The following is a 107,372-nucleotide window of genomic DNA, read 5'->3' as shown; positions in this document are numbered from 1 at the left end:
AGCATAATCATCTGGGTTTCACTTCACAAGCAAAAACTGGGCGTGCGCGTAAAGCAGCGTACGATGCTACGTATACATCAAATAGTGTGGCGATCAGCTGTATGTATCCCTTGTAAAAGTTGTTTCTTGTTTTTCAAGCAAAAGAAAGGTTTGCTAACCTTCAACTGAGAGTTACAAAAGCACTGAAACAGAAATAACGTCCGAAAAATTTTAAGGGAATCAAAATAGTTTTCTCGTATCACACAAATGTGGACGACGTTCACACTTCACACACAAAACACAAGTACACTGAGATAAAACTAATAAAAGTTAACTCTACAGACTAGATGCGTTATTGATGTACGCTACATACCACGATGGTCCCCGAAATCCTTACAATTAGCAGTGGGCACACCAGACTGACCGCACAATAATTTAATTAATTAACAAGTATTTTGACATGCTGCGAAGAACAATCAATATATGCACAGGAATGCACAAAACTAATTGCATTATATCTACTTTCAGCGTTCGCATTTGTAATACATACAATTACAAGTAACAAGCAGCAATTCTATCGATCCACACAAAAAAACGTTAATCCATGCCCACGGGGATTGGATAAGCAAAATTATGCATATCGTAATTAATACTGCCTCACAAGGGAAAATTTTCCGATGCAGATATTAAAACCGAACTAAACCAGCATTATAACTCCGTAAAAACAAATTAAAAAACACCCTATACAATTCTGCATGCTAATTAGCAAACAAATATAGAACTCTCAACCGGAAACAAACTTGAGTTAACTAACAGATCCCCACAACTCACCCAAACCGGAAATCTTGCGAGGTAAAACTGTTAACAAATTGATACATGAAATTGTTTCTCAGTTCTGTTCCAAAATTAAGAGTTCAAAAATAAAAAATGCAGTATTCCATGCATCTTTGACGGCCAGCCGTTACGCTACCACTTCTCCTTGTGCCGGTCTCAAAAAATCTTGGCTGGAACCACTCCCTGTGCTTACGCTGAGATCAGAATCTGTCGAAATAATACGAAATTTGGGATATTTGCCATGAGACCGATGGTGTAGCGGTGGCAAAAAGCATATCACAGCCATTGCCATTGCAATATGCCAGACGCTATGTACGAATTTGTAGTTTGTCTTGGTTTCCACGAAGGCAAACAAAATCAATCCCAATGCAGCAAATGCGAATCCGGGCAGAAAGTGCCTTAGCCAGTACATTTTCTGAGGGGCGATTTTTTTCATGCGGTAAGACCTGCAAAAGGAAATAAGGTTAAAAATTTAGTCATCGAAGAAGACAGATACAAAAAAATGTACCTAAGTAGTTACGAAACGGACAATCATACGTGCAAAAATTTCTCCATTTAAACGTTTAAAAATTATTTTACGCGAAATTCGACTCGATTCTAATACAACTCGAATCCTACCGCAAGTTCTATAATCCCAGGGCTGCAGTTAATTAAGCAAGTTCTGTTGAATGTAACTCTAGGTTTATTCAGTATACGGCGTCAACCTATTTAACAGCTCTATCAATGAATTAAACTTACCGAAATCCCCAAGATACAGCCAGAATAATCACAGCGGTCAATGCGGGAACAGCAAATACCCATAAACCAGTTTTTTCGTACTCGACGCCCAGTGCGATCCCAATGCATCCGACCATATGGCACACCGATTTCAACTGTGGTGGTAAATCAGCCATTGCGACAATTGTCATCCAGAAGGACAGAATGGACACGTAGAAATCACAAAATTGCAACACATTAAAATCCATAATGCAAAGCTTCAAGTATTTGGACGGTTGATCACAAGCATGGTAAAACGAGCTGAAGAAACATGTTGCTCCATAAACAACTGACTCGGTAACGTAGCGCCGTCGAACAGCCACAACCGTTGCAGGGATGAAAAACACGTTGCTGATAGTCAGGAAAAACAGGGAGAGCAAGAGATCAGTTGTGGTGTCGGCCGTCGAAGAGTCAGTACAATCCCATCCCTGCCATCCTGCAGTACACACGCAGGCACTGGTGATTAATACACCACTACTAAGCGATACTCTGCAGTTGCCGTGAAGGCCACAAGAGCCCTGATTGCACTGATCCGTCTTCACAGTTAATTCAACTGGTAAATACTCGACGATATTTGATTCAATGGTGACCAGCGGCCGGCCTTGAATGTTCAAGTGCCATGTTCCCACTTCCGGATAAGGGATTAGGACTTCCGAGTAAAGATGCGTTGCATTAACGATCAACAAAGGTCCTTGGCAAGTTTTAACAATCTGAAAAAATTAAATACATTAAAACAAAATATTCTCAACTGCCTAAGCTTGGAGCTGTCGATAATATATGCACTGATCATCTACCGCACAAAACATGTTCCACGGCTTACATCGAATCGAGAATTTGTACCCAGATGTAGACATGCCACAATGGTAAGATTCTCCAAATCTTCCATTTCGTTGTCAGTTAAATTCAGTGCAACATGCAGTGTTCCTCCTGTATCTCTGTATGGCTCAATTTCAAAACGCAAAACGGTATCCGAAAATACAGAGCGTGGCACAAATATGTACTCGGAATTTGGCATAGCAAAATTTGTAACTCCAAAGCTACTAGAAAATGCCGGCATGTACTCCAATCGCGGCATATCTCGTACATAAGGGCAGTGTGGCTGTTCCAAAGGCACCTGCAGCTGTTCGGCCGATACTTGATAAAATGTGTCGTTGACCATTTGTCCAGAAGAAAAATTGCCCGAACCCAATACCCTGCTAGTATTAACAGATGCACTGGGCAGCAGTGACTGCTGTAGCCATTCCTTAATAGACACCAAAGGTCCGCTGCAGGAAACCGGGGTGACAGTGATAAGAAACTCCGCAGCTTCGTTTTTGCCGAATTCCGTAAGGATATACTGGCACTTCTTCTGGATAGGCGGATACTTCAGCTTACAAACAGTTGTTCCACACTCCTTCCGGTGCATAAAAGATGTGACATTCCCCGATGGGATACCATCGGAACGCGCGCTGATTTGAAGAGGGCATCGCGATTGTTTATCGCACTTTATCACTACTTCGACTGAATCGTAGTAGTCTCCCTAAAACACCACTCAAGTGATAAAAAGGAAGAATTTGTGACTGAAGCGTATGCGTTTTAATTTACATAACGGCACTGCAAAAAATCGATATCTTATACTGCACAAAAATAGTCAAAAATCAAAATAAAACCAAAATAACACTGACTATTGATCGATATAATTTTATTAAATATAATTTTATTAAATTGGTTTACGCAGTGCACAATACAGACACGGTGTACAGCACAGAACAGAGCATGTAGTGGGAGCATTCGTTTAAAGAAAAATAACGCCAACAAATTAAATAATCACAAAAATATCTGCCTATTTCGCCTGTTTCCGTTGCAGTACTCGTACCAGAGTTACTGCTATATATACACTGTATGTACAGCAAAAGAAACAAGAAAATATACTTGGAACACAAAAGTCTGTAATCACGATTCACGCATTCACGCACCATGCACAACAGGTATAAAAAGAGCAACACTTCTGCTTGAAAGCAGCAGTCATGGAATCAATACGGTACTCTGGATACTGCAATGAACCAGAAGCAGACACAAATACAAAAGCGGAAAAGCACGACCATGCACTGAACTGAATAAGAAACGTTTGAGTAACTCTATACAGTGTTTACTTATCAATCAATTCAACAAAAATAGCTCACAAATCCAAAAAAGTTACCTGCCAGTATAATGTTATTATTCCAACCTTACTAATTAAAAAATTAAAAATTGAAAACAAAGCGGAGAATATGATAGGTAGTCCGGAAAAACAACGAAGTGAAAAAAAAACTCTAGTCAGCTGTACTCATTAGATAGCCAAAAAACCAACACTTACTTGTAAACATAAACGAAACAGCTGTCGCTGTGAGCGATTGTTATTCTGCTGAAACGCAAGCGTTCGCGCGGCCTCCAATTCCACGATGGGATCGGGAAATTTGGAGACCAAAAACGACGCAAAATACGTGATGTCACATTTCGCAAACAGACCCGTCTGCTTCATGTGCTCCTGGACTTCCTTGACAAATACGGCCGAAAACCAATAACCCTCCCTGGGAGCTGGCACCGTAATCTTCCAGGTGGTATCCGTCGCTGGAAAATCAAAATAGGCGAAATCCGAGCGGTTCCCAAACACATTATCGGCCCATGTTTCGTTTTTTAGGAGGAACAAAGGAAAACCTCCATGCTGAATAAATGCCGCGATGGTTTTGTCGTCCGAGCATCCCTTCGGAGTACTCTGGGAGGAGAACCCGAAGATGGCGCTCTGCGTGAAGGGAGGCACGACGAACTCGGTCAGCACGACGTCCTTGTACGACGCATAACTGTTAACGCGGCGGCCTGCATTGACCTGCACAACTTTATAAACCAGTCCATCTTCTAGAAACGCTGACGATGTCACGTTTTCCTCCGCTCCAGTTGGCGTGAAGTGCATCCATATGGAAAGCAGGATCACAGCTGTTAAGACGCAGTGTCCCTGTGGGGCCAACATAGCTGCTCATTGCTGGGACATTTCTCATGAATCGATTTATTATGCCAGTCTATCCACGCGGTAGGCAAATGAACTTGCAGTTTTCCCGGATTCGCAAATCGCAGTGCAGTCAACAAAATTACAAGATGGTAACAATTGCTTCAACTTGCTGACAAACATCAAAATCCGATAACAGAACCAGGTGGTGCGGTGCTGTTATTAAATCGCAATTTTGATAACGACAGCCAGATAACAAACGAACAGCTGTCAAAGTGTTGTTCACGCATCCATCGTCCCAAAGTCCAGAAAGAAACTTATTTCCCAGGCGTCAGGAACTCACATTTCACAGACCTACTAAGATGCATCGATAAAAGGTCTGGCAAAACTGAAGATGCAATTTTATCGATTGCCCGACCACAAAGTAACAAAATAATTTTTATCCTGTTATAATACAGTTACTAGTACTGTATGTTGTTCATGCTTGGAACAAATCATTACGTGCGGTCGTGTGAAGTCTTTCTGACAAACGATTCTGCGCCTGTACCGAGATTGCCTTACGACTACGTCACTGCACTCGTATTATTATTGTGACTCGATCGGCGTGAGCGTGTAAAAAGTTGTTTCCACTTTTCGGTCAAACTCCGGTTTAATCATCAAACCGAACGACAACCGCGAAAACGATATTAATAACATTTAAATTATTTTATTTGTTTAAGGTACATACTTCTTTCTTGGGCTCTGTACCTATATACTGGCTAGAAGCATTTAACAGCTACAAACTACAAACTAAAACGAGACGTACAACAGAAGTACAGATGTTCCATGTATATATACGCTTATCATATAGATGTAGTATATTTTCATGAATTATTGAATGCTTAATTCATAAAAATTTATTTTTCTCTCGAATAAGAGGAAATTTTCTTCTTTTTCGAGAGAAATATAAGTACTGTATCATTTTTGGAAGAGGAGTGAACGTTCCTTAGCAATCCCACATGCACCACCTGAAAACACAGTACCATACACATGCACACACATGCACAAGCAAACCAGATCCACCGTCCTGATTCGCAAATCATACTTTAAAAAAGAAAAATCTGGATGAAGTTTTACCTATCAGGCTATCACCTATGTCAACTTTGACCGGTCAACGCGCACTGCGCAAGATCACTGTTAGATATGTTAGTACAGTACATGCTAACGTGGCTCGCAAGTTGCCGGCCAACTTGATTTCCGGTGAAACCTGCGAAAGAGCCGGCCAGCTCAGGCCATGAAAAACAACTACGACTCGCCACCAGAAGTGTAAAATACGGTCGATGACTCTTTGAAACACGAGGTTTTTAACAGGAAAACAACACCTCACCTATACTCGGCTATTGTGAACAACCACCGGGTGTGCACTGTGCAACCTCGTGAGTTGGAAAACCAGTTCCGAAACAGTCTATCGGCAAATACTACAATGATGCGTTTCATGCATTAATTCATGGTTCCTTTTAACTATAATGATGCGAATTCTAACATCCTTTAATACGAAAAACCCCAACCAAATACGCAACCAGTCTTCGGACATGGTTAATTATAGCTGTTCGTATGACTCAGATTAGTAACAGCCGATATTGCGCATGTATGCGGTAGGACTTTCCAGTAAGTAATTAACTGCGCACCACAAGCTACAGCCAAATTCTTTTTACTAGTAAACTGAATTCAGATTTTCGCACAATTTTGATTATATCCGAGGCATCATTCGATACTATTAACACTCACTCAAAAAAGGAACTGAAATCCACATAAAATACACAATTAATTTTCTCAAAACAGATTATCAGATCCTGAAATGGCCTATACCAGTGGAAAACAAATATCAGTAGAAAACAAATCAGCGCCATCGCAGTGCGTAACCATTCAACAATTTCCTTTATTACGGAAGGACGTATCCCTGAGATTTCATTGACGGTGAGTAATGCAGTAAGCACAAAAACCAACGTCAAAATGGCGTGCTATTTAAGGGGTAGGGAAAAAGTAAAAGTTTAACGAAACTGCATAACAGGGAATACACAGTCAAGGTAAAAATAACGGCAATTAAGCGTAGCAGAAAAAACTAACAAGTAAAAATATCAAAAATTAACAATCCTAATATAAAACCAACGAGGCCGACGCATAACTCACAGAAGAATCACGAGTCGATTTGCATGGATTCGACTGAGCATATTTGGTAAACTTGAGCGCCATTTTGGGAATATTTGGACGGTCACGCAACGACTCTGACATTGCCAACAGAATCGAAATGGGATTACGACCACAAACCGTATTTCCGTATTCCTGCAAGTAAGCACGGAATTTCTTTGCGTTTAGTTCTTCGATGATATCCATTCCCTAAAGCAAAACCACGCCGCATTACTTAGTGCGCTATTTCATCGTCATGCAAACTTCAGTGAGTAGCTCACCATCACACACTGCACGCTGCAGTATTATATAAATATAGATACTTTGTTACTTACCTTAATTATACCGAATACGAGTACAGATGTTGCATTTAATTATACCTTCTTAGTCACATTAGTTATACCGATGTTTCATTTATTCAAATGTATTAGCTGCTTCGTAATTTGATAGTCTGCACCCTTACACAGAAACGTATTGAACTCAGTTATATAATCAATATATATTATATAAAATGTTTTTTTATTATGTGAAATCTTTAAGAAGCTCTTAACTATGCAGAAACTCGTATTCGTTGCAGCAACCAGGCTCGAATCCATCAGCCTGGGTGAAATTATTTAACAGTCACAAAATACATTTTCTGCTTTTCATGCATACCTATAAGTACAAGTTGGATGGGATTTCAAATGGGTTGCGTAAAGGTACGGCAGTGCGCAATGAAACGCGGTGTTGACCTTGACGTGATAGCCACTACACTACAATTGTTGCCGAAATGCCAGATTTAAAAATTTTGTACGTACTACAAATAAACTATAAAATTTTGGCTTAATGCAGAAGAGTAATTAGGCGAATATGACTACACCAATAATATTTGGCGCGCACGAGCAATGCCAAATGCCTGAAACGCCGAAATAGAATGGCGTTGCGAGTCGTGGTATCGCACTCAGCGTCACCCATGATTTGTATTTTCGGCTGTACGCAACCCATGTGAACTCCGGCTTGTACCTAAGTATTTTGATATAAATAGACCAGCATGCTTACGTAAAAATTATAAATTGAATTACATACCAGCCTGTCCAGTTTTTCAATGCTTTCGTGAATTTCCCCCCAAGCAGCATTATAATAAATGTAATTAAATCGTTTTCCTGCAACAAACAACATTTTAACAAATTCCAAGCGAAAATATGTAGACTTATGTACCGTAAAACATACATTAAACATGACGAATTAAATACGATAAACAATAATAAACAAAAAACAGATATAAAATAAATGCAAATGCATTAAAATATTTAATAGTGTACAATAAACATAAAATACTTTAATATATAAAATAAACTATATAGATATAACATGTTAAAAACCTTATTACCACTGAATCCATTAGTTTTCTACATATCACATTCCTTAGTTAGATCGAAAATGTAAAACCTGAGGTGAGATCGATAAAGATTCGGTATCCTTACCCCAGTGACAAAAATCAGACGATACGACAAATAAATTTGTGGGATCATCCAGGTATTTACTGAGTAAACTTCCGTATTCCGCTTCTTTTGCCGCTGACAAATTTCCTACCAGAACAGGAACGATGCTGAAAGAGCCTTTTCGAGATTCCATGATTTTGGCTATGTAAGGCAGATGCATTTCCAGACTGTGCTCCTCCTCATCCGTTTGCTGGGACATGTCTTGGAACATTTTCGTTGCACGTAGATCCGATACGGTAGCCTGATCGATGGGAAGGTTGTACAGCGGTGTTTCATACTGTTTCATCGTAGTTAAGGCACATCCATCCAAATATACGTGATGCGATGGTCCCAAAACAAATATTCGTTTTCTGCAGTTTGGTAAAATTAATATTAACGACACAAACCAAGATCCATGTGATACAAAACGGCCAAAAAAAAACCCAGAAATACATTCACTACTCGTACACTTAAAAAATACGTTAAACATATTTTCATACTTAAACTTACTATAAAGATATGTTTGTTGGACTTAAAAAATGAAATACGTCGACGGCAAGGAAAAACTTGGCATCCACAAGAAACGCATTAATGCATGGGTGATTTTGGTAAGTACGATGTCTGAATTGACTGTGTTCAAAATAAATCTTCAAAATCAGCAAAAGGGAAATTTAATCACGAAGCGATTATCAGCTATAACACTTACACCGTGGACGGATCAATCTGGTTATACGCAAAGGCCGCGCAAGGACCCGAATAAGCATAACCCGCGTGGCTACAAAAAGAAGGATGCGCGCTCTAATGTCGGAATCACATCATTAAGGCAGGATAATTATTCACTTACGGTGCTATAATAGCACGAGCCGAAGCCCGTCTGGGCTCGGATTCATCTGCCGCTTTCAACCAGCCACTAAGTTGGCGATCCAGTTTCGCTCCTACAACGAAACAGCCAATATATGCTGAATCACGCTGGGTACGCGCACATTCCTCGCTGGTCGCTGCACATTCGGTGATGCAGCGAAGGAAACGCTCGGATCCGCAATTACAAAAAAGGCTTAAGGAATATCAGTTATATTACTTACCATCGGAGAGATACCAGCTTCCAGCATGGGTGGCCTTACGAACTGCCATTGTGAATCAGAGATATTTACACTGGATCTGCTGAAAAAAGCACTGGATTAGAACAGTAACACCTTCAACGAGGGTGATACTCGTTGTTACTCAAAAAACTCTAAAGTCTAACACTCTTGAAGTTAAGTAGTCATCGCGTAATATCGACATAAGGGTCTAAACCCCCAAATAAGAGATACCACAAACAAACATTCAGCGTTAAGCGAGAATGTTTGAACGAAGTACCTCCAAATTCCAATAACTAACTGGAAGTCTACTTACGCAGTTGCATACGACTAACCTGGGCTCTTCTCACATTCACAGCGACCAGATAGCTGTTCGAGTCGATTCCAGGGCAATTCGCAAGTTCTACCTATAATGCTGAGGAAGTCGACTGTGCTTTTGTTCACTCAGAGCAAAACAAACAAAGACGGAAGGTGTTATAACTTAGCATAACTGCAAAAGTAAACAAGCGGAAGCCAGCAGTTTTTTGAATGCTGAAAAGTGAAAACTCATGCAGCATTAAACAGCGTATCGTGTCGAGGGGCAACCCAAGGGGTTTCCCCCTTGTTTGTTCCTAGTAGTTGTTGTCGAGTTTTCACTGCTGTCTGCTGATGACTGCTTCCAGAAGAAATGCAATGTAACGTAAGTAGTAGTAAGTACTGTCCAGAAGAAACGTAAGTTATGTGGAAATGTAAGAATCCAGCGATGTAGCTACGTAGCATTGTTGTGAACAAAAGGAGCATACGTATACTGCATCCAAAGTTCCAAACGTTCCTAACATGAATCAGCGGATCAGCACCGAGATTCAACGACGCGATGCCGCATCGCGAGCGCCGTTATTAGCAAGTTTACACTTTACAGTTAATAAGTAGGTTGCGTTTTGCACGGCCATACGATTAACGGCAAAATTAACGACGGCTTTAACGTTGGTAATTTAATGTTCCGTTGATTCGAATAAGAGGTTGCGTTATACACTAAACGATTTACTGCCCCTGAAATTAACGGGAGGAACTGCTATCAACCAGTCTCCATTCATCATTTCGTTTACCAGCGTGAAGATAACAAAATGCAGATTTTTCATGTGATGTAAATACGTTAGAGAGAACTGCGGTTTAAGTTTCCGCACAGACGTTATAAAGATTAGTGTTTTCATTCTGGAATTCATGAAGTTCTTGAAAACTGGTTAGTGTGCACTGTGCAGTAATGCACAGTACAGGCTACAAAGTTGCTAAGTTAGAACATTTGGTTAGAACAGAAGTTAGAACATTTGGTTGATGAATCAGCAAAGTACTCGTATAACTGTTTTAGTTTTACAATAATTTTTATATTTATGACAAAGTAAGTAAATTAATTTGCTTTCTAAATGGCAAAACATCACTGACAGAAGTTCAACAACTGCCGAGACTGGCACAATTTTCGAAAATTCGAGTCGAGGGCAACTCAGGATTGAATGCCCAGGCAGAAATTCACTGGGTAGACTGACTAGCCTATGCAGTCTTCGTGCTCAATGGTCCATGTGGGCCCAGTCGTTCATTACTAAATTCCAACGTCGTTATTAACGAAACGATACCCCCTTCGTTTCGTTAATAACGACGGGTACTGCCGTTTAAACGTTCGTTAACTGTACCCCGTCGTTAATTCTATCGTCAATCGTACCCCTTCGTTGATACCGCAACCTGCTTAATGTAATGAAATGTAATGAAATGAAATGAAGTTAATGAAGTGTAATGTAATGAAATGAAGTTTATTGTCCTTGCAACGAAGCGACTGCCCCCTCTAAGCTTCAGACAGCGGAGAACAAACCAGAATGTTAAAATAACATCGAAATGCGATACCACGGAAACATGAAAGCCAGCGGAAAAAAGTATAAAGCAGAAAAAAAGTCAACACATGCAAAAACAAACATCAGCACATGAAAAGCACTTAAAACTGCATGTTGTCGGTACGGTTGCGATAAGTTGCGTTTATTGTGGAAAAAGGGCGGGGAGGCGATCGCGCTGGGGTCGATGCATAAAACCAAACCCACACATATCAGTAAAATTACCATTTTCAAAAAAATTTCCAAAACAAAACTGTGGGAAAAAGGAGAACAAATTTTCTCTGTAATTAGGCCGCTTCTATAGGTTGATGCTTAAAAAGTGATTGTTTCCGAATGAAATAATCGTCGAGCAATATTCGAGTGAGTAAAGATAACGCTGTACTCCTACTCGTAGAGTATGCACGAAAGATTGCTTATTGCCAGTGTTTACGGGAAATTCATACAAATTACTATAGAAGTACGGATCTTTATGACCTCATCATTTACGTCTCCTGTCATGGGCTACGTACAGCTAATGTACTCATAGAGTCAAAGCTAAAAAAAACATAGCAAAACCGTCATAACTTTATAATAATTACCACATCTTAAGGAACAAGGCGCCAAATATCGCCGGAGCGATGCATTTTGCAAGAGTTTTTCAAAGCGGGTAACGTTTCTGTTTTGTCTACGGTCTACGGAGTAGGTTAGTATCCGATCGGCATATCTTGCCCAAGTACTTTACTTCCTGTACGAAAAGGTGCCAGGTTGACTCGACAATATATCTGTATACAGTAAGTAATTTAAGTCAAAAAGCGCTCTTTTGTGCGAATAGCATGCTATCGACAGTAATCAGTTAACGCGTTCCTTTTTACACGGTACACTTAACTTTTTTTATTCAGCAACAGCCACACTAATTAAAATGATGAAATTTTAAATATTGAAAAAACATCCAAAATCGTAAGCTCATTCTCTTAATTGTAAGATATTTTTATGCATAGTACCGTCTTTAATTTGCATGTCGCATATGATCTTAGGCTATGGTACGAGTACATAAATTATTATAATTACGCACTGAGCGATAATTTTACTGTTATTGTAACGCCACTAGAAGCTGAGTATACGGACCCGTGTACTGTATAGGTTGATCTGGTTTTTGAATATCAGATTTCTCGGAACTGTGTTAGAATGTGAGAAATTATCAATTATGCAAATGCCCACTCCATATCAGAAAAATGTTAACGACTGCTTATGTTCGATAACCGTCGACATTTCCCGGGCCGATCACAGGAAACAAGAACCACAAAGCGGTCAAATATCAATCAAGTTTCTCATATCTGGCACCATAATGTTATTAAGCGATAAATATGTATATATGTTGCAAAAACTGAATTTATTGCCATGATATACATATGTATAGCCGTAGAGATAATATTATAGCGGAATGTTTGATATCTGCATGTTATGAAAAGACATTAATTTTGCCGGTTATGACAAATTCTTAATGGCGAATGGACGCATCCTTTACTCTAATTCAGTTAAGCAGCAAACCATAGACTGATTTCGATGAAGAAGTGATCGATGATCGTGGACATGAAAATTAAAAACTTTACCGAATTGAAAAGCTAACTGGTAGTACTATATTCTCTAGTACAACATGCCAAAGCTGAATTGGAGATGGATTGTCTATCCCATTCATCTCATCTCGGTGCTACCAAAACTAAATTTCTCGTGAACATAAAGCCGAAAGCAAAAAGTAAGGCCCACATCAAAATAATTTTATCAGCCAAATGCTTCGTTGCAACATTGCATCCATCAAAATCACAGGTTAAAACATGACCTTTATAGCTGATTCGTTCCCAAACAAAAATTCCGTTCTGATCACCTAGCGAATCCACAGTGCAGCGGCGAATGTACCTGGAACAACAATAACATCGTGCCAACAAACGAATTAGCCAAATTTTAAAAAGTTAAATGTGTAATTTGCGTAAATAATTTTAAATCAAGAAAAGGTGTTTCACGCATCTATCTTGGGTACTTACAAAAATGTCTGATCCTCAACTGCAACAAGATCGGATTAGCTCAGCACAGGTCAATATATAATATTATTTGCACTGGGTGATATTCATAGAAATACTACCCAGTAGGAAGTAGAAGTATCAAATGCTGCTACAAAAAATTTGTTAGCTAGGACGAATCCTTTAACCTTTTCTTGTGTGTATCTGCAGTGATCAACTGACAATGAAAAATATCCTTACATCTGCGCATTTCCATTTTAGATGTGACTGATAATAACTGTGTTAAATCGAATGCGCAGATTTCTAGAATGCCCATATAACGGCATAACTTACTGTAGCTGCAATTAGCCAATTTGAAACTTTTTTGGATTTTACAGTAGTATTCTAAAGCACGAGACTTGTGCTAACATGAATAATCAATACTCACGGTGGCAATCGAAAGTTTCTGCATTATGCATGCAAACTATTAGACCACTGGGCTTTTGGTTGACAGTGCCAGGCGTTAAAGCTTGCAAGCGCTGTCAAAAACAACAGAAAAACTGGGTACATACAATTAATTGCACACACAACGTATGTAGGCGTGTGCATACATAAATTGCATGTTTCCTTTTGCCCAACCCTATCCTTGCGAAATCCTTTGAAAGAACGATCGAGTACTATTCTACTGCCCCAAACGTGAGTACAAGCTACCGTGCATAACATCAGTCTGTGGTTCAGCCAAAACTTTTCCTGATATATCTATATATATTCGTAAGCAAACGCAATAACATCAAATTTTAAGTATCTTTGTTTATAATTATTACAGTCATCAGTATGCCGGTTAAAGCATTTACTGGTGAGGTGAGTACTAAATCAGTATCTAATGTTTCTGATTTTAAAGTACGCAACCGGCTGCCTGATGAGTTGCCCATTAAGCAAAACTTGAACAATTTATATTTTAATTCTTGTGCAAATAGAAATATATAATAAATTGTTCTCGTTGGCTATTTATGCAGGACTTTCTAAAATAAGGCACCTAACGAATCCTGATAAATCAAACTACAACAAGCAAAATAACTTTTAGACGTACAGGTATGCATAAGGATATTAATACTTCTACTGATCTTACATCCAGTCATAAAAGATCCTCAGCATCAACTACCAAACTGAAAATACGAGTGGGAGAAAAAACGGTGCGTATTTCTCTCTAAATTGCATGTCTACTACAAGTCAAGCCTGTTATTAACTTGTTCCGGCAATCAAGATTAATTAAAAACGCATGATGCAGATATATGATTGCATGATTAAGTAAATGCAGATGTATATAGGGCCAAGTGCTGGGACCTTGGCGTGGCAGATCTAGATATTGTTTACCGGCCTAGCTTATAATTACTGATTATGCTCATTACTCGATGCCTCTGATGGTGAGGTTATAAAAGATGTTCGAGTATCATATCATTAATGAAATTACTCCAAAGAGCTTAGTCATAAGGTGCAACCTGCTTACGTGATTCTCCTTTCATTTTTATGCAGTATCTGGCGGGAAAGGTGCCGACAATCCCAGCTCTTCCGTCCATGCAGACGTCAACGTATGTGCTGTTGAAGGGATGAAAAGGATCTTCGCAAAATGGATCCGTTTTGTTGATAGAATCACAAACAAAGCAACCAATTGAGGAAGCTATAGGAACAGCAGTGGGAAATTAAGCGCTAACGATAACTTCCGGTCACTTTTATGCTAGACGAATAAGAACCGTCACATCTTCATCCCAGGGATGAGCTAGTACATACCTTTATCAACGACAGTCACGAGGTACGCCCACGCGATTACACCAATGACCGGTAGGTGCAACGAAACAACGCCCATGGCTTAAGTGAACACAACCATAATGATATCGGCATATGTCTGCATGCACTTAGGAGCGGATAATTGTAATAAGCGGTGAGTAATGTAATTGTGCCGACACAATACACATGACCCATATAAAAATTTAGCCTCTGTTCTTTCTGACGTAGTGGGAAGAACGGTAGAGCGGAACATGGACTAATGGGTCATTACTTCGACATGGTGTGGTTTCATCATGCCAATGGATCTGGTGGAGCGGCAGCAGCAAGGCGGAAGCGACTGGGAGGACTACACTTCCCAACCAGTCATCCACAACATGGGTTGATACCATAGGACACTGTTACAGTAGGCGGACACTGTATGGTATATGTGTATATAAGGAAAGGCGGGCATAAATTAATGATATTGATCTTGGCCCCTTCGCTAGTGGCCAAGTTCGCTAATCTGCCCATATACCATCCGGATTTGTAAGTGTATTTTTCACTCTCCGTCTACCGACAAACGAGTGACGAGATGGCAAATGTGGTGTGCATTTTTTATATGCATGAATCAAAATTCTTTCCAACAAATTCCCAAGAGGCCAGATCGGATAGCTTGGTGCGAGGAAAGCGTCGTCGGGTAATAAACCGGTTCATCTGTCGGAAATACAAGCTTACTTACAATTTAGCTGTCGTAACTGCACAATTGTTTCATCAATTTTGCCAACCGGGAGATACTAGTACTGATTTTGCAAATAAATAGACGACGCAATTCCAACAAGATTTATATCAGATTGTTATCAAACTTTTGTAACAGTGTACTAGAAAGCCGACAATAAAACATCCCATATATTTTAACTGTCCATGTAAAATATTGCTGAACGCAGCTTTCCTCTCAGGATCACTAATTACCGATCGTGTAAGTGCAAGTTAAATAATTGTTTACAAAGTGGTTCATAAAAATATAAGTTATCAGGCGAAATTTGAAGCGAACCTTACCGTTACAGCGATGGATTAATCAATTACCTTCGCTGCTAGTATAGTATATAATATGTATCGTTGTAATTTTATTGTTTTTGTCTAGATCCTACAGTAGCATCTAGGAAAGTATAGTGCTTTTTCTCTGTCATAATTACAGCAAGATATGAATTACATCAATATGTTTTTCTATGTCGCGCTCTAGTAAAATTAACGAATTCAAAACTTATATAAATAAATTTACTACAACAGCGAGGAATTGTTATTTGCATTGTATGTTGACACCTCCTGTTATAATTATGTCAGTCAGTACAATACAGCAAATAATAGTAATTACTGCAGATAAACGTGTTTCCATCAATACAACGTTAACAACTCTATGAAGATACTTCCGTTTGTGCAATATTTTGCTTCAATCACGCCTTAACAGTGTTGCGTAGGTACAATATTTAAAATAAAAAGTATCACTTCTTACCTGTATGCAGTTTTTCCAGTGCTTTGTGTTCTTCTTGTAGGCAAATGAATGAATGATCTTTAATGATGATTTTTTAATTCTAATAGCGCACATCAAGTGCTTCAATTGTTTAGATTAAGTGGCACCTAATGAACCGAAATAGCGGTCAACGCACACTCTTTCCCAACATGAGCTGCATCTTTATAAATTTTACTTTTGATGAGACACACTATGCCTTTATTAGCTAATGCACAACGCGACTAACAGCATCCCATATAATGTGGTACTAAAAGCTATTTACAAGCTCTAATGTTCAGCTGTTCTTCTTATTAGTTATTATTGCTCTGGTGACACAGCGGGACTTCCGCCGGTCAAAACATCCGATTTCAGTTAGAAATTGATGACTATTGTCTGCAATAAATGCAACGGTTAACGGAAGTTATATTGTTATTTACTAGTCTTCTGAGCGTGCTTAAAACTAAAAAACAGGTATTTCGCTTACACAAAAAAACAACTACCTTTTAATATAAACCATGCGCTTTACTACGAGTTAAAGTTAAAGCTTGTGGCATAAAGGGTTGTCAATATTCGCTTTAAGTTAGTTTCTGTGCCGAGTTCTTTCTAGAATGCGGCCTCCAATATGCTGTAGTTCTCACAAATCAGTGTATACTGTATGTTATTCAATGTATAAGTAATGAGTGTAGTCATTACGAGAGGACAATATTAGTTCGTTTTTTCCTGTATGATTGAGCAGCTGTATTGATGGACATTGCTAAGCTTTGTTGATGAGGTGGTGATTTGATGCCGCATTGTCGGCTTTAGAATTGCGGGATCCAGCAACGAAACTTCCAATTTGTTCACTGCATGTGTGAAATTCGATTGCTCGAGCACAGCCGCTGGTGCCGTAATACTGCCGCTATTTGCAGCTGCGTTCTGAAATAACATTATACTATTCATGCAGTTTCTTATAAAGTCTAGCTTTATGGATGTTTATGCTAAAAGCCATTGTAGTGCGAGTTCAAGCAAAGGACACACTCAGTCAACCAGCTGTCTTTTCTGCAGGGAGTGAAAAATCGAGCCGTGGAAGCAAACTGCATTACTTTAGCGCCAAGTGTATGGCAGACTTCCGGCGAGCAGCCTTTGAGGCATTCATAATGCCGTACGGTGGATCTTGTTGCGGCGCTTTGAGGAACTGCAGGAAATAGTGACCGGCACCATACAGAAGCTGATCTGTGCATCAAAACCGGAAATTGCTAATGCTCGCTTCTTATGTATCCACTTTATAAACCCCATTTGCTGCTAACTACTAAACTAGGATAAATATACAACCGCTTTTGAATTCTTGGTCGGCATATCATAATCTAGGAATCTTAAGATATTTTCGGATGACTTTCGCGGGAGATATTTTCGATATTCCATAAGAAGCATGCGTATCCTATTTTTACAGTTTTTCGGGCCATGTGATATGTTTCATTGATCTGCTTTCGTAGTGCTATGGTAAACGAACCATGATATTTAAACAACATTAATTTTGGAATTCAGCTTTTGCAGGCTATTCCTGTAAGATACATGTGTGGTTTGAAAATTCTGAAAACCTGAAATGCGCGGGTCGAACTATCGACATTGCATCGTCTTATTGTGGTGGTTAGAAGTATGACATGAAATACAGTTGTACGCGCATTTGACCGTATACCGGAGGCAGAACAAGCGAATTTTAGAAACACAAGTCGTTTGCGAGAAAAAACGTTTTCTATGTATGCGGCATGCCGTTTTAGCACAGTCGGTTTTAGTAAATTCAAGCGATTAATCAAACTATACAAAATTGCTATTGGATGTGACTAGGCACGTGTATAATACGCGACAGATGTTGCTGCTCACAAAAAAAAGCAGAAATAGATTGTGTGCTGCGCACACAAAATAAAAGCAAAAATCAGAAAGATATACGAAAGATCTCGTATTACACACCGGTCACCGGTATCACGGTCCAAATCGCACTAATTTGTGGAAACAGTAAAAAGCAATAATTATATGTACATTGTACACGATCCCAAAGAGCGGTCACAATCATAGCATTGTTTGAGCTTTCTTTGGCAAATAACTGGCATAGCGGCTATTAGCTTTTTCGATGCGGTCGGAGAGATGTTTGAGCTGTTCCTGTAAAGTGCAAAAAAGCACATGTTTTATACGATATGTCAGTTGTTTTATCGCATCCATGATAGCCACTCGAAGCTTCTAGCATTCAGTTGTCGCTTGTAAGCTTACAAGTTGCATCACGCTGCGTTGACGAATACTCGCGTAATCCACTCTGGGAAGCTCAAGTTTAATGTAGTGGAGAGGAATCTTAGGCATCCACTTATCCATATTTTGTTCCTTGGAGTCAGATGGTTCGAATTTCTTCTCCGGTTCGATATTTTCAAATTTCGACATGAAATTTCTTTTATATAATTCCACCTATGAATGAATTTTATTCACTGATCTATCGTCGAGCGTGCAATTTGCGACCCTGTCAGATTTCTTAGCAGAATTAAAAGTAAAATTAAGTGCTGCTGTTTCGTGATAACACAATGTTTCATGACACAGAAATACATTAAATTTAAAATTTCGCGAATAACGAAGACTACTGCCATTAAACAATCAATGGCTAGAAGCACGTAATTCATTTTTGCTTGACTCATCTCCGTACTACGAGTATTACCTGATTTGCATCTGGCTGATTGGTTGTCCGCGTGTTCAAATTTTTTTTGGAATAATGTATGTAACTCACATCCAGCTCTGGAGATCCATGCGGAAAAAATGGCCGTTCTAGGGTTTCTGCAAAACAAAATAGAAAAAATCAGCTGAGTGTTTCCATCGTGCATTTTATTAACAAACAAAATTTTATAGTTGCTTTTTTACACTTTGCCAACCCACCAAACACTACTGAGTCGTTTATTACGTACCTGAAAACGCCGATAAAAGCGTCCCCGAAACGTTATTTTGTTGCATGTGCTGAAAGACATCACACAATTATTGTGTTGCGCATCATGTATTGCCACTTTTTCCGCCACTTACAATGTGCCGATCTGAGCTGGTTTTGTTGTTCTCCTTTGTAACAGCTGAACCGCTTAAGTCAGCCGCCTGCATTAATACGGCATGACCTTCCGGCAAATCAGTTTCCCAGTCATTATACGAGTGGTATCTTGCTGTAGTGCTTTTCTTGGTACTCTGAAAATCGTGACCTTTTGGCCTTGTGGTTACTGGATCTCCAATTTCTGGGCGCTTTCCAGTTTCACAGCTTGCTTCAGAATTTTGCTTGTACTGCATCAAGGAATCGTTCATATTTTGGATTTCCATATCTTTCTCGGTGACGATCTTTTGTAATGATATTATATGATCGTGGTAATCGGAAATAATTCTGGCGTCATCAGATTTGCTTTTCACTATGTACTGTTGCAATAAGGTCAAAAGTTTATCCTGTCCACTTTGTATCTGGTTAACGTTTGAATCGAATTTGTTCTGTAGGTGACGGACATCATGTTGAACTTCGGCAAGGTTATCGGTTGACCTTTGCTGTGATAATACCGACTGGAGTAATTGAAGTCGTTCCGCTGAAATTTCTTTAATGATAGCGCTAAATTCTCCGAAAATGCTATCTTTGAGTGGAAGACCCTGGAAAAAGTCGCGTTCGTTCAAAGGAAGGATGAAGAAATTGTCAACAATTATTTTAATTACAGTATTAGAAGATTTAAGCCATGATTTTGAGCTTGAACGAAGCTCAAATTGTCAATATTACCACCTGTGTCGTGTAGTACTTAACTGTACCTACGCTCCATTCTTGCTCGATCGATGACCTTTGGCGCGCTAAGTCTTGCCGAATGTGCATTTGGTTGGACGACTGTAGGGCGGCACGAGCTGTGCTAAGCTCCACAAGAAGCTGATCAATATGTTGTTTTTTATCGGAAATCTCTTGACGATGTTGTGAGTCTGTGCGTTCCAACTCTCCAATGCGAGCAAAGAGACTCGAATTCTCGGCCTTGAGATGGTTGATAGCAGTGTTTGCTGACGATACCACTTGTGCCAATGCAGCGTTTACGATCCGCTAGCGTACCCGAACAAATTTCAAATCAATTAACATTTAAGTTTGACGACTTGTTGTAGGTATAAATGAACCTACAAGTTCCCGCCGAGCACTCCGTGTACCATTCCGATGCTCGAGCTGTTGCTTGTCTGAAACAAGGTCAGGACGGTGGCTATGTAGCCTTCCTGACGCTGGCTGAACAGAGGTCTGTAAATAAATAATTGCCAAAGCTTCCTTCTGCTTCCACGTTTGTTGCAAGAAATCACAAAATGCAGTTTGACAGGACGTACCGAAGGTTCGTATGGAAAATCCGCATCCGTTCTTTTGAAAAAATTTGAATCAATGGACAAGTGGACAAGGGTCAGCGACTACACTCTTAGTTATTAGCGTTTCCCTACGAACTGGTATTATTTGAACTTACCGACCGGAATCTTTTAGCTGCTGCGAAACAGCGGTCAATTTTGCCTAGATAAACCAAAAACCGTGTGAAATGCCACCATTATGATTGCGAGAAACGGTTAAAATCTACTTCCTAAGTACCGAACTGTTCATAATCACCTTGAGGTCCGTGTTTTCGATCAGCAGGGCCGTGTAATTTGCATTCTGTTCTAGCACACTGTCGAAGGAATTATGATGGAGTTCATTCCCATTCTAATAAAAATAAAACTGAGGTCAATCGAGACCCTTGATATTGCATAGTATGAGAATTAAAACTGCATAAATGATGTGTCATTGCCCAACTGTCACAAGCATGCTTCCGTATCGCACTGGACCTCACTCGCATAAAGATAAAACACAGAATTAATGCATACTAACATTATTTAATAACATTATTTAATCACTTACCAAATTTTCATAATTATGGTGACCCATTTCCATTATTACAGCATCTTTGCGCTCAATCACAGCATGAGCGTGCTTGAGTTCGTCAGATAATGTTCGGGCTTCTGCCGCAACCAAATGGTTCAGTTCCCTAAATACAATATTAGCACCAAATATGCAGTACGAACCAAAGGTGAAAATTTGGAAAACATATAAGCACGATACTTTAGGTACTGTAGTAAAGGTCCTGCGACAAAGTACTTAGTACTTACTCTTGCTGTTTGGTTTTGGTTTGCAAGTCTACCAACTCGCTTTCCATTTTTTTTCTCTGTTCTTCCAGTTGAATCCTACGTTTTTCGTTTTGCGCCGATTGTTCCTTTATAACAGAGATGCGTATTGCATCAAAATTTGAATTCCATTTGTAACCAGTTTTCTTATGTTACACAGAACTATGATTAGTACTAACATCTTTTATGGACAAAGCTCTTCGAAGGCTGCTGGCTTCGTGTTGAAAAATGTCCCAGTCTTCCATGTTGTCCGCTTTATTCAGCTGCTTTGCCGAAGTTTTTCTTTCGGTTTCTACGAGGTTGTTAATCCGCGCCTTCATATGGATTAACAGCTCCTAGTAGAGACAAAAGTGCCAGGTAAAAGGTCATATCTTTTCGCGCGCGGCAACTGGCTGGTGCAATATACACAAAGGTAGATAATTTTATAATAATAATTTTCACCAAACCGACTCTGAATAAGTAGTGTGGTCGTAAGCTCGCCAAACATTGAATTACCTGATCATCGGCGGGAACAGTATCCATTCCCAGAATTTTTTCAATATCATGCAAAATTTCTCTGAAGGCAGCGTTCTCCTGCTGGTGTTTTTGTTTATCCGTTTTCAACTGTTCATTTTCGTCTTCTAGTTCTTTTAAACGTCCCATGGTTCGTTCTACGCGCTGTCCCCTTTCGAAAGACTCCCGTCGGTCTACTCCTCCTGCCAACCTGTACGCACGTACAAATTACTCGTAGAAATTAGAACCTCCAGGCTCCAGGATTTAACACAGTGTATTGTATAATCTGAAAAGCGATGTACGGAATTAATTTTACCTTTTGATAGTTTCCTGCGCTTCGATAACGTTCTGGTCTTTATGATGCACGGCTTTAACGAGATCCTCGATTTCGGCATTGGCGGCTGCCAAGGCGGTCTGCAAGTGCACAATTTCCACTTCCAACTGTGAAGTCTCGTACTGAGACAAAGGCTGCCCGGTATGATTAACTGCCGCGGACGGTGATTGCTCCACTTGGGATTTCGTAATCGTCGAACTGAACCTTCAAATGATAGGAAACGATTGATTATGTTTATCAGAAATAAAGACAGAACGTTCTTTATTAAAAAGACCAGGCAACACTGGTGGAAAACACTTTGGTCTAATCAGCTGCACCTTCTCTCCTGCCAGCTTTCGATCGAAAACGGCATGTCTGGACGCTCAGCCGGCGGTCGGATATTCGCACGATCGTCTGGTCCCAGTGCAACATTTACTGAAATCTTGTCCGGGGTTTCATTCACACCTTCAGTCTACGATTTTAATTGGTTTGATTAAACTGAGAAATTTTAGTCATGAGAGAGAATCTGATCAGGGGTGCAAAAGGACATTGCGTGTATATGACATAGCACTGATAAATCACCTCTGCGTTTTCTCGCAAAGGACTTCTTCGTGGTGACAGCGAATCGGGTGGCAGTTCTTCCGCACTATCGCTATCCAGTCCGCCAACTTCCGCTATACTGTCCGGGTCACTTTCCTGGTTGCATAAAGAGAGAAACACCTTATGTGCTGATCGGTAACGGCGGTACAACTTTGTGTAAGGTCACGAGACAACTTCATATCGACACATCGAGAATGAGATGTAAGCAAAATTTAAGGGGCTGCTGATTTGACGCTAACCTGGTCATGTGCAGGAAAGTCGACTATGCGCGTCATACGCTTTGGAACACCAAAATTCGATGGCCTAAAAATCAATTGATGAGTTCGTGATGATGAATCAGATGCATCACGTTATCGAAAAAATATATATAACACCGGCGGCGGTAACAACAAAATTAATAATCGTACTTTAAGGGAAAATTTAACGCTGGGTTAGGCTTTGTCGAGAAAGGATTCGGTGTGTTGTCCAAGTCGCCCAGTAAATCAGCGGTCGGTATAGACACCGTGTTCTTCTGGGAGAAGGTCATGGAGGGGGCATCACGCTCAGCGGGGTTTGTATCTGCATCCGCGTTCTCATTGGGTTTATTGGTGTAGTGAATGAAGTTATTGAAGGATGATTTGGGGAAAGTGATCTTATTGGGCTTCGCAGACTGAAATGCCGGTAATCCAATACTGTCATCGTCTTCCGAGAAACTGTTATCCCTCGAACGAGACTTTTTGGATTTTGTTTGGTCACTTCTGTGCTCGTCTGGATCCTCGAATATTGGTCCTAATGGGCGCTCTTGAGCCATAACTTTTTCTGGAGCTGTCAGTTGTGCGTACACATCAAGTGAATAATTTGATAAGTAGCTTCTTAATGACTATATCAGTAATAGATAGCAGAATCCTGGATAAGCTATCATCGCGGTATCGCACATTTACAGACTCACCGTGATCGCGTTATCATTGAAAAAATCAAGTTTTCGTCAACACTATGTAAGCCGTCTTCTTTATGACGATGTTGTACTAGTACTGATGAGGCTTCTGGTTCTTGACTAGTCCTTTAAACACCCATTGCAGCACGGCCAGGATAGCGATCCCCAGGACTACTATTACCCCAACGTAATACTGCTCAACTTTGCCCTCATCCAAAGCCATAACCAGCTAGTCGAAAAAATACCAATTCCGATATTTACCAATGCCAACGTACTGCCGCTTCAAAATGCTGTGCTTAAATTTTAGTCTTGAACAATGTGGAATGAAATGCAATACATGCATGTCGATTGTCGATGTACAAGTACATTTAAACCAGCATACAGTACATATACAGTATTATATTATAATATCTATATATGTACGTAGATAGGCTCTCTGTTTTACAACCATGATTTAGGACTTCCATCGAATCAGCTCGACATGTCGAATCAATCAATACGGGTGTACGCTGCAACCTGGAATCCAGATCATCCAGTACGGCCATGAGTAATAAATAATAAGCAAGTACTTCTATAGATCTGTGCAATAACTGCAATTGTAGGTAGATTCAATATAATAGCATGTGCGGATATATCCCATTCCTGTAACCGGCGGCAGCCTCATACGATGGTTTATTGATGACCTGTGGTTACAAAGTAGAAAGCTATATCAAACTTCAAACCCAGGCTATCGAATCCATATATATTCCATATTGCTTTTCCGAAAAAGCTTTTCGTCATGGAGTTCTACCGTAACTATCGCGTTCCGAAATACGCATAAAAGAAAATATAGTAATATTTATCTGGAAATATTAGAAGCCGATATTCATTCGTTCTAGGCTTGTAAATCAATAAATTATTATTTAAATCATATTGATAAATTCGAAAATGTATCCGTATTTATAGTATAATAATATCTATATTATACATAAATTAATAATGTGTCCGAAAAGCAAGAACAGCACAACTTATTAAAAAAAACCTTAATTGCAAGTTATGCAGTTTGCAATGTATTCTCTACGGCCGAGCGTTTAAGGCGATATTTAATCTTGTATTCAAAATATCGCTAAATTTTGTTTAGTAATAATAAATTATTATTCCTGTTTTCAATAGTTTAACGGGCCTATATAAAAGCTCGCATTTTTCTGGCACTAAAATAATAGTGTTAACAATCAGTTCTAAAATCCTAGCTTTATAGAAAAAAATTATTAATGATGATAATAATAAAACGTTATTCTGTAAGAAATTACTGTATTATATACTATTTTTTCATTCTTAAAATATCGTACATCATCATGCAACACCGTAGCATGCATGGCATGCTCCAAGTACTGTACCACTGCACAATACAACAGCGTGCGTCGTACCGTACCGTGATGGCAATTGAATGATTAGTTTTTTCATCGTCAGCAGTATCAGTCCTCACGGCTCACGATTTAATATGATTTCTATGAGCTACGGTCGTTTGATTTTAAAGGATTAAATAATTAATATTAAATCTGGAGCTTCGCAAATGTTTCTGTGTTTGATTGCGGTTCTCGATTACTGCGTATTTTCGATGTAGGACGAAATTTTGTTCACAGGTTATAGACTATTAAAAGATCCATGCCGTTCCGATCCATGATGTGACAATTTGGTCGCCCATCGCTGTCGAAATCTTGGAAATTATATATATACGCTAGCTGAGGAGTACGTACTTGTTAACTTGTGACTTGCGTTGTTACATCAAATTTACAACTCTCTTGGGCTTCCGAAACATTTTTGACATGGATAACCTACATGAACGGTAAGAATGTATCTTGGTTCCGCGATATAACTACGAGGATGTTTCATCAACTCGGTGTACTGCTGTTTCAGATTGATTTCTGCGCACATGCCTGTGCTAGTTTCTTATGCTCCGCGTACGTTTTCAGACGAGTCCCGAGCCAGGTAAATGGAAGAAATTCATCTTTTAAGGTTATCCATAGAATTTTTAATGAACTGATGTGGAATCCAAGGTACTGGATTCGTCAATAGTATGATATCCAGGCTAAGGTTCGAAGCAGCACTTGCGCTTGCTCTCGTTCTGCTATACAGTTTACTCTATCCGAAATTAGCTGATCGAGAGTCTTTGACTCTTTTGTCTTCGCAAGCGAAGACAACAGCTCAGTAAAACTCAATAAAGCAAGGCGCATTGTTTTATTGAGTTTACCAGGCATTTGCAATTGCGACTTCGCTTTTGAGTGTTTTGCTTCTGCACCATCCTTACGTAAGGCTGATCACTAACGTGAAGTACTATAATTATTCATTTTGGTATGGCGATTGTGCTCCTCTACGGTATGTAGTACTATGTACTCAGTGCACTGCATTCATATGACGTTATGTTTGGTTATTATTGTTGAAAAAGGAACACCTTCTTGACTTTGTCATTGTGCAGATGACTTCTTGTTAAAAGAATTGTTACCCTTATAACTGTCACATTTTAAGCATTTTAAACTAAAAAATCTTGATAGACGATTTGCTGCAGTTCGAATATGCTGTGCGTTTTAAGTTAGTTTTTATTTTTTCAGGACTCTGGCAAATGTCAGTGATCAGGAGTGTATGGAGTCAGCTGAACTGCATGCGATTCTGCGATGTACTGAATCCCTGGCGAAAGATGAGCCGTTCTGTTTATCGGAAAACCAGTCCGTACATTCTGACCATTCTACCGAAAAGCCTCTGAACATGTCCATGCCGAAGGTGTCACCCGCTCGTGCCAAGCCAACAAAGCGTGCTTCCAAGCCGCGGAATGCGCCTAGTGGTCCCCGAGAAAGAAAGTCCATGAAAAACCCTGACACTCCGCGAAAACGTCAGCCCCGTGCCAAGAAAGTGCCTGATGAGCCCATTTTTGAGGAAACCATCCAGGTGGATAATCAGTCTGTTATCCCACTGAAGGATGTCGTAGGCGATTTGGAATTTGAAGACCTTGAAGCAGAAGATCTGGAGCTGTTGCGCTATCTGCCATCGCCCGGCAATATCGAGATTGTCGACTCTTGCGCGAAATCTCTCGCTGAACTCTGCGACTTCCAACGAAAACTCCGGCAGCTGCATGAACCGGATAAAGATATGTTTCAACATGAGATGGATCATGACTCCGATGCTACGATCAGTATTGTCAGTGAAAACGGACCACAGGATGCTCATTCTGCCATGACCAATCCGACGCATGACATGGCGATGCTGATGACGTACAAACATATATTTGATCCGCCGGTGCCGGCTGTGGTTACAATTCCCACTTACATGGTAACTGTTCAATCAACTGCAGACTGGGAGACGGAAACGAAGGCGTTACAGCATTTAGTCAATAAAGCTGAAAGATCCCATCTGGCTGATCCCCCACAGCCGTCGCGTTCTCGCAAACGGAAGCAGATGGATGATCCAAATCACGAGGAACAGATAAATCAGTACGTAAAGCGACTGATTACCGCTATCGAGATCAAAAGCAATCAGGTGGTCAACATGAAACGGAGCATATTTTCCCTTCAAAAGTCAGTGAACGAACCGAAGAAACGTGAACAACAAAGTAAAGTCGTTACTGAGAAACCGGAGACTGTTCGTGTCGAACAGAAACCGTCAGATCTGGATGCCGTTAGTAAAGCCAGGACGCTCATCAGCAAATTTGATCTGGACCCGTTTTGTGCCGACATCTTAATGGCATGTCTTACTTCCGTAGATCACAATCACGCCAAGGAGCTGGTCAAGTTCCATAAGCAGCATGCTGCACTGGAGAACGAGTTGGTTCGCAAGGATGCTTACGGTGATCAGGCATGTCAGAAAGATCTCCACATCGCCGTTATGGATACGCAGAAAAAGCTGTGTCAGTTACGTTATGCCAAGGAGCGCTCCGTGGCGGTGGTGAATGAGAAATACGTTCTGGATGTGGATGAAATTGAGAAACGCACTAATTCCAGCACGGAAAGGGCCAAGAGCCATGTAACGAATATGTTCGAAGAAAATCGCCGACAGTTTGATCTGCAGAGAACGCTGGATTTTGCTACATGCAAATGCGATGTGTTTGCCATTAATACTCGCAATATGCGCCGTAGAGGAGAAATGCAACCGCAGCATTATGCCCGATTGTTTGAAGATATACCAACCGCCAATAACACATCGGGAAATCCGGGATCGCCGCCGCATACGTCCCAGTCAAATCTGCCAACTCAAAGTTCCCATAGTGTTAAACGACGTAGAAACAATTTTGCTTCCTCGGTTAAGGAAGTATTGGAAGAGCGTGAAATATACGACGACCTATCGAATATTAACCGCATGTTAAAAGAAGATCCTACCCGAAGTTTATCGGTAATAAAATCAGCCGATGTTATTCCGGATAACAATCGCCTCATGATTGATGGCAAGCCTTTTCATCGGAATCAGGAGGTCTTAGTCGAGCATCATGTTGAAGGCAAGTTCACGGGATCGTTGTTACAGTTCTCGCAAACCGAAATTATGATCAAAAGGTGCGGTGATGGGCAGCGCTTGCGGTTTCCTTTAGGCCTGGTAATGGACAAAAAGATTGTGCTGAAAAAGAAAATGTCACCCACAAGGGGTATTCAGAATGGACCAGCGAAATGATACTAATACCCACAACCGTGCTTCCGTTAGAAAAAATTTACGTGTGTTGTAGTTTTGGCTGTTGCATTGTTTTAGTACGTTTGGTTCTGTTTGCTTCGAATAAATTTTGTGACTTAAAGAAAGTATCTCATTCGGAATTTCGTTTTTCGTTCACAGGATTTAATTTTCGTTTTTCAACCACGACAGCGAACAATACACAGTGGTTTTTTGTCAGAACTGCAAAATTGTTCGCGAACACATAAATACACACAACAATAAAACAATAAGTGCCAGATCACGATGAAATTCACATAAGATACAAATTTAGCCATGCGGTATATATTGCTTTCTGAATCGCGCGTATTACCGAAATAGCCTTTCTCAACAAAATAATTATAGAAACAAATTAAAAATGACAAAACCCATCCCTCCCTTAAAAACAAAAAGTATCGGATAAAAACAAACAACTCAGTACCTACTTGTCTAAGGTAAATAAAATTCTTCTGCTGCAACAAACACAAATACTGGCAGCAGCAACCGGATAAGCCAAGTAAAACGTGAGTTTGCGACGGTCATTCAGGTATCCATAGTAGATTCACATCGATTCCAAGCGTCTGATCCAAACAGACATCGGGAAGACTGAGAACACTGTACGGACAAAACGGAAAACTCGGATATGAAAAAAGCAGTCCACACGTATAAGGCATCACCAACTGGGAACAGATCAGTTCATCCACAAATTACAATTAGAAGCCCCGCAGTTACAAGGAATTTTATGCTGGTCGTCCTCGAAATCAAACTTGTAGTCGTAACACAACTAAAATTGGAAGCATTCTCATCAAAACACTTCAAACGTCGTGCAAAAACAGACCACAAACAGAAAATACTTCTACAGCACTAACTTCTTCGTCTTTAAAAATCCGACGCAACGAAGAAATAACGATTTTCTTTTCGTTTTTGTCAGTCTGCACCACTTCCGTGATGCAGTTGGGATCGCAGGAATGGTTGATGAAGCGAGCCGGACCCCCGGCTCGAGAGGCATCGCACACTTCTTCGTTGTCAACGCGAAACATGTAAATCCCTGCGTGGTTCTGCAATAAAAGACAGTTAAAATATAAGTAAATCGAATATTCCTCAAAACTGCGAGTGAAGCGTACCAGCATTTCATACATCCGCTCGCGGTGATTGGCCACCTCGTTGCGTATCAATTCCCCGACATATTCGATTATCATACTATTTTTGTCCAAATCACGTGCAGCAAACAACCCTAAACCTTCGATTTTCGACCGAGCCAGGTAAACGTTACTTCTCCATTCTGCCTTCATTTTGCGGTACTGGTTGATTTTGGTATGGCTGAGTGTCTGTTTCTGGTAAAAACTGAGACCGTTGCAATTTTCTTGAGCATTAGCGGCGACATCACTGGACAACGGATAAGAGGAAAGGTCGCCGGATGAGGACACCCGCGTCAGACCGACGTCGGCGGAACTGTGAGCGCGGATGGCGGCATGATGGCCAAACTGGGCTCTGAAATGGACTGGCTCGTCTTGGTTCTTTCGACATCACTGTGACTTCTACAGGATCGATCGAGCAGGTTAACAGAGACTCCTCGCTCGGGCTCTATTAAACGCTTCTTACCGCTTCGTGACCAGTCTCAACTTCGGTTCGGTTCGCGCCGATCCGCTCTCGTGTTGATGCGGAATTACCGGCGCGGCCACAGCTGGCGATTCTGGAACGCGAGCCTTCTCGTACTTGAACTGATATCGAATGGCCTCGTTTATGCCCGGTAAACATTCGATCGCTCTGGCGATGTTGCTTTCCGTCAGACCAAACAAGTCGTCACCCGTGAAAAAGTCCGGGAAGACTTTAATCATCGTCGATGAACGGTGTTCAAGAACAGCAACCAAAACTTTCATCCACACCTCTGCAAAACGTGATTCGTTAATAACTTACCGATGACTTTTTAATCGGAACATAAAAAAGTCCATAATTTTGACTCTTATTTTCCAGGCCTGCAAGTAGATACCGTAAAATCCGATATTAACGCCCCCCCGAAATTAACGCCCCCCGCGGTTTTAAACGCCCCCTCCCGTAGGTCACGAAATAATAAAAGCCCCCCCCGAAATTATCGCCCCGGGGCGTCTAATAATTGCGGCGCCGCGCTTTTTTTGACTGTTGTCGGTACGGTCTTAGTGGTACATCTTGCTAATTCAGATAAACTCCACTAATGCACACTCGTTAAACCATGATTTTCTAACTGATGTCTGGGTTATTGAATTATTTCTTCAATGTTCATACATATTAACCTTGTTAAAACTGACACATCATGAGCGCGTTACCCATTTGAAAAATTAGACGCCCCCCCGTAATAAACGCCCCCTTCCGAGGCTCTTGAAAAAATAAACGCCCAGGGCGTTAATATCGGATTTTACGGTATTTATTAATATTATCGGCAATTACCGCACCTTTAGTGGTTGATCCATTTAATAAGACGGTTTCGTAGCCGTTTTCCTCCACGGAAATGCGAAAATCTGGAGCACCATGGACATCGTGGATTGTGCAGTGGTAAAAGCAACGTTTATGCAGAGCACGCATCGACCAAAAGATACGAGTGATGGAATACCCGACCTATTTACGCACATACAAGAACATTTATAATCTCGAATCGAACTTCAAAAGTCGCAAAAAACTATCATACCGGATAAACACAGTCCGGATTGTGAAAAGCATCCATGTTGGAGTGGTAAAGCTGTCCAAGAGAATGAAAAATAAGCGTGCCAATGCGAAAGCTGTAAAGTCCATCATGCGCAGTAATAACCCTAATAATCAACAAAGCGCATGTTAGACATCAGCCACCTCAGAACCTTCGAAACAACACAACAAGCGAACCTTGTTGCCATCCGTGGTTCGTCCCGATGCACGTACACTCGTCTGTGAACGATCATGGACTTCAACTCGTCTTCGGGGGGTTCGCCTGATTTATGTGTTTCACAAAGAACGCTTTTATCATTGAAGAACATGCATCCGCTGCTTTTTGCACAGGGGAAGTGAAACATCTGGTTGCAGCGGATCTTCGGGTAATGATAGCAAAGCAGCGTGGCTCCCAGTTTGCGACACTTGACACATTCCGTCTTCGCACCCCGCTTGCACGCCTGTTGCACGTTCATTAAGTGCCCATTGTTCGTTTCGTAGACATCCACCGACCACAGAGCACAATTCAAATGCACCCAGTGCTCTCCATCGATATTCAGCAGGCGGCCTTGTCCATCCGGGAGAAGGTCACCGACAAGGTGACACAGTACACATACTCTGTTGTCCCGAACATTCGACGTCACTTTCAGCCCGACATCCAGCAGATTCATTACTTGCTGCGTCGCTCGAGAGTCCGTGACGCTGTTCTGCCGTTTCAGCTGCAACAAATTAGGTGACCACAATTCATGTCGACCTTTCTTTCCCTTTTTCAGCAGAGGCGCTATGGATTTCAACAACAGTTGGACGGGTGTCATACGTTTCACTGGTGAATGTTCGCGTTTATCCTTTCGTGCTTCCTCCTTCGGTCCGTTGTCAAAACCATGGTCAACCGAAACGGTGGCCGGTGGAGAGACTTTCGCGACATTCTGGTTAGTAATGGCAAATTGCATCATGCATGTACTACTGCAGAAGGAAACGTATGCCACGCCATCTTCGTACTCCACTGGGAAACCGTTGTCGACCAGAGAAACAACAGGCAAATCAGACAATCGTTTCCGAAATCCCGTTTCTTGATCAAGGGCAATCTCACAGGTGCGACAGTATTTACAAGGCTTCGTTTCCATCGGCAGTTCTGGGTATTCGTCACAGCCAGTCATTTCAATGTCGGTCACAGGGATTCGCAATAGGTTAGCCAAATTCTGCAAGAAAACTCCCATGCTGCAAGCCGCTTCTTCGGTGATTGTCATGCTGACGTTCACGCGATCGGACTCTTTGAATACTCTTCCAAACTTTTCTACGGTGATAGATTCGTATTTCACCATGTCCATTGTGAAATTCTCCTTCAGACTGCCAGGTGTTGCTGGGTCGAAATGCACAGCCAGAGTTGGTTCGTTAATGATAATGTCCGAAGACGGAGGCCCGTCCGGTGGAAAGCCGATTTCAAGCCAGTTATATAAATGGTCATAACACGGTTCCAACAAGTGGTTCTCACCATATGACGACGTTGAGATGTAAGACATTGCAGGACTGTTTGGACTTTTGTCACTATCAGCTTCCAAAGATTTGTTGGCTTCCGGTTCTGCCTGCTCCGCAACAGTATCTAAAACGTCAATATTCTGACAGTGAAGCAAGTCCTCAAATAGCATTTTACCGATATTCGTCGTATTCAAAGAAGCCGTTTCATCGGTTATCCGAGTGACACCAACACAGAACCGACTTCGCGTTCCTTGTTTCGTCAGTTCATATTGACCGAAACTGCCTTGAAGAATTCGTTTCTGGGGTTTTTTCAAATCTTCCAACTTTTTACCGACAGGAACTGGCGCCGCGTCGGTTTCGGGTTTTAGAAAAACGCTTTTAACTGGCAAGGAGGATTTGTCTGGTTCACAAAGACTCACTGCAGCCTGCCGGAGCTGCTCCAGTAAGCTATCAACCACTGCTTCATTCAGTCCATCCATTGACGTACTGTCGGCAGAACCATCCGAAACCGCCTTTTTCTTTCGTTTCTTTTGGCCTTTTTCTTTTTTGACACCGTTAATTCCAGAATTCAACTGCGAAAGAGAAGTGCTCAAGGTATCGCCGGATAATTCCGAGAGCTGCATTGGGCTAGACGAAAAACTATCCTTGCGAGTCGTCAATGGCATGCTCTCAATCAAAGCCAACTGCTGTTGCTGTGCTGGTGTCAGTGCCCCAAAAGAAGACTCGTCCCCCTCGTCTGCTGACGCCCTGGACAACACTGAATCCTTTCTTTCGAGTGTCATAACTGGTGGCACGACACTACCGTTTTCCAATAGTTGTTTCAGCAGTATGTTTTTCCTCTCAACGGATTTGTCATCTTCCCGGTTTCCCGCCACGGTGTTCGCATCAGTAAAAGAACGTACTGCTAAAGAAAGCGTCCTTCCGTCTTGATCGCTTCTGGACACGATTTCTGCTATTGAACCAGCTGTTTTACCTAATGCATTGGGATGAAGAGGGTCCATCTTTACGGCACCCATAGTGCTTGGCAGCTGAGGACGTGAGATAACTGCTGCTGGTATCTTCTCCCCTGGGTGCTGAGCAACCTGCGCTGGAGTAACCGGAACGAGTAGCTGGACTCCAGTTTTGGCAGCAAAATCTTGCATTTTGCTTTGATGCTGTTTGTAATCTTTCTTCACAGTTTCCAAACGTTTCTGTATGGCACCCACATTACTGGTTAACCGTTCCAGCTCCATTGTCTCTTCAGGACTCAGCTCACTATTGTTCTTCCGCAGTTGTCTCTGGCGTGCTGCGAGGGCCTTTCGCTGCTTACGAACTCTGGTAATATTTTCCTGTAAACTAGCCGTTTCCGCTGCCAATCGCTGATGGTGCTCCAGAAGAAAACTTTCATGCGTCATATTATTATGCCGCTCCGACTCGCTAATCTCCGCATCCGTGTTCTCGCTAGCTGACCGTGCTGTAGGTGTGTTATTCAATGGAGCGGTCGGGGTGGCAACCGGCATGCTTTGCATTAGTGTGGGCATCACAGAAGGGGGTCGACCCGGCATCGAAGGATACTGTTGATTTCGTTGTTGAGGTTGAGACCACTGCATCGGTGCATGAGATTGACTCGCACTGACCATAGTCACAGTGGGATTGCGAACCGGCGCATATAAAGTCGGCTGCACTGCTGGCGTGGTCCGTCCGTCTGCTACAAACTGTCTGTCAACGTAATTCATTCGCAGATCGGGTTGAGATGGGCAATCCATTCTTCCGTACATGCCTATAAAGAACGCAGAAAGAAAGCGATGATTAATTTTAAAAAAAAACCAATCATTATTTATTTATAATGACTATAAAGCGTAGGGATTATTAATTCGCACAACCTTACGAACGATACTTACCAGCTTCAGAACCTGAGCTGCTTAATCCGATCTGTCCGGACTGCTGCCACTGAGGATGTGGATGGCGTTGCGGTTGTTCATACATTAAATTCTGATTATCTCCATACATATTGGGCTGTGTGCCGCGTTGCATTGCCATCTGAGTAGTAGGAGCGCGCGCTGGCATCGGATATCGATGCTCCGGAACCTGGGTCACACTTCGGACAGCTTGCTGTATCATGCGGGTTTGTGGGGGCGGCGGGTGACGAAACTCTTGCCGTTGCACAGGAAACGTCTGCGTATGTGGCGGCCGTATATTGTGCTCCTGAACTTGCTGCGGTGAAGGAAAAGCTGTCTGTTGCAAAAAACCTTCCTGCTGCTGGGGATACTGCCACTGCGCTGGTGGCCCAGGTTGCCTTTGACGTACTTGATTCTGGCGATTCAGTAGATCCCGCAGTTGCTGCCTAGGAAAAAACTGACCGTTCTGAGGAGACTGAGGCTCACTACTGGCTTGCATAAATGGCTGCTGAAATCTTTGTGGCATCGGAGTTCCAGGAGGCTGCGAGTATGGATCATGTTCATCTAACACTGCATGGTCGTGAGATTGCTGGCGAACCATCACTGGTTGGACCGAGGCGGGTGGATGCGCATACGGATCAAACGGAGAGCTGGGAGGGAAAGGAGTCCGTGGGGACTGCACCTGTTGGTACGAGTGCGGACTTTGCACGCCGTATGCTGGATCGTTGACGTGATGCTGCATAGGCAACACAGATCTGGGCCTCTCAAGAGGCGGCGAAAAGGGCGGGGCAGGGGAGCCAACCACATGGTAAGGCTGCGGTTGGTGATGTGCGTGACTGGCAGACGAACCTGGCGTCGAAGGCTGGCTTGATGGAGTTGCCGGATTCGTATACAGCATCTCTTCATGCGGGGTGTGAAAGGGAGATTCTATAGGCTCAGCTGCTTGAAACCGAGAAGGAGATACGAATCCAAGGTTTGGTACACCAAAGGTTGTTGGTCGTTCGGGAACTTTCACCGGGACAGGCACGGTCATCACTTTCTCCGAAGCCTATACAAATGATTTACATCGTTGAAATGATTGTTAACAAGCAACCTACACAACTAACCTTTGCGCGCTGAGTTTTAGTGGCTTTATTTGCTGCGCGGTTATCCCTGGCTTTGTGGAGAAACGGTTGCCGTTCGTTGGTGCTGACCTTTCTCCATAATTTGAGTATCTGCTTATAGCGCTCGGAAAAGTCTGGAAACTTTTGTTTCAAATCGGGATGTTGTAAATTAGCGTATAGTACAGAAGAAACCGTTGCCAATGGCCCGAGAGCTTCATCCTGCTCCCATTTCTGCTGAGTTTTGAGCCCACCGTTCCCGGCTTCCGTACTATCGCCCCCATCAGTACCGGTCGTGATAGCAGACCAGGTCGACAATCCGTGTTCACCGTTAGCTAACGGTGCCCGTGAGTTAGTCAATCCGCTGCCTGCAGTGCTACTGGCGTGCAATGCGGAAGGCAAAAAAACGTTATTGAAGACATCCTCGGCATCCTCGCTACTCATCTGAGGAAGATCGCTTTCTAAGGAATCCAGAATAGAGTCCAAGTTATCCGCCACAGAGCCGGGTTCTTGTTGGTCTTTTGTGGATTTTAGGGTAGACTGCATCGAATCGTCTTCTTGTGAACTCGAATATTCCTCATGTTCCGTGCCTGCCATGAGCATCTCCAAATCCAGCAACCCTAGATCTTCATCGAGGGGCTCCTGATTTAGCAACGCGTCAAAGCCTTCCGTAAGGTCAGGAAAATCCACTTCTTCCTCACTTGACTGATTCTCAGTCGACCCTTTCACCATTTTTTTAAAGGTTTCAACAAATTCCGTCTTGATCAGTTTCTTTTCTTCCACTTCATCGCGCACAGCAGGTTCGGACTTCACACTAACTGGTTTGGAATCTTCGATGCTGATGCTTAAAGATAACTTCTCACACAAACTTGACTGCTCGCTAGAATCTTGGCTATCAAACAATGCCTTCCCAAAAAACGCGTCTTGCAGATAATCCGGAAACATATCTTTAACCAGAAACCGCTTTTTTGATTGCACCTTTTTCTTTTTAACTTTCTGGGGATTGGGATGTTTCGTAGGATCCAAACCAGCAAGTTCCGTTAAGTGATTATCGAGGCTTTCTGCTGGGCTAATTGTTCCCTGTAGAAGAATTGTGAAACTGCCCGAACAGACAACAAATCAAAACCATAACAATAAACACAAAAACATAATGCTTCTGAAAAGTGTAACACAATAAAAAAACGACAATAAAATAAATTAATGCAATAAAATAAGTAACTTCACCACGATAGCGATTAGCAAGGAACTCAATATAGGAAACAAAAAGAGCCGACGAGCCGAATTAACGCAAAAAAAATTGTCTAAGCAATTAGGGCTTAATGCACAGATGAAATTCTATAAAAAAACAGCCACACATGCAGCAGACTACATTAGCGAAACCTAAAGAGCAGCGTTACGTATACTTACCGAGAGCAAATGGGACTCTGTGGATCCCTCATCCATTATCCCCAATTCTTTCTCTTTTTCTGCTTTTGGCTTAGACCCACGCAGCACGAATCCTCCGACGCCGAATCGCTGTGGACGACGAATGCGCTTCCTCTTGTCATCTCCCGATATCTCCTCCATTTTGTCATTTTCCTGAGAGAGCGAAGGAAGACCATCCAACAGGGAATCCACACTATTCTGCGCTGAGAGCTTCCCGTGTTTCTTCTTTGGAGATTTCAACTTTGTGTGCTCGACACTTAAGCGTTTCAGATGCTTCAAGCCAGCATCCGACAGCAGCATTCCCTCATATTTGTGCGTAACCACTGCTTTCGGTTCGACAACTTCCGGATTGCAATCGTTCGAATCTTCGTCCTCAAAGACGTGCTGCAGATGCAGCGGCGGATAATTATCTGGTCGACAAAATGGGCAAATGTAACCCATGCTAAAGGCACTCTCCACGTCGTCCTCGTCCATAATCGCATCGCAGGCAGCGTGCAGGAACCGATCGCACTGCAGACACTGAATCACCAACTCCTTGTCGACATAATCACTCTCGCACACGGGGCATTTCTGCAGGGAAGCACAGGGCGTGCAGGTGGAGTAGTTGTTGTGCCACTGCGCAGAGGGACCGTAACCGGGACTGGCACTGTCGCAATACTGACACCGTACACAGCGCCGACATTTCCAGGTTCCGCTGGGCACCTGGTTGAGCGGCGGACTAAGGCAGTAGATGTGGAAGGAAATGTCGCACTCGTCGCACAGAATCAGTCGTCCTTCGTCGTGAGGCTTCCCGCACACTTCGCACAGCGTGCAGTCCAAACAGCGCCAACCGGAAGTCAACACGGCCGAGTTCAACTTCACGCCAGCGCAGAAGGAATGGTAGCACTGGCCGCACTGCGCACAACCGATCAACTTCCCTTCGTCTTCCAGTCCGATGGCGCCGCAGCTCACACAGATGTCCTGCAGCTGCATAAAGTCGTCGCCCGTTTTGAAGATGACAACCGTCGATGTGTGCACAGAATCCTCTTCCGCATCGCCTCCCTGCCCATTCTCCACTATTTCACCATTAGGAACTGCGCTGGCCGGAGATGCCAGAGACTTCGGGATAATCAGGGGCAAGGACTTTCCTTTGCCCCTTTTCCGACCAACTGGAGGGGCGAGGGAGGTCGACAGAGTGCGCGAACGTTTCTTCCCATTCTTCGCTCCCGACTGCACTGTCTGTCGTCGTTTTAAGCGGACTGACGGTTTTCCCCCTCCACTACCCGACACTTCAGAACCTTGTTCTGTCAAAGAACTTTCGTCCAGAGAACTGGAAAATACTGATGATGAGCTGGGGCTCCCTGCTTGTTGATTCGTTGCTAGTGAAGCCAAGCGAGACTGTTCTGCTGTTGATGGAACCAGCCCTAGGGATAAGAAACTTCAAATAGCATTTTATTTCCCCAATTGGATTCAAATCGAGCCATACTTTTGTTCTACGGTTTCTGAGTAATTTATGCTTGCAAGCCGAAAATGTGGTAGCAGTAGCTAAATCATTATGGAAGAAACATTTCCAGTCATGTAATAAGATACCTGCTACATTTAAACCAAATCGTACAGGCAAAATATAACTACAGGATCTAAGAACACATGAATTAAGAAACACTCATAGAAGACAAGTTAAAAGAAATTCACATACCTGCGTATCCATTCAGGCTGCCTTTCCTACACCGAACGCACTCGTATGTCTCAAGAGGATCACGTTTTTCTTCATCGCATGTCCGATGAGTGCAACCTCCACAACTAAATTTTAAAGACACAGAAATACAATCAAACTGTACCTTGACACCGAATGAAAAATGACCACAGAAGGTTGTACCTGGAACACCGAAGCATGTCGCGTTGTTCCGCAAAGCGATAGGCTTTCTGGCAGACGGGACAAACTGAGCCTTTTATTTTCTGCTGATAACAACTGTCACATAATGTATAACCATGATGCCATTTGCATGATGGACCGGCGCCAGGAGTTCGTTTTCCACAGCGACATATGCGACAGCTTGGACCTGAAACGCATCCATACTGTGTGAACGCAAGGAGATTCCAAAAGCAAATGATACAATCACTTACACTTCCAAGCCGACTTGGGCAGATTGCCCAGAGGAGGCACGAGACAGGTCAAATGGTAATCATGACCACAATCGGAACAGACTACAACCTTTTCGGTCTTCCCACCACCTCTGCATACACAGCACGTTCGGCAATCGGAGCACTGCCAGCCGGCCTTTCTAGCCTGGGAAACCTCGGCAGAGAAGCCAAGGCAACTGGGATGAGCGTGTTTGCCACATGAATGACAAAATAACAGATCTTTGATGCTGCCGCATCCCATGTCCGCGGGCCCGTCCAGCTCGCCACACAAAAAACATAAACCCAGTGGATCAAGGGCAATCTGATCTGGAAGCGTGGAGAAGTGTAATGAGCAAACAAGTTTTTTGTCGGGTAATTGCTGATAGCAATCGCTGGCACTGCTGCAAGGCAAGTGGTATGTCGCTGTACACTCAGGAAAGGAACACCTGACCGACGCTCCGTAGTGGCCGCAGTGCGCACATAACTGTAAAAACGTCGTAAAATGTAAATACAACCGTAGTATTTCGTATAATACACTTCATTTTACACAGCACAGAACAATCATAAAATCGCTGTGAAGAAAGCTGATTTATACAGCATTCCAATATACGTACGAACATTTAGAAACAAATATTTAGAAAGGACCGAATAAAATTGTTTAAAAAGTGTTTAAAACAAACGTGGCAAATTACGCCAGTTACCTGAAGAAGGGCATTTGACACCACCTCCTCTGGATTAGTACAAACGCCTTGGGCATTGAAGTGTGCGTCCGGTGACCACTGAAGGCACTTTTCATGGATCATTAACTCACCGTCCTCAGATAAGGTGTGCTAAACGAATAAAAAATTGAGCACGATTACAAATACAAGTAACGCGGAAGGAAGTGCGTTAAAATGGAAAAAAAAAGAAGGAAGGGACAAGGAAAAAAAGGAGAAGCGTGCAGACGCGCATCCAACACCAGGCTAAGTATTTCCCAGAATTATCAGTACTGTCACCGGCAAGAAAAAAATTTCTGAAGCGCTTTCAAAATGATACTTAATAAACTGACAGCTACAAACCTGAATGGATTTGATTTGTTCGTGGCCAACACCGGCGAGATCATCAAGCTGCTGCTTTTCCTTCAGTGAATTCGGAAGCTGGAAAACTTGTTCAGACGAGATAGATACAGGGAAGGATCGAAGAGATCCCTGACCAAAACGAGATGCGCTGGACAACTGGCATAGGGCGCATGCCTAAAGAAATCAAAAACAGTCATTCAACTGCGGCGCACTAAACACAGCAATGTACGTTAAAAACGGCAAGCTTTACCAGTTTCACAATTTCAGCTTTCTTAACAACCAGCTCCTTGCGGACACTGGGTTGTTCCGCAGCGGATGTTGACTTTGGTATACTTTCAGAGATTGGCACAGCCTCCTGTCGAATACTGTTAACGTGTGGCACACGCTTTGTCCGGACTAGCAGCTTTGTCGAAGTGGAAAAATTAAAGGTGGTAATTTGCGAGGACGGTGGTGCTGCGACTAAAGAGTCCGACGGATGCGAAAACAGACTATTTTTCGGGATTTTCAGAATTTTCTCATCTGTAATCGTCGCGGACACCACATCTATCGGAGGATGGTGATTCAGAATGATATCGCCATTCATAACAGGGTCCATCGTTATGCAGCCGCGCGATCTTGTCTCTGCTCGCGCCAGTGCATAGTTCACGGCTCCATCATGGAGGAGAATATCCTAATCATTCTGGACCACTGCAACATAAGCTCATGCAAATGCTTAAACAATAAGAGACGAATACCTGAACGGATTTTCACTGAATTCAGTACTCGTAGTCAATAGACTTCGCAATACGAAACAGTACACATTGTAGAATTTTGGCAACAGTCGAAAAGGACAAAATCGTTGACATACTTACTACACGCCTGAATATTGACTACTAATTATAATACTTAATGTATTAAAGGTTTGTATATAGAATTTAGGGCTTAATTAGCTTAATTCTTTAAATGAAACGGAATACTTAATCGTCCACATACTGTACAAATCAGTCTAATCAGAACATCGCCATCATCGCGGAACTACGTACTGTACTTATTGTACCAAACCTACAGTTTTTTTTCTTTGCCTCCAAACTGTAGACCTTATTAAGTACAACCTGAAAACTTTTACAGAATGTGAATGTAAATAAAAAGTTAGGAAGTATAATAAAAGCGGGCGCATTTTCCTAACATTTGTATATCTCTGGTTAGCTGATAATGCTACACGGTACTTATCAGGTCAAGGCAAAAAACGGTTGGAAACCAAGGGATTAAAGGGTTCGCAATTCTTACCTAGTCATGTTCGCATGTTTTGTAATCCTTCCAGTCCAATTTCCAAATCACAACCACTTCAAGTAAACTAAATTATGGATACATTTCATAGATATTAAAGGTAAAATGTTCGCTTGTATTGGTTTCTTACTCAGATCTAAACAGTTAGAGATGTAGAAAATAGATAAGGAAATTTCAAAATGGGCAGAATCAGCCAACACAGATTTTGTACCTTGGCGTGCTGCCAGAACTTTGAGTAGTCCTTTGGGCTGGGCTGGCCATAGCTGGGCCTAGCAGTATCGCTGGGTTGGATACACAAAATTGAAAATGGGGTGGGCGATCATAAACGTGTAGTCGTAACCACTGGGACATATAAATATTGTGTCGATATAGTGACCACCTCCAAACGGCACTCGCCATGTACAACAGCAACAATAAAAAATTAATAACAAAAATTACAAAATTTATGTAAACTGTAAAGGCAGTAAAGCTAAAAATATTAAAAAATTCAGTAAGTGCTGTATCTGTACATCAGCACATGACAACATCAATATGCGATCTGCAACGCATTTATCATGACAATATTATTTCTGGTGAAAAATCAAGAAATGATAATCACGTAAACTTAAAAGTGTTAAGCTTATCTGTTAAATCGTTTCCGAAGTTATTGTGAAATTTTTCTGCGAAATAATTATGTAATAAAATATTGCACTTTGTTAAATACATACCCGTAGATATGAGTTTATTGAATTACGAAAATATGAGAAATTCCGTGCTTTTCGAGCTTATGTTTTTAAATATATAAGTACATACTTCAGTAAAATAGTGTTTTATTATGAATGTTTTGCTTCGTATGATTTTCTTAAATCATAATAATTATAGTCAATTTATACTAGGACAGTGTGGGCTGATTGTGAGTTTTAAGACAATGTGGAGTTTTACTTTGTTTACGTCATTTCGTGCTTTGACTTATTACTAAGTTATTAGTTATTTTTTAATTATTGATTGTTGAAAGAGGAAATTCCAATTCTAGATCGGAGTGGCATTGCTTTTGCTTTTTGGTTTTGAGGTAGCAAGTTTGTTTGTTACATACAGGTTACGGTCATTTTACTCATTTATAGCAGATGTCGGTTTTATATGCCGTAATGTCTGTCAGGCGTGCTCCTCCTCTTACCACTACCAGGCAATCGGAATAGTGTGTACTGTGGACTTGTTAGTTGAGTAGAACAAGTTACAAGATGGTGCAAAACATTCGACAACGTTCTATTCATCCAAACTCAAAAGACAATGGGACACCTGTTTTGGAGGAGAAGCCGTCCCTAAACGACGACCTGCCTTCGAAAGTCGACATCCATGAAGAAAAGCGGACACTGGGAAAGCCAGCCAACGTGTGTTCCCGCATGCTGTACTGGGGAACGTTATTGGCGCAGTTTATTATAACATCTGTGTCCCTTACATTTTTATACTCCAATACTTACTTTTTTCCCGTTATGGGCCCTCGAGGGGATATAAGCTTGAAAGGACTATTACACCTCATCGTATTTTGCGCATCTTCCGTCCTTACACAGTACAATTTCCTTATGGCCATCTTCATTGGACCAGGTTTGACTGCAGCATTTTTATCGTTTTTAATTTTGAATAATCAGAAAACCACGGTCTTTCTCGATTTTCTGCTTTTAGTTTTGTGTTTGAACTTTGTACAGTGCGCCATCCTGTTCTTTGTTTTTTTCATTAGCTCTGCATTTTTGCTTCCATACGTCAACATTTAAGCAGTATATTGTATATATTGTCTACGTGTTATAATTTTGCTGTGAGATTGCGCAAACACATTTTCATTATTTTATCATTAATTTTTAATAATTAATAGGTTATGTTCCTGAAAGATGGCAACCGGAAAAGGAGAAACACAATGCGCTCCTTCAGTACTGCAAAGTTTGTCTAGGTATTCCGCATTTTTGATAGTGTATGTATTCTGTAATCATTTTAATCGTGTTTGTACCTTGTTGTTTTATGCTTTGGTGTCATAATTGAACTGGCGCGACAATGAAATTTTTTTTATCTGTAGAAATATTGAAACCGTCTGTTTTTTTGTTTCAGGTTTCAAAGCACCGCGCGCTCATCACTGCAGGACATGCGGCCGTTGCGTACTGAAAATGGAACATCACTGCCCTTGGATTAACAATTGTGTTGGGCACAAGAATCATGCATATTTTCTTCGATTTCTTTTTTTCGCCGTGGTTGGATGTGCACACGCCGCATTCGTATTTCTCCTGATTTTCCTTCGATTATTTACAATTAGTTATTCGGAAATGCACTTTGGCGGCCGTGCTCGGCAAAGTAGCAATTTACTGGTTCATTCCTACCATAAACTCATGTATTTCCAACCACCGCCAGCGTTTTTTAACATCTGGGGTCTGCTATGGTTGGTGTTGATGATTGGATTTGCCGTCGGCGTGACCATTGCCGTTGGTCTGCTGTGTATCGTCCAGTTGAAGATCATCTTTCGCAACGAAACATCCATTGAACGATGGATTATAACAAAAGCCAATCATTACCTACGGGAGGAAGCGCAGGGCGCGGGTAAGCCGGTGGCCTTGTTCCGGAATCCATATGACCTAGGCTGGAAAGAAAACTTCCGGCAGGTCATCGGGAACGGTTCCCGTAACCCGCAGGGCGACGGAATCTGGTGGGCGGTGCATGATAGCTGTGACCAATTTACGCTTACATCCGAACAACTTCGTCAAAAGCAGTTTAAACGTGATGCTAGCGTGGTATATGAGGTCCGTGAAAGTTACAATGGAGCGCGATTTCCTTTGTTTAGTCAAGGATTTGGAGTATGCATCGCCTTCCCATGGGCACTGGATGAACCCCGGATTGCTGTGCAATCCGGTGATAGAATCCGAGTTACCTTTGGGAAGAATAAATGGCTTTATGGTGAGTTACTGGGTCAAATTCAGGCTGACCGGAAGTTGGACCCGTCTGGAGATTCCCATAAAGAGCGAAAGGGCTGGTTTCCTCGCAGAGTAGCTGTGCCTTTGCAGTCAGAGTCATCGAGCTTTCTATAATCTTGGACCCTTTGTGAATTTATAAGGCTTCCGAATAAGAGTGTTGTGTGATCATAAGATTTATTTTAAGCATCCGGTTACGTGACAGCATTGTTCTGTGGTTTGAAATTGTTTGAAACTTTGGATACAGTTCTCATGGCTTCAACTTTTAGATCGTCCATGCTTAATGACTTTTAAACTCGGCTCTAGTTTGTAATAAAAAAATCAATGGCGGTTCGAAAATCTACTAGAAGACGTACGTACCGGTAGAATTAGAATAAAGTTTAATTCTCAGTAATTAGCATCTGTGTACAGATTACAGGGATACAAGACGTAAAAAAATGCAAGTTTTGTAAAAATTATCGTGTATTGCAAAAAGTTCTTTTCGGCGATTCCTTCCCCATGAGCGTTCTTTTACTTCTTTAGACGAATTCTAACGATGGACTTATAATGACTCCACAGTCTACTATAGATATGCGTCATACTGTACTAATTCCAGTTTCCACCGCGTACTGAACGTGTAAAATGTGGGTATTAGGAAACTTTTCAACGCCAAACATTCATATTCACAATTTTACACCACATGGCTTATTATGTTTTAAACTCATTAAACTATAAATAATTTTTTTTTGTGGTTTACAATGGCGTACTAATGAAAATAAAATACATACTGTAAAAAAGCACGAACGCGATTTACCAGAATACTACATGCATTGGACTCACATTCACAACAAGCTTCGCCCATTTGAACTTCCTGTTTATAAGGCATACGAACTTACGATCATAAGTTCGCATACGAGTCGTTTACGTAATAATAGTCTGCTATAGATAAAAGCAAACAAGCTGTTGAATGATTGGTTCTGATTCACATATGGATTACATAAAGTTGGCAAGGTTAGCTGGATGTCTAACAATAGGGATCAATTTTTAAACTTCTTGTTACGTAATGTCGTGTTTGGATTTAGGGGTGATCATCAGAATGCCAGAGTATCCTCGAGTACCCTCCGTCAACATGAGCCAGCAGCCAGCGTTAAGTCCCAATTCCTCCCTGTTCTCCTCCAGCCTTTTGGATGAGAATTCTTTGACAGAACAAGGTTCTGAAGTGTCGGGTAGTGGAGGGGGAAAACCGTCAGTCCGCTTAAAACGACGACAGACAGTGCAGTCGGGAGCGAAGAATGGGAAGAAACGTTCGCGCACTCAATCGACCTCCCTCGCCCCTCCAGTTGGTCGGAAAAGGGCAAAGGAAAGTCCTTGCCCTGATTATCCGAAGTCTCTGGCATCTCCGGCCAGCGCAGTTCCTAATGGTGAAATAGTGGAGAATGGGCAGGAGGCGATGCGGAAGAGGATTCTGTGCACACATCGACGGTTGTCATCTTCAAAACGGGCGACGACTTTATGCAGCTGCAGGACATCTGTGTGAGCTGCGGCGCCATCGGACTGGAAGACGAAGGAAGTTGATCGGTTGTGCGCAGTGCGGCCAGTGCTACCATTCCTTCTGCGCTGGCGTGAAGTTGAACTCGGCCGTGTTGACTTCCGGTTGGCGCTGTTTGGACTGCACGCTGTGCGAAGTGTGCGGAAGCCTCACGACGAAGGACGACTGATTCTGTGCGACGAGTGCGACATTTCCTTCCACATCTACTGCCTTAGTCCGCCGCTCAACCAGGTGCCCAGCGGAACCTGGAAATGTCGGCGCTGTGTACGGTGTCAGTATTGCGACAGTGCCAGTCCCGGTTACGGTCCCTCTGCGCAGTGGCACAACAACTACTCCACCTGCACGCCCTGTGCTTCCTGCAGAAATGCCCGTGTGCGAGAGTGATTATGTCGACAAGGAGTTGGTGATTCAGTGTCTGCAGTGCGATCGGTTCCTGCACGCTGCCTGCGATGCGATTATGGACGAGGACGACGTGGAGAGTGCCTTTAGCATGGGTTACATTTGCCCATTTTGTCGACCAGATAATTATCCGCCGCTGCATCTGCAGCACGTCTTTGAGGACGAAGATTCGAACGATTGCAATCCGGAAGTTGTCGAACCGAAAGCAGTGGTTACGCACAAATATGAGGGAATGCTGCTGTCGGATGCTGGCTTGAAGCATCTGAAACGCTTAAGTGTCGAGCACACAAAGTTGAAATCTCCAAAGAAGAAACACGGGAAGCTCTCAGCGCAGAATAGTGTGGATTCCCTGTTGGATGGTCTTCCTTCGCTCTCTCAGGAAAATGACAAAATGGAGGAGATTTCGGGGGATGACAAGAGGAAGCGCATTCGTCGTCCACAGCGATTCGGCGTCGGAGGATTCGTGCTGCGTGGGTCTAAGCCAAAAGCAGAAAAAGAGAAAGAATTGGGGATAATGGATGAGGGATCCACAGAATCACAGTTATTGTCGGTAAGAGCGCCTGGCGATATTTTTTCGTTATCGTTTTGTGACTGTGGCGAATTATCACAGCTTGTTTCATGCCTGCTTACTATGGAATGGACGTATATTTAGTGAATAGAAGTATATTTACTGCATTGTGATAGTTATCCGATAGTTAAATTTTCCGCTTTGGTTTACCTGTTAATAGTTCTAAATCGAAAGGAAGAGTAGCAAATTTATGTTTGCGCCGATTTGTTGGTACAAAATAAATAGATTCACTAATAATTTGGTGCTACGTTTCTGTTAAGCTTGTTATTCTTGTATAGAGCGTTTTTATTTTTATGTTTAATAGATGTTTGAATTTCTGAAATTTTATCAATTTTTGCACAGGGAACAATCAGCCCAGCAGAAAGTCTCGATAATCATTTGACGGAACTTGCTGGACTAGACCCAACGAAACACCCGAATCCCCAGAAAATGAAAAAGAAGAAAGTGCAATCCAAGAAGCGGTTGCTGGTTAAAGATGTGTTTCCGGACTACCTGCAAGACGCGTTTTTCGGCAGAGTATTGTTTGATACCAAAGATTCTAGCGAGCAATCGAGCTTGTGTGAGAAATTATCACTTAATATAACCATTGAAGATTCCAAACCAGTTAGTGTGAAGTCCGAACCTGCTTTGCGCGAAGAGGTGGAAGAAAAGAAGCTGATCAAGACGGAATTTGCTGAAACCTTTAAAAAAATGGTGAAAGGGTCGACTGAGAATCAGTCAAATGAGGAAGAAGTGGATTTTCCTGACCTTACGGAGGGCTTTGACGCGCTATTGAATCAAGAGCCTCTCGACGAAGATCTGGGCAACCTTGACCTCGGTATATTAATGACAGGAACAGAGCATGAAGAAGACCCAGGTGTGCAGGAAGACGAACCTATGCAAACCGCGCTTCAACTTAGAAAAGACCACCAGGAACCAGATTCTGTAACCGATAACTTGGACTCGATTTTGGATTCTCTTGAAAATGATTTGCCGCAGATGAGCTGTGAGGATGCCGAGGATGTTTTTAACAATGTATTTTCACCAGCGGCGGCTGGCAATGTGGGCATAGGAGGAGGTAGTTCGATGTCCGTTTCAGCGATTTCTCGAGCTGTTGGCCCCAACGGTGGGCATGGTCTCGCTGCTTGGCCTGCAGTTCCGTTGGGCATTGACTCGGGTGAAAATGCAGATGCCGGGAATAAGGGACCGCAAAAGGCTGAAGAAGACGAAGCTCTAGGATCATTGGCTACGATGTCTTCGGTATTGTATGCCAATTTGCAGCATCCAGACTTGAAGCAGAAGTTTCCGGAATTTTCTGAGCGTTATAAGCAGATACTCAAGCTGTGGAGGAAAGTTAGCACGAATGAACGGCAACCATTTCTGCACAAAGCTCGTGAAAACCGAGCAGCCAACAAAGCCTCGAAAATTCAACGCGCGAAAGAAGAAAAGGTGAGATACTGTAAAATATTGTTGCACTGAAAGCAGGCATTTTAATTGGCTTCATATGAGTAGTTGATTGAAGGATCTTCTAGGCCGTGTAACACGTGTAGTTGATAACATCTAAACTTTGATCAGACCGTGGAGAAACCAAACAGTGTGCCATTGCCTATGAAATATCCCGAACGCCCTGCCACTTTCCCTACACCAAACCACGGTTTCCTATCACCTACGCGGTTTCCGTCATCTGAGCCCATAGAATCTCCTTTCCACACCACGCAGGACGAAGCGCTGTATACTAATCCAGCGACTCCATCAAGCCAGCCTTCGACGCCAGGTTCGTCTGCCAGTCACGCACATCACCAACCGCAGCCTTACCATGTGGTTGGCTCCCCTGCCCCGCCCTTTTCGCCGCCTCTTGAGAGGCCCAGATCTGTGTTGCCTATGCAGCATCACGTCAACGATCCAGCATACGGCGTGCAAAGTCCGCACTCGTACCAACAGGTGCAGTCTCCGCGGACTCCGTTTCCTCCCAACTCTCCGTTTGATCCCTATGCACATCCACCCGGCTCGGTCCAACCAGTGATGGTTCGCCAGCAATCTCAAGATGCAGTGTTAGACGAGCATGATCCATACTCACAGCCTCCTGGAACTCCGATGCCGCAGAGATTCCAACAACCATTTATGCAGGCCAATGAACCTCAGTCTCCCCAAAACGGTCAGTTTTTCCCTAGACAGCAACTGCGGGACCTGCTGAATCGCCAGAATCAAGTACGTCAAAGACAACCAGTGCCACCGACGCAGTGGCAATATCAACATCATCCGGAAGCGGGGGGTTTTTCTTCGCCTCAGCAGATGCAAGAGTCCAATGTACAGTTCAGTTCTCACACTTTTGCCGTGCAACGGCAAGAGTTTCGTCAGCCACCACCCCCGCAACCTCGCATGATGCAGCAACCTCCCAGAAATTTGGTGGATGTCCAACAGCAACGCTACCAGGTAGCTGCGCGTGCTCCGAACCAGGTGGCCGTGCAACGCCAATCACAGATAGGTATTCGATATGCTGAAGGCCAACATCCAATGTACGAGCAGCCTCCAGTACGTCATCCGCATCCTCAGTGGCAAGCCGGACAGGGAGGATTTTCTGGACAGGGTGTCGATGCTAGTAAGTGTTACGAGCTTCCTTTCTGCTATAAATCAATTACTGTAAATATTTTTGTAATTGTGATCGATTACTGATGGTTGAGTTATCGAGTATACGGTTTATAGACATGTACGGAAGGGCGGATTCTCAGGTTCCGTCAGCGTTGCGAGCTAATTACGGGGACAGACAGTTTGCTGGAGATGTGAGGACAGCGGTTCAGCCAGCGGTGTATGCTTCTGGACGCAGTCCCACTGCGACAGTGCAAAATCCAAGTCAACCGCTGTCGCCTATGCAGTGGTCTCAACCACAGCGGGCTGTACAATATCCCCCAGTGCCGAGTCGCCCGCCGTCCGTTATGCCCACACAATCGCACAACGTGCCAGCTGTAAATTCTGTCGCTTCGCTTCCAATTACCAACTTGCCTCTAGCACGCTCTGCAAGTGAAGATGTGGAAATGAGTGAATCGGAGCGACACAACAGCATGACTCACGAAACATTTCTTCTGGAACACCATCATCGGTTAACTGCAGAGCTAGCTGCTTTGCAGCAAGATATTGCTAAGTTCCGTAAGCAGCGGAAGGCTCTCGCAGCCCGCCAGCGGCAAATGAAAAAGACGAATCATGACCTCAGTCCAGAAGAAAACATGGAATTAGAACGGTTAACAAATACTGTGGGTGCCATTCAAAAAAGGCTGGATACTGTGAAGAAGGAGCATAAGCAGCATTTGAACGAAATGCATGATTTTACTGCGAAAACTGGAATCCAACTGGTTGTTGATGAGCCTCAAGTAGCCTTTTCTGGAGCGGTTGGCAACATGTCGATGACGCAACCAATTCAAACTGGAACGTCTTTTCATACTATGCGACCGGAATTGTCACACCATCCGACATCCGTTCAGCCTGGTATGTACCACCCAGCTACGATGGCATCCAAACAAGGCCATTTAGGCGTAACGCAGAACAGTGCCTTTTATGGAGATCAGTTTCATCAGAATTCCTATACCACGGCGCCAGTTCGTCTAACTCAGACCCCTCCACGATTTGTGCCGCCTGTACCTCAAGTGCAAGGTATTTTTTGGAATATTTGGTAGAAATGGTACATTCACATGGTGCTATTCGTCTTTTTTTCTTGTAGGTGTTCTGCAGCATCAGTTTCCACATCCTAATACGCAGCAGCAGAGTGCCCACCAGATGAATCTGCAATTTGTCCCGAATGCACCAGTCGCTTCAGTCCAGTATCCCGAGCCACAGGGCGAACAGCAACAACACTCGACGGCCATGAGATCTCATTTGCCCGGTTCTGTGGGGTTGACTAAGATTGATCCTTTTCGTCCTGACCTGCCAGCTCGAGCAGCTGGTCTTAGACCACAAGCTCCGGTCAGAGGTTCTGTTGACATGGGGAATTTCCAAGCCACAACATTGAAATCTCATCCTGATTCCACTTCAGGAGGCATGCAAGGTGATGAGCGATCCATTGAAAGGAAAAATATTTTGTTGAAACAACTGTTGGAAAACGGTAACTCTTCTTTGTCGCCGACAATGTCGCTGGAGAGAAAAGGCTCGGTTGTATCGAACTCTCTTCCTGACGAGGATGATGATTCTTCACTATCTGCTCTAACACCAGCTCAGCAGTATCAGCTAGCATTAATAGAGAGTATGCCATTGACAACTCGCAAGGAAAGTTTTTCTTCCAGCCCAACACAGCCGTCGGAATTTGCCGTTGATGCATTGAACGTTTCCACCTCAGATGCGAGTACTGACAGTACGAAAAAGAAAAAGGGACAGAAAAAGCGTAAGAAAAAGCCTTCGGGTGACGAACTTGGCAGTGGCGCACTTATGGATGCGTCGCATGAAGTGGTGATTGATGGTCTCTTGGAGCAACTTCGGCAAGCGACAGTAAATCTTTGTGAACCGGACAAATTGTCTTTGCCAGCAAAAAGTATTTTCTTTAAGCCTGAAACCGATGCGGCTCCAGTTCCTGTCGGTAAAAAGCTCGAAGATTTGAAGAAGCCACAGAAAAGAAGTCTTCAAGGTAGTTTTGGTCAGTACGAGCTGATAAAACAAGGAATACGAAGTCGCTTCTGTGTCGGTGTTAGTCGAGTGAACGATGAAATGGTTCAGTCGAACGTAGAACATTTCGGTAGCATTCTCCTCGAAGATTGTCTTCGATGTCGAAATGCCGGTGTTCCGGATGTGCAAGCGTCGCAACAGGAGGCCGACAAATCTTTACAGTTAGATGACGTTAAACGCCCAGATAGCCCTGCAATGTCTTACGTTTCAACGTCATCGTATGGTGAAGGCCGCTTGTTGGAACCGTGCTACGACCGTTTGTATGACTGGCTTGAAATTAGCTTTCCACCGGACGGACCAACTTGTTCGGACATAGTAATTAGCGAACCAACTTTGGCAGTGCATTTCGACCCAGGAACACCCGGCAGTCTGAAGGAGAATTTCGCAATGGACGTAGTGAAATACGAATCTGTCACCGCAGAAAAATTTGGAAGAGTATTCAAAGAGTCTGATCGCGTGAATGTCAGCATGACGATCACCGAAGAAGCTGCTTGCAGTATGGGAGTCTTTTTGCAGAATTTGGCTAACCTGTTGCGAATCCCTGTGACCGACATAGAGATGACTGGCTGTGAAGATTACCCAGAACTGCCGAAGGAAACGAAGCCTTATAAATACTGTCGCACCTGTGAGATTGCCCTTGATCAAGAAACGGGGTTTCGGAAACGATTGTCTGATCTGCCGGTTGTTTCTTTGGTCGACAACGGTTTCCCAGTGGAGTACGAAGATGGCGTGGCCTACGTTTCCTTCTGCAGTAGTACATGCATGATGCAATTTGCTATTACTAACCAGAATGTCGCGAAAGTCTCTCCACCGGCCACCGTTTCGGTTGACCATGGTTTTGACAACGGACCGAAGGAGGAAGCACGAAAGGATAAACGCGAACATTCACCAGTGAAACGTATGACACCCGTCCAACTGTTGTTGAAATCCATAGCGCCTCTGCTGAAAAAGGGAAAGAAAGGTCGACATGAATTGTGGACGCCTAATTTGTTGCAGCTGAAGCGGCAGAACAGCGTCACGGACTCTCGAGCGACGCAGCAAGTAATGAATCTGCTGGATGTCGGGCTGAAAGTGACGTCGAATGTTCGGGACAACAGAGTATGTGTACTGTGTCACCTTGTCGGTGACCTTCTCCCGGATGGACAGGGTCGCCTGTTGAATATCGATGGAGAGCACTGGGTGCATTTGAATTGTGCTCTGTGGTCGGTGGATGTCTACGAAACGATTAATGGGCACTTAATGAACGTGCAGCAGGCGTGCAAGCGGGGTGCGAAGACGGAATGTGTCAAATGTCGCAAACTGGGAGCCACGCTGCTTTGCTATCGTTACCCGAAGATCCGCTGCAACCAGATGTTTCACTTCCCCTGCGCAAAAAGCAGCGGATGCATGTTCTTTAACGATAAAAGCGTTCTTTGTGAAATACATAAATCAGGCGAACCCCCCGAAGACGAGTTGAAGTCTATGACCGTTCACAGGCGAGTGTATGTCCATCGGGACGAGCCACGGATGGCATCAAGGTTGGTTTGCTCACTATGTTGTGTTGTGTTGTGTGTTGCTCACTATGTTATGTTGTATTTCGTTGTTGTGTTACTTCGTCATCAAGGTTCGTTTGTTGTGTTATGGGATTTACCGTTATTTCGAATTGAACCTTAAGTTGGCTGATGTGTGGTTTGTGGATTTCTAGGGTGATCACTGCACGCGATGGACTGTATAGCTTTCGGATCGGGACGCTGATCTTCCATTCTCTTGGACAACTTTACCACTCTAACATGGATGCCTTCCACAATCCGGACTGTGTTTATCCGGTATGACCACATTTCGTCACAGTTTTTGCTAATTTTGAAATTCATTTCGCCGATTTTGAGCATTTTTGTGTGTGCATAAATAGGTGGGATATTCCATCACTCGTATCTTCTGGTCTATGCGAGCCCTGCATAAGCGTTGTTTTTATCACTGCACAATCCAGGAGGTGCATGGTGCTCCAGATTTTCGCATTTCCGTGGAGGAAAATGGCTATGAGACCGTTTTAATTAAAGGATCAACCACTAAAGGTGCGGTAATTGCCGATAATATTAATGAATATCTATTTGCAGGCCTGGAAAATAAGAGTCAAAATTATGGACTTTTTTATGTTCAGATTAAAATGTCATCGGTAAATTATTAACGAATCACGTTTTGCAGAGGTGTGGATGAAAGTTTTGGTTGCTGTTCTTGAACACCGTTCATCGACGATGATTAAAGTCTTCCCGGATTTTTTCACGGGTGATGACTTGTTTGGTCTGACGGAAAGCAACATCGCCCGAGCGATCGAATGTTTACCGGGCATAAACGAGGCCATTCGGTATCAGTTCAAGTACGAGAAGGCTCGCGTTCCAGAATCACCAGCTGTGGCCGCGCCGGTAATTCCGCATCAACACGAGAGCGGATCGGCGCGAACCGAACCGAAGTTGAGACTGGTCACGAAGCGGTAAGAAGCGTTTGTTAATAGAGCCCGAACGAGGAGTCTCTGTTAACCTGCTCGATCGATCCTGTAGAAGTCACAGTGATGTCGAAAGAACCAAGACGAGCCAGTCCATTTCAGAGCCCAGTTTGGCCATCATGCCGCCATCCGCGCTCACAGTTCCGCCGACGTCGGTCTGACGCGGGTGTCCTCATCCGGCGACCTTTCCTCCTATCCGTTGTCTAGTGATGTCGCCGCTAATGCTCAAGAGAATTGCAACGGTCTCAGTTTTTACCAGAAACAGACACTCAGCCATACCAAAATCAACCAGTACCGCAAAATGAAGGCAGAATGGAGAAGTAACGTTTACCTGGCTCGGTCGAAAATCGAAGGTTTAGGGTTGTTTGCTGCACGGGATTTGGACAAAAATAGTATGATAATCGAATATGTCGGGGAATTGATACGCAACGAGGTGGCCAATCACCGCGAGCGGATGTATGAAATGCTGGTACGCTTGTTAGTCGCAGCTTTGAGGAATATTCGATTTACTTATAATTTAACTGTCTTTTACTGCAGAACCACGCAGGGATTTACATGTTTCGCGTTGACAATGAAGAAGTGTGCGATGCCTCTCGAGCCGGGGGTCCGGCCCGATTCATCAACCATTCCTGCGATCCCAACTGCATCACGGAAGTGGTGCAGACTGACAAAAACGAAAAGAAAATCGTTATTTCTTCGTTGCGTCGCATCCGTAAGGATGAAGAGGTAATGGCTTGCTTTGTATTAATAATTCCAAGGTAAATAAAGTATGTGCTTACACCAGAATCTGTGAATGCTAGAATAGCTTTTAAATACATTACAAATGTGCATTGCATATGTTAATTAACTTAATTTTGTGCATTGCAGTGCAGTGCATTGCATTGTGCATTACAAATGTTAGTTTTACAAATGTGCAATGCGCCTTGTGCCATATTGGCTCTTTTATGCATGACAAAGTAATTCTTGGTTTCACAAGTGCAGCTAGTATTGAAGGTTTGTGAAATCTGAGACCCGATTGTTGTGCTTTTTTATGTGCGAAAAATTTCAATTTGTGCGAAATGTGCGAACGGTTTAATTCAGGTTTAATCAGGGAACATAGGTGCTGTGCGAGCATGTACGTCAGAACGTGCTCGTTTAAAGAACAGAAATTTGCATCCTCTGTATATCCCTACTGTTTTTGCGTTGATGCGTCGTATCAGCACACTCGTTTGTGTGGGCTAATTAAGCTGCGCTTGTGAAAATGTAGCATCAGTGCAGTGACTACGACGATTAGCAAGCTTGAGTGAATTTACATTGTTAGCTGATGTGTGGTACGCGAAGGAAACCTAGGTCTTATCTGCTTCCCGGATGAGAGTGATTAAATATGGAGCGTACTGTACGCATTCGTTTTCGGGGGAACAAAAATTTGATTGGTTGAGCATTTGGAGTAGTTCCATCTTACCGAAAGTGTGGAATTATGGAATCTGTAATTTACATACATATGTCGTTCACCTGTAGCCAGAAGTCCTTAATTCACTCTTTCCTGTTAATTAATGGAAATGCTGATTCTCAGTATAAGTACTTTCATACTTGAAAAGTGGAAGGAAAACATTGACTCTCGATTAGTTAGTTTAAACTCGCGATCCGCTAATTTTTTATTTGTATTTTAGTTGTGCTATGATTATAAATTCGACTGGGAAGACGATCAACATAAGATTCCTTGCAACTGCGGATCCCAGTCGTGTAAATTATGGATGAATTGAGTTTCTCTCCAAAGATGGGATGCCTTACATTCTTCCTAAGTGGACGCTACATTTGCAGACTTCCTCATTCCCTCCTTTTGACTGGCTGCAGTCGGTCTGCTCTCTCAAGTCTTCCCCGGAAAGCCTTGACACAATTTGTGCTAACTTCCGCTTGGTGTGGATTGAACCAAATTAACCGTGGGACGATACCGTTGACATTTTCGTATTATTTTGTTTTTCGGTTTATCCGGTGCAGCCGCTGTAGGGAATGTGTTCTCTGCAGCCAGGAAAATAACTATTTAATAACAAACTTTAGCTTGTAACATGTTAGTTATCTGTGTTGAAATTGACTTTATTGTTTTTTTATGTTGCATAATTTTTTATCCTTTATTGAAAGGAATTGTGTAGATTTTATGTACTGCTTTTGTTTTTATTGCATTTGTTGATATTAGTGATGGTTAGAGTGTCCGTGGCTAGTTCAGAGCAATATGTTTTAGTAGTGCTATGAGAGAAATTGTACATTTTGACACGAGAAATTGTAGTGATTGAGTGTTGTTTCTTTTGTTTCAATTAGTTGTGAGTAAATAACACAGATCAACCTTGTGGCCGTCATACTCATTAAGACTTAGTAGTATCCAGTGTATACTTCTTAATCGTTAAAATCCATGGGTTTGGATGGATCCAGTGAAGCTGCATGAGAACTGAATATGAAGTTGAGTACAGATACGTACTGTTGTGAACTACGATCATACAACCAGGTGATTAAAAATTATAAAAAAAGTTTTCTTTAGGTTATATGGATATTTAATACTGACCAACATCTTGAACATCAAATAAAATTAGTTTGATTAGAAATTTAGACTTACATTGTGCATGCAGTAAGTGTAAGCAGTCACGGGCGCTCTTTACAGTTTGATAGAATACGTTATACTCTGTAGATATACCGTGCTTGTACAACAGTCGTGGGAACCCAATAGAGCTACAATCGCGGTGAACGATATACATGACGTCACTTTAACCGTATGTAGAAACGGGTGACAGAAACGACAGAAACCAGTTCCTTTTCTACATCTGGCTGCCGATCGATGGCCGATACGTTTGGCGAGCTCGTTGCATGCAGACGCGCTATATTTCTATAATCGATTCTTTGAAAAAATGTTGCCCTCTCGATGCGTACGTGTAACACAGCCAACGCGGCAAAATGCAACGAAGTGAACGGTCAAAATGTATTGATTTTGACTTCTTTTTAGCGCCATGTTAGTGGTGGTTGGAAGAGTAAAATTTCGAAAAGTATCACAATTTATCGTAGCGTTTTGAAAGAGAAAAGAGAATCCACGGAATATAATTAATTAATAGGCATGTTTGACATACAGTACCATTCTTACTTCATTCCGAAAAGCCGCATAAGGTGTTGTGTTTTATATTTAAGCTCCCCTAACAACCACTGTAGTGTTCTCCATCGAAATATTTGGCTGTATTGATTGTTCGAAGGTCACCTTGACGGATTATTATTAGCGGTATGATACAATACGAGAAGTGCAAAGGGCGCAGCATCACATGCCAAAACGGGTCTAAGCACCATTTTCATTAGTGCGCAAAATATAGAAAAAATCGTGCACGATATACCACGCCGCGCACCATGTCGAATCTCACAAAACAAAGCAAGTTTACGAAAAACATATTCATTCATACACGTTTTGAGCGCTTCCAGCAATCACAGACCATTCAATTAAAAATGCTAAATAATTTATGACAAAGTTTTTGAATGAGATATGCTCATACAGGTACAGCTAAATTTACTCGATCATGTACCTCGTACTTGTATCATATATTTATTCGATGCTGCATCCAGTGTTAATGACTATAGATACACTTCTATAGATATGTTAATGACTATAGATAGCATAGATATACACACTAATCTCTAGCATATGCAATAATTATGCCTTTTGCACACTTATATTGATTTTGGATCTTAATTCACATCTAGACATTAGTGAACGATAACGAATAAAATTCTACCGAACGTACGGAACGTATTACTTTAGCAAGCTGATTACTGAAGCAATCAGCTTGCTTCAATAATTATGTCATTTGATTTGTAGACTGTTAAATATGGGTGCTCTTAAACTTTTTTGGTAATCAGGACTGGTGACAAAAATTAAAACTCAAGGAAGGAACAATGTGAATCCTTCAAATTCCCCGATACGCACCGAAACAGTTACTTATTGACAACAACGTGATGCAACTATAATAAAACGTTTGCAGTTTCACTTATGCCATCGCTATAATATAAACGATAACATAAGTTAAAATAGAGACAAATGCAGCTACAGTAACAGGTTAAGGTAGATAGTAAGGTACGCTATTCCTCCTATTCTATCCTTTTCGTTCCTTGTAGTTTACAGATATTATTGCTTAATTGTTTGTAATTCTGCTTTTTAATTGCCAAAAATGTATTAAAGGGCCCTACTGTAGAAGTACCTACTGTAATGTTTACCGGTATATACTGTAGCGTTGCAAATTTGCAATAAGCGAGCGTCGTGCTGATGCGCATTATATCGCTGCATGCATTACTGTACTGCGGGATGCCGGGTTTTAGCCAAACTGAAGCGTATGCATTTATTTCCCCGACAGACCGTAAGCCCACACAACTACAGAGCTAAAGCGCCAACGTTGTCGATCGGTTAGAAACCTGCTCGGTGAAAATCGTACAGTTGATTTCCACCGGAAAATTGTGCATTACAGTAGCCGTATGCTGGCAGAAAACTGCTGATTGGTCGTTGCCAGAGCAAAACGGTACTTCCAACATGCTGACGCAGCATTGCACGCGCGGTGTTCCGAGAAAGAAACCCTACCTCATACTGCTCGCTATAGGTTAAAATACCATACTGTCTGTGCCAGATTATACCATCAAAATTACAGAAAGATTTCTTTCGCTGTTTCGCGCGACAACAGTGATCATGCGACATAAGTGCTGCTGCATAGCTGCGATATTCTGGAACCATTTCGTAAGGCATTACTTAACGTGTTTGTCGGCTAGGGTACTGGCATATAATGTATCTTTATTATGTCCTGCATTGTTTGATAACTACACTATTTTCTTGCATAATATGATGCGATACATATGTTTTCAGTTTGCATATGGTAGCGCATAACTGCTATATCACTATTTATTTTTTTAATGTATATTCACTTTATTTATTTATTTTATTGAATATCCATTATTCATTATATTATTTACATATATATAGAATTCAGAACTATGGGCACGAGCGACCGTTGTCCAGTGCCGAGTGAAAGTGCAGCAATGAACCGCTATTTCCACAACATGGGTCACTCCCTGCTCTCATACCGCACTCCCGATCATTCTGCCGCCGTATCGCAAGCACAGCTGGACGACGATACAAATCCCTTATTTATTTCCGCTGTTAGAATATTTTTAGAATATGTCAGAGAAAAACACGGTGTTACCAGTCCGGAAAAATGTTCCCTGGATCAGCTGATAATGTTTCTGGGTGAATTTCAAGAAACGGCTAAAACGAAGAAAGGCGAGCGCTACAGTCCATCAACGATTCGTGTTATACGCTATTCACTCAATCGAGTAATAGCGTTGGGTAAGAGCCAGCAAGAAATGCGACCCTACCCGGCACAAAACGCTGCTGGCCGGAAAAGAAAGAAAAACGATGAAAGTCGGTCGACTTTGACAACCGTTTTACCATCTGCTGGTTCGTGTTCGGATGATGTACATTTTGTTCGACAATCGCCTCCACGACTATTTGGTTTGCCGTATAACACCGCTACCGAAGTAGAATCCTTTTCGGCCTACGAAAAGTTGTCAAAGCCACATCCGCTGTAAGTCGCCTCACTAATAAATACTGTACAAAAAAAAACTGGATTTTTTTATACAGAACCAATTCATTCATAATTTTTACACACGCAGTTTTATTGCTGTGCAAAACGTTGGAAAAGCCTCCACAAACTCACTAGCTACAGTACTTACGGTTAGCTACAGTACTTGTTAAAACAACGTACTGGCGAACTATTTACACCAAGAATATGATCGCCAAAGCGCCCAGTATCGCGCCCCCTGAAAACTGTAATACGACCAATTGTCTGTCGGGGAGAATTAATCACATGTTACTGTTACCATATTTTATTTTCCCGTAATATATTGTGCTATCGGAACAATTTGAAAGTTGTGTTTTCCGAACGACGGCCGGTAGATCGGTTGCCTTTTCCATGATTAATTGCAATAATTACTTACAATTTTTCCATAATTTACCGATATATGTACAGTACAATATTAACGGATAATACTATAGATCCAAGCTTGTAATACCTGTATTAATTATTATGGTTCTGTAATACCAGTGATAATAACCGAAATTCATTAAAGTTAAGTAGCGTTATAAGTTGTCTTTTGAACTGATTGTAGTGGCTGTAGTACTGACTTCTGAGACGACCGGGCTGCTCCCTGTTGCAAATGTCACGGTTAAAACAATATGTCACAGGTTAAAACAATACAACCAGTTATAACAGAATACGGTCTTTAAAAATTTTGACAAAGTACGTAAGTGCTTTTTTCTTTGTAGATTGGCGGCAAAATAAGTGCTCGATACTATAGGTCACCTGGTTGCAAAAGCTCCAGCATTGCAAATACAGTTTACTGAGCAGGTTATCGTTTTTAAAAATTATTATACGTAGTCGGACAGCCATAGTAAAGTCGAATACGAAAGTACAGCTGTAGTGTACGATCAAAATGGTACTTTAATTACGGTAAATACACTAACATTTGGTGCTATACTTCAGAGTTCAATAATTATTTTATGAACGGTATTGTTCATAGCACATACGTACCTACAGCTTACAAGTACATAGTCTGAACCGGCAGTGCGTGTAGTTCTGGTACTGTACTATACAATCTTATCAGAATTAGCCCACAGATACCCATTTGTCTAAATATATTACTTTAACTTACTTGTTAATTACAGAGAGTACAAACCGTACCGTACAGTGTTTGTACTGTCCATTACGTTTCATTGATGGGTAAACATAAATATTCATAACAATACGTGCTAAATCTGTCTACCACTATGTTTTGCTTTCTGGATTTCCAAATAACAGTAAACAGCAAGCAAGCAGTTTGTGGGCAGGCTTCAAACTGTAGTACAAACACCTTTATACTCGTATTTTAATAGATCTATTTTGCGTGTATCGTTTGTGCATCAAACCGGCATAAGCAAAATAAGTGTATGTATTACCGTTTCTGCCATAATTTATTGATGTAGTTAATATTTTCCATAATTATATCGTAGCATGATTTTTATTTTATCCCATACTCTAGACCAGAAGTAAATCGGTTTATTGGGTCATTAATTTGCTGTATTAGTGGACAAAAACGGTATCTTTTCCTACGACTTTTGCGGCTGCGATATGGATATTACATGCACTAGTACTGTACGAGCTACGAAGTAGTACGGTAAACCGTGGCTTGCCATTAAAAACGTTCCTGTGACTGTGTCTCCGCGAGAGTTACTTTTATGACCTTGGGGAAGGTTGTCGATGTTGTGAGTTGTCTCACTTGCGTATCTTGTTTACTTGAATTCCGCAGTTTCGATGAATTTGGTCGATCAGGTTTATATTCTATGGGCTAGCATACGTATCTTGGTAGCTTCGATCGTAAAAATCAATGAGTGAGCAGTTATTTCGGTCTGCTTGGGGTGGTTGTCGCATTTTTAGCCAATAATATGGAACGGCGATTTCCCAACACGTTTCGCGGATCAATCCAACAGCTTCGCAAAATTAGCGGTAAAATTACTATGCAGCTGTTGCAGGGCTGCGTTTTAGTCGTTTTTGGGTTCGTCAAATAATCAGAGTAAATAGTACTAGAGTAGTAATAATATTATCATTCTGTAATTTAGTACTTACTGATAGCACATTTATGCATTGTACACTAGGGTCCAAGATTTAACGATTTTACACTACCCACATTAACACTACCCAGAAACACACATTAATTTTATAGCTTCTACAAGTAAGCCATAATTGTGAATATTGTGATGATAAAAGTACGAAAACGCGAAAAGTTGAAATAATGCCACGGATTATTAAAACAAACCAAGCGTAAGCAAATACTCAATTAGAAGGTATTGCACGATTTCTACAAATACGAGTATGTATTTACTTTTATTATACGGTATCCATATTCTGCAGAATGATGGTGTTCGCGTTGCTGATATTATATGAAGGCATAATATAATATACAGTACAAATAACTGTAGTCAGTTAATTACTGGAGTAGTAATGAGTTGATCAAAGACTTGCAGTAACTGCAGGCGGTTTAGATTGCTACAGCTAAATGTTTTCTTCTCATTATAGGCATTCGTTCAGCAAAACAATACCGGTCGACGAAGTCTACTCGGGAAAATTTGAGGATCTGGAAATATTTCGACGATGGCTTTTAAAACAACGCATTCAGCCAACCTTTGAAAATTTGACTCCTTTGAAATTAAGCGACTACTTGACCATATTCTTTCGGTCAAATGCGCATAGCGGGGCGATGGATCCAGAAGTACGCGAACTGCTCGTCAGATTCCGTGCTGCCATATCCGGCTACTTACAAAGAAACGGTACGCATCACCGCTGCATTGTCATGTTTATCTTAGGCCTTCGTAAACCAAGATAGGAAATCGCTCATGCGCATTTTCCACTTTATAGGGATAGACTTTGAAAACGACAGGGTTTATGAGCCAGCTCGCGAAGCCTATCGCGCATCCATGAGGTCAACCGGTTCACCCAAATACGAAGCAGTTAAACGCCAAAAGAAGGCTGAGGCCCTCCAGCAGGTGCCGAAATCGTTGCACATCGGTACTGAATGGCTGGAGATGCCGACAGAATTCATCAAAAGCCTGTACCGCACCGGTACTCTGTCGACCAGCAGTGCCGTGGCTCTGCAGCGCAAAGTCTGGTTCGAGCTGACCATGTTCTTTCGCAGTATACCTTGCTGCCCTGATCAGATCTTTTGGACGAAAAACACTTTCAAAGTGGCCATCGGCGAGCACAGTGTGAAGTACATTGAACTGAATCCGGAAATGTACAGCCGCTACGGGAATGCCATGGAAAGGCGGGGCCAGGACGGTCGCATCATGGTGGAGCGCAAGGGGTCACCTTTATGTCCGGTCGCGTCATTTGAATTGTATCTGTCCTGCCTGGATCCGTGCAATGAGTGTCTCTTTCCTCCGGTCCTTCTCAACACCGCGCCATCCAACGCGGATGTCAAACCAACGCCGACGGTGGCGCGCAACAGCATCTTGTACGGCAAAAGGTCTCTCACCAGCGAAATCCTGTCGGAGATGATGGCAAACATTGCGACTGCTGGACGCATACCGTTTCGGTTTAGCAATCCGAGCGTGGCCGCAACTGACCACTTGGCTTGGCTGAGGGCGGTAACCGCCGTGGAGCTGGAGGTGACGTGTGCGACCGAAATGCCGTCCGCCAGCCCGGAGGAGGCAGTCAGTCCATTCGTACGCAATAGTGTGGCAGGTGAAGTGGGCGTCAGCAGTCCGCGCCAGTCGGTCATTCAGTCGGCTCGCAAATTCAGTCAGATGTCCAGTTGCGTGTCGGATGCCGCTTTCTCTGCATCGCCGCGATCGAATAGTCCGCTGGCGTCCGATCGTAGTACGTGCTCGTCGGGCGAACGCGATAACCGTTCCAACCACAGCACCGAGGAAGTGTGGAACAAGAAAACGAAACTGTTGCGGTATGTTGAGGAAGCAAAAAAGACCGAGGCGATCGACGAGGTGTCCGTGCACGATGGATATTCAGAGAGTTCGGCCGAATGTGTCAGAGAATTTCTTGGAAAATGGTGTAGCGAGAGAGACTTCCAACACATGTTGGAACATAACCGCAACGAGCTGGATTCGCTGATATACAACAACCTTGTCAAAAAAATCGGAGAGGGATGCTTTAACGATCGCAACGAAGTCGTCGATTTCCGCTCTAGACTGTCTTCTCTCCTGTCTAAAGCATCCGGCAACAGGAATGTCGATGGCATGTCCGCGCAATGTTGGCCGGTGAAAACGTTTGCATTGCTGCAAACGCTCTTGCAAGACAGAACTCGCGCAGAGGCGGAAGTGAAAATGATGGAGAATCACAAGAAAAGTCCGGTGATCATTAAAACGGAGCCAGTAGACATTTGGATGATACCGAGCGACATCTCCCACAGCAGTAGTTCGGATAATATGAACTCGCCGCAGCACAGTTCACCGACATATCGGACGGAAACAAATTCGGATATCATGGTTATCGTGCGCCCACAGATCAGTATTATCGATAATGTTGGTGCTTTGGCCGACATCGAGTATCAAGCGGCTTTTGACCGACGGATCAAATCGGAAGTGGAAAAGGCAATCCAGAACGTCGACTGGAACGCTGCCGTCGACCATGCGATTCGCACTGCTAGTAAGACTTTTGCTTTTAAAACGTGCAAAACATTTTACATTTATGTTGCCGTTTAGCCAGTATCATGAAGTACTACGGGAAATAATTGCAGAGTGACGATGAATGAAATCTTAACAGCTTTACGCTTGTCTTTTAGGATCTCAGCTTTCCAAGCCGGTGTTTGAAAACGGAAATCGCAACCCTGCACATCAATCGGAATCTCGTGGTATTACTCTCCCAAAAACAGAAAACTCGAATTCCCGCAGTCCAGGTATGTCACATTTCTACTTTCATTGCTGCCTTTTTTTGCGATGCTATTTGTACACTCATCACATGATTACCATACAGCATGAAGATTGATGACTTATTCTGTGTCCAATATTGCGGAAAATTTGTATGTATGTTCATCTGGTGATTTTGTAGCAGCAATGGAATCGGAAGAGTTTATGGGACAATTATCGAAAGAAATGATGGAGGAAGTGTATCAGGATGTCTGCTGCAATTCACCAGCGGCATCCACGAAAACCGATCGCAAACTAATTGCACCGTCAAAACTGATCAGAAGACGTTCATCTTCTCTGTCCGTCCCACAACAAAATTCACCTGCATTATAAATTTTAAACAGTTGCACACTTTATGCACAAGAGAGTTGTAAAAATATATGGATTTTGATTTTTTCTTATAGTTGCTTTGATTCGCCGCTTTCTTTTGAGTTATGACCGTAAAGTTATACGACATTCCATCCTTCTAGATAATTTATTTTTTGGTTTAGGTGATTGCATTTTTGTTGAATCAGCTGCATCAGATCGCGATCTGCTGTAAGAGTTCGAGTATGTACTGCTGTAAAAGCACCGATATATATTTTTTAAGTCATTGTTTGCACTTGGAAATCTTTTTCGGCACCTGGTTTTCGTTCTAACACAGAGAATTATATGGAATAGTTTCATAGTGCGGAATCACGGACATTAGAGATGGTACTACAGTACATAGGATGAAGACATTTAACTGCAGTCACTGAATGAACGTATTTACTGAGCGACGCTCGCCTACGTACATATTGCAAGGAAAATTCGAGTCATGTTATAATTGTTGTTTAATGCGAAAACGACTTCAAACGCATTTTATTATAGACTGCCGAAACAGCAAGGTTGTGAAATCCTTATAGTGGTGTCTGTAAAGAATGGACTATATAGTATATGTCATTGCGATAATTATGCAGTTTAAACTCGTACCGTTGCTCTTAGAAGATATTGATAACTAACCGGTACATTGGATATATGAGTAAAATGATTACTGTATATTACCAACAGGCAACAACTACGTACGGCACCTAACCGTGTTCTTAATCATAAAAATTAATGTAGTTTACTTGTACGAAACAATAACTATATGTACATAAGATGTAGAACACATTCAACACATCATTGCATTTTGCACTAGGTCCACAATTTGGAAAGTATCCCACCAATTTGCCTTACATTAATTTAGGCGATTGCAAAAAAAAAAGTTCGTTACAAAAGGTTGTAGCGGGCCGGGTCGAAAACAAAAAGCGGGCCGACCGTGCATGTATGGGCCGAATAATCAAGATAAGCAGCGCGATAAGATTTCCCAATACCTACTACGAGTAGTAGAGTACTGCAGTACCGCAGTTCCTACGTACCAATGCAACCAGGTTCAAGAACCTGCGCAATGACAGCTGCCAAATATCTATGCATACACTAACCATGGTAAGAGCACCTAGCTAACAATAAAATCAGCGGAGCTAATATGTAAACCTATTCTTAAACTTATATACTGTATTCTACCTTTTTCCTTTCTTTTCATATTCGATCGAGGAATGCTCTAACGTACAGTCCTTAATTCAGGTCGAAATCCCGTGCAACAAACAAGATAATAGCTTTTTTTCTTGCCTGATTTTATAGCTTTCGACAAATTTACAATAGTAGCCGGCCGTGAATAAGAGCATTTCGTCGGTGATTTCAATTTTTCGTTACGTTCAGACAAGGTGTAGTGTCAGTCGAAAGGTTTCTGGTCCCATACAGAAATTGTTGTAATTTGTGCCACTGTCAATGTCTGTGCTGGAAAACCAGTATTGAAAATAATTCGCGATCGATGCGTAGTACAATACGTTGTACACACGATTCAAGTAGTAATCAGCGATACACTGAAGCCTTCGAAGTGGGTGCCGATTGTACATTTGTAAGCAGAGGAACTGGGATGGAAGGCGGCTATAATGCTGGTGACGCACTTCTAGGAATCAGTACTCGTACTTCGTACAGTAATATGCATCGGATTTACAAAATGCTAACAAAACGCTAACTAGGAATTGTCATAAAGAGTACCGCGTGTCAGCCAGCATTTTTATTTCACAACATTTTAAATCCAAAATAGTAACAACAAAGCCGATAACAAAACTGGTTCCAGTGATACGGTCGATTATCTTTGAGTATTACCACTGAATTAAACCCGGATCGACGCCAATCCCCACAATGAATTTAATCATGCAAAATCGGAATCCCGTATAGTATACCTTCGTTTACAACAATACCGTGGAGAGTTACCCTTTCACGGCAATATGCCAGGAAAACATTGCAAAATAACAAAGAAGATATAAGTAAACTAGCGCAAAATCCGGAGCTAATTGTGGACAACATTATGATACATGTGCGACGGGCAACGTTCAACGACGGTATGGATGGAATGTACTACCCCGGCCTCCGCGACTGCCGCCCGATCCATTCATCCCTCCTCCAGGTTTGTTGAATCCACCGCCCCTCGGCGATGTGCCTCCACCGCCGCCACTTCGCATATTTCCACCACGCATGCCTCCCATGTTTTTAAACCCATCTGCAAAAGCCAAAGTTCGTACAACGAAAAACACGTGTACGCGAAAACAAATCAACGAAAGCAAAAATAAGCTCAGGGTAATTGCTACCGTTGTGATAGACACAAACAAACAGTTTTCCATGGTTCCGACAACTTTTCAGACTTTCGTTTCGCCGGTCTGTCTTTGTATAACAATCGCTGTCGGGCTTAGTAGATAAGCAAAATTTGATCTGAGTGCTGTTACATTAAAAGCGCCACAACAAACAAACCAACAAACTTCCCTCAACCCAGAATTAATAATTTTATTGCCGCTCTTCCTATTTGTGCTTTCGTGATGCGTTTCACAAGATCCATTCATGAATACACGAAAAAATCTGTGATATAACTAAAAGACGGCATAGGACTATTCATAACTATATGATATTTCGGTCGTAAACATTTTAAAAAAATAACTCTAATAAAGAATGAAATCATGGTATCACATGACAGACCACAAGTTTGCTAACATGTGTCAAACCACCAGGAAGTTATCAAAATTGTCTACCTCCGAAACCTCCACTACCGCCACCACCACCGAAGCCGCCTGACGATCCATATCCAGCCGCTGCTGCGGCATAATCAAAAGCGGACGATCCCGAAGCATCAAATCCATAACTCCCATAATATGCTGCCATCATACTAGGATCGTAGAAACTTGGATCAAATTGGCCCATGTATGCCGCATACTGTTCCGGAGTCAATCCGTAGGCGGCCGCATATGCGTCGTATCCGCCGTATCCACCACCACCTCCTCCTCCATAACCCCCACCGCCCGAAAAGTCGCCCCATCCCATATCGCCACCACGACCCATACCCATATTTCCCATATTACCGTGTTGCTGATTCTGCATAGCTTTCTGCGCAGGAGGTATAGCCTTTCTAACATCGCACTAAAATACCACCACGAATTTATTACCACACGAACACAAAAATCACCATCCGTGGATCGGATCTCACCATTTTCCCGCCGATTTCTTGCTTGGCGTTTCTGACGATTTCGTTAACAACTCGTTCCTCGTCGAATTCAACAAAGGCGAAGTTTTTCTTTTGGTTCTTCATGCGATCCCTTGGCCATTCGATGTTTTTAATCTGGAAAAATTTTGTTAAGCTTTCGCAGCCAAGATGACGGCTAACAAAAGAATGGTGCAGCTGAGAAGGCCAACAGTACCATCATCACCCATGCAACTTACCATTCCAAACTTCTCAAAATACGCTCTGAAGTCTTCGTCGCTCATGTTGGGATCAATACCCCCAACAAAAATTTTCAAAATTCCCTCATCTCCAGTTCTCGGTTCGGCTGTTTTGGGATCAATTCGGCGACCTTTGAGGATATGCTCCTTGGTTTCACCGACCTATGGAATGGTTTTGTAGAAAACGTACATTTCACGGGGTACGTATTTAAATATAGATATACCTTTCTCAGCGATGCCGAGTTGGCAAAGGTGACGAAACCGAAACATCGGGATCGACCGCTATTGGGATCTCGCTTGACAACAGCATGAACCACTGTTCCATATTGCTGAAAGTAGCTCTTCATGTCTTCCTCATCCGTATCCAAAGAAAGGCCTCCAACGAACATTTTTCTAAAAACATTATACCAGCAAATTATCAACTAGTATCATACATTATCATACTAAATCACAACTAATCCATTTCAGAACAAATATCGATGGAAAGCGAGAAGACGGGATTCACATTTCTAGAAGATGCAGTCTAGCTCAAGATGTCAGATTAGGATGTGCTGGGAGAATAAGTTTCTTAGCACATTTCTTTATACAGCTAGACAGGTTACCCACGCTATTTCTTAGCAGGTCACCAGTGGTAAAAGGAAGTCGGTAACGCTCCCACCGGATGCGCGGCAAGAGTACAACGGGGCCCAGACACGATCCATATATTTCGTACAAGTCCAGCAAGACCTGACTCCTCATGGTTGCCCGTGTAGTGTTTTCACTAACCCCCATGCTCCGTCAATCCTTTACTTGTGGAGTATTTTTAACAAAATTGCACAAGATCCATGAAAGTAATTAAACCCAGATTGTTGCTCTATCCAACCGCATGACAGGACAATTTAACATCGAGTGAGAGATAGAGAGAGTGCAAATCAAAACTAAAATATCACGCAACACCGAGCTAACTTCCGCGGTACGTGAAAAACATCTATGGAGATGCGTTATTTAGACAATCAAGAATAAAATCAGATTTTCTGCTCCACAGGACAATTTAATGCTCCACAGTAAATATAAACATCAAAAACCGAAGACCATATTATAACCAACACTGGAGCAAAATACTACAGCAGCGAAATATCAAAATGTACTATCTCATATGCATATGCACGGTGAGCTACAAAAAAACAAGTTTCGTTACGCACACTCTGATGTGGCATAATTATTGTACGATTATATTTCGATTCCGCAAGCGCGTGCTGTCAGTGCCAGGAAACTGCTGTTGAATTTAATCCATTACCCCCTCGTAAAGGTAATGTAGACCGTACAACAAAATTACTTAATTTGCATTGTGTGATTCGATGTTTGATGTGGTAAAAAAACTGAAATCCATAACATTTGGATTTGTTTCTATCCAAAGTTGAATTCATTAATACTTATCAATCACTATCAGCTGAAGGGTGGCCGGTTGAAAGGTTAAGCATATGATTTCATGTACGACTACATAACTCGCTATTTATCGAAAGGACCTCAAGGACCTGTGTGGCTGCTAAATACGCCATTGACAAAATTAGGAGCAACGCAACGGTAAACTGAAACGCTTTCAGATGAATCCTCAGCGAACCCTGCACTTCACACCAACACTTAGCCACTGGTGTTGTTTTTAAATCGGATATTTAAATTGGCTGATGAGTCATTAATTTTAAATAACATAACCCGATAAATTTTGTTGCTACATAACTGATAACCGAATAACAACCTAACCAGATCCACAAAATTATTTTAAAGACTTATACAGTCCAAAGTTACAAACAGTGTTCAAGCTCAATTCACGTGTATTGTAACAGGGATACTGCAAGCCTATACTCTAGAAAGTGGAGAGAAGAAAGGATAAAATATTATGAATAACTGAAAACAAGATAACAACTCTACCAAAGAAGAAGTACATGCGCCCAAGTCCTTACCGTTTATCAATCGGTTCCATGTTGCTGAGATCGTCCATGTCGTTACCGCGGCCACCTTTCAGGGACATCACTCAAAACCAGACTCTAAGGATGAACAAGACACTCTTGCTGACAATAGTTAGCTTTCAGCCATGTTAGGAAGCATTTAAATAAAACAAGCGGTAAACCGAGGATGAGGAGCTTTAAGACGATCACAGGATAAGATCATAAGCAGATCAAATCTCATGTCAGGCATCTCAGCAACATTGCTTACCACGTCGCACGCAAACGGTTCCAGAATCCAGAATTCTATTATATATAAAGAATACTTGACATAAAAGGAGTATTGTATAAAGTGTCAGCAATAGTACTTACGGAAACTATGCACAGCAACTGAAATGACTAATACGAATTCAATTATTTTCTAAAAAGTCAAAAATTTCAGAAAACTTCGTGGCAGAATAAAAACGACAGACCAGGCAGGTATGTATGGCAGTATGGCTCCTGTGTAGTGTATGGCGCACACTACACAGGAGTGGTGTGCAGAGCCGAAACCCTAGTGCTCACTTTTAACCAGGTTGTTGCATCGGTAGCCCATTGTCACGCAGACGCTACCCCTTCAATGATGATCGGCTCTCCCCGCCTCAAAATTTTGATATGGTTGTACCGCACGACTTTCAAAGGCCGTCAAAGCGAACAAAACGACGAAAATAAACAACAGAATCTTTTCGCTTTTGTTTAATTTTGTGCTTTTTTGTGGAGATCGTAGTTTACCATAAATACACTTGTAAATTCTGATAAAAAATCGAAGTGACTTGTCAGTTCCCGTTCTGAGTGCTGGATAATTGTAAATTTTATTACGAATTCCGAATTCAGAAAATAATTTTGTAACGATGACTTTCCAACAGCTATCTGCACAACTTCGCCATCCTGAGAACCCTATTGTCTTCTTCGACATCACAATTGGTAGTACGGTAAGCAGAACTGTCACGTTAATTTCGTATTAGACATTTCACATTAGGTTTAAATGTGGATCGAAGGGGGTTTGCATTAATATTTTGTCCCAGTATTGTACGTCTGCCATACTTGAATGCGTTATAACTGGTAGAATTTCACAGGAAGCGGGAAGGCTGAAAATGGAACTTTTCAATGATGTTGTGCCGCGAAGTGCGGAGAATTTCAGGTAGACAGCCAAGTGCTCAATCCACTTACCGTATATTATGCTACAGCTTGGATTGTATTTGTAATGCTGTGGTCTTTAAATTTTATCAGACAGTTTTGTACTGGAGAATATCGCAAGGACGGCGTACCCCTTGGATACAAAGGCTGCTTTTTCCACAGGTAAATTTGGTTACAGTACCTTCTTGTTAAAAGTAAGATACTGGAAGAAACCGCATACAGTTGATTTAATTCTTGTAGCGTGTAACTTTTTAGGGTGATAAAGGATTTCATGGTTCAAGGTGGCGACTTCGTTAATGTAAGTCATGGTTCCACTGTATTCGTAATTTGTGAAGTAAGCCGCATATTTTTATAATTACTACGACTAAATTGCTTAGGGAATTTCTTTATTTTCTAAAATCGCTTCCACATTTCCCGAATGTCTTGTGCGCTGCACATTATGGCTAAAAGTGTCCTTCGTGTATATTGGGCAGTATGGAATAAATAATCGCTTGAATAAATGTGAAATGTGAAATTGATCCTGTATTACTTACCTATTAGTTGTTACTGTTGTTATGATTCGGCTGTTAGACTCGTTTTGTGTAGAGCGCACTACTGCTATTTTTAACCATTGAATAACTGGCTTCCGCAGTAATTAAATTTGCCAGTGAAATTTTCTTCCTAATTTTTCATGTTTTTTAGTGCTAGGTTAGATGGTTAATTTTGTAATAAGTGAAGATTATAATTTTGTTTATTCCTATGGCAGGGTGACGGAACAGGTGTGGCCACCATTTATGGAGGAGAGGGCGACACCTTTGCGGACGAGAACTTCTACTTGAAACATGACGCACCGGGATTACTTTCTCTGGTAAGCCTGTATCGCTTACTGCTGACACGTGAGCTTTTCAGCGATTTGAAATTCCTGTTGGTCTCCTTATGGAAATCGTTATTTAACGTTGTTATTGTCCATTTCAGGCCAATGCGGGCCCGAACACCAATGGATGCCAGTTTTTTATCACATGTAATAAGTGTGATTTTCTTGATGGGAAGCATGTGGTGTTTGGCCGAGTTTTAGATGGTATGCTGGTACTGAGGAAGATCGAAAACGTTCCCACTGGACCGAACAATAGACCGAAGCGTAAGTTTGGTTATTCAAGATCAGTATTTTATAAAACCGTAGTGCATATGAGTAGCATATGTATAGTTTCCTTCATATACACTACGATGAAAATCGAAAAGGTAGTTCGCCTGTACTTTTAGTGCCGGTGGTCATTGCGCAATGTGGACAACTGTGAATATTTCACTACTTCAGCACTTTCGCTGATCTCATTCCGTTTGGACCATGGTAATTATTAGATTGGAATTTCATCCATCCATATTGGACAGGGAAGCCGGCAAAACGATTGTTACGTCAAGTTACTTGATGCTTGATGAGTGTATTAAATGATCAGGTGGACGGCACGTTTGCACTGATTTGTTGTATTGTTTATGATAAACTGAGCGTCGACGAACGAAAGAGAGCAAGTAGCGCTGTTACAACTTTCGTGTGTCGACGATTACCGCTGTACGATTACATTTCCGAGTTGATCCGCATTTTGGCTTCGTTGTGGTTGACTAGTTGAAATTCGTCATTTATGGCTAGCTAAAGAAGGGATTGTTGATGCTGAATGAAGCATTATGAACACACTGATCCATTTAGTCACATAGCGACACTTGCGCTCTTTGTATCTTATTGCCAAATAAATGCCTCGTTGAAATTGAAAGCGATGATCTAGGAAAAGTTTGTGTATGGAGAAATTTGGGACTGTCGATTCGCCATGCCGAAATCTAGTGCACACGACGCTTGCTACCTGCTTGATTAGGTATGAAGAGCATAGTTAACGTTTGTTTTCCATATTTTTTTCGTTGAATTTGCATGGGCGCATTTGATGCAATAACTAAAACATTCTTACTGCTGAAACATTAGTCAATATATATGCTACAGGCCGCGTGTTTTTTATAAATGTTTTCATTGTTTTGGTAATGGTCGATCTACTGCAGTACGTAGCTATGAACTGGTGCTTGTATAGTAGCTATGAACTGGTGCGTGCAGTATACTGCACTGTGCCTACTTGTGGTAATTTCGCCGGCAACCGGTCAGAGAAACCATTTAACAGGCTGTAGTTTACCTGTACCGTTGCTTTTGCAAAAAATGTAATGAGCTCAATTATCGAAAAATCGTATTTGGATTAACGATCATACGAAGTATCAGACTGCTAGCATAACTGTGTTCTTTGCATGTGATATTAAGTACGATTGCTGTGACCTCCTAACTGTACGATGATCGCACTGCAGGCACCTTCTGACGAACCTAATAACGAAACTTGAAAAAGACTGTTGCCACAAGAAGTCGAAGTCTCAGCAAATGTAAATTAGTAGTATACACTGTTTATCCTGTAACGTTCGGCTACTTTTCCAGGATGATTTCTGAAATGGCAAGCTTGTCGCGCTCTGTCTGCAAGTGCGTCTATTGCACTTTTCATGTACAACATATAGAAATGACATGCTTTTAGGCGCTGTTATAAAATACTCGTATTCCAAGTTATAATATACTCCCGAATTCTGATATCTGTGAACCTCAGGAGAAACAGTGATCAACACTTTTCCGACGAAAGATGCCACTTGTATGACTTCCGGCTGCTTTGCCGCAACTTAACCGATGCTGAATGGTGAATGCTGGTATTGTTACTTCCATTATTAGACGGCTGTGGAATCGTGTTTCTGGAGATTTTTTTTCGTCGCCAATGTGGTGCGTTCACCGTATTTTAGAATTATCTATCTCATGAACGGAAAGGCTAGAAGTATGGATAGCTGCGTTCTCTCGTCGGGCTCGGTTTCTGCCTTCATGGTGCTAAAGGACGCATCACAATTGCTTTAGCAAAGTGAACCTTCAGCTTACTGGTCTAGAAGTTCCGGTTTTCAAAGGTATTTACGAAATGTAAATTGCAACTTCACAACTATATCTATATATGTATTAATTTATAACCCTTATACAAAATTAAATGCCAATGCTATCTACAATAGTTTGTGTGCATCCGAATCCGCTTTATACCGCCTTTAACACCAAATTAATGTTAATACCGCTATAATATTATGACGACCATTTACCACTGTATATATAATATATTGTACCGACAGTAAAGTACTGTATTTGTAGTAAACGATAATATTAATACTAGTTCTAAAAAATGAATACGGTAGAAGTTCCTTAAATCCACTCATCAGCATTTTACTTGAGGTAACCTTACTGTACATGTCCGTGTTAAATGATCGAATGTGCCTATTTGGCTAAAAGTAATGCTTTCAAATTCTTAACAAATCTGCAGCTAATTAACACGCTAAAGACACTCACGCTTTTCTGACGTGAATTACCGCCTATTAACACATAGGATCGTAGAAGACAGGAAAACAGCTGAAAGCCGCGTGTTTTGCCGCTTAAACGCGCATTTTACGCAGATTATTTACCATATATAGGGACTATAAAGTACTTACGATCGCTGGGACAAAACTAGGCAAATGTTACCAAATCACATATTGCTCTGTTGCATCAATGCGACGGGGAGCCAGTGATCGGAACAGCATTTGTGTATACGTGCATTTAATGTGACAATAATTATTTTAGTAATAGAGTTTTTTCTTAATAATAGTCAAGGATTATAGTGCGTAATAAGGTGCAGGCAGTCATGGCGCCGACTTGTCGATCATCTTCTTTCCACTGTAAGAACGTAAGCTGCAGATACGTATTTACCTATGTATACGGGCTTTATGATGCATCTACATTTAATATACAGCATATAGATATTGTATATAATAATAATTATGGTGTATACTTGTAGTATACATAGTCTAAAACTACATATTTGTATGTGCGCCTTTGCTGTGCGGCATTTACAGATGTATTAGTGTGCACTGATGGTGCAGTAATTCTGCCGGAAAGTCCAGCCACAAGCACGTCTACCTGTTTGCACATGTTTTTATGGCTTTACCAGCTGAATGGGGTATTAGAAATTTATGACCAACATAATTTTCGCAAATCAGAACTGCCCACATCGTTATATGACGGGCAATGCGCAATGCGTTTTCGAAGTACGATTGGGCTTGAAAAGAGAGTATTTAGTTATGAACTGACCTGTAGTGCTGTTCTGTAAACACTTGAACAGTCTGCTCTCGTGCTGCGTGACATAATTGATAGCTAGTAGATTAAATTAAAAAGGCGTTTTTACCAAGAACAATCGCCGCCGGTAGAGATGCTACAGTTGCAACTTTTTGATGGGTTTCCAGCTATTTCATCGCAGATGAAATGTTCCACAAATACGGCATTAAAAACTTATCTTGATCGTGCAATAAACCTCCCAATACTGTTAAAAGCGGTAAAAGTGACCCGTGGTTTAAAGCGTTATAATCCACTTGCGTGCCAAGCGCCCACGTACAACAAAATATGTTATGAGCTTCGTGATTACGGCGTAGTGGGGCCGTTTGCCGACACTTTCACATTTGTTAATTATTTATATTTGCCATGTGATTCTGGAGGAAAATCACTGTGCATCATTGTGGATTTCGCCGGCCGTGACCATAATTAAGGACTAATGGGATTGTGACACTCAGAACGTATGAAATACATAGTTTGCTTAAGTAGGTGCACGAATGCACACTCTGGGAGCGGATACAAATGCATTGCGGCATGATGTTCGAAAGGAGGTATGGGATGCAAACGATACTGACTTTCCACTGCAAACTCTTATCAAGAGGACTTCCCTGATTTCCAAAAGTATGTAAATTATAATTACGTTTTTAACCATTGCGGGTGTCACAGCTCGAAAAAAAAAGAACTGGTCTTATTGTTCTTACGAATTTTCGTGCTGAAAAGACATGATTAAATATACTCGTAGTAATGCATTTGAAGTGAAGCTACCTCTAAATCAAACACCTTATTGTTAGTAGAGATTCATAAATTGCACACCTTAAGAATCTTGACGTTTTCGTAAATCAGTAAAATTTTATGTACTGCCTCAAACTTTTGAAGTAAAGAAACCGTACGATTTCTCACTATACGTCCAACAGGAATGCCTGACAACAATGCTCAATGTAGACTGATACCCTACCCTAGTTGATAGAAGACCAATAAAAGACACTGCAAATGTAAATAATTTTTATTCTTAATACTTACGCAAATATTTACGTGTATTCTATACTACTGCCGTTAGGTACAGTACTCCAGTGTAAACAATTCAGCTTTTATTACTTTTCTCAGTTGTGTGGTTGTAAAAAATTAATATAATTGCTTTGGGGGTGCGAAGTTCCAACAGAAGCGTAAAACTGTGTTGTACAACACTTCATTAATTTCCATTAGGTTTACGGTCTTTTAACGAAGTCACTGCAGCCGCGACATAGCTTCCGGCCCCTGCCAAAAATCCTAGCCGAGTCGAAACCAAAAAACGTTATGGTCAAGCTATCATTCTCACAACTTTTTTGAATCGGATCATTGATTTTATTTATACATGGTTGTAGTAGATGTAGTTTAATTTATAAATCGGTTAAGGAAATGATCACTAAAACCGATCCCATATTTTCAGTATTGGTAAAACCGATTGTTTAGCAAAGAAGATTCTATAACAGTTTTCAAACAATCGGGACATATAACGCATATATTTTTCACTGGTTTTGGGGCTCTTGTCAGCTTATAATTACTACTGTACGTGTACTTATATCTGGCCGTAAAGATCTACGTTAGCTAAACTACGGTCGTTAACGTTGCGGCGATGTTGAAGCCGTAATTTATGTACCTTTTAGGTACTCGAGAGATAAGTAAAAAAGACTTGTGGGGTGCCGGTGATAACATGAGTAATTCTATTAAAAATTAAAGGGTAATTTATTTGATTAATTTTAAAATTGATTATTTTAATTCTGACTTTCCTTATATACCGGCATCTCAATAAAATTATATCGGTGACTTGTTCTGTATATACCGGTACTTTGTATATTAGATTATATAGCACTGTGCATTATAGTTTTATGCGACTTGTGTTATACTTATAACTATGCTATATGTGCTATATTTCATATGTGTGTAATTAATTACGAAAGAGTTAGCGAAGGTTGAGGTTTTAGACGTTGAAGAGTGTCAATGCGCAGCGTTTTCCATCAACAGTTAAATAACGATGGTACGCATCTTATAAAACCTCGTGTTGTTTAGTGTACCTGGTATTCTACAGTACCACTTTCAAAGCTCTGCAAATGCATAATCACGTAAGGTGTTTCAGAATCGGTTGACGCATTTTCCGTGTTAAACAAGTTATTCACGGCGATCTACGCAGAATTTTAAATCTGACTTGGATAAGATAGATTAATGCTGTATAATAAGTAATGCAGTGTAATGCAATGCAGTGCAGTGTAATTTCAATTTCACTTTTGCTGCATTGCAATTTGAGGATGTTGCCACGAAAAACAATTTTCGCGCGGGATGATTTGCGATCAACTGCGATTATTAAGCAACTTATTGTTAGGATCTATAACTTTCCCGCCTAATTAAACGGGCACCCATTTATAAACCAGAACAGAGAATGCCGGCACCTGCAAAATCTAGACACGCCCGTGCACAAATGCATCACAATCAACTGTCGTGCACCTTGCAACTTATGCAAGTTATTTCAGGTTTGATATTAACATGATCATTTTAAATGAACCAGCGATACGATCAGTTAAAAGCAAGGGCATATTTTAAGCATAATGGTTTATGTATGCATAATACTATTGCATTCACCCGCGTTCAGCAAGCGATGGTTGTTTTGACTTGGACATTTATAAAACGAAGAACTTCTGTCAGGAAAAATAAAAATTCCTCTTACGATTTTTGGGTAGTTCATAATTCTCAACACCAAAAGCTACGAAAAAGTGACGGAAAAACTCGGCTTATCGACTATTGTATATTATAAAATTAATACTAACAATACATGGATTGATCAGACTTGTTTTAGCTGTCCTTGCAAAACGAATAATATTTCTCATCATCAGTACGAGTATGCCATGAAAATGTACTCCAAAATAGTTTATTTTTTCATGAAAAATCGTATTTTATGGCAGACGTTCAACAAGTTGGTACGGAAATCGGTTGTAAAGATTGATTGATATCGTGGCGTATCCCGTAAATATCCCTGTCGCAAATGTGGCGCCGATCGGGATCGGTTAAAATTCCTCTTGATAGCGGGGACAAGAGGATGCACGCCATTCAGTCTGCCAGCTTTGTGAAAGGGGCTTTATCGCTGGAAAGCATGCACTTTTGCTCAGATTACGGTGCACTGTACTGTATAAATCCGGCAACTTTAAATAGAGTATCTTTTTTTCACGTTGCAGTTGAATTATGGCCGAACTGAATGATTTTTTCATCCGGACCCTGCGTAATTCAGCGCGCCAGCAACGTACTGCCAACGCTAACGCCAATGGCAGCGTAGTGTCGGGAAAAGTGCAAGCGCAGTCAATTATGACAGCTCGTCCGTCATCAAATGGAATATCCAGCTCGCTGGCTGCTGCTGCTACGCTCGACTCTTCTAGTAGCAACCCGAAACGGGAAGCTATGAATAATCGGACTCGTCAGGCCGGCGCTAGTAATGTGCCCCCGGATTTATTAGCCAATTTACTGCCACGGCGCCACGATGATCCGGCCGTCGCATCACTCCGTCAGCAGCAGCCGTCGCCGTTGACAAAAACTACTAATCCAGCGCCACGAAAACAGCCCGAACCCGATCATGTTTCCAGCGGCAGTGCCAATGTAAATCGCATCACTTGTAAATTATCCACACCGAAGAAACTGTGGAATACTTTCACGAGCAAGTGCGTAACCACGTCATCCGTTCACGTTGTCAAGGAATACCAGCCGCCAGTGAAACTGATCCAGGAGAAAACGGCCACCGTGTTAGCCCGCAGGAATTCTCTGACCGCCGCAGCGAGTGCACTCAACAAGACCGACGCGCCCTTACGAATTGTTCCCACTTGGTTTCCGCCGGCCAACATTCCCAAACTGCGCCGACAGGGATCGTTTCACGGGGAAACAGCTGCGTCGCGTCTGCTACGGGCCAAACAGCAGCAGCACAGGGTCATGGAGCAAGAGGCCAAGGGCAGATCGCCGCCAACAAAGGACGACGGAATCGATGCGGTTAATTCCCTTGACAGCACCAGCACGCCCACCATTCCAGAGGAACCGGATGGAATGCACACTGAAACTGGTAAGATTGACGCTTTCTGCCAATTAATTTCAAGATCGAGCATGCATTTCGATGCACATTCGACTGCAATCAGTTGATTATGTATTCAGCAGCGTACAAAGTTACAAACGTAATGGAAACTGCTACAGTATTAAGCCATCCCAGCCTCGTATAGTACTGTAGATCTTTGCATTTTTAATTTGATGTTTTATCAATTACGGTATAAATTTAGTGCACAATATTTAATCCAATAAGCAAAAATTATGGTTTTATCAATATTTCAATTTCATACTAGCAGTCAGGTGTTTTTTTTTAAAATATGAAATTTTTTTATGGATTGCTGTGATGCGGATGTGTTGTTCTTTTGGCTTTACGGTTGTTGTTACATGTGGACTGTACTTCGTAATACAAATCTGTACGAGTATGGATTAAAATCATATGCTCCATCTGTTTTGGTTCTCTCTTCTGCCACGGTTCTTTGTAATTTAGCAAGCTCAGTTAGTACTTATGTTAGTTTATTATTGTTTCTAACGTGCTTACTACGGAAAAGATCAGGTGTGGAGTCGTTACAGATCTTTTCCTACCATGATGCTCTTGTTTTCTCAGAATGTTGTCCACAATTGCGCATGTTAGAAAATGTGTTTTTGTTCTAGTCCCGAAAAGGCCACCCCGGCTACAGAAGCCCAAGCTAACAATTGACACGCGACCGGTGTCACCATTACCGACAGTCTGTGCCCGTCATATGAAACACCACGCTGGCTCCGCCGCAGCCCAGTCATTTGTTGCTGCTTGTCCCAAAAGTGCGGATTTACGCAGTGCAGTTAATCCCGGTTCACCGAGTGGGAGCCGCCGCATTACAGATCACCGTGGTGGTCGACCGCGAAGCATCTTCAAGTTTGGCACTTTGCCTCGCTCTTTCAGGATGTCCAATTCCCACAGTCCCACGCACTCCACCCAGCAATTGGCCATCAAACCCTCCGCTAGTTCCTGTGATTTGTGTGAACCAAAGACCGCGCCCATTGTCCAGGGGCGCCCCCTGCTGGTCGTCAGCTGAAACGCAGCCAGAGCTTCCGTAATTCTTGGCACGTCACCACACCGTCTGAGCTGGCAGCCGTCAAGCGACCGGATGTGGCCTTGTCCAACGATGAAAACGTCTGGCTGAGTCCGCTGGTCTCGCCCGTTGTGCCGCAGAAAATCTGTACTTGCGGAGATACGCGGAAGCATGTGCATCTGGTGAAATTCGGTGACGACCTGACGTTGACCGATACGCGGTATTTTGTGGAAGAAGACGGCACCGAAAATGGACAGCCAATTGCACAGCCAGCTCAAAGTGTACCTGCGACGCCGGTAAAAATTTCTCACGCGAAACCGGTCCAACGAATGAAATCTCGCAAGTCGCCTCCGCCGCCACCAGTAGCGGAATCGGAAAGCGAAACCGACAATTCGACTGCTGATGTGCATAAATCATCGGAAGCGTCTCATGAAAGCTCCTCGGGGATCAGCACGGAAGAGGAGACTCTGGAGAAGGAGATGGAGAATTTAAAACATAATTTGTCCTCTCGCAGCTCCTTGCCGGCAAATGACTGTGTGGATGTCTTGTCGGGAACGATTGCCAATGTGCAGAACGAGATTGTATGTAATCAGCTGTGAAGTGTCAGTGCTTAAACACGATGACCACCATTCGTTCTGGCTGGTTGACTCTTATCGAACGGTAGCGTTTGCTGATACACGCTTGTCTTTACAATAGACGAGTGTTTACTTTGTGCGTCTGTGTATTACAGATTTCTGGGATTTGCAGGACTCCTTCAACCATCAAAACAATTTTATGTTGCGCAAATTACTGGACTTAAGTGATCAGATACGGCACTGGAATGGACGGCGGAAGCATCGCATTCGTAGTGTCGATTCAATATCTCCGTTGTTAAGTGCCAGTACCGCGAAGGATTTTCCGGTGCTGGCTGTGGGGAACTGTCAGTTACAGAGTATTCCCGAGCTTCGTCGAAATCGGACTTTGAGTATGGACGATATTGGCCTGGCCACTTACAAAAAAGGTAACTGCCAAACATGTTTCGCGGAAGTTGTTTAGTTTCGAATTTTTCTTGATAATCTGTTGTGCATGCTAATTTCTTTTAATATTATTGATTTAGTCGGTTTCGCTAATATATTTTAATGACGTTTCCTGTATTGCAAAATAGTTCACTGACTGAGTTCGATATTATTGGATTTTTTTATACTGATTTATGTTTTTTTATTTTTTTACTGACTGATTTCAATATTGCTGGTATTTTTTTATTGTAGAAGGAAAAGCTAACCGAAATGACAAATAGTTTTGCGGTTTATCTTAGCTGTAGGTCATTCGTTCTGGATTTAAAATACGTTGAAGCATCAAAAATGGTAAACATTTTGAGATTGTTCTAAATATAAGAGTTGATAGTTTTCACGTGAGCTATGCATGGGAATGTTGTGGACCAGATTTGCTTATTCTGGCAGAAGCGTTTTTAATCGTAATGCACGGTGGCATTTACCAGCCAGCGTGTCATCAATCATAAGAAGCAGTCTGTGACATTTACCACGGCAAATTTGCAGAACAAGTGACCGATAAAGCAGCTCCTCCGTTGGCCGTCGCCGCACTCATCAGCGATCCTTTCACTTCCGCATCTCAATTGCGATCTAATGTTCATCTGTCGTATTCTGATTTGCTCAAGAACAGCAGTAAATTTTGGCAGCCCTCACAGCCAGGATGTAATAATGAGACATCAAGCACCAACGCTGACAGTACTGCCACATCCGCCTGCATCCTACAAGAAGCGTCCTTAAGTCTGCTTTTGTAGAGTTTTTTCAAAGGAACGAGTTGCTGTATATGCGCCTGCATAAAATGTATAAATGGAAACTGCAAAATACAGTAATGCAGAGAATTTGTTATTACTTTAAATATTGATTTCGAATCTTGTTTTCAGTTACGGTAACCTAATGGCCAGTAATACTGATTGCGTGTTGGTGATTTGAAATTCTCGAAGCCATATACTTTGCTGATGCAGAAAGTTATAAATAAGCATGCTACGAACATAAGTAGTAACCATCTGCTTTAATTTTTCTGCAATTGTTGTTTGAATTACTAAAAATTTTCACGCCTTCTATTGGAGGTCCCATTTATCTTGCTCTCAGTTTTGAATGATATTATTATTTGAATACGTGTAATTTGTATCACCTTTTGACCCGAGAGAAGAGAGAGACTTCGGTTGTTTTTTCAATTTTTAAATTTTAGCGTTTAACTAGTGTACGAGCGCTCGCAATTACTGTAATTTGGGTGGCTTCTGCCAAATAAAGTTGCATTATTGTTACGGCTTAAAGAGTTTGATACTCTACACTTGCACAACATTTTATTGATTAGTGCAGAAGTGTCATGGTGAACCCGTTTATATATTTAGCACACACTTGGAAAAACGAACAGACGTAAACGGTAAAAGCATAACCATAGGCAAGTAAATAATTATTATTGTTGTCATAAATACCACAGCACCTATATACAATCATACCATGCCGAAGTATGCCATTTCTTGGCCTTGAAAGAAGCTATGATCGGGTAGTTTAAAGCAAATATTCGACACCTGAAAAATTATGCATAATAAACAACATTTAGCTGCCTTATGCATCTAGTGTACACAACCCAACTTCTCATGGGAATAATATGCGGAACAGTGTTGAATAAGTACGATTTTTTTACGCGACAAGCAATTTATTTGTATACAAACAATGACAAAACCACTTTTGCAAAATGCTCACACGCATGCCGGTGTGTTCACATTTCGCACTAGAAGATTCAGAAGAAACGTGCAGCTGTTACGAAAGTATACGAAGATGCTTGAACAGCCTTCGGCCATTTAATCAACCTGGTTTTGGAAGTTACACCTTGTACAGCGCCCATCTGCACCATGCAATACTGCTTTTCGCATTACCGCCGTAACCCTTGCTGTTAAAGCACAATACTAATTTAAATTGCTTTGTCGTAAAATATTTATGTTTGCGGTGTTTTGAATTTGCATGGATCCCTGAAGCCAAACAACGCTTATTTTTAGTGCATTTGACCTTTTCTACGATCGCGCCCTGGGTGCTTTAAAATTTAATTTGTTGTTAAAAATCAGTTTTTTAAAAATGTATTTTACATTTTCGCTGTTTATCGTTGCTCTTGGGATTATTGCTGCACATGTGGACTGTCTCCAACTTCAAAGCTGTGGTATGAATCGCTGATAAGATGGCAAATTTAATATTATTAGACCGGATTAGATGAGGTGCATATGGTATGGCTTAAAGATTGTGCGCTTATCCGTGAACTGTGCATAATTGTACCAGTTAAACGCTTACTAATTAGTGCACAAAAAACAGGAATAAAAACAAAAATAAATACTACAGAAAAATGCACAAAAATAAATTTATCTACAGGTTTCTGAGTGAGTATTTTCGGAAAGCTTTAAATTTTTTAACTTTATGGTTTTTTTTACTAAAACTAGGTCAGCTTTTACTTAGGAATGGATTATAATACAAAACGATATTTTTACAATAACTATTATTGTGTGTTGTTTCATACTGTAAGTACTTACATAACCAACTGTGATTGTGAAACTGAATGTTGCGTTCGTATAGATGACCATCCACGCGTCCGACTGCATCAGGTGGATCTCAATCCATCAGATATCCATTCTAATCAAGAATTAGGAATAGATGCTATTTGGAATGTTGTACAAGAAATTGATAAACCATTAAAAGCCGAGGTTAAATTGTTCAAAAAGATCGGATTTATCAAAGCACAGCTTCCTTGCAAAAATAATATTGGATCGTGGTCAGTATGGATGTTTTTGCAAGCCTTTGTACTTGCTTTATTTACAATTAGGCTACGTTTCTTTGATAAACAAGCGTACTGTTTGTTCCACAAGTATACGAACCCTTGATTTGCGTTGCAAAATAACCCTCCATATTATATGTATTTGTATAATTTAAATCCATCTTTTCAGTACTTATGACCTGTGTGCGGATGGCTCAGTTCCAATTTGTAATACCAAACGAGGCATGCACCGGTCAAACGGATACAAGTTAAAAGTTCCGAATTTCCCACCAGAAGCCCTGGTGAGTGTAGCGTCAATGATTCTGTCTTGAATCCATTCTACAATTAGTTTTTTCAAAAACCGCTTAAAAACACAAAAAGATATTCAAAGACTTCGATCCAAAGTGTGCACGTAAATATATAACTTATTAGTTCAAACTTGCGGTAATCAAGTATACATATATGTATACTCAATAATTACTCATACATGCAGTACTGCAGTATTGATTCTGCTGCTATGTCTCCGCTCAACATGGTCGACGCCGAGCTGTACATACAAGTTAACCAAAGCAAAATAAATTAAATTAAAAATTCTGAAAGCAGTACTAACTTGCAGCTGTGTCTTTTTAGGGAAGCTATGATGTCGAAATAAGGATTGTGGACGGCAAAAACCGAAATTTTGGATGCTGGAAAACTAGCGCCAATGTTGTGAGATAGGTGAAGACTTTGTTATCTAGACAGCTAGCTAGTCGGTTATGTAATGACCTTCTGGCACGTAATGGAAATTTGCTCTGAGAAAATAAAACAAAGAATGGTACTGATAGTTTCTCAATCGTCAGAAGTGATTCTGATGCACAATCTTGTCATAGTATATAGTTTAGAAACCGTACTGTCATAAAATTCATACACCGGTATAATGAATGCTTCGGAACAACCAAGTATGCGAAATAAACATCTGTAACTACTGTACTTTGAACTACTTTCCAGTTTCCAATCAGAAAAAAATGGTTACACGATGCCTTCAAAAGAAAAATGATAATTCTCAAACATCGATATTTGAGCTTTGTTAGCGACTTGGCGGACATCCGGTACATTACAGCCGCATAGTTTGTCGAAACAATTCGCATTTCGTTTTGTGGCAGTAATTTAATAACGACACTAATTTTTAACTTTTGACAATAACACACACAGTCCCGGCGATAAGTCCGCTAATGGATCGTGTGTAGAAGCTATGTGTAATTGCGCCCAATTTGTTCCTTCCTGTTGTGAAGTGGGCGATGGATCCCATGCGATTAATCGACACACGTCCGGTATGGAGCGAAACGGATGACGGATTGATGTCTTTCCTGTGTATAGTGTTTTCACACTGCGTTTGCGGATCCATAAACACGCGAGCCAGTATGCATCCTACATACTTATATCGCTTGTTCTGATTTAGAGTAATTTTGTCTTGTTGTTTTGGATCAGCGTTTGATTTTACAAAACCGCAATTATTTGTGCAGCTCACAATAGGCATACATGTATAATAACCGTTTTTTTAGTTATCAGTATAAAAAGCACTGTACTTGATGGTTCCAGGGAATTTTAAGCCGGAACTATTCAAATTTATACAATTTTAATTACTGCAAATACTTAGCTGATTATTTCATTCGTAGTATTTGTTACCATTTCCTTCGGCTGATTTGTAGTTAGATGGTACTTAAATCTAGCAAGTTGTAAGTTGCAGCCACTGCAGTTTTGGTTCGACTAAAGCTAAAGCTAGATCTTACATTTTACAGCGTTTTTGGCACCTAAAGCAATTAAAATTTTAGTCCCAGATCAACCATGCAGTATTGCAATGTCATGTGTACGTGGTTTTATCTCCGCATTACAGCTTGTTGGAACATTATCCAAAATCCTATCAAATGTCGCGCGCGGAAACTATTTGTCGATTACGCCGCATGGACGAAATTAATCATCCATAAACTCAAAATTAATTTGCTAGCCATGGATTGACACAGATTAGTTTAGGTATCGTAAGCGTATATAATTAAAAAATAAATGACAAATAAAATCAGAATGCCGGTTATAAGGTCGGCCTGATGTTGTACCGGTAAACGAACTCGCGCTATTTTACTATACTTCCAAGAAGATTTTAATGATTTCTTTTTGCACCAATTCAAAAACTTTGAAAGATAAAAAAGTTTACAAAATTATGTGCTGTCCGTACCTGAACTGGTTCCTTTTTTAAATAATCGTAGGGCACAAAGCAAAAATAATTCTTGCTCCTTAAGCTGTACGCGTGACAATCCCAGGCATAGTACATGATGCGGCACAGTACATTGTGTGTTGTCAATTAAAAAACCTAACTATTGCGAAATCACTGCCTTTTTTGCTATATCACCACAAGCAAAACTGTTTCTGTGGTCCATGCTACCCAAGCGTGGTTTATTTTCCCGTTGCGACATTGTTGATTTCTTTGTACAACTTTAATGCTGCATCTTCCTGTATTATTACACTGCTTTTTACAGGTCATTAGACAGTTCATCTGGCCACTGCAATCGATTGTTTCAGTAAACCGAGGTAAAATAATTAAAGAGCTTTGTCGATAGAGCTGCATGCGTGCGCCGTAAAGGTTGTAACTGGACTGATAGACACACAAGTTAAAACAAAAAATATGTACAGCTACCGAAAAACCAAAAACTGGCTAGGCGATTCGTATTATTTCCGCAGTTCCGGGTTTGCATTATAATCCCGTCGTCAGTCAGCCACTTCCTTGATTACCACTGCAGAAGGGGCAGACTTTGTGTTGCAATATGAGCGCGCGATGATTCTCGCATAGGATTCCTTCCATTTTTGTGAGGTTGTATCGGCGGTACTTAATTCGCGGCATTCTGGTCGGTGCATTGCATCCGGGAAATGGTGTTCAGCCGGAGTCGAAACAAATTGATCAGCAGGAGGAAATCTGGATTCCGTGCAAAGTTTGCCATTAGTATGCACAGCATGCTGAGGATGCTTGTGGCTGTTGGCTTTCGCAGTATTAGTTTCCTGGCAATGTTGTGGCTTCTCTTCAGAGGTTGAAGTTTCAGCGTCCACGTACGAATTCTCACAATCCATGATCTTTAATTTTTGATGGCGTCCACAATCGGGCGCCAACAAACTCTCCACGTCGAAACATTTTCTGTTGCGCGGTGCCGAACTGCGTTCTTTTTGAGATGTTTCTTCTGGGGCGATAGTCAGCGACCGGTAAGGCGTTTGACATAGGCTGGGATTTGATGCGTCCCCGTCCGGTTTCTCATCGGTTATTGATGGACACGGGCTATCGTCTTCGTCGTCTTCATCAGGTACAACCATTCCCATCATGCGGTGGACTTTCTGTTGGGCTTTACGGCGGCGAAAATCCCCCCGCTCAAAGTCTTTAATGTTGGCCGGGTGGATGGCCCAATAGTGACCTTTGCCCGTTGCCGAGCGCGCGCACTTTACAAAACACGCGTTCAGTGACAGATTGTGTCGAATGCTGTTTTTCCAACCGGGTGCCCGCGTGCGGAAATATGGATAGTGATCCAGTATCCATTGATAAATGTCGGACAAAATCATGCGTCGTTCGGGTGTGCTCAGGATTGCCATGCCAATTAATCCAATGTAACTGTAGGTTGGCTTGGGCTGTTCTTCGCGCAGCATAAATCGGCTCATTAAGGTGCGCGGATAACCTGCTGGGAATGTGCCATAACCGGGTAATGGGTTGTACGGGAATGCAGGAAAATGGATCGGAAGGTTAGACGCTGGGCTAGCGCCTGGAAGTCCTGATGGAGCAGACGGGAGTAGCTGTAAGTTGCGATATCGTGCAATCTCAGCAGCGGCATACATTTGCTGGACACGGAGCTGTTGACTGTAATCCTGCATGCTAATCAGCGCCGCAGTGGGTAATACTGGCGAGCTTCCGGTAAACCTGCTTTGTGATGCCGGCAAATTAAAGCCGTGCGCCAAAGCACTGGACGGCTGGGACATTTTAGATAAATCCATGCTAAAGTGATAAATGCGTTAAACTGTGGATGTTTTATGGGTAAAAGAAAAAACCAAATGTAGTGCGGAGCCGGACTTGTCGCGCAGGTTTAACGAGTAACTGACTGACTGCTTCCTGTCCGCACAATCATTTAACGATATACTGCTTACAAACTCTTGAGGTTTATTTAGAAAGTTTTGTCGTCATATAATTTGTAACACAGTGGAGGAAATCATCCGTTTACAGAAACACAAGCGGCTATAGATGTGTCGACTGAAAGAAACATTCTTATTGGTCGGTGATAGGGCGAACCCAAACTTGTCATACAGCAGATGGCAGTAGACAAATACTCCGACGCGGCTCCGGTCTGATACGACTGCCGGCTCCGCGCCTGTGCACTAACTACGCGAAACTGGATAAACTTGCGTGTAAGTACTGTATCTGCAAAATATCGATTTACTGTAAATGAATGTTTCTGTTAGCTAATGGGCCGTACTGGTTTTGTAAAAGTCAATCCGTGATAATTTATAAAGCAGAATAGAGTGATCAGCGCAGACGATTTTCAGTCTTTTTGATAAACTCGAAAAAAAAACGTGCGTATATTTGCAATTTTGCCTGCAAAAGTGAAATAAATAAACTACCATCAGTGAAAAAGCTAAACTACATATATACTTACAAATACTTTATGTAGTAATTAGTATTTATGAGCAGCTGTATTTGTTATTTGGTAGCAATTATCAAACTGAAATAACAAACACTGTTGTAGGAGTACTGCATCAGAGATTCAGAATGTGAAATCACTCAGTCAATAAATTTGCAACAGCAGCAAAAAAAGGGGTAAAATCCACTAATTCTTGTGAAAAGCGATTTTTACGCACGTAATGCCGTAGATGCAGTATTGAAATTATTCGAAAACTAAGCGATATATGGGTTATGGACCGACTGGGAGCTGCGGGTATACGAATCGGCCAGGCGCAACTTTAGTAACCCGGTACGAACGGAGTAGTACTTGTGCTTCCTAACTTGATTGGTTTTGGTGGTGTGTTTGTCCGTGTTGTCGATACTTCCATACTTCCATGTACAAATGTAGGCAAACTGTTGTAGCTTGTTTCTGATAAATATAATTTCCATTGCGACCCACAAAAGCTTATGAAACACCTTTAACACCTTCCGCAAGCCTGGCAGCTGCAACATAAGCGTGTGAGTTGCTGAGTCTTTCATATATTCTCTTTCAAACCGTTTGACATCACCTCCAGCAATAAATACCGTTGTATTGTACAGTCAGTTTTCTGTTGCTGTCGTTTAATAACGTTTCAGCTTGAACGCCATTTTTTGACTAACCCGAAAAACACTTGTTACCTCGGTTGAATAAAGCAGTATTGCGACAACCACTTTCGACCACTATGTGCCATTACAGTCTGAAAATTTTTGAAACATACCGAATAAAAATGCTACAAAGTATAGTGCCATACATCAAAATAACTTAAGTAACGACTAAGTAATTATGTATAACAAATACAGTTGTGAATTGTATTGTTTTGTTGTCACTTGAAGTAATATTTCTAAATCTGTAATAATAAGTTAGCTAGCAAAATGCCGGCATAGCGTGAACGTTCCCGCAGCGACATTCCTACGCAAAATAACTGTTTACTGAAAGTATTAACAATTTTTTTAACTGACTATTAACATTAACGTATGCTTGCCGCAAATACTAATCCAGTAACTCGTAAGTTCACTGTCAAAAATTCAAACCACAGCCAGAAAGACAATTCATTTCTTATAAAGCCCGAAGCCAAGCAGCAAGAAATAATGTTTTCCAAGACGCTGTCAAAAAGCTAAGCTGGTGCTAAAAAAATTTTTTGCCAACCAAAGACCAAAATTTTTCACTCGCACCGTTGCCCTTTATATAGAGCGGGAGCGCTGGTATACTTTCTTTGCTTGCGTCGTAAGAGTTTCATGGAAATACAAAAACATATTATTTGATGTTGCCCTTACAACTAACCACGGGACCATGCAAGAGCGAATTAATGCTGGACGCCGTGTCAGGATTAATCAGGAGAAGCAGGCCGTAAATCTCTGGAATTATAGTGTCGTCAATGTGGCTAAATGGCACACGAAGTATCCGCCCCTACCCGTGTCATCCGCAGCGAATTATCTTACATGTGTAGTTAGTTATCAGAGATTTAATGGATTATTCCCACTGTGCGTCCGACTAACAAGTAAGGTAGTGTCGGATGTTGCCGGTTTGCATATCTACAGAAAGTACGTTCAGTGGTAGCCAGTGGCATTTTGATTTTGCACAGTAGCATTTTAAGGCCACCCTGTCAGGCCCGCGGATAAAATGCATTAAGAGGAGACGCAGCGCGTTTCCTTGGCATTGTCAGTAATTGTCTGCCTGTCATTGTCTATTAGTGATGGGGAGGTGACAACAAATTAACATCAATTACATGTTTCATCGAGTCTGAGCCACAACAATCAGCACCAAATGGCTGTGACGCGGCCAAAATATGGCGCGTCAAGAAGAATCTCGTATTGTTGCGGCCTCCCGGGCACCGCGGGATGTGGATCTAGACTGCATTAGATTTGCAGACTTGTATGAAAATATTATATGCCCTCACGGCATTAAAGAGATTTGAGCTTATAAGCTCTTAAAACGCGTATAACAACAGTCGTTGACACCAGCTGTCTTTTAGTGTGAACCAGACTAGTCAAGTTTACATACGTGCGAAACAACCTGAAAACCACCATATATAATTTATTTGAACAACATGTGCGCAGAAACATGATTACGCTGCAGAGGTCAAAAATATATATACTGCACTATACCTATACTCCAGAATAATTGAAAAGTTAATGAAAGCAACATGCGCTTACACAGTCAGATTAATAGTTAATACTAACCAGAGTATATCTTATGTGATCACTAGTACTGATCACACAATTTAAAATAGCTAATGTTTAGCATAGAAGATCGTGTTACTTAAAACAAAAAATGCAGGATTCGAAAGTGAAAGCTGCCTACTGTGATATGATAACCCAGGACTTCTTGAAAATTACAAGAATAATATTATGCATCTAAAAATGAACGACGTAGGGTGCCGGACCTAAAGTAAAATTTAAAACACCTGCGATCTGTGGAAGCATAAGGCGTTGTAACACCTGCAGCCTGCAGCATACTTCACAGGTTAATTTTTTGTCACAATTTCCTGCTGTTTATCTTAGATACAGTGATGCAGCTGTATCTTACTTATTTAAATGTTTATTAGCAAGTAATCCTTGCATTTAGTAGTTATAGCTAGCTAATGTAAATCATATCTGCAGTACGTGAAAAGCGTACTTTGTCCTTTTGTCCGGAATTTTTTGTGCAGAACTTGGAAATTTTGTTTTTAAGTAGTAAGATGGTTATCGTTTTACTTTATACATGTTCAGCGTCATAAGCCTGAACTTTGGTATGGTTCCGATACTTCCTTCCGAACGTTTTAGAATTCAGTAATCCACTTCAACTGGTACGATGACTAACACAACTGGAGCTGGTTTTAAATAAATTATAGCTATTAATGAAAGAAAGTTTACGCTATGGTCTCGAAAATGTTCCTAACGACTAAAAAAAGTTATATTAAGTACCATAGAAATTCGTGTTAAGTATTCGAAGTTGTTACTTTAGTTCGAACTCGAACAGTCGCAAACGCGGTTGCATTGGCTAATAAGTTCCAGCTTGCTATTCTGCACTTTTGTGAAAACCGAAGCAATGGGAAGTTTACCTCAGGTAGCACACTAAGTGCTGCTGCACGGATGAATGGGTCTCGAGACCCGCCACAGCGGTTTTGTTCGAACTATTAACGATGTCTTATCAACCAATCATTATCACATTCAAGAGTGGTTCAACAATAATATGACAGCTTGCACGCATAGCGGAACGGACTTGTTTCTCAAATATTGTTAATAATTTGGTCAAGTTAGTTGTCAAAGCGGGTTATAGCCTCGTACGGCTACTATAAATATTATGGCTGCCGTGCGGCATTGGACAACACTTCTGTGTCAAGTGAAATAGCGCCACATAGCTTACTGCTTAGTACTTACTGCAGTGACCTCCACGATAGCGCGCCGAAAACAGTTACACCTAAACTTCTTGAGAACTATTGTGTCAGAAAAAAACAGCTTTTTTGTGGAAATGCTCACAAAATTATCGATTACTTCAAATGTATTACTGCCCTTGATCATTATAGATAATGCGTACTGCCTACTCGTAGTTTAACCATCCATTCTTGTTATTTCTTGTACCACAGTCCCTTTACTAACTTAACCATTAAAGTTGTAACACCTGCACGTGTAAGTACGGCTGTGTTCATGACAGGGACTCTTTACACGAAATAAATTAGAGCGTTAATCTGCTAAAAATTGTATTCGCGTTGGTGGAGTTGAGACACATGGCCATGGAAAGTTTTTTGCATGTTAAGTACATACTTTCTACGGACAGCTATCATTTATTTGCTTTACTGGTTCTTTGTAGTAGATGAGAAAACCAGAAAAACAAAGTTAATTACTTGTTAAGTCCATTAACTGACTTTTTATGGTGAAAAACAAAGTAGTTAGGGTAGGTTTGATGTTGTACGAGTACAGCAACAATATTATAGCGTCCAAAGTTTGCAATAAATGGGAGCAATTCAAACTTTGAGCATTATATTTCTGCAGCAGTTACAGACAGCTATTAAAACTAACCATGTTGTACCAAAATAATTTTGCCTGAAATACGTAGCATACCATAATATAGCGTAACTCAGTTTTATTCAAGGTGGACTTCGTCGCTAATACGAGTTATCATGCTTGTGAAAACTGCACATACGTGCCAGCACTTTAGTTGTGAGCATCGAAGCAAGCAAAAGCCTTGCGAAAGAAGTTGCATGATGGAAGTCAATCGTCAATCTGGGATTTTGATCCCATTATCCGTTCCAGCGTGTAATTCAATAAACATGGGATAAAATCACTTGATGTAATGGCAGCACGACAATAATTGATTTTAGCCTAACGTCAATGGAATTGTGCGTACTGCCTACACAGTGCTAATTAGAGGAAACGATGAAATTCTTTAAAAGGTTACTAATAATACTGCATCCTTCAGTCAGGCGAACCGTTCTCCTTCTCTGACCAGTTCCGCTATACATTATCGGTGCACGAAGGGTATTATTACTAACAATCGTCAAGTTTTTATCGATTAGTCTCAAACAACTGATTGCTTTCGGTAAGCTCTCATTTTGTATGCCTGAACAATTATTTCAACATACGCAAATAACAGGAAATGATCAAAAGACTGTGACTGTGCTTCTGTGTATATCAATATGTATCAGCAATAACGTGCAGTGCTCCCGAATAGTTCTTTCAAATCGAACTCCCTTGGAGATCAACAACTCTGCGTGATTAATGGGACTTCCTGTGTATATGTATATGCATGTACGCAGCAGAAGCATACATACAATCGTACTTCTACGTATATCTATATAGGTGTGTCAGCTTGATATTCGGCTTCACGATTCCATGCCCTAATAAGGTGTGTTTCGTCACAGATCGCTACATCCTTGGAACAAGTCAAATTATAGCAGCAAGATTATACGGTATCCCCACAAAGCGCTTTTCGGATTTCACGATTTTGCGGTGATGATACCGCACCAGTGTAATAATGCAACCATTTTGCAGTAATTTTGAAATAGGGCAACTCATTATGACCATCGACCCAGCAATATTTCCACCTGAGCGTTTTTACGTGCTTCGTTATGTGTAAATGTGCATTCATATTATTAAAATGATCAATGAGCAACTGTGTAGTAAAGAATATCAACCACTATTACGAAAGTATTAAATAAATGCCATAGAAGTACTTAAGATGTAGAATTACATTTGAACAGGAATAATAAGTATGTACATTTAAATTACTGCTACATCATATGTACAGTTATTGCTCGAACAGAGACACTGTACAATACAATGAGGCTCAGATCAATGGCATTTCCGTATGCAGATTATTTATCTTAGCATATGCACACACCCCAAAACGAAATAATCCTTATACTTAGAAAGAAATTTGTCGACTGGAGTATGGCAAAATTTGTTTAGGCTGTAGAGTTTTCTTTGTATTCAGCCATTTTGAATGATCTAAAACAATGGGCATTCTAACGGCTGTTGAGTGATAATATACTGATATTGCAACAATGATGTAAACTTGGCACTTCATTAACTATACATGTATTTGTAATTGTTTTTGCAAGGTTGTCATGAGAGTTCATTCAGACCCGAGCAGACGCTCGAACGCCTTTTGTCCTGCATGTAGACCTCCCAATGGTTGCAGTGAGGTTCAGTTGGAAGGGCAGAGTCGTGTGTATTATGCGGGACAAATCGGGCGAGGTGTTATCAAGTGCGGATCATGGGAGGCATATGATTGTTATCCAGTTAGCTGGGCGTTCTAGTGGTGCAGCCACCTTTTCTGCTGTTTTAATGCCACAGTTTGAGTATGTCCTCACCGGACCATGCATACAAGGCCATCCATACATGACATTTAATGAGACTTTCACAACAATTTGACAGTTTTTGCAGATTATGGACAGCTGACGTTTAGCATATTTGACGTTAGTACTACTTATTCGCCACTTAGTCTGGACGAGTTAATGAGAAGGGAGGGCCATTCTCAGCAGGAATGCTAAAACAATAGCGGGGGGTTTTGTAGCGCTCACAAAATTATGCCTCGTCTAGTATCTCGTTCAGACCAGGTTGCGAGGCAGCGATAATTATAAACTAAAAAAATCAAGTTTAAATAAAACTATTCCAAAACCAAAAGTAAGTACGAGGTAAAGCATGCCATACTTGAACCTCCAAATATTGCTAAAAAATCAAACATTTATAAAAGAAATTGATATGAGCAACAAAACAACAAAACAGAACTACAAAGTACGCAACAGTGCGCGTACGGTAGAAGTCATCGCAAACTAAAACTAGATTTCGGTTGTTTTAGCATTTCTGTGTACGTAATATAATACAGTTATGAATGTTTAATATTATTAAGCTGGCTGTCAAACCCTTTATCAAATTATCAAATTGTGTAATCTTAAAACACATCAACGCCAAACGGCTAAAGCATGAATAAACAAAGTATAGCACTACTAATGCTTGTTCTCCGTTTCTAAGAAACACTGTGCGACCTAACGGTATGAGTATACAGTAAACTATTATTTATTATTTATCACCTTTTAAAAGCGCTCGTTATCCATAGTCGTGGCACTTGCTCTGACAAGTTTTTGTTACATTGGCCAGAATTTGCAACTTTTTGATGCTGTTAACCAAAAAATGTGAAGTTTTATCAAGTTTGGATTTGGAACTACTCTGTACATCGACAAGGGCTGGAATTCATAATGTTTGAAAGTGCAGTACACGTCGAACACTGTAATCGGTCCGATTACAGCACGCTCTAAAGTGATGTTACTCGTACGACGTGAATACCTTAGACTATTCTTTTAGCAAACAGAATCTGCTTGCTTGGCACGATGATATCTGTGTGACCAAAATAGTGCGTAACCTTTATAATTTGTCGAAGGGAGATTATAAAATTTCACTGTATGTGACGAACAACTGCAGTTCATATACTCCATCTAAAAATGCCGGAGGCGATAGAAGATTTGCAGCTAACAAAGTTGGAGAAAATACGGCGCATAAAAGCAGCGGTAGGAAGCTTATTATTGTTAAGTAATGCAGTTTTATAGTAAACTGAGCAACTACCTTTAAGAAAAGGTCACATGTTGACTGCATTCACATCCGTGCGGAATAGTCCGCTACAGTGTACACCTTCTAATAGTTTAGATCTGCCACGACCGTCCGGCAAAATACGAGAACCGCAATAACGAACGACTGAGAAGCGCGGGAAAATGCAGCTGCCGAACGGGCGCGGCATCAGCGTGGGCTGTTCTTTTCTGATCGACAGAAAGAGTATGGCTGTACATTTTAATGGCCGACTAAGATTTCCCAGAAAATGTCGATGAAATATATAGCCATACAGGTTGCAGAACGTGCTGTATAAGGACTACGCCCAAGAGCAACAGGAAGGCGCAAAAATCCAGAGCGATAAGCCCACCCGACTGGATGAAATGAGGGTTAAAGCAGAGCATTTAAGGGCAAAACATGAAGCACAGGAGCGAAATTACGTTGATCAGCAATACGAAAGAATCTGGAAGTAAGATTATTATTTTATGGTCTCTTCTACAAATTTATGCAATATTTTCAGCAGGCGCTTTTGCAGGTAGTAAATCGTGTTCGAAATGTTTTAGAAATGGTATGAGTGCTGATAAACTGCGAAATCTGGAATATGTGAAACACAAATACGATGCGGTCAAACACCTCGGAGAGCAAATGCTTTATAAAGCTCTGGATGAAATGGAAGACAGCCAAGTAGATGAATTTTATCACGCGCTTGCCAAGGAATCGGCAGCAAAAGAACAAGCGCAGCTACAAGCTGAAGCGGAAGAGAAACACAAATTAGAACAGCAAGCGCAGCAGCGTATACAGGAACAAATTCAACAAAATGCCGACAACAAAAAGCAACGCAAAATGCAGCGACTGGTGGAAAGAGATAAAACATTGTTTAAATCAGAGCAATTGCGCTTCGACAGCTTCAGAGAAGATTTCCAGCGTAGGCTGGAGGAAAAAACCAAAAGAAGTGAAATTCATACAAAGGAACACAATTCGATTCATGAAGAACGACAGCAAGCACTGCAGCGCGAGCAGAAAGAAGCAGAAGAGACGATCAAATACCTTGAAAAGGAAAAAACAGAAAGGCTAGCAGCAGAGAAAAAAGCAAAGGTAAACAGACAACCAGAGCTCATCAGTTGTTTCAGTAAAATTAAGCCTAAACATAATTTTTAGAGTCAGTTACGCCAAGAATATTTCGCACAGCAGCAATACAGCCAACAACTGATGTCCGCTTCCGGCAACGATGCCTTGGATAAACATATTGCTGAAATGCAGAGAGAGCAACAATATGAAGCGTTATATACGTTTCTCAACAATCTTAAAGCAAGACAAGGATTACAGTACCGGATAAACAAAGAACTAGACAATCAAATTCACATTAAAGGTGCCCGATAGCAGTGTTACTACGTATTACAAACGATATATTATTAGGATAATACGAGTACGAAATTGTAGTTCACCATGGTATTAAAGTACGCTCATGTCAGCTAATGAGTAATGAATGACTAATGAGCATATTAAAGTTGCTAACCTGCTGCCGTTAGCGTAACGCCGCGCTATGTTGGCAAAAGGTGAAGTTTTCAGATTGGAAAGTTTTAGTTGTATGATTTACAACTCAATGATTTTTAAAACATACCTAATCAACCATAACAGTCGTCAAACTGAAAGTTACGTACAATAAATTTCGACAGGGCTTGACAAAGTGCACCGCAGGAAGGAGAAAGAACAGGAAAAGGAGCAACAAGCCGTTGAAGCAGCACTGTTTCTCAAACGCCGAGAAGAAGTAGAAGCGTTGCGCCGACAACAGGCCCTGGAGAATGCGGATATCTTGCGCTATCAAATCCAGGATAGAAAAGAACGAGAAAAGGCTCTGGCAGATGGTACCACTGAATTTTTCCAAACTCAAAAGAAAAACCAGGAAGAGGAAGACGCTCACATACGCCTGCTAGCGCAATCTATGCTTTCGAGTATGTAAAAAACCAACGCATATACAATAAAAATGATAATTATTCGCCTAAATGTTCTGATTATTTTGGCCATGCTCTACCCTAGTGCGTGCAGCTACCCCATTCAAACATTGCGACGATATGATTGTATTTTTTTGAAGCAAAACTGCAAATAGCCCGTAGAGTAACATCGAATACGCAGCGCAGAAAACAGACAACGCAATAAAAAAAAGATTCAAAATGAAAGAATTAGTAGAGTACGAAATTACACTGCCCTTTACGTACACACAACAAAAACACCATAATAAGAGCAGATCTGTTAACAAAAGAGAAGAACGCATTTACTGTACAATGTATTGTACACAGGCTAACATAAGCGCTGCCTGTTCTGCATAAAGGACAGTAAATTCAACAAAAACGGAATGCTACAACGTACATAATACATGATAATGCCGTGAGAGAGATTCACCATGTTATAAATGTTGATCGGGATAATGATTGTATGCAGTCGACATATCCTGCACACTGCTAGGATCATACACATGCATATTTCGATAGTAGTCGGCCATATCTTCGCCGGTCTGCAGAGGATGGCTGCCACTAGTGCTGGCACTGCTGCTGGGCTGGATATGCGCATCACCAGTTGGGAGGCTATTCCAGGCCTGCTGCTGCGGCCAGACCCCGGTGTAACTCCGACCGGATACCTGGGCGAATGGGGCATGTCCTGGCACCGAAGACGGGTACAGCGAGGAGGATACCATGTTGGAGTAGGCGGAATGACCTGGCTGGGAAAATCCGGCCGCCTCCGTACCGTCGTACCGTGGTACGCTGGGCCATGCAGCTGGTGCCACGTTGGCTTGCGATGCCAATGGCAACGCAGGGTAAGCCGTGTCGGCTTGGTAGCTACTGGATGGCATGTAGACAGCACTGTTGCTCGCGCGGGAAGTGCCTACAATATTGTACAAGACGCGTCAAAGGGGGTAAATAAAAATTACCTTCCTTTCCAAAGGCCGAATGCAAGACGCAACGAGCAATTAACGAATCAAAGTATCTTATCAATTTTACGTGGTAGTAATAATGAGTGCCCACCAGCCTGAAGAATCTCATAATCAAAGGCTAAAATTACTGAGTCTAGAACCATTCTGTTTATACGTTCAAGAAATCTGGCACCACACCTGGAAATAAAATTTCCCCTCGTTGGTTTCAGCAGCAAGTAATGCTGCTGAGCACCCATATCAGATTTGTACTTACCAGCAGTCGCATGAGTGCTGGAATGACCGTATATTGATCCGTGGTTGTTGGCACTCCGTGGCAGACTGGAGTTAGCGGACTGGACTGAGGGTGATGAAGAACAATATGGTTTTGCACGAGATCCCGATGTGCTGGGCATCATAGACGAAGATGCTGATGTGTCGTGCCCTGCGTAGGAACCGGAATGATCAGCCGTGTGAACCGAATGATCCATAGTCGGGCCCACGCCAGCCATAACAGCATTGTTCATTGTTTCCTGTTGTTGAAGGGCCCTGGAATAAAATGTTTTCACCGCGTTAAAAACAATTACACACGCCGCTATAACGGCTTTGATTCAACCTGGCGTACTTCACGGATGAATGAGTGCCCACAACGAATTCCAGTTCATCGGAATAAGGGTTTAAAAATGCATACATAACGCTCCGAAGCAAATCATAGTCGCCGTTTTTCGTTTTGAAGCGTATAACCTTCTGTGCCGGCTGACCTTTCGCTTTCAGTGCTACAAAAGAAACCGATGTACTTAAATACACAAATTTATATATCAAAAGACGGAAAAAATTCTGGTTTACTTACCCATATCGAAACATTCTGCAAGCTCCTTTTGGTCTTCCGGATGTACCATGTCCAGCAATGGCTTGCCCAAAACATCGGTAGGCAAAAATTGCAAAATCGGAGTTATTCTAAACCGAACCGATCCGCGATATCAGGTTGTTTCAGCCAAGATATGAAACGCAGTGTAATACTAATAAATACCTTGGATCGACAAAAAGAGTATTGCCATCGGCCGAATGACGAGTAACAAACTCGTAAGGCATGGTGTTGTCATCCAGATCTGATGTATTCGGAATACTGGTCATCTGCAATCGGCCAATCGCAACAAGGACACAATTTCCGCTGGACTGGTTCTGGCCGCTCGATGTACTCGGTTCATCCATGTCTGCAGCCGCTTCGCGCTGACTGTTGCCGCCCGGACCAGACCAATTTTTCACATAGCCGGAACAATGCACAACCACGTAATGCCGTCCATCGGCGCTGGGCCCCAATGAGGCTCGATGACGCATGCGGTAATAGTGTCGGGAATTCAGGTACATGGCATCCGGAGTGGCATTACCCACTAACATACGGCAAATAAATGAGCGACGGGATCCCATTTGAACGCGCATGGATGACTGCAGAAAATCAAAGCAAAAGGTAAGGAATAAACTGAATGAACAAGTTACACTTTCAACAGCAGTCAGCCAATACATTAATACTAAAAAATAATTGTCAGATAATATCATCGTAGTGGCACAAATACAAATTAACTACAAACTGACAATGACGACAATCATACGCAGATTCACCGCACGTAGCGAGATTATAAGCCTGGCACAATGCAAAACATCCAATTATTATTCGAAATCTGTTATTACCTGGTGGCCTTCTTTTCTGATTGTCCCAGTTTTCAGATCCAAGATTCGGCCGGATGTCTGAGATTCCTGGCTTTGGAGCTGCTCCCTGACCTTTTCATGGTCTTCGGGATGTATCAGATCGAAGAAGGAGGCACCCGTCCATTCTGCGTAAGGCTGATTCAGGACGGCAGTAGTGGAATCTGACAAGTACATGATATGCGCTTCTGGATCGCACGCCACGATAAATAGAAAACCATCTGCCGCTTCAAGAATGAGGTGTTTTAATTCCTGATCTGTCAAGAATGACGGTTTGTAGTTGTTTCCGTCTGTATTTCCGGTCCCTAAAATTCACCCCAATAAAAGCTGTAAATCTGTGCACTCACTGCAATGCAATCGTATTGATATAATGGAGATGTGATACAACACGTTTGTTAAATAACTCCGACAGATCACGATAGAAATACTGCCAGAAACATTGACGCATTAACGAAAAAATTGAATGCAGACATAGTTAACTTTTTTCTTCAAAATGTAAGTTTATTATACAGTCCACATACCCTATCAGTTTCGATAAAAAAATAAACGCAAACAGCAAAAATAATTACATTGCTACATACAGTACTACACAAACGGGCAAAAGTTAGTACGTAATAAGATTATTTAACGGAAACCAGTACCTCGCAATGTTTTCATGTGAGCCACCGCCATTCTTAAAATGGTCAGCTTATCCGGCTTGCGAGCCAAAGCAGAACAGGTAGGGACCATGTCGGACAATTCGGTGATGTATGCTGTCATTTTATTCCTACGTCGGCGTTCAATCTCGCTGTGATTCTCACGAGCATATCGCTCTTTATCCTGAATACTTTCCACTTCTTCCATTCTTGAGTACTTTGTCGAATTACTAGCGTGGGCATTCACTCCATCATTGCCGAACCTGTGCAATAAAATTTAATTAGAAATTCTTCGACGCTTATCTAAACGGCGAAAAAAGCAGATCTCTAAGCGATTCATGTGGGCATATCAAATTTTTTAAGTCTTGTAACTTGTAAGTACTGCAGTCTCACACGCAGAGGCACACACGGACAAAGTTTGTATGTATAAACGGACACTTTTGAGCATAGGATACTGGAATTTATTCACATAATATCAAAGCCGCCTTCAACAACAGAGAGTACAAAACGTAACAAATTATCGGAACAGATATCTGCACGTAGCAGTTCCAAAACAGAAGACTGTAAAGTGATCGCGTTGACAAATATCATGGCAGGATGAAATTTTAATGTTCCGGGAGCACAAGCGCTATCATCATCATCTACGGTATGTGTCTAGTAAACAGTGTACCAGTACGTGACGCACCCAGCCGAATATCCTTCTAAATGACACTGCGCGTCCATCGAAAAATTAGGCTGAAAAAATGCCGGATGATCATGATCAATATTTGATCTCCAATCCATTTTCTACGGTATCAATCGTAAGACAGAGCACGAGTCTCACGTGTAATAATACAGTAGATTTTGCCGGAAACGAGGCAAAAAGATGAATACTCCAAAAACCTTTCACCACGCTAACACGTGGACACCACTTGAGCGTTATATGATTTAAATTTCATCCAAAACAACACCTGTACCGCTTAATTATGCAACGTTGGCAATAAGGCGCCACACTCTGAGTACGGATAAGCATAAACCGTTGTTCAAAAAATTTCGGGTTTTGGAGAAACGATTGGATATCCAGCTGCAGTGCGAATTTACTACCTGGTAACCTGTGCCGTCGTCAATATTATTCATGAGAACGGTTAAGAAACAGAATAACAGCAAACAACCTGCTTTTCTTATGGTTTCCGGTGTTTAAGAGGCACTGGAGACAGGTTGAAAAATCGATAAATGGTATCACGGCGCAAAATGGGAACAGCGAAGCTTAAGAGGAGAGAAAAAACCGCAGGTTGCCAGCATATCGTTCAAACCTCCCTTTGGCTTTATTACCCAGGAGATATCCTATATTTTCCTGAGAGATCCTGTTCCGTGACTGCGCATGTATAATCTGCACTGATTAACTCATTTCAAGCATCAGCGCAAACAAGCGCAAATCACCTCTGCATTACGACAATGCATGTCATCATGAGAAAATTCCTATCCTCTGTTGGCAGCACCTTGTGTTGTTGCAACATTTACCATGTCCGAGGCTGCAGAGCTTGTATTGTAGGTTTCGGGATTATAATGCATAACGAACGAGCTCATGGTTAGTCTGGCAGAAAGGTCAAAAACTTATGGCACCACACGCCATGATATAACACCACTGTGAATCACATATCCATTATATCATTAGGTAAATATTTTGTATCACATAAGTGACATAACGTACTACCGAAGAACAAGAATACCTGCGGGATACAGTCTTCTGCAGCGTTTAATAGTTAATTTTTACACTTAGCGAAGGAGTTTTGCAAATGAAGCTATACAGCATGATGGAAGTTGCAAATTATTACTTTATTATAAAAAAGAACATACGATTAGCAAAAGCAATACTGTGCTAGCATACCGGTGACACTACGGACTGTGGTAACACTACACATTCATTTAAACTTAAACTTAAAAAAACGACAAAAATCCGAAGAGTTATGCTGACTACCCTAAACGGCAAGGCAGAAGCAAGACATAGGGATAAACCCCTATAAATCTAAATATCTTTGTAGAAGTACTGAAAACATCGCTGGCAATCGCTAAATTAAAATGTTGCCTGAAAACAGTAGTCGATTCCCAAATTTTGCGCCCACAATACATACAAGCTCACTAAGTTAAAGCCGTACCAACACGTTTTGACATTAAAAAACCAATTCCAAAAACTAGTACAGTAGTGACGGCTGACGAGTACTTGTGCCCATCTTCCAAACGTAACAGGATAACAAACCTGTATAATATTCGTATACTTATTTCACTAGCAGCACTAAAAGCTGTGAGACAACTGTTCCCACTCAAACTCTAAAGTAACGAATTCCGATTCTCGGAATCAATTTTGCAACCAATCAATGAAGTGTAAACGTAAACTGTAAAATCATTTGAATCTGATATAACTATCGATCATGACGTTCGAGAAACTCAGACGCTGGCCACCTTACGCACCAAACCTTACACATCATAATTAAACTCTTGACTGTGATTGACACACCACATCGAAAATAGTAACACAATCGAAGTGAAGACTGAAAAATGGTTACTTTTTAGCGCTTAAATTGTGCGTAAAAACCCTATAACTACCTTGTTTCATTTGTCTGGACTCTGAACCAAATATATGCTAAAATTTACTAAAACAAAAACCCACTTAATACCATGGTATACTAAATCCAGCAATGTCATTAATATGCTTCACAGTAACACTTTTTGTGCGAGAAGATAGAACGTTTAATACGTAGCAAACACTGAGCACAAGCAGTGACAACATTAAAAAAGATACATCCATATGTTGTCATGCAATCATTCAATCCTGCAGATACCCGATATGGCGATATCGTAACAGTATGACGCAATCTTGGAGGTTTGTTGTCCTTGCATCATAAAAAGATAGAATTCAAAACTTATTAAAGCACATAAAACCAAACCTCTGCTGAGCAAGCTGTCACGCACAGAAAGAGTTTTCACCAAACAAACAAAGCAAACAGCTTCCTGCAAGGTACCAGCTGACTGATATGTAAGCATTATTTTTTTAAAAAAACGTGACGTATTAGTGAGTGAGAGGCATCCATTCTATTCACACTCAGTGACAGGAATTCGGCGAGGCAAGGGTAAGATTATTTCACTGACAAGTTAAGAGAGATTTATAAAATGCCGAAAACTGATACCTTACGCAAATTTTGGATAACAAAACATGTCAAAATTAGTAGGATTTCTAGCAGTTGTTCCAGATTTCTAGTATTTGTTCACGTGATAATTTTTTCAAAAATGCCAATTATGCGAGCATCAGTTTACTATTGCTGAACGTGAATGTAGTACCACCGAACGAAACTCAACCTACACAATACGCAGTTGCATTTATCATAAAAATGTTTCATCTCGGCAGTTTAAAGAAAGAACTCTCCAAACAGCCTGCAAATAACGCGCTGAGAAAAATATTTCATCTTCTCTCTTCAGGTTCAATCATCTACAACGTAACATTGCTGTGCCTATCAGATCTATTGTTTAACTGTAAAATTTTACTAAAATCAGTAAATGCTCACATTTACATGTTTTTCCGCCATCCGCTACAAATAAGAGCATAAAAGATAGCCGTGCTTTGTGATTGTTTTATTCGGTCAGTTCTTTCGAAACAAACCTGAATTGCTTTCACTCATCCATCCTCCAGTATTTCCAGATTCGCAATCTAAAAAATGTGCTGTACAGCAGGATGCAATCCGTGCGCGGTACGATCTGGGATCTGCAAAAACAATTCGCATCTTCTAAGCTGGTATAGTAGCTCAAAAATTACAACTCGCAGGCGGATCGTCCAATGATCTTGTCAGAATCTAATAGGTTAACAGTTCAAAGCCGTTAAAATTTGCAATGCACAATGGCAGGGAATACCATAAGAATATGGATACTGAGTACGTACTAACAATGTTACAGTTGTTGCTGAATCGAAGAACCAGTCATAAACGAAGATGGTTTGCACTTGCAACCAGCATCTATTACAAGAGCTTTTGTAAATTCAACGGAAATATCATGAGAGGCAAGTTGGCAATTTAGACAACTCACAATTCACATGGAATCAACAAACTCGTTGCAGAAACCGAACAAAGCTGCAACGGAGAATGGAGTTGGCTTTGGAGTTTCACTGCTCCTCGATATCGTAGTTACTCCAGGGGTTTATCGTGGATAGCAATCATAACATTGGCAATCTAACAGGTATGCAAATAAGTGACGAAAACTAACAACAAAGCTTTTCAGACAATCACAATCGCATGTAAACGCAATGCCTTCCAAAGTGAAAAGCAAAGGTTCCCAATTTTCTGTTAATTTGTACAATAATAAAGAATTTTTGGCAAATTTGGGCCTTTGGCACTCAAATTTTATGCAAAAGTTTACAAGGCTAGTGTGCAGTACAGATAGTGCGCTTTTGCATGGCAAATTACTGTAGTAGCTGTCAGATCGAAGTAGGTCAATGGCATGATGTGCGCAACATTCCTGACTTTCCAGCAGCGTCTGCCCACTGTGTGACAGTAGTGTGTGTTTTGTGCTACCGCATACTGCGCTTAGCGGCATACGGTGCGTACCGTACAAGTTACACTGACGTGAACTTCTGAAAAGTTCACGTCAGTTCAGTCATAACTGCAGTGTTTGTGAACTTGTGAGTGAGTCGGGCTTTTTCAGTATGGCGTACCAAATACCTCACCCCCCGTGAACCTTAAAACGTAAAACTCAGAACACTAAAATGTAAAACGTAAAACACAAAACGTAAAACACTAAAACGTAAAACGTAAAACACCAAAACGTAAAACGTAAAAAGCTAAAACGTAAAACACAATACCGTAAAACCCAGAACTCAGAGTCGTAAACCTCAGAACTCAGAATCATAGAACTTGCAGCTGTAAACCATGAAACATGAAATCGTGGTTTTCGTGGACTTAAAAAATTTTCACTTTTCAGAGTTCCAATTCCACAATGCCATTCCAATAATATTAATGGAATTATATCTAATTATTGGAATTTGGCGGTGGCTTTGGAATTGGTTTGGCGTTGGTGGAACTACCGTTTATTTTTGCTTTGCTATGCAAAATTTTGCTGTTGCAGCGTGTCTTCCAAATCTTATTATCTGAAGCGTTTCTTTTATCAAGCCAAAGGAGAGAGCTGTTAATTTTGTTGTTTCATCTGCTATACGGATCAGAACTCTGTGCCCATCCAGAGATCTCGCCGCTGGAGCACCAGCGCGTGATGGTCGAGGAGAAAACAGACTCGTCGGAAGCCTTCCAGTGCGCAGTGTTTCCAGGGTCTCAGCGCACTTGTGCCTGCTCCAAAGGCATCATAATCGGATTGGATTTTAAGCAGCAGACCGTCCTTGATGGAATAATAGAAGAGTGGAGACTGTCAGATAGAAGGGATGCCTCGATTATTCTGGATCTGTGTTGATATGCTGGAGGAAACATCTCACGGGTCAGGTCGGATGGGATTGTGAGCGTCTGGGTTGTAAGCGTCAACCGTCAACGGTAAGCCTAATTTTCTTTTATGGGCATTTTTTTTGCAATCAGCTTTACTTTTAAACGACTTTACTTTTAAACGAATAAGAGTGGTCAACACCCGAAGTGTTCAACTGATCTTAATGCGTGTTTCTATCATAGAACAAGGAATTTTTTGTTGTGTTTAAACTTTGCACGAATTTTAAGAGCTGGAACGCATCACATTGCTTCCTCGCGCAGCTGGCGCAGACTCGCTGAGTGGTTCGGTGTTTTTTTCTTTTTGCTTTATAGTATGTAGTTAATTCAGGCTAGTTTGTGGTTTACGCCGTGCATATAGACATGTGTTGACCAGAGAGTGCGACAAAATTTTTGATTGGGATTTGGTAGGCTGAAAATTTATTGCCCAGTTGTACCATAATGGGCTTAACAGTTTCCATGTAGTGCGGTGTTGCTGGAGCTGGTAGCTTTTATTCTTTTTTTCTCGCACGTCGAATTTTGTTATACTTTTTTGCGTGTATATATGTAACGGATTCGTAACGCATTCTGCATTTTTTAGTTGTCACGCTGCAATTACTTGAGGAGAAAATCGTCGGATCTTTTGTTGAACGTCAGTAACTCGCATGAAATGGATCAGTTTTACATTTTTGCGAACAG

The 107,372-nt window shown here is 41.6% G+C and overlaps 16 protein-coding genes across 35 annotated transcripts; 8 read left to right on the top strand and 8 right to left on the bottom strand.

The window, feature by feature from the left end:
* Window positions 1-475: 475 nt before the first annotated feature.
* On the bottom strand, window positions 476-5,023 carry LOC129588149 (post-GPI attachment to proteins factor 6-like). The gene is made up of 4 exons (XM_055482269.1): window positions 3,905-5,023; window positions 2,390-3,088; window positions 1,552-2,279; window positions 476-1,259 (listed from the first exon to the last, which is right to left on the bottom strand). The coding sequence occupies exons 1-4, from the start codon at window positions 4,553-4,555 to the stop codon at window positions 941-943; spliced, it is 2,397 nt and encodes a 798-aa protein (XP_055338244.1). The 5' UTR covers window positions 4,556-5,023; the 3' UTR covers window positions 476-940.
* Window positions 5,024-6,250: 1,227 nt separating this feature from the next.
* LOC129588151 (protein MEMO1-like) lies at window positions 6,251-10,030 on the bottom strand. Of its 2 annotated transcripts, none has more exons than XM_055482273.1 (7): window positions 9,569-10,030; window positions 9,240-9,318; window positions 9,002-9,092; window positions 8,864-8,932; window positions 8,161-8,528; window positions 7,763-7,839; window positions 6,251-6,907 (listed from the first exon to the last, which is right to left on the bottom strand). In XM_055482273.1, the coding sequence occupies exons 2-7, from the start codon at window positions 9,286-9,288 to the stop codon at window positions 6,665-6,667; spliced, it is 897 nt and encodes a 298-aa protein (XP_055338248.1). In that variant the 5' UTR covers window positions 9,289-9,318; window positions 9,569-10,030; the 3' UTR covers window positions 6,251-6,664. The 2 variants fall into 2 exon arrangements, with proteins under 2 accessions (XP_055338248.1, XP_055338247.1); XM_055482272.1 differs by having other exon boundaries at window positions 6,253-6,907; window positions 9,240-9,315; window positions 9,569-10,026.
* Window positions 10,031-12,563: 2,533 nt separating this feature from the next.
* On the bottom strand, window positions 12,564-16,411 carry LOC129588152 (uncharacterized). 2 transcript variants are annotated; one of them, XM_055482274.1, is made up of 5 exons: window positions 16,337-16,411; window positions 14,851-15,540; window positions 14,570-14,740; window positions 13,108-13,126; window positions 12,564-12,982 (listed from the first exon to the last, which is right to left on the bottom strand). In XM_055482274.1, the coding sequence occupies exons 2-5, from the start codon at window positions 14,924-14,926 to the stop codon at window positions 12,766-12,768; spliced, it is 483 nt and encodes a 160-aa protein (XP_055338249.1). In that variant the 5' UTR covers window positions 14,927-15,540; window positions 16,337-16,411; the 3' UTR covers window positions 12,564-12,765. The 2 variants fall into 2 exon arrangements, with proteins under 2 accessions (XP_055338249.1, XP_055338250.1); XM_055482275.1 differs by lacking the exon at window positions 16,337-16,411 and adding an exon at window positions 15,910-16,049.
* A 1,514-nt stretch (window positions 16,412-17,925) lies between these two features.
* On the bottom strand, window positions 17,926-24,582 carry LOC129588148 (kinesin-like protein KIF16B). 6 transcript variants are annotated; one of them, XM_055482265.1, is made up of 21 exons: window positions 24,369-24,582; window positions 23,815-24,028; window positions 23,294-23,690; window positions 23,126-23,189; window positions 22,869-22,982; window positions 22,625-22,758; window positions 22,290-22,511; window positions 21,977-22,184; window positions 21,661-21,816; window positions 21,467-21,570; window positions 21,219-21,345; window positions 20,931-21,023; window positions 20,794-20,837; window positions 20,663-20,693; window positions 20,469-20,579; window positions 20,112-20,393; window positions 19,367-19,963; window positions 19,255-19,303; window positions 19,011-19,126; window positions 18,578-18,766; window positions 17,926-18,469 (listed from the first exon to the last, which is right to left on the bottom strand). In XM_055482265.1, the coding sequence occupies exons 3-21, from the start codon at window positions 23,674-23,676 to the stop codon at window positions 18,380-18,382; spliced, it is 3,114 nt and encodes a 1,037-aa protein (XP_055338240.1). In that variant the 5' UTR covers window positions 23,677-23,690; window positions 23,815-24,028; window positions 24,369-24,582; the 3' UTR covers window positions 17,926-18,379. The 6 variants fall into 6 exon arrangements, with proteins under 6 accessions (XP_055338240.1, XP_055338238.1, XP_055338239.1 ...); XM_055482263.1 differs by lacking the exon at window positions 24,369-24,582 and adding an exon at window positions 24,248-24,364; XM_055482264.1 differs by lacking the exon at window positions 24,369-24,582 and adding an exon at window positions 24,223-24,314.
* On the top strand, window positions 24,219-28,530 carry LOC129588150 (uncharacterized). The gene is made up of 4 exons (XM_055482270.1): window positions 24,219-24,346; window positions 25,422-25,624; window positions 25,696-25,767; window positions 26,388-28,530. The coding sequence occupies exons 2-4, from the start codon at window positions 25,605-25,607 to the stop codon at window positions 28,429-28,431; spliced, it is 2,136 nt and encodes a 711-aa protein (XP_055338245.1). The 5' UTR covers window positions 24,219-24,346; window positions 25,422-25,604; the 3' UTR covers window positions 28,432-28,530.
* Window positions 28,531-28,584: 54 nt separating this feature from the next.
* Window positions 28,585-41,562, bottom strand: LOC129588222 (histone-lysine N-methyltransferase 2C-like). Of its 3 annotated transcripts, XM_055482386.1 has the most exons (18): window positions 41,401-41,562; window positions 40,385-40,821; window positions 40,135-40,308; window positions 39,778-39,906; window positions 39,080-39,560; window positions 38,832-39,015; window positions 38,652-38,755; window positions 36,959-38,379; window positions 35,558-36,631; window positions 34,455-35,499; window positions 32,750-34,333; window positions 31,297-32,698; window positions 31,106-31,226; window positions 30,873-31,035; window positions 30,046-30,331; window positions 29,568-29,934; window positions 29,313-29,501; window positions 28,585-29,227 (listed from the first exon to the last, which is right to left on the bottom strand). In XM_055482386.1, the coding sequence occupies exons 2-18, from the start codon at window positions 40,727-40,729 to the stop codon at window positions 29,135-29,137; spliced, it is 9,162 nt and encodes a 3,053-aa protein (XP_055338361.1). In that variant the 5' UTR covers window positions 40,730-40,821; window positions 41,401-41,562; the 3' UTR covers window positions 28,585-29,134. The 3 variants fall into 3 exon arrangements, with proteins under 3 accessions (XP_055338361.1, XP_055338360.1, XP_055338362.1); XM_055482385.1 differs by having other exon boundaries at window positions 31,297-34,333; XM_055482387.1 differs by lacking the exons at window positions 28,585-29,227; window positions 29,313-29,501 and having other exon boundaries at window positions 29,737-29,981; window positions 31,297-34,333.
* A 568-nt stretch (window positions 41,563-42,130) lies between these two features.
* Window positions 42,131-44,675, top strand: LOC129588070 (palmitoyltransferase ZDHHC6-like). Its single transcript, XM_055482106.1, has 3 exons — window positions 42,131-42,981; window positions 43,247-43,321; window positions 43,477-44,675. Exons 1-3 carry the CDS (start codon window positions 42,618-42,620, stop codon window positions 44,442-44,444), a joined length of 1,407 nt encoding a protein of 468 aa, XP_055338081.1. The 5' UTR covers window positions 42,131-42,617; the 3' UTR covers window positions 44,445-44,675.
* Window positions 44,676-45,818: 1,143 nt separating this feature from the next.
* LOC129588225 (histone-lysine N-methyltransferase 2C-like) lies at window positions 45,819-56,246 on the top strand. Its single transcript, XM_055482389.1, is given in 13 exon segments — window positions 45,819-45,876; window positions 45,935-46,220; window positions 46,222-46,804; window positions 47,165-48,250; window positions 48,377-49,400; window positions 49,505-50,446; window positions 50,514-52,965; window positions 53,133-53,253; window positions 53,337-53,499; window positions 53,630-53,915; window positions 54,030-54,396; window positions 54,465-54,653; window positions 55,577-56,246. Coding segments are annotated over 13 exon segments (7,650 nt in total). The 3' UTR covers window positions 55,670-56,246.
* A 2,328-nt stretch (window positions 56,247-58,574) lies between these two features.
* Window positions 58,575-65,038, top strand: LOC129588056 (uncharacterized). 4 transcript variants are annotated; one of them, XM_055482081.1, is made up of 6 exons: window positions 58,575-58,659; window positions 58,903-59,503; window positions 62,030-62,280; window positions 62,369-64,111; window positions 64,248-64,361; window positions 64,517-65,038. In XM_055482081.1, the coding sequence occupies exons 2-6, from the start codon at window positions 58,914-58,916 to the stop codon at window positions 64,702-64,704; spliced, it is 2,886 nt and encodes a 961-aa protein (XP_055338056.1). In that variant the 5' UTR covers window positions 58,575-58,659; window positions 58,903-58,913; the 3' UTR covers window positions 64,705-65,038. The 4 variants fall into 4 exon arrangements, with proteins under 4 accessions (XP_055338056.1, XP_055338054.1, XP_055338055.1 ...); XM_055482079.1 differs by having other exon boundaries at window positions 64,514-65,038; XM_055482080.1 differs by having other exon boundaries at window positions 58,584-59,503; window positions 64,514-65,038.
* Window positions 65,039-66,571: 1,533 nt separating this feature from the next.
* Window positions 66,572-70,549, bottom strand: LOC129588053 (RNA-binding protein squid-like). 2 transcript variants are annotated; one of them, XM_055482075.1, is made up of 8 exons: window positions 70,440-70,549; window positions 70,339-70,373; window positions 70,086-70,169; window positions 68,370-68,538; window positions 68,146-68,307; window positions 67,913-68,044; window positions 67,461-67,845; window positions 66,572-66,937 (listed from the first exon to the last, which is right to left on the bottom strand). In XM_055482075.1, exons 3-8 carry the CDS (start codon window positions 70,151-70,153, stop codon window positions 66,771-66,773), a joined length of 1,083 nt encoding a protein of 360 aa, XP_055338050.1. In that variant the 5' UTR covers window positions 70,154-70,169; window positions 70,339-70,373; window positions 70,440-70,549; the 3' UTR covers window positions 66,572-66,770. The 2 variants fall into 2 exon arrangements, with proteins under 2 accessions (XP_055338050.1, XP_055338052.1); XM_055482077.1 differs by lacking the exon at window positions 70,440-70,549 and adding an exon at window positions 68,752-69,298 and having other exon boundaries at window positions 70,339-70,370.
* A 219-nt stretch (window positions 70,550-70,768) lies between these two features.
* Window positions 70,769-73,990, top strand: LOC129588063 (peptidyl-prolyl cis-trans isomerase H-like). Its single transcript, XM_055482092.1, has 8 exons — window positions 70,769-71,038; window positions 71,183-71,247; window positions 71,337-71,405; window positions 71,499-71,541; window positions 71,989-72,090; window positions 72,198-72,360; window positions 72,483-73,084; window positions 73,844-73,990. Exons 1-7 carry the CDS (start codon window positions 70,958-70,960, stop codon window positions 72,515-72,517), a joined length of 558 nt encoding a protein of 185 aa, XP_055338067.1. The 5' UTR covers window positions 70,769-70,957; the 3' UTR covers window positions 72,518-73,084; window positions 73,844-73,990.
* A 4,621-nt stretch (window positions 73,991-78,611) lies between these two features.
* Window positions 78,612-82,772, top strand: LOC129588064 (uncharacterized). The gene is given in 5 exon segments (XM_055482094.1): window positions 78,612-79,480; window positions 80,113-80,492; window positions 80,495-81,091; window positions 81,258-81,510; window positions 82,046-82,772. Coding segments are annotated over 5 exon segments (2,337 nt in total). The 5' UTR covers window positions 78,612-78,618; the 3' UTR covers window positions 82,291-82,772.
* A 487-nt stretch (window positions 82,773-83,259) lies between these two features.
* LOC129588169 (uncharacterized) lies at window positions 83,260-85,251 on the top strand. Its single transcript, XM_055482291.1, has 4 exons — window positions 83,260-83,693; window positions 84,101-84,296; window positions 84,469-84,580; window positions 84,909-85,251. The coding sequence occupies exons 1-4, from the start codon at window positions 83,612-83,614 to the stop codon at window positions 84,993-84,995; spliced, it is 477 nt and encodes a 158-aa protein (XP_055338266.1). The 5' UTR covers window positions 83,260-83,611; the 3' UTR covers window positions 84,996-85,251.
* A 1,549-nt stretch (window positions 85,252-86,800) lies between these two features.
* Window positions 86,801-88,428, bottom strand: LOC129588168 (forkhead box protein I2-like). Its single transcript, XM_055482290.1, has one exon. The coding sequence runs from the start codon at window positions 88,278-88,280 to the stop codon at window positions 87,018-87,020; it is 1,263 nt and encodes a 420-aa protein (XP_055338265.1). The 5' UTR covers window positions 88,281-88,428; the 3' UTR covers window positions 86,801-87,017.
* A 7,731-nt stretch (window positions 88,429-96,159) lies between these two features.
* Window positions 96,160-98,149, top strand: LOC129588091 (trichohyalin-like). The gene is made up of 5 exons (XM_055482148.1): window positions 96,160-96,228; window positions 96,299-96,472; window positions 96,567-97,098; window positions 97,162-97,372; window positions 97,680-98,149. Exons 2-5 carry the CDS (start codon window positions 96,387-96,389, stop codon window positions 97,961-97,963), a joined length of 1,113 nt encoding a protein of 370 aa, XP_055338123.1. The 5' UTR covers window positions 96,160-96,228; window positions 96,299-96,386; the 3' UTR covers window positions 97,964-98,149.
* LOC129588090 (aryl hydrocarbon receptor nuclear translocator homolog) lies at window positions 98,074-105,721 on the bottom strand. Of its 7 annotated transcripts, none has more exons than XM_055482143.1 (10): window positions 105,301-105,721; window positions 105,158-105,230; window positions 104,882-104,983; window positions 101,254-101,510; window positions 100,598-100,917; window positions 99,939-100,354; window positions 99,759-99,865; window positions 99,534-99,684; window positions 99,186-99,457; window positions 98,074-98,883 (listed from the first exon to the last, which is right to left on the bottom strand). In XM_055482143.1, the coding sequence occupies exons 4-10, from the start codon at window positions 101,453-101,455 to the stop codon at window positions 98,408-98,410; spliced, it is 1,944 nt and encodes a 647-aa protein (XP_055338118.1). In that variant the 5' UTR covers window positions 101,456-101,510; window positions 104,882-104,983; window positions 105,158-105,230; window positions 105,301-105,721; the 3' UTR covers window positions 98,074-98,407. The 7 variants fall into 7 exon arrangements, with proteins under 7 accessions (XP_055338118.1, XP_055338119.1, XP_055338117.1 ...); XM_055482144.1 differs by having other exon boundaries at window positions 105,162-105,230; XM_055482142.1 differs by lacking the exon at window positions 105,158-105,230.
* Between the last annotated feature and the right edge of the window lie 1,651 nt (window positions 105,722-107,372).

This window comes from Paramacrobiotus metropolitanus, unplaced genomic scaffold (genome assembly GCF_019649055.1).
Source record: "Paramacrobiotus metropolitanus isolate TYO unplaced genomic scaffold, Prichtersi_v1.0 Parri_scaffold0000028, whole genome shotgun sequence".
NCBI lineage: Eukaryota > Metazoa > Tardigrada > Eutardigrada > Parachela > Macrobiotidae > Paramacrobiotus > Paramacrobiotus metropolitanus.
Note: the sequence above shows the minus strand (reverse complement) of the source record. Positions and strands in the feature narration are given on the sequence as shown.

Bases quoted from the DNA above. Each gene is read 5' to 3' on its own strand.
- LOC129588056 (XM_055482079.1), top strand. From the start codon at position 58,914: ATGGGCACGAGCGACCGTTGTCCAGTGCCGAGTGAAAGTGCAGCAATG. The intron at 59,504-62,029 runs GTAAGTCGCCTC...TTCTCATTATAG, and splicing joins TTGTCAAAGCCACATCCGCT to GCATTCGTTCAGCAAAACAA. The intron at 64,362-64,513 runs GTATGTCACATT...GTGATTTTGTAG, and splicing joins CTCGAATTCCCGCAGTCCAG to CAGCAATGGAATCGGAAGAG.
- LOC129588070 (XM_055482106.1), top strand. From the start codon at position 42,618: ATGGTGCAAAACATTCGACAACGTTCTATTCATCCAAACTCAAAAGAC. The intron at 42,982-43,246 runs GTTTGACTGCAG...AATAATTAATAG, and splicing joins GGCCATCTTCATTGGACCAG to GTTATGTTCCTGAAAGATGG. The intron at 43,322-43,476 runs GTATTCCGCATT...TTTTTGTTTCAG, and splicing joins GTACTGCAAAGTTTGTCTAG to GTTTCAAAGCACCGCGCGCT.
- LOC129588152 (XM_055482274.1), bottom strand. From the start codon at position 14,926: ATGGGCGTTGTTTCGTTGCACCTACCGGTCATTGGTGTAATCGCGTGG. The intron at 14,741-14,850 runs GTATGTACTAGC...CTGTTCCTATAG, and splicing joins CGTGACTGTCGTTGATAAAG to CTTCCTCAATTGGTTGCTTT.
- LOC129588151 (XM_055482273.1), bottom strand. From the start codon at position 9,288: ATGGCAGTTCGTAAGGCCACCCATGCTGGAAGCTGGTATCTCTCCGAT. The intron at 8,529-8,863 runs GTAAGTGTTATA...ACCAAACTGCAG, and splicing joins CAGATTGATCCGTCCACGGT to AAAACGAATATTTGTTTTGG. The intron at 6,908-7,762 runs GTATGTAATTCA...GTTTTGCTTTAG, and splicing joins TTGAAAAACTGGACAGGCTG to GGAATGGATATCATCGAAGA.
- LOC129588148 (XM_055482265.1), bottom strand. From the start codon at position 23,676: ATGGCTCAAGAGCGCCCATTAGGACCAATATTCGAGGATCCAGACGAG. The intron at 22,185-22,289 runs GTAAAATTAATT...ACGTGCGTACAG, and splicing joins GCGCAGGAAACTATCAAAAG to GTTGGCAGGAGGAGTAGACC. The intron at 20,838-20,930 runs GTGATTATGAAC...TGGTTTATCTAG, and splicing joins TCGAAAACACGGACCTCAAG to GCAAAATTGACCGCTGTTTC.
- LOC129588053 (XM_055482075.1), bottom strand. From the start codon at position 70,153: ATGTCCCTGAAAGGTGGCCGCGGTAACGACATGGACGATCTCAGCAAC. The intron at 68,308-68,369 runs GTATATCTATAT...ACCATTCCATAG, and splicing joins ACTCGGCATCGCTGAGAAAG to GTCGGTGAAACCAAGGAGCA. The intron at 68,045-68,145 runs GTAAGTTGCATG...AAATTTTTCCAG, and splicing joins ATTTTGAGAAGTTTGGAATG to ATTAAAAACATCGAATGGCC.
- LOC129588090 (XM_055482140.1), bottom strand. From the start codon at position 102,030: ATGGATTGGAGATCAAATATTGATCATGATCATCCGGCATTTTTTCAG. The intron at 99,866-99,938 runs GTATTTATTAGT...GGTTCGGTTTAG, and splicing joins ACTCTTTTTGTCGATCCAAG to AATAACTCCGATTTTGCAAT. The intron at 99,685-99,758 runs GTAAGTAAACCA...TTTCTTTTGTAG, and splicing joins TGCAGAATGTTTCGATATGG to CACTGAAAGCGAAAGGTCAG.
- LOC129588222 (XM_055482385.1), bottom strand. From the start codon at position 40,729: ATGGACCCTGTTATGAATGGCGATATCATTCTGAATCACCATCCTCCG. The intron at 36,632-36,958 runs GTAAGTATACGT...ATTCTTCTACAG, and splicing joins CAGAGTCCCATTTGCTCTCG to GGAACAATTAGCCCAGCAGA. The intron at 29,228-29,312 runs GTTAGTGCTGTA...TTCCAATTTTAG, and splicing joins GGATTTTTAAAGACGAAGAA to TTGTGTTACGACTACAAGTT.
- LOC129588168 (XM_055482290.1), bottom strand. From the start codon at position 88,280: ATGGATTTATCTAAAATGTCCCAGCCGTCCAGTGCTTTGGCGCACGGC.
- LOC129588063 (XM_055482092.1), top strand. From the start codon at position 70,958: ATGACTTTCCAACAGCTATCTGCACAACTTCGCCATCCTGAGAACCCT. The intron at 71,248-71,336 runs GTAGACAGCCAA...AAATTTTATCAG, and splicing joins CGAAGTGCGGAGAATTTCAG to ACAGTTTTGTACTGGAGAAT. The intron at 71,406-71,498 runs GTAAATTTGGTT...GTAACTTTTTAG, and splicing joins AAAGGCTGCTTTTTCCACAG to GGTGATAAAGGATTTCATGG.
- LOC129588150 (XM_055482270.1), top strand. From the start codon at position 25,605: ATGGATAACCTACATGAACG. The intron at 25,625-25,695 runs GTAAGAATGTAT...CTGCTGTTTCAG, and splicing joins ATGGATAACCTACATGAACG to ATTGATTTCTGCGCACATGC. The intron at 25,768-26,387 runs GTAAATGGAAGA...TTATTTTTTCAG, and splicing joins TCAGACGAGTCCCGAGCCAG to GACTCTGGCAAATGTCAGTG.
- LOC129588149 (XM_055482269.1), bottom strand. From the start codon at position 4,555: ATGTTGGCCCCACAGGGACACTGCGTCTTAACAGCTGTGATCCTGCTT. The intron at 2,280-2,389 runs GTAAGCCGTGGA...TAATTTTTTCAG, and splicing joins GTACAAATTCTCGATTCGAT to ATTGTTAAAACTTGCCAAGG. The intron at 1,260-1,551 runs GTAAGTTTAATT...TTCCTTTTGCAG, and splicing joins GCTGTATCTTGGGGATTTCG to GTCTTACCGCATGAAAAAAA.
- LOC129588169 (XM_055482291.1), top strand. From the start codon at position 83,612: ATGTATTTTACATTTTCGCTGTTTATCGTTGCTCTTGGGATTATTGCT. The intron at 84,297-84,468 runs GTCAGTATGGAT...CCATCTTTTCAG, and splicing joins AAAAATAATATTGGATCGTG to TACTTATGACCTGTGTGCGG. The intron at 84,581-84,908 runs GTGAGTGTAGCG...GTGTCTTTTTAG, and splicing joins ATTTCCCACCAGAAGCCCTG to GGAAGCTATGATGTCGAAAT.
- LOC129588091 (XM_055482148.1), top strand. From the start codon at position 96,387: ATGAGGGTTAAAGCAGAGCATTTAAGGGCAAAACATGAAGCACAGGAG. The intron at 97,099-97,161 runs GTAAACAGACAA...CATAATTTTTAG, and splicing joins CAGCAGAGAAAAAAGCAAAG to AGTCAGTTACGCCAAGAATA. The intron at 97,373-97,679 runs GTGCCCGATAGC...AAATTTCGACAG, and splicing joins CAATCAAATTCACATTAAAG to GGCTTGACAAAGTGCACCGC.